Source organism: Lissotriton vulgaris, chromosome 7 (genome assembly GCF_964263255.1).
Source record: "Lissotriton vulgaris chromosome 7, aLisVul1.2, whole genome shotgun sequence".
In the NCBI taxonomy this organism is placed as follows: Eukaryota; Metazoa; Chordata; class Amphibia; order Caudata; family Salamandridae; genus Lissotriton; species Lissotriton vulgaris.
The window spans coordinates 1,054,114,004-1,054,258,182 of record NC_141695.1 but is presented as its reverse complement, the minus strand read 5'-3'; the positions used below and the strand labels follow the sequence as shown (position 1 = coordinate 1,054,258,182).

Below are 144,179 nucleotides of genomic sequence, written 5' to 3'. Positions count from 1 at the left end.
TTTCACAATGGCAAAACCTATCACATCAATATGCGAGCCACCATAACTGACTGGGTTAATGTCAGGTACAAAAAGTTGTGATCCAGGAAAAGTCTTATCCCAGAGATCATTGCCAATCATGGTAAAGGGAGATCCAGAGTCCGCCAGAACCACAAATAACTTGTCACCAATTACCACATCGCACTCTGGCATGCCGATGGCATGGTGATGGCATCAACCATCCCCTCACCTCTCACACTCAGCATGACGGTTTTTGGGGTGTCACTAATATTCTCGACGTTCTCTACTATGCGTACTCTACTCCCCGATTTGCATATCCTAGCATAATGACCTTTGATTCCACACTTGTGGCAGATTGTGTTCCTTGCATAGCAGTTAGGGTAGTTAGAGGAGTGGTTAGTACTCCCACATCTATAACACTTAACCTTGGAAAAGTCAATGGAAGGTTTGATCTTAGACCCACGCATCACTTACGAAATATTCTCTTGAGGTAACTTCCTCTGAGTGACTTCATGAATACGACTGGGAGTTGGGTTGTTGTCAGCAGTAGTCTTATGTGCCTTCATCTCCTTGACCCATCCAGAGGTGTTTTCCATCCCCTCAACAATGGCTACAGCTTCCTTAAGGGAGGGATTCTTGGATAAGGGTTTCTCTTGCACTCTAGGACTGTTGGTGCTCCTAACTAGTTGGGCATGTATCAACGAATCAGTAAGGTCACCAAACTCGCAAGTGCAAGCAAGAATCTTCAGAGAAGCTATGTAGTTCCCAACCTTCTCATTGGTTTCTTGGATTCTCATGAAAAACTTGTGTCTCTCCAGGACTACATTAATGTGACATCCAAAATACATCTCTAACATTTTTATGGACATCTCAAAAACATTGGAAGGCTCACCATCACCTTCACCAACAGGAATTACATCAATGCTCTCATAAATGTTGCTTCCGTCTATTCCAAGAATATGTAGAAGGATTGCTTGCCTCCTAAATGCTGAGAATTTTTCACACCAATAGCTACTAAGTATGAATCAAGAAGGAGTTTCCATCTCTTCCACTACAGTAAAGGTTCACCTTTTTCACAGAGAAATGGAGGAGGTTGATTCATAGAAGTGGCAGCCATGATGATTGCGCTTAAGTCAATATGAATAACAAAATGTGGTAATAAGCAAAGTGGTGCAGAACTCACTTGGAATGTAAATATACAGTACTTGTATAATCCTTAGAAATGCCATGCGCTAGTATTCAGGTCTTAAATGGCATAAAAATATAGCAAAAGTCACTTTTGATGTGTATAGCACAGTACCTGTATGATGCAAGGCGTTATTAGCGAAATAGAAACTGGCACAAAGCTGTCTTGATGCTGTTCCATGGAGCGTGTGCTCAAAGCAGTGGTTACCCTGGAGATTTGACAACAAAGTTAAATCCAAGATGGCGGCACGCAGTAACATAGGGGAACGTGCGTAATGATGCGGCTCGACGCTATGTAGGCTGTGCACGTTAACATGTGCAGAGAAGCATGACGAGCAGCGTCGCGAGCGTCCAAAGCCGTTTGAAAATGCAAAAGAAAGAAAAAGTGCCAAATTCTAACTCAAAGCACGTACAAAGTCGGGAGAAGCAGGAACAGGCTCAGCAAATCCTCAGCAGAACGGGAAGGTGTGTTGCACTGGTCAATCCCCATCAACGGCACTCGAAGAAGACGGCAACTCTGTGGGTAGGGGAGAAAGGGGAAGAGTTGGTGGCAGGCTTGTCCCTTAGCAATAGTCGCTCATTGCCAGTGTTAAGAAGACGAACACTGGTAAGTTTAAAGGTTTTTATTTTGTCTGTAGTGGTACCACCAACTCCAGCAGCTGGCCATTCTGTTCTCCAAGCTGTAACTGTCTCATACGAGGCGCTACCATGGAGACAGAACGTTCTGGAAAGAAAGAACACTTAAATGATTATAACAAACTCCTCCTCCCATACACAGAGGCGTAGCTAGAGCTTGTGGCACCCAGGGTCATCTTTCAGATTGCCGCCCCCTGGGGGGGTGCCAGTTTTCAGATGTTTGCCTTGGGGGTGGTCAGTGAGGGATCACCACATACCGTCACCTGGTGCAGCCCCGTTATAGCGGTGTCCTCCCTCTAAGTGCCTCCCTTTCCCACCCAGTGCCCCGAGAACTCCTGTATACTGCACCGTACCTTTTCCAGACCCACTCCACAAGGAGAGTGGCGGGGTAGTGCGTAGTCTTGTTGGCCTCCTGGCTTCTCCTTCCCTTCCTGGATGTCGGCTATGGACAGCTTCTCAGGAAACACCCGACGATTCTTGCAGACCACTGCTTCCTCCTTTGGCTCTCTGGTCTCTCCCGTTCCCTCCCTCGCGAGCTCTCTGGGTAGGAGCTCCTCTTCCTCTTTCTTTGTCTTAGCCTACTTGGATAGGACAGCTGACGATTACATCAATAGATAGAATTCTGTGAAGAAGACGAACACTGGTAAGTTTAAAGGTTTTTATTTTGTCTGTAATGGTACCACCAACTCCAGCAGCTGGCCATTCTGTTCTCCAAGCAGTAACTGTCTCATACGAGGCGCTACCATGGAGACAGAACGTTCTGGAAAAAAAGAACAATTAAATGATTACAACAAACTCCTCCTCCCGGACACAGAGGCGTACCTAGAGCTTGTGGCGCCCAGGGCTATCTTTCAGATTGCCGCCCCCTGGGGGGTTGCTGGGGAAAAAGGAGGGCAAGCATTTGAAAGAGGTCCGAGAAACACGTAGTATCGCCGCTAATAGTTCGGTGAAGCTCACAACTTCTCCTCCACAGGCAGCCCCCTGCTGAGCTGAGCTCTGGAATTGGGTGTGAAAGAACTTACTTAGGACGAAACAAGCAAAAACGAATCACTTCCTGTGTTCGTCCTTGAAAAATGTACAGTAGCTTGAGGCATGTTACCTACCTATGCCTTCCAAAGCAAGAAATTGAAAAATTGAAGAGCAGGAACCCTGTACCAGAGTAAATGCTTGTTTCTGAGAAGTGCCGGTACTCTCCAATAAAACGTATTACGTCACTCTTGAGAAGTGCCGGTACTCTCCAATTAAACCTATTACGTAACCCTTGAGAAGTGCATGTACTCTCCGTCTCAAAATAAAAAAGTTACGGTACTCAGTACCTGCCCATTTAAAGCGCTGATGCCTTCCTAAAACACAAGTGCTAAGCAAAGTGGGTACACTTAGGTCTACTTTAGTCTTCTATATCCATCGAATAGCAGCTCAGCTGCTTTGTTAGTCTGTCAGAAGTGGGGAGGAGTGGGAGACGCCATATAAGCCTGACATGGTTTTATTCTGCTGTTTGTGGAGTAACTGTTGTCCCTTTTATTGTATGGGCTTGTGAAGCGAAATGCCAATAAAATGTTCTTACAAAAAAAGAACTTACTCTGTAGAATCTTTGAGTTTCCAACGAAGGATGGCCCTGCTTCAGGCACCATTCAGTTAGTGCCAGTAAATAATATCATTGCCTCACTCTCTATGCAAGCTTTGCCAAAAAGGTAAATTCCACTGAGCGAGCACTGAGATCTTTGGAAGCATTCTGAGCTGTTGTGGCACTGTTTATGTCCCTGTTGTTCTGTCTGTTTCGTCTCTGCTCACCACCCCCATAGGCAGCCATCCCCAAAGAGGAACAGTGGAGGCTTCTACTCTGGGGCAGTGAGGCCTGTGGTAGTAGGTAAGAAGAGGAGCAGGGAGGGTGTCAAGCTCCTCATGGGGGCGTTCTGTTTTGCCAACACGCCCTCATCTGCAATAGAGAATAATTATTTCAAAAACAGTTTGAGAGGATAACAAGATCTGATGTTCCCCAACTGTGCCCGAGAGACACTTGGGATGTGGAAGCAAAACTGGACATAGCATGGGACAAAGAAGGATGCGGTGTTCAAAAGAACCTAATGAGGGACGGTGTTGGCTACTGAAATCTGCACCGCACCTCAATACTTTTTTTCATCATCTGTGTGTTCATCCCCTCTGAAATAGACCGAATGGCTTGAAAGTGACTCTCAAGCATGAAACAGAGGATATTTAGTAAATAGTTTCCCCCAAATACTTTGATTCTAGGCACATGTCTGTACACTAGTCACGTGGTAGAGTTCATTGCTGTTGATTTGCACCCCAGCCTGTTGGTAGGCTCCTACACAGATCAAGCTCTATGTTGAGGATTGAACACATCAGTGCGCGCCTGCGGCAGTGAGTGCCTATCCGTGTGCTTGACAGGAAGGAGCACAGGTCAAGGTGGGCACACTCTGACGTCAGAGCAGATGTTTACATATTGGAACATGCAGACTGGTGGCATGGCATGCATGCTGCTTACCGGCCCATAGAGAAAATGAACTTGGGCAAAAACTTTCATGCACGCGCTCCCAGGGGATTCAACGTGCTGAGGGGTGCGCGTGACATGTCAGGGTGATTTGCGTTATATCTCAATCCTTTTTGTGCTTAATAACCCACTGTTTTAAAAGGAATTCCGCTTTTGGCAGCTAAGAGAAACGAGGCAAGAGACTTGGCCACGATTACTCAAGTTACAGCCATAACCCAGGAATAACTGCCTGACAAACGCACCACAAACGCTGAGGTACGTCACGCACCGTGGTGCATGCGCTGCAGGCAGCATAATTTGCTTAACTTCGATCACAATAACATGAAGAGAATAGCCCGATGATTTTTGCATTTTCCCTTGCCACGCTTTAAAAGGGGAAATAGAAAACACTCTATCCTGCTCATGTGTGCACTTATTTCAGGAATGTGACATAGCTGCCAAGGTTTCAGATTTCTTATGTGTGACATTTTCATACATTCAGTGTAATTATGAGTGACATTCAACAATTATGAGTGACATTTTCTCGTGAGCATAATCAAGCAATGAAGACGAAGAAAACATATAAATATCACAAATAACACCCATATGAGCAACAATAAACTCTAAGAAGATCTTTAAACTGCTGTTAAACACCAGAAATGGAAGGGTACTACTGGGAGTCTGTCTGGGCTCCCCACTTGGGACCTCTATTAGTTAAAGCACTGAACCAGAGAGCCACAGAACTGAATCCTAGTCCGTGCAGTGGAGTATAGTGACTTGTGTTCGTTTAGTGCTACACGGTCCCAGTGTTATGAGTGACATTCAACTGCCATATGACTCAAAATATTAATAATTAGACCCTTTTGAGACATGAGAAGTTCTAAAGGTATCTTAGCCCTGCTCACAGTCTCAAAGAAAATGTCCCATTGCACAGATCAGAAAGTGCGCTCTTGCTGGACACATAGTTGCTACCAGAATTAAGAAGTGCCAGGCTGAGGCAGAGAGCTTCTTTAGCCAGTGTTTTGGGACAGGAGTGCAAGAGAGTTTGCTGGCAGGGCTCCCGTAGTCTAGAACTGACTGCAACTCGCCGTCTCAGCTTTGCCGCTTAGCGTTTATTTTCGATAAGAAAACAGCGTGCCTCATAATATATTGCCCAGTCATATTCAGCTAGTAGAAGCAGAGCCTCAATATGGACTTTGTTGTCCCTTTCAGCAATATGATACAATTCAGTCGTGCTCCATTTGACCCATTTTTTTGTATACTGACGAGGCAAATAGCTCATTTACCATTTAGAATGTCAAATGGTATTATGGCATTATGCCGGTCTTTAGAATTAAACGTTTAATGCTATTTATGTGACTTCCGTTGGGTGTCCATGACGTGTAAGACTGCCTCTGAGGTAGTGAAGCTGCACACTTCTCTGGCACCACACAGAGGTCTGAGTTACCAGGATGATTTTGCAATGCAAATATAAAAATGTATGTGCTCACTATTCCAGCGTACCTGTGTGCTACTCAGGGCTTTAAGTGGGCTGGGTCTCAAGGGGTCTGAGCAGCCCTGGCACAGGCGGTCCGTATTTTTTCCGGACTGCAGTGACAGCAGTCTGGAAAAAAGTGCCAGGGCGCAAAACAGCCCAATAGAGACCCATTTCGAGACAGCAAGCACATCGATGTGCACTGCCCACCCTGCTCACTTCCCACTAGTGGAGAAGTTACGGCATGACGTTATGCCAGGTGAGCGTTGTGGGGAAAGGGAAATCCTTTAAAGAGTAATTTTCTTTCTGCATTTCCCTTCTATTTCTGAAACGCAAGAGCAGCAACATTGTGGTAGGGTCACCAGGGCTTTAATTGGAAGCATTTTTAATATTATATGTAACAAGCCATAGTTGCAGCTTATTTATCTTATGCAACTAATAACCATTGACAAAGCCAATAGTCCTTACTTGTTGTAGGTGTGATCTTACTTGCTGTCTCACATATCTGGATGCAATGACAGAAACAGCAAAATACAAGTCGGGCGGCACACTATGCTAAACACAGATTTTTAGCGTAAGTGTGTTAAAGCCACACCCTTAAATACACTGGCCACGCCCCTTTGAGAGACCCCCAGTTTTTTCATCCCACTTAAAGCCCTGGTGATACTGCTACTAAGAAGAGCCGGCACTCTCCTTTTAAACGTATTGGACCCTGATAAAAAAAAAATGCAGGTACTCTCTTTTAAATTTAAGTGCAAGTAAAGAATGAGTCCCTCCTCATTTAAAACACTGACCCTGTGAATGGAATGTCATACAAGAACATTTCACTCTCCGAGGAAGAGGAGGTCACATTGATTATTGCCCAATGTCAGTTCACATTGGCACGGTCACACGCCCGCCCGTACTGCCTCGAGACCTTTGAACTGAAAGTCCTGAAGCCGAGCACAGTAGGGTCGCAGAGCAGAATCTCAGCAGTGAAAATAATGACGGCCTAAATTTAAATAACATTGAGATTTACATTACCAGACACTGCTGGCAGTGGCAGTTTGGCAGAGCGGCCAGCGTCATCATCGGCATGAGAGGCTGCAGGCCCCAAATTCGACTCTGGCAGCCACGGCTGTGGTACGGTCCAGACGTCTGTGGCATATTGATGGGAGGTTGCTGGCTGCAGGCACCAGTTTACTCTTAGTCTGGCACTGCAGCGGCCTCGGTCAAACTCCGGTTTGGAATCGAGCAGCCCCTGATGAGAAGCTGCACGTACCCTACTGGTCCGAGGTTCAAGCAGCAGCGAACTAGTCCATAGCCTCCATTCCAGCCTAACTTGACCAAAATACCAATAACTGCCGCGTACTCACCCTCTTTCCTCCCCTTTCTCTTCACACAGACCGGTCCCTGTGACGTCATTCCGAAGAAGTCGTCCTTGCTTCAGTTTCAGTTTCAGAACAGCGGAAGGGTGGCTTGGGGGGGGCGCCGACCGCAGGGAGGTCCCCCACCCGGGCGGTTTGGCAGGGGCCTGGGGGGGGGGTTCAGCTGTCCATCAATCGGGCATTTTGTTATGGGCTCCTTTTTGTTATAGCCCAAATCCAGCCCAATTTCAGCCCAAAGTATATCTTTCCTTCTCTCCCTCTCTCAGCCACCATTTTAGTTTTGGTGACCTGGTGGCTGGGAGCTTTAGTTAGAAAAAAATTCGGAGGAGATTTTTGAAAGGAGCTTGGTTTCTACTTTTGACGCGGTGGGTGTTTTGGTTGCACTTAGAGAAGCTCTGGGGGAGGGAGATAATTTTAACCCCCCCTTTTTGCCCATGTTAATTTTTCTAGTTTTGAGGCGTTTTATGTCGTTGGGAGTTCAGGGGGGATGGTGAGTGGGCACAGGTAGGCGGTTCTGGGGCCCGTTAGCTTTCTGGGCCTGGGCAGAGGGAGGACTGGGGGTTTTTGGGGGGAGGGGCGGGGGGTTTTTCCATCATTTTCTGTTTGGGACGTGTGGGGGAGTTTAGATAACTTTTTCCTCCTTGGTCAGAGGGAGTTTGGGGGTTTTCCTCAGGAGGGCCATAGTGATCTTGTCAGTTTTCCTCAGTGCGTGTGGCAGGGCAGAGGAGGAGCCTCTTAAGGGTTCAGAGCCCAGGGGTCCTGGTCCTGTTGGTGTGCTGATTGGGTCCGGGGGGGCTGGCCAGGCTTTAGGCCCGGATTTTGCGTTGGTTCAGGCAATGTTGTAGGGGGGTGGGGACGACGACTGGGACCCCTTCCCCTCTTTTTGCCCCGGTTCAGCAAGTTGGCAGTGTAGCTTCTTCTTTTCCCAGGCGAGGGGCGGCCTCGGTTGGCGAGGTTGTGGTTTTTTGCGAGTCAGGATTCTAGGCCTGTTAGGGGTTTTGAAGTTCCCAGCACTCCAGTCCAAAACTTTTTTCTTTTCATGATAAAGTCCGTCGCTGGACACAAGACTTGGTAGGGCGGAGTGCAGCCCCAATTACACCGAGGAGAAGGGAGGATGGAGCCTCGCGCGGCACATTCCGTACCGGTGGGGGATCCCGGCGCGGTCAGCGTACGAAGGTCAGGCGCGACCTCGCTGGCCCCAACGTCACGCAGGACTCGGTGGTCTGCAAGACCATCGGCACCGGCTTTTCAGCAGGAGCAACGTAGGGGTGAGTATCGGCGTGTACCGTCGGCTCCTCATTTAGTTTTGAGGTAATCAGCCGTTAGGTCTGATTCTAATGCAGTGGTTTTCATGTGGTTGCTGCTCCTCTACAGATAGAGGATTCTGTGACATTGGATTACAATGATGTTACTCCTGAAGAAGGAGAGTGGTGGGCCACTGAGGAGTGGGGGGTGCCTTCTCATGTGTCTTCTAGTTTTTTGCAGTACCAGTGGTGGTGCAGCCCAGGAGGACAAGATCATCGGAACCCAGAAGAGAGCGCGGCCCCTCGGTGAGGGTTCCTCGGACGGTGGACCCAGTTGAACGTGTTGTTGGAGATCGGCGCCTGGGCAGGCAGCCTTGTTGAACCCAGGTGAGAGTACCGTGCCCACGGGCCAAACCAAAGATGGTGTCGGTGGGAACGGGGTTTGCACGACTACGGGAGGAGCCGGGTGGTAAGCTCCACAGGGGTTAATATGTTCAGGTCAAGGGTGGGGACGGGTGATTTGGTTGTCGCAAGAGTAAAAGTTGAATGTGGCAAAAATATGGAGCCTGAAGTCCTGGGTAAGGAACCTATACAGACTAAAGAGTTCAAGTTCATAACCCTGCCTTATATGGGCGTTACGAAACCAGTGGGTGCACATTTAAGGTTAAGTACAAAGGAATACATAATACAAGGTGAATATGTAGAGTTGTTGAAACTGCTGCATAGAGAAGTTAGATTTAAGGAGGGGTCTCAAGAAGGGGAGTACGAGTTGGACAAGCTCCCTAAGGTTTCTTTAGCCATTGAACATTGGACGGCGGTAATTTTAATATACGCCAGCGTCTATTACGAGAAATTTCCTGAACTCTGTATGCCCCTTTTCAAATGCTTGGTTGTTCTACATACACCCAGTTAACAGGCAGTGTCTACGCTTGGGCACAGCACGATGGAGAGTTTCGGGACCGTATGGCTTGGGATCCCAATGAAAGTGGGGTGGGTTAGACAATGATTCGTGGCAACATCCCATGGGGATGCCTTCGGGGGGGGAGGCGATATTTACGGCACGTGGCTTGCCTTTAGTTTATCAGCTCTTTCAGGGGAAGCCCACCCGGGGAGAGGTGGGGAGTGCAGCATATGCCCAATCAGGATCAGGAGCGTGCTGGGAGTTTAATCAGGGCGTGTGCACGAGAGAATATTGTAAGTTTCGACAGGTGTTCCCAATGTGGGAGGAGACATCCCTTGGTTTAGGTGTTGAGGTCTCAGACCACAGGGAGGTCCACAGTGGCAACAGGCCAGTACAGGCTCCTCCATCCCCGCCCCCCCCTCATCAATCCTAAGGCAGTAGGGGAGGTAAGGGGCCTCAGGGACCTAGGCGTCAGGGTTCATACACTATTTCAGTTAGGTACTTTAGTGCAGGGGCTGCCAGGGTATGAGGACTTGGGGGCCACTCAGTTGTTCTTGATAGGTTCTGAGGAAGGTTTCCGTTTGGGTTATAGTGGTCCACGGGTGAGACAGTGGGCTAGGAATTTAAAATCAGCACAGGAACATAGTTTAATAGTTTAGGCGAAGTTAGATAAAGAAGTCAGGGAGGCCGGATGGCAGGTCCTTTTGAGGATTGGCCAGTTGAGAATTGGTTGCAGTCACCAGTTGGAGTCGTTCACAAGACGGAGGCTGGCAGTACCAATTGATCCCGCACTTATCATGGCCTGAAGGGTCCTCAGTCACTGTATTTATTGATGAGGAAGCTACGTCTGTGTCCTATTCCTCTGCTGAGGTCGCCATGGCATTGGTGGTGTCTGCCGGCGTCTCTGCTGAAAGGACAAAATGTGATATTAAATCTGCATTTCGATTGCTTTCAGTCCATCCTGAAGACTGGAGTCTTCTGGGCATCCATTTCAATGGCAAATGGTACGTGGACGAGGCACTGCCTATGGGTTGTTCGATTTCCTGTTCTCTTTTTGAGAAGTTCAGCACCTTTCTCAACTGGTTTTTCACTCACTAGTCAGGTTAGGTGTTAGTGACCCACTATTTGGATGATTCCCTTTTTGTTGGTTCCCCGGGCTCCTCGGAGTGTCAGACAGCCTTGATCACATTTCCGACCCTCATGGAGCTTTTAGGTGTGCCATTAGCATTGGAAAAGACAATGAGTCCTTGCGCGACCATGTCTTTTTTGGGCGTTGAGATAAATTCTCGGGCAATGCAGGTTCGCTTGCCAGTGGATAAGAAAGCAAAATGCTAGAGCTATTACAAATACTGTTGGTCAAAGCAAAGGTCACAGTCAAAGAAGTGCAAGTCCTTTTGGGCCATTTGAATTTTTGTCTGTAGGGTGGTCAGAGCAGGGCGCACTTTTGTAGGTGCCTAGGCAGAGCTTTGTCTGGTTCTCATTGCCTCATCACCATGGGCGTTTATCAGCGGGGGTCAAGGAGGATCTGCGTATGTGAGAAACCTTTCTGCACTCTTTCAATGGGTTCCTCTGTACAGGAAAGATGACTGGGGGTGGGACGTTTAGATTTTCTCTGATGCTGCGGGCAGTGAGGGCTTTGGCATGTACTGGCAGGGCAAGTGGTGTGCTGAGAAAGGGCCTGCAAAGGTGGACAGACAGGGGTCGGAGTATTGCTTTCATGGAACTGTTTCCGGTGGTAGTGGCATTGACATTGGGGCCAAGAGCTGGCGCACAGAAAAGTTCTTTTTCGGATTGATAACTTGGCGGTGGTGGAAATCATCAATAGACAGTCAGCCAGGGACACCCAGATTTTGCAACTGCTTTGAGTGTTTGTGTTGAGCTGCCTTAAATATGACATCAGTTTCAGGGCCTTGCACCTGCCTGGTATGGACAATGACATTGCGGATGCTTTGTCTCATTCATAAGTGGGAGAGATTCAATGGGCTGGCCTGGGAGGCGGACTTGACGCAGACCCCAATGCCGGATCACCTGTGGTATGTAGGCGACGTAGGGTCATACAGCTGGTGGTCAGTTCCTTGTCGGCCTATACTCGGGCAGCTTATGCTGGTGTGGAGAGAATTTCTGGTTTCAGGTGCGTGTCGTAGGGATGAGATGTGGCGGCGATCAGATGATGTAGTTCAATTCATGTGAGTCATTAGATATAAGGGCCTTTCCAAAGTTACCATTGCAGGAAAGTTGGCAGGGATCTCCTTTATGGGGAATTTGTGATGGGGGTATTCCCCTTCCGTCGGGGAGTTGGGGAGGCGAATGTTGGAAGGTTGGGCCAGGGAGTGGGGCAGGGATGTTCCAGTTCGTAGGCCTTTGTCCTGGCAGGTTTTAGCATGTCTTTTAGGTTCGTTATTGGTTTTTTGTAGGGACAATTTTGAATCTTGTTTATTTTCCACCCTTATGGTTTGGATGTAATTTGGGGCTTTTAGAGGATCCGGATTTTAGGTTCCATGTCCACGTTGGGTCTTGTTTGGAAGGTTTTCTTTAGCAGATCATGGGGTCCATATGTAGTTGGTTTGCGCTAAGACAGATCAGAGAAACCTGGGTAAAGGTGTATGGCTGAAGCGGTGTCTCCGGTTTTTGAACTGTCCCATTACTTGGGCTCATCGCTGGAGGAATTTGTCAGGAGGGGTGTCGGGATGTTTCGACATGCTGATGCAAGCTGAGTTACGGATTATCCGCTGCGTATGGGCTGTGCAAAGCCCTGGAGAACATCGGTTTGGAAGGGTCTCATTTTGGGGCCCATTCTTTAGATTTGGGGCGGCCACTGCAGCTTGCAATAGGAGTTGTTCCAGGGGGGACTTTATGAGGATTGGGGCGCTGGTAATCCAATTGTTTTCAGTGTTATGTGAGACGCCCAGTGGAAGAAGCGCTGGAGTCATCCTCTTTATCTTGAATGCTCAATTAGTTTTTTCTGTTTCTGGTTCGGTAGCAGGACCTCGCTCTTCACAATTGACCTTCTGGATAGTGGGGCATTCCTTCCTCAAATGGGCCTATGTTCATGCTTGTCAATCATATTTTGGAAAAGCTCTGGGTTTCTAATACTCATGTCTTAATGTTGTTTGGAAAGGGAAGGGTGGGATGTTGTGGAGGGAGCTGGTTCCTGCTTTCAATAGTTGGGTGGTCGGGGCCAGTGCCAGGATGTTTTATTCATTCATGTGGGGGAAAGTGATCTTTGTAGAGTAAAAAGTGTGGTTTTATTATGGGCAATAAAAAGGGATTTGTTTTTTTTTTTAAGAGCAATGGTCAGGGTGCCATGTTTTGTGGACGGAGCTGGTTCTACTGAGATTTTGAAGGGGAGCTTTGCACCCCAGAGCAATTGGCAGGGCTCGTAGGATGTTGAATTTGGAAGTTTCTCAATTTTGTAGGTTTTTAGGTTTTGGGAGAGTGACTCATTCTGACATTCAGTTCGTGTCTGTTGAATTTTTCAAGGGCGACGGAGTTTACCTCTCTAGTATAAGTATGGAGGTGTATTTGCTTGAGGTTCGAGAAGTTTTCTCTAGGTGTTTGGCTGTTCAGGGCCGCTCAGATTTGGTTTAATTTTGTTGGTTTGGGGGGCAGAAAGTGGGGGCGGTTGTTTATCTCCCCTCCCCCAGCTTTCTGGCTGGCGGATTTTGGTGATGTTTTGCCAGGGTTGGCTGACTTTTGGGTTTTCATTTGTATAACTGGCTCTTTGACAGGGGCTGTTGGGGCAGGTTGGTTGTTGGGGTAGGTACATTACGTTTGGCAAGCGTCAAGTGGGCGAGGGGCAGGCAACGAAGTTTTGTGTAACAGGTGTTTGGTATTTTGGAGGTTCATATGTTGATGCAGTGATTTATTATGTTTGTAATTTGTAATGTTGTAATGTACGGGTGGGGGGTGGGTTTGAAAATGGTTAGGGGCGGGGGAGGGATCAGGGTTTTGAGGTGAAAGGTCTTTTTAGTGAGGTTTAGTTTTGTAAGGCATTGGCCAAGGAGTTTTTATTGTTATTGTGCACCTGTTCCAATAAAGCGGCCTTTTTCACACTTACTCGGTTGTTGGTCTGCTTCCCCCCCCCACCCCTCCCTCCCAAGTGGGCTTGGGGGGGGCGCCGACCGCAGGGAGGTCCCCCCCCCGGCGGTTTGGGAGGGGCCTGGGGGGGGGTTCAGCTGTCCATCAATCGGGCATTTTGTTTTGGGCTCCTTTTTGTTATAGCCCAAATCCAGCCCAATTTCAGCCCAAAGTATATATTTCCTTCTCTCCCTCTCTCAGCCACCATTTTAGTTTTGGTGACCTGGTGGCTGGGAGCTTTAGTTAGAAAAAAGTTCTCCCTCCCTCCCTCCCCCAAAAAATTTTGTATATCGGTTTTTGTTACATTTTTATATTTTCTGCTTCTTTTCCCTCCTTTTTTGGTTCCTCTTTTCTTGTCATTCATGGCGGCTTTGTTGTTTCTGGTGTTCAAGGGGCTCTAATTTTGTATTGTCGCTTGGAGCAGGTGTAGGCGGATTTTGGTGATGTTTTGCCAGGGTTGGCTGACTTTTGGGTTTTCATTTGTATAACTGGCTCTTTGACAGGGGCTGTTGGGGCAGGTTGGTTGTTGGGGTAGGTACATGAGGTTGGGCGAGCGTCAAGTGGGCGAGGGGCAGGCAACGAAGTTTTGTGTAACAGATGTTTGGTATTTTGGAGGTTCATATGTTGATGCAGTGATTTATTATGTTTATAATTTGTAATGTTGTAATGTACGGATGGGGGTAGGTTTGAAAATGGTTAGGGGCGGGGGAGGGATCAGGGTTTTGAGGTGAAAGGTCTATTTAGTGAGGTTTAGTTTTGTAAGGCATTGGACAAGGAGTTTCTATTGTTATTGTGCACCTGTTCCAATAAAGCTGCCTTTTTCACACTTACTCGGTTGGTGGTCTGCTTCCCCCCCCACCCCTCCCTCCCAAAGGAAACCCGTTTCATGATTGTCACAGGACGGCCCTCCCTCTTCGGTTTCACAATTTTGGCTATAGAATGTGACATGCACTGCACAAAAATGAGGGTCGTCGGGGCAGGGTCGATTTTGGCAAGCAGGTGCGCAGCGCTTGCACTTCGGCGGCCTTTATAATTTATTTGGGGACACTGACTGACACTACTGTCAGTCAGTGTACCCAAATAAATCATAAACAGGCAAGTGCCGCGCGGTCGCCGCCCTCAAAATCATGCCGCCTGGGGCGGACCGCCCCACCCTAGCTACGCCACTGCCCGGACAGCATATGGAGACTTAAAGGGATATGCCTCAGCCTGCATGTGAAGCGTCAGAACCTCAGGTTCAAATGCAGTGGGGCACACGTTGCAAATTCCCCCAGTGTGTTCTCAGGCTCCTGACACACCCCTCCCCTAGGATTGCCCCGATCGGGGGAAAGAGGAAAACGGGACAGGTAGTCTGCGTTGCCCTGTTCACTACCCTTACGGTATCGGATCTCGAACTAATAGGGCTGGAGAGCCAGGAACCATCTAAGGACCCGTTTGTTGAAACCCTTATTTCTCTGGAGCCAGTTAAGAGGGGCATGGTCTGTATATAACGCAAAAGGTCTACTCTCCCGATAGTACTTGAGCTTTTCAATACCCCATTTTACCGCTAAGCACTCTTTCTCAATGGTGGGGTACACTCTTTCTCGAGCGAACAGCTTCCTACTGATATAGAGGACCGGTTTCTCATATCCATCTGAATCTAAGTGGGAGAGCACAGCACCTATGCCCACCTCTGAAGCGTCTGTCTGGAGGATAAACAGTTCTGTGAAATTAGGAGTGAGTAAGATGGGGGAAGTGGTCAGGGTGTCCTTCAGTGTCTGGAAGGCTATGGACTCAGGTTCGGAGGGGGTATGAAGAGGTGAAGGGGAGGCAGACTCCCGCAAGAGGTCGGTGAGAGGGGCAGCTATGGCAGAGAATCAGAGAATAAAACGCCTGTGATATCCCGCCAGTCCTAAGAAAGCCCTCAACTCCCTTTTGGTTTGGGGATAAGGGGTGTCCTGTGTAGCTCTCACTTTCTCTGTCTGGGGTTCTATAATGCCTTTGCCTAGCAGATATCCAAGGTACTTCACCTTGTGAAAGACGAATTTAGATTTTTTTGCATTAATGTGTAGATGGGTGGTTCTTAACTCGCCAAAATGGCTTCTAGATGAGTAAATGTTCCTTCCAGGAACTGCTGAACGCTACGATATCATCCAGATAGGCCGAGTAATATCTCTGGTGTTGCCCTAGCAGGGTGTCCATTAACCTTTGAAAGCTGTCGGGTGCGCCATGAAGTCCGAAGGGTAGGACAGTAAAACGATACAGACCATCTGGCGTAGAAAAGGTTGTCTTTTCCTGGTCATCGGGGTTTAGGGGGATTTGCCAATAGCCTTTGATGATGTCTATCGTACAGATATAACGGGCCTTACCCAACCATTAGATTAGCCCATCCACCCTGCGAAGGGGATAGCCATCTTGTTTGGATATCCGGTTTACTGCTTGAAAGTCGATGCAGAACCGGATGCTGCCATCTGGCTTGGGCACGAGCACGATGGGTGAGCACCAGTTACTCCGTGACGGCACTATGACACCCGACTCCAGCATCTGACTAACCTCTCGCTGTAAGGTGGGCCTCAGGAACCCTGTAGGGCTTTTGTCTGATAACGAAACCTTCTTGGGAGGGTATAGAATGCACAGCCAGGTGTGTTCTCACGGGCTGATCTGAAAACACATCCTTAAAAGTGTGGAGGAGGTCATGGATATCACAGTTTTCTTCTACCGTCAGTTCGGAGTTTATAACGGTGGCGTCCACCGTATCCACGGTAGAGATGGTAGGGACTTGTTTTGGAGGGGGACCTAACCATTTTTTAATAAAAGTTTAATGTGGTACGTCCGAGTTTTATTTTTAGAGAGCTGAAACAGGTAGGTGGTCTTTCCTATTTTTTTTGTGATCTGGTTGGGCCTGGCCACTCTTTTCTTAGCTTGTGGGTGGAAGAGGGAAGTAGGATCAGAGCCCAATCATCCACCGCCAATTCCCTCCAGCATTTGCCTTTGTCATACAAGTGTTTTGGGTAGCCTGGGCCCTTTCGAGAGATTCATGAGCCAGGGCTCTTAGCTTGTGGAGACTGACTTTTACCTGGTTGTCATAGTCCAATAAAGCCTGGGCCTCGTTTGCACCCTCCTTCTTCCAGCTCTCCTTGGGTATCTCTAAGAGAGTACAGGGCTTCCGCCCGAAGAGGAGTTCGAAGGGAGAGATGCCCAGGCTACTTTGTAGCTGACTTCTAATGACAAATAGAGCCAAAGGGAGGAGTTGATCCCAGTGTTTCCCATCCCCAGTTAGTAGTTTCTTTAGGGTGAGTTTGATGTTTCCATTGTACCTCTCCACAGGACCATCTGTTTGTGGGTGGTATACTGAGGTTTTTAAATACTTTATGTTTAGTTGTTTGCATATTTCCTTCATTAGTCTGGAAACAAATGGAGTCCCTTGATCCGTGAGGATCTCACGAGGAAACTCCATCTGTGAAAAAACCTCAGTCAGTCTTTGGGCAAAGGTAGTGGTGGTGGCTGCTCGCAAGGGAAGAGCCTCAGGGTATCTGGTGGCATGCTCAACCAGAATGAGAACATACAGGCACCCCCAAGAGGACTTGGGAAGGGGTCCTATGAGTTCCATGCCCTATTGAATGGCTTGCCAATAATGGGAAGGGGTCGTAGGGGTACCCTCGACGGGATGTACAGGTTTTTCCTTTGGCATACGTCACATTCTTGACAGTACCTCTTGATCTGGGCATACACTCCTGGCCAAAAGAAATTATGAAGAATAGACTAACTGGTCTTCTGTACACCACAGTGCCCTGCCAGTAAGTGGGAGTGTGCAAAAAATAGGATTTGGTCCTGAAAGCCTACAGGGCCCAAGAGCTGGGGTTCCTCTCCTTCCTTAGCAACCATATACAAAAGCCTGTTCTGTTCAAGGAAACAGGGAAAGGTTTTCTGTGCATTATTCGGTTTTCTCTGGCATTTTGCCAGGCATTACTAAGGGTGTTGTCATTCAACTGTTCGGGCCTAAAATGGTAGTCCATAGCCCAGGGTTCAGAGGTAAGTAGAGAGTCACGTGGGTCTTTCTTTTTGGGAGAGGACTTCAGTGCACCCGCTAAGAGATCGGAGAACCAAGGGTTGTCTATATCAACTATCAGTTGTTCCAGAAGAGAGGGAAGTGACCCTATATCGGCTGTGGTGTCTGTACCTAGTTCTTTCTGAAGGTTTACCCTGGCGACTGGATATTCCTTGGTATCACCATGTACACATCGTATACTAACGGTCCTCCCTGGGATATACTGTGTCTGGGGAATTAGTTCACTTCTGACCAATGAGTGCCTACACCCTGAGTCCAAAAGGGCTGTTACCACTGTGTTGTTCATTCTTACACTTACATAATATACTGGTCCTGTATCCTGAGCATATAGGATGGATTGTGGGAGATAACTAAAGTCCATCGGTTCTTCCTCTGGTTTCTCCTTCTTCTTCCTGCAAAACCTTGTATTATAGCCCCACTCACCACATTTGAAACATTGAGCCCCTGAGGGGGTAACCAGTTCAGGTCTGCCTGATCGGGTTCTAGAGGTCTCAAAAGGAGGTTTGTGAGTTCTCTGCTCTACTCTGTTTGGGGGGGCTTTTTGTTTATGCTCTGTTTCTCTGCTCAGGTTCCGACTCTGGGCTCGGGCTTATGAGGTGGCCATCGCCACAGCATGCTCCAGGATCAGACCAGCATGCTGTCGGAGCCACCACTGTGTTCCATAAGGCAGCGCCTCTAGGTACTGCTCCAGATATATTTTTGGCCATGATCTGTTCGCGTGTGGACTCCAGGGGTTTGAGCTAGCAATCTGCTGCATCCTTTAGTTTATAAAATAGGGTTTTCGGTGTGTGTCCCGGGGCACCCCTCTCTTGTCAGAACTTGAGTCTGAATGACTCATCGTCAACCCCCAACTGATCCATTATAAACTGTTTGACGTGGCCATAAGCAGCTGTTCCATCCCTCTTGGCGATCTGGTATGAGGCCTGGGCCCCCCCCCCGTGAGTAAAGGGGCAAGGTAAAAGGGCCAACGGTCAGTGGGTCAAGTGCTGGCCCTGGTGGCCCTCTCACAGTTAAGGAAAAAGGAAGCAGGATCATCCCCCGGGACATACTTCTGTAGGGGTATCACTGTTCCAGGTTGTGCAGGTCCCCTTCCTTGACCAAGCGCTAGCAGCAACTGGGTTTGTCCTTCCGCTAACCTGGTCATGTTTTCGGCCTGTGTCTGTATGGCGGAGGTGAAGACAGCACGGTCCATCTCTGCCGGATTGGCGTTCTTTTCGAGTGCCCGTTCTAGTTTTGAGTGTCCCTCCTTTATCAGATATACGATGTTATCCATCCTGTATCAGATGAAGAGTGCCTGCATTCTCCACCAAGTGTCAGAGGGCGACCCCAGGGCAAGGTGGCCCTGGAGAGCAGTTGGCCTAACGGCTAGGGGGCTCGACCTCGGACCTGGGGATCTGGGTTTGAGTCTCGGTAACGACGCCAAAAACCTCCTGTGATTCTGGGCAAATCACTTAATCTCCCCGTGCCTAAAATGAATGTGTGTCCTCATGTAACGTAACTGGTGCTATGTAAAGTGCTCTGATACCCGATTCGGTTCAGGTCTAGTTTGTGCTATATAAAACTCTGCAAAAAAAAGGCACTCTAAGCTGCGGAAAGAGGACCAGTAGGCAATGATAGTCTCAGTGAGGGTAATTTATTTCTTGGATATACGTCTTTGGAAAGAGTCAAAAACACTCCGGATGCATAGCCCGCTTATGTTAGCTGCAGAGGAGGATCCGGCCTAGATACTCAGCGTTGTCCTCGTAGAACCTGGAGGGTATAAGAAAAGAATACAACAAAAATGCCACGAGTCAATGGTTTGGCTGGTTTTCAGACGTTTGACTATGGGGGGGGGGGGTTAGTGAGAGATCACCACATACTGCCACCTGGTGCAGCCCCGTTGTAGCGGTGTCCTCCCTCTAAGTGCCTCCCTTTCCCATCCAGTGCCCCGAGAACCCCTTTATACTGCACCGTACCTTTTCCGGCCACACCCCTACAGGAGAGTGGTGGGGCGGCGCGTGGTCTCGTTGGCCTCATGGCTTCTCCTTCCCTTCCTGGATATCGGCTTCGGAAGCTTCTCAGGAAACACCTCACACTCCCGGCGCTCACCCACACGTCCCCAGTTCCCCAGTTACTTCTCGGGCTCCTGACAAGTGGCAAATGTTAATATGGAAAACAAGGCATACATCGATGGAAAGGAATTATCGTCTTCAATAACAGATTCGCCCTTTGTGAACTCTACATCAACTTCTACTCGTAAATATGCATATAGGCAGGCGCTGAGATCTAAGCCTGGGAATTGCTGATTGCTAGATCACAGGTAGTAGGGTGCATAGCTGGCAGGCAAACACGCAGACAGGAACTTCTTGATCAATCCCACAGATAAGCGCAGCGACATTACAATTGTCAGGGGAGATTGCCCCAATAAAGCACACATTGACCATGAAGTCAGATGTCACATGAGTTAGGCACACATAGCCAATCAGGACCTAGCATATGTAATGTTCACATGCTCCCCATTCCGGACATCTGGGCATGTTCACCACTAGCTACACTGAGCTACACTGTGTCAACACAAGGTTGATTTTTTGCAGATTTATAAAGCACAAACTCGACCTAATGGTATTGGCGCGCTTTACATGAGCACTAGCTATCTTACACAAGGACACGTTCATTTTTTTGGTAGGCCCAGGAGACTGCGTGATTTGTGGAATCACAGGGTGTTAAGTCGACCAGAGGCTCGAGCCTTGGTTTGCCAGCTCCAAAGTCGGCAGCCTAGCCCTGAGATCACATCCTCTCTTGGTTGAGACCAATCTGTAGTAACCATTAACATTTATGAATTTAAAGGCTGCAACTAACATTCCTCACCATATATGGTACAGTACACTGGAAACCTTTTATTGCCTATTGAATTTTGCATAGAAGGACACTAACCAAATATAAATTGAGACAGTCCTCAAAACTGTTCTCCATGCTAAACGGTTTAATTGAACAGACTGTTCCTGGCCTCCTGTCTTCTAGTTTTTAAGGAATTCTACCTGGAGCAACACATGAGCACCTGGCATGTTGTGCCATATGAGCTAGTCATAGAATCGAGGGGGCCGTCGGCCTTGCTGCTGCCTCTGCTCTCTGCTTGAATCATTAGCCCGGGCACTATTTGCTGGACGCCTGTGCTCAGCGGTCCAGAGCTCCAGACATAAACAATCATTTATGTCCTGCTTCCCCGCTTTCAGGTCACCCCCTCCCCGCTCCACCAACGGTCACACATGAATGCGGCTCTTTTCACCTGGCGGTGTCGTGTACTACTACTGACGTGTTGAACACAAATAAAGGGGTGTTTTCTAAGGCTCCTCGGCTGTGAGGGGTGACTGGGCTAAAGGCTGGGGTATCTCACGTGTCTGACACACGGCAAACACATCTCCTCGCACTAATGAGCCCTCCCCCAGGGCGGGCTCGGGCCTAGCCTGGTGCAGCCAAAGGTGTGTTTATTGTGGCTCACCCCGACTGGCCCCTTATCAGATCTTAGCTGGGAAATGCTCGCCACGGGACACCCCCGCTCCACCTCCCCTCACAACTCCACCCTCGGCCCACGCGAGCGCCCTCCAGTAAACCGCCCCCTCCCCTCACCCACCGACCCCCAGCCCGAGCACGGGCCCCATTAGAGCTCATTTGCCGCTCCCCTTGCATCCTGTTATTTAGTGATTTAATAAAAGCGCGCAGGCTTCTGGGACGGCGGATTAGGCCTGGCTGCGGAGAGAGATGGCTCGGCAAATCCCCTCGCAGGGGCTTGTTATCTGCGGCCAGCAGCGGCCGCTTCCTATTAGCCCTCCTGGCCAGAGAGTGGGTGAGCGCCGGGAGTGTGTGTGTGTGGTGGGGGGCTGTCAGTAGCAGGGTAGAGCTGGGATACATCTGGACATGTACATCTGGACACTGGACATCTGGGATTGACTGCTGCTGTCCTAGGACATTCTGGGGTACAGAGCGCACCACAGCCCCCCGCATTCTTCCTATTACCACACTTACCACAGCGCGCACGCGCGTATTCCCTTCGAGCGCCACAGTGCTTTGTCGATGCATGGGACTCCATGTAACGCTTTACAGGAAGGACTGTTTATCAGTAAAAAAAAACACGAATGTAACCCCTAAAACAGTACTGTGAATCTATCAGGTGAGAGAGAACATGTTTCTATTAAATATATTTGCGGCTGCCGGAATCAGCACTAAACATAACGCACACAGAAAGTCACAAAAAAGAGTAACGGAGGGTTTGGATGGTACAGCGAATTGACACCTGGTAAAGGTGATGAACAGGCATCTGCTGCGAGACTGACAGATAAACATATGGCAAGACACGTTTGAATTGGCATATCGATGTGGAAGTTATATACTGGGCCATGAATGTATGGAGAGGCAAATAAGTGGGGTTGGTTTGGAATAATGATCTATATATAGATGGAAGGACTTATAGATGAATGTGGATGAGGGTGATGTGATGTGATCGATGGTTTTAGAGCATTCGAGCTGACGTGTGTTTCTGTATCAAACAAGCATGTAGGTGGGTCAGGGGTGAGCCCCTCCCCCGCACACAAACACACAAAATACCTGCCTTTACTCCAAGGCACAATACACTGCGCAGGGGTGAGAGGGTAGCTCGGGGGTGTGTGTGTGTGAGATTAGTCACTGCCGAGTTCACTGTTTGCAGAGGGAGGGCTGGAGAGGCGCAGAGCTGGGCCCGGGTGCAAGACAGGTTAGTTCAGTCTGCACAGGCCGCCCTCACACAACCACACGGCTCTGCTCTCCCTGGGATTCCAGTGACGTCAGTGCGAGCTCGAGGACTCTCCCGGAGAGAAGCTGCTGGTTCCAGAGATCTGCCGCAGCTTACACAGCAGGACAGGAGGTGTTCGGTCACAGCGCAGACTTCAGGATCTGAGGGCATCGGAGGTGGACACGCCGTGAGCTGCCCAACACCTCGGAGGTAAGCTGTGAGGTGCCACCTTTCCAGTGGTGGGGCAGAACATCTACGAACCGACACTTACTGCGCACTCCTGCCGAGATCCCAGCGCACAGGACAGGGCAGAAATCTCACAACACAGACTTAGGAAGCTCAGTGGGTTCATGAATCCGCCGCAGGCTACTTCTACCCAGGGCATCCTACATCGACACTAGCTGAGCAATGTTGATGGAAAGCAGCCACCAGAACAATACTCATCCGATGCAGATCCGGATAACTCAGTAGGTTAGTGTATCTGCTGCATACATCTAAATAAAACTCGAAGCGCTCGAAACCTGATTTTCTGAGTGCTCAGCATTTATTCCTCTCGGGTGATACGAGAAATATCACTAATTTGACTAAGGTAGCGCCGACTTCTGCAGCGCAATGAGCCATGGTAACACATTTGACCCCGTGTGTCTCTGTTGAGCACGCTAACATCCTGGTAAAAGCCACCCCAGAGCGCTTGAAATGAGATTCAACACCAAGAAATCCCGCGTAGAACTAAAGTGAAAGTTAAGGCTGCTGGCTCCTTGGGGTCTTGCGATATTTCTTCATTTTCCGTGCGCTCTCGGGTCCCCGAGTCCGCATGAAGTACAGCTCCTGCCCTGGGATGGGGCAGTGGAGCTCACCGGATGGCACCTGGGAGTCACCTCCCAGCCTGATGGGACAGCGCTGCCTGAATACGTAACCGACCCCACTGCCCTCCCTGAGTCCGGCCCAGGCCCCCTCCCACGAGCCCCAACACTCGCACTGAACGGCGAGGGAGCGCAGAGGCCTCTTGTCCAGCGCAGCGAGAATATTTGTCTTAAGGTTGTTTCTAGGCACATTCAGCTTTGCCAGCAGAGGTGTTGATTATTCCATTGGTGCAGCAGGTGCAGTGGCACCGGGGCACAGAGGCCTGGAATCCTGATGATCGCTCAAACGGCTTCAAGGGTGGCAGAGTCCTTCCGTGCACTGTGGCCCGTGATGTCTGCGCCCCTGTTTCTCAGATGCGAGGCATGGGGCGCGGCGGAGATAACGCGGCTGCCGGGAGTACCGAGGGCTGGTATTCACTGTGGACCCAGGATTGGAGCACAAGCCCCTCGCCCCCAGTCCGGGGAGACAGACACGGGAGCAGCCGCCCTCCTCAGGGGAGGGACGGCTCCCTGCTTCCTCCCTCAGTGCAGCCTGCTGCCGACCCCTGCCTCCCGGCCTCCCCGGGCTTCGAGGCGCAGCTGGCCACGTTCAGCCTCCTCTCACTGACAGCCACAGTCACGTTTATTAATGATGAGAGGAGAGCGCCTCGCAGATAAAGGCGGCCACGAGCTGTTTAACCTCCAGTGTGGAGTTTACACAATCCCGGCCCCAGCTGCGGCTCGTCACCCGCATGAACACGTGTGATACTGCGCAAAGAGTGCGGGACCCCGGACTGTGGGTGCGCTGTGGCCATGACAACAACTGAGGGCGACAAGTCGTGCGTGACCTTACATTTAGTTAAGTGCATCCGTTTACTAATAGATGCATTTTAATGTTTCCGCCTCCCAACCCCCTTGACTGCCTTAATTGTATCCCAACCCTCGGGCTAGCTGATTTAATTGTGTTGTGTGCCACAACTCGCAGTCTCTCTTTCTATCCCGCACCCTTGGGTTCGCAGCGTTTAATAATGCGCCCCTGTTCTAAAGTGTGCCCAAACTCAGGTCACATGACTTTGGGTACCAAGCTCTGGGGTCAATAAACAAACCGTGTGCAAGGACTTTACGGCCAGCTGACCTTACACGTCGGACTGTGTCACTCCCTGGCCTGTGGTCGCAGCCTTTACCCCCCGGCCCCGGCCCGGGGCCCTGGCTTCCGGTGCAGAAGGGGCTCCGGAGCGGGGCTGCTGGTACCTGCGAAGCCGCCTCAGACAGACAGCCCCCTCCTCTGGGAGTTGCCTGGCCTTCCCCTTGAAGCCCCGTCCTTGACATCTTTATACCTTGTGTAAATTCTTCGGGGCCCCTGCACTTCGTCAGGGCTGACAAATATGCCGGAACGCACCAGGCCAAGGGAAGGGGCGTGTTTCCTCTTCCCAGAGATGGAGGCTGTTCGCAGAGAAGCTTATCCCGGGACAGTGCGGGTTACGAGAGTGTGTGTGAACAACAGTAGTACTAGGTGTGTCTTTACTGTGCCTGGCTCGTGTGCAGGGGACAGTCCTGTCTGTGCTTAGTAGGTACGTGGGGTCGGTGACCCGTGAGAGTTCTATGTTGGGGAACGGCTCTGTGTGTGCGTCTATAGATCATATATGCACGGGGCAGCTGCAGTGTGTGTATGTAATATTTATATATTGAGACGAGGCTGTTCTGCTATGTCTCACTATTATATATGATACACTACAGCGGTACTGCATGCGAACTTAATAAATATAACAACCTCCCATACTGTGTTTATCTTACATAAAAAACAAATATTCAAGCTGTCATTACTAATTATATATATATATATATATATATATATATATATATATATATATATATATATATATCGAGAGAGAGAGAGAGAGACGATAAACTGTACTAGATGTGGGTATCATAGGACCCTGGCGTACTAAGTGCGCATATTAAAATATGATGTATGAGACAACTTTATTCTGTGTATATATTGTATAGGAGGAAACAGATGTACTGTGTGTGCATACAGTATAACTAAGGCAGCTGTAGTGAGAGTGCATTGTGTGTAGAGAGCAAAGCCGCCGTGTGCGAATCAGCTGCCTGGGGCTGCTGTACCCTATCTATGCACATTATGCAGAAGAAGCAGCCTTACAGCGTGTTTGTATAGCACATAAGGGACTCAGGTACCGTGTGTACATATTATGCACGAGGCACTATGCAACGTGCTATACAATCCATACAAAGGGACGCTGCAGTGTGTGTGTTTGTGTGTCTGCGTGTGTACGAGTGCGTATCATATGAGTGTTATGCAGTCTGCAAGTGTGTGAACATTTGAGGGAACTTTAACTGTGCATATTAGTTATACGAGACAGCTGTACTGTGCATGATGCCTGTGTATCTAGCTAGACATAAACACACACACACACATACATGACACAGCTATACCTCATGTGTACTTGTACATGGTATACACAAGGGTCGGCTGTAATACATGGTTATTACATGTAATGGAGCACTGTGGTTTGTGAATATTATATGCAAGAGCCTGTGAAACGGTGTTTATGTAATATTAAAAGGCCTCTGGTCCACTCTGCACATATTATATGTGAGGGGCTGCTGGAATGTCTGTCTATATGATATATTGTTTATTATATTATATATATATATATATATATATATATATATATATATATATATATATATATATATCGATATATATGATGCAACTTTGCTGTGTTTGTATTAAATACATCGGATCTTCTGTGATATGTGCACATGATATAAACATTGCCTGGTGCGCCATGTGTTTATTATATACAAGGAGCAGCACTACAGTATGTTTATTCGTGTGATTGCACATGTGTGTGTAATAATGTGAAAGTTCTGCTTGATGGTGTGTAAATTATAAGGAGGAACAGTCTGTCTATACCTGTCTATCTCTATGCACACACATATCTGCTCTCCTGTGTGTGATACAGAATGATATGTTTCAGATACTTCTGTACAGTGTGCACTAAAGCAATAGTGAACACTTTTGGGTAGCTGGGCTGGACTCTGTGCAGGTTACAGGACAGGGCTGCAGCGCTTTGTGTTTGTCACTTATAACAGTTGTGATGTGGTTACTATATGTACGGGACTAGGTGCATTGTGTTCAGGAGAGGGCAGTTGAACTGCCCCAGCTCACAAACACAACCCCCAGATGTGTGATGTCGTGTGTGTGTGCCATGTACTCAATGGCCCTCCTGCGCTCTTCTATATGGTCCATATATATTAGTCAAGTTATCCTGTGTTCGGATGATACATACAATGGTCTTGTGGGTGCACTGTGCGCAGCACTAACGACCCAGCTGCACTGTGTGCAGATTATATGTAATATGTTCACGTTATATAACAAAAATGGTTGTTGTACTGTATGTGACATTAATGGTCCATATATAAAATAGTGGTTGTACTATTAAAGGTCTTACTGCACTGTGTGCAAATTATATATATAATATGTTCAGGTTATATATAAAATGGTTGTTGTACTATTAAAATTCTTGCTGCATTATGTGCAGATTAAATATAAAATATGCGCAGATTGTATATACAATGGTTGTTGTACTGTGTGTGATATTAATGGCCCTGCTGCACTATGTGAATGTCATATGTAATATGTTCAGGTTATATATAAAATTGTTATTGTACTGTGTGATTTTAATGGTCCTGCTGCACTTTGTGCAGATTATATATAATATGGTTGTTGCACTGTGTGTGATAATAAAGGTCCTGGTGCATTGTGTGCAAATTATATATGTGCAGATTATATCTGAAATGGTTATTGTACTGCGTGTGATATTAATGGTCCTGGAGTACAATGTGCAGAATATATATAAAATGGGTATTGTAGTGTGTGTGGTATTAATGGTCCTGATTCACTATGTGCATATTAGTTATAAAATGTTCAAATTATTTATAAAATGGTTGTTGCAGTGTGTGATATTAATGGCCCTACTACTCTATGTGAAGGCCAAATATAATGTGTTCAGGTTATGTATAAAATGGTTGCTGTACTATTAATAGTCTTGCTGCAGTATGTGCAGATTTTATATAGTATGTTCAGGTTATTTATAAAATGGTTGCATAGTTGTACTGTGAGTGGTATAGATTTAAGAGCACACACACACATCGGGAGAGAGGATAGTAACAAGTAACTTGTCCCACACTGGCATCGAGGCGCTCTGGTGACACCGTATACCACAAGGCCAAATGTCTAGTGTTTTGAAAATATCACAAAAAACAAAAGATGGCGGGATAGGACCATATCAAACATACTACGCATCGCGTAGTTTTTTTGTACGTCACTTTTTTGCGGAAACTGGCGTTTTCGCACACGGAAATGTTTATTGAAAGCAGTAAGTGAAATATTGGACTTCACTTTTGATTGGCTGTAGAAAGGCAAGAGTAAATATACAATTTTGAATTTTGGAAAAACACTTTTTGTGATGCTGCAACAAAAGCATCCAGTGTCTAGAAGGGAGCGGCTGATCACGCTGTGTTCTGCAGTTTGCTGCCGCCACCGATGAGCACGAACTGGAATTATAATGTTCAGGTTTTGTTTACTATTCCTGAATAAAAGGTGGAAACACAATGAGCAGTGGTAAACCTTTTCTCAGAGTGGTTTTGTGGTATCATTATCATAACACAATCCTAATTTCAGGAGAATTGTAAAATGCCCACATTTCATAGGGACCCATTACATATTTTCCACATATCACTGATTTCGGTGAAATACGGGACATCACATTTTCCCATCTCTGTGAGTGTCAGATATAGATGTGTTTCTGTATGCAGTCAGGGCATCGAGGTAGGGGTGTAATATTATGTTTATCATATAGGAAGGGGGTGCTGCGTGTGTACATTGGGAGTAAGGCCCTGGTTCTGTGCGTGTGTTTACCCTAAAGCGGAAGGCCGCTCTCCTGTGCACACTGTCCACACCGGGTCTCCTGCAATGGCGGATTATGCAGGGGGGGAGGGGGGTTCAGATATTATGAGGGCTGCGGAGTCTCAGCCCTGACACTGAAAATACCACCCTGCGCCGAAAATGACAGCTCTGACAAGCAGCAAGCTGCGAGGCCCCCTTGTACTGTAATACAGTCGGCTCTTAAAGGGAACCCGATCCGTTTTACGGGGGTTAATCTCCGCGGCGGCCCCACCCCGAGGCCGGGGTTTATGAGCCGCGGCTGCACCGATGTAGGCCGTGAATGTACACGGGAAGGCCGGGCCGGCTGCGGGTTAAGATCCCAGTCCGTCGGCTCCAGAAGCCGGGGGCGCCGGGGCGAGGGGCCCGGGGCGGCACGCAGCAGTCTTCGAGCTCCCAGGCTCCCGTGCTGTGGAGCGGAGCTCTGAGGGCTCGCACTGACTTTCATGTTTAAAAGGTCGGATAGAGAGTGACCCACCGGTCAGGTATGCATGGGCATAGCCGGCTCCTGTAGCAATTGGAGGCCCTGTGCACGTCTGAGTATCCCTGTGCAGTGCTGTGTAACCCCGTGCGCTTCGGCACAAGCCCGCGTGGGGTTAAAATCCCTTTATACCCGGGGCTGCCCTTCGAATAACCATATGCAGCAGCCAAGCGGGTCCCTGGCATGTGCAGTGTGGTTATGCGCAGCACTGTGCAGCTTCGTGAGGTGATGCGCAGCACAGTGTTACTGTGCAGTCCCCGTGCAGCCAAGGCAGGCATGTGAAGTTTGTTGAGTCTCGTGTAGCCGTGTGAAAGTGTGTGGAGTCTCGTGTAGCCGTGTGAAAGTGTGTGGAGTCTCGTGTAGCCGTATGAAAGTGTGTTGACGCCAGCATCAACAAGCTTGTTGAGTCCCATGCAGCCGTGTGAAACCTTGTTGAGTCCCAGGCAGCCGTGTGAAACCTTGTTGAGTCCCATGCAGCAGCGTGAAACCTTGTTGAGTCCCATGCAGCCGTGTGAAACCTTGTTGAGTCCCATGCAGCAGCGTGAAACCTTGTTGAGTCCCATGCAGCCGTGTGAAACCTTGTTGAGTCCCATGCAGCAGCGTGAAACCTTGTTGAGTCCCATGCAGCAGCGTGAAACCTTTGTGAGTCCCATGCAGCCGTGTGAAACCTTGTTGAGTCCCATGCAGGCGTGTGAAACCTTGTTGAGTCCCATGCAGCAGCGTGAAACCTTGTTGAGTCCCATGCAGCCGTGTGAAACCTTGTTGAGTCCCATGCAGCAGCGTGAAACCTTGTTGAGTCCCATGCAGCAGCGTGAAACCTTTGTGAGTCCCCTGTCGCCGTGTGAAAGCTTTGTGAGTGTCCCATGTAGCCCTGTTAAAGCTTGTTGAGTCTCAGGTAGCCGCGTAAAAGCTTGACGAGTCCCCTGTAGCCGCGAGAAAGGTTGGTGAGTCCCCTGTAGCCGTGTGAATCATGTGAAAGCTTGGGGTCCCGTTTACGCGTGTACAGAGTCCCCTGTAGCCATGTGAAAGCTTGCGGGGTACCGTGAAGATGCGCGAAAGCTTGCGGAGTCCCGTGAAAGCTCGGGGTCCCGTGCAGCCGTGTTCAAGTTTGCGGAGATCCCTGTAGCTGTGTGAAAGCTTGCAGAGTCCGTGCAGCCGTGTGAATCTTTTACTCCTCCGCATTGTGCCCCCCTGGGAGCCTGCACTTCTCGCAGCCGTTCAATCCCATGCATTCTCCCTGCAGCGCGCAGTTTCGCGAACTGAACACGGAGTCGAAGTTTAGTCCAATCTCACCTTATTTTTCCGTTCGCGAAACTGTGCGAAATCGAACTCGAGCGAGGTCCTTTTGTGCCCGAAAAATATGTTCTGAACCAGAGCGAGTCCATACAAGAGGAGACTTTTTTCACTATTTGAACATTTAAACCCCACCGGCACCCACCCCCCCCCACCCCCCTCCCCCACACGCACACAACTTCACAAAACAGAGGTCACGTTTAAAGAGTGTACATTAATGGCGGCAAAATCGTGGCCTCTTGACTCGCATATTATCGGGCGACTTTGTTGTGGCGCGAATAAAGGAAGGTATGTGGTGCAGTAATGTTTAATGTCGCCTCTCTCGTGTTCTTTGCAGGGCTTTGAGATGGAGCTGGGCTTGTCCAAGAGCGTGTCGTCCTACGTGGACTTAGGTAAGACAACTCTCAGTAACACCCGCCTTAAAAACGAATCACAAACTGTGCCTTTTGTTCAAGATCAAACAGGGCAAGCGAGGCGCAGCTCAACCCCACGTGCTTTTAAATGGAGCAAATGAAGGGAACGATAGATAGACAGACAGATAGACAGACAGACAGACAGACAGACATACAGACAGATAGATAGATAGATAGATAGATAGATAGATAGATAGATAGATAGATAGATAGATAGATAGATAGATAGATAGATAGATAGATAGATAGATAGATAGATAGATAGATAGATAATTGACGTACTCGGAATTCCAGCATGTGCTGTGTTTAGAAATAATGTTAACAATATATGTTTTCCATAAAAGATGCACTGTGTCTCGTTTTAAGAACACTACAGGGTTAGCGCTTGTACAAACACGAAGAAAGCAGCGCTAGACTACGACGATGACAGCAAGTCCGCTCGGCCGCCTGTTGTCGGATATGTTTGTTAGATTGTGAGATGAAGGTGCAAGAATACAGATCTCAGGGCATTCCTTCTCTCGAGGCCGTATACCAGTGTGTACATCACAGGGGCGTGGAGAGTGCCGCGGGGAGCGTGCAGCGACCCCTGCAAAGTGTGATCTGTGCTTGCAGCTAGAGATGTCACAGAGTGTGACCTGTGCTTTCAGCTAGAGATGTCAGAGAATGTGACCTGTGCTTTCAGCTAGAGATGTCAGAGAGTGTGACCTGTACTTTCAGCTAGAGATGTCAGAGAGTGTGACCTGTGCTTTCAGCTTGAGATGTCAGAGAGTGTGACCTGTACTTTCAGCTAGAGATGTCAGAGAGTGTGACCTGTGCTTTCAGCTTGAGATGTCAGAGAGTGTGACCTGTGCTTTCAGCTTGAGATGTCAGAGAGTGTGGCCTGTGCTTTCAGCTAGAGATGTTAGAGAGTGTGACCTGGGCTTTCATCAAGAGATGTCACAACGTGTGAGCTGTGCATTCAGCTAGAGATGTCACAAGGGAGCTGTGCACAGCTAGAGATGTCACAAAGTGTAGGGTGAGCTTTCGGCTAGAGATGTCACAAAAAGTGAGCTGTGCATTCAGCTACAGATGTCACAACTTTGAGCTGTGAATTCAGGTAGATATGTCACGACGTGCGAGCTGTGCATTCAGCTAGAGATGTCACAAATGAAATGTACTAAGTGGGAGCTGTGCACAGCTAGAGATGTCACAAAGTGCGGGGTGAGCTTTCAGCTAGAGATGTCACAAAAAGTGAGCTGTGCTTTCAGGTAGAGATGTCACAAAAAGTGAGCTGTGCTTTCAGGTAGAGATGTCACGAAGTGTAAGCGATGTCACGAAGTGTGAGCTGTGCATTCAGCTAGAGATGTCACAAATGAAATGTCACAAAGTGTGAGCTGTGCATTCAGGTACAGATGTCACGACGTGTGAGCTGTGCATTCAGGTAGAGATGTCACGACGTGCGAGCTGTGCATTCAGCTAGATATGTCACGACGTGCGAGCTGTGCATTCAGCTAGAGATGTCACAAATGAAATGTCACAAAGTGTGAGCTGTGCATTCAGGTAGAGATGTCACGAAGTGTGAGCTGTGTGTCTTTCCTAAAGCTTTACCTCTCCTGTGCACGCGGTACAGACTGAAGTAAACACGGTACCCAATGAGGGGCGCTGTTTCATCGGGTTGCAGTGTCCCCTGCTTCTTTCTGCCTGTTGCCGAAGCGAGCATCTCTTTTTTGAGGGGGGAGGATATGTTGTGACCGTTTCCTGATGTCAGCAGTGTTCCGGCTGCGCATATTATAAGACACCGCCTAAGTGTAAAGATTAGGGGGGCTATGTTTGTGTGATAACCCCCTGAACAGATCTTTAATGCCATGTCCACCCGAGTCTCTGCCTCCTCACCTGCGCCTCCTCCCCTAGGCTTGCTGTTAAGGTATGTAAATATGTCTAGCACCTTCGCAGCATGTTTAAGGCCTCGAAGCGCTTTCAGAATCTGGACGTCGACACAACCAGGATGTTTTTCGTGTTCTTCTTTGTGACCTGCCTAAATAATTGTGCTGATCATGAATGAACCGAAGAATTATTCATTGTAAAGTCTCATGTTTAGGTAGCGCTTAAAGAGGACCTTTATAATAAGCAGGCCAGAAAACGACAGATCCAGAGCCAGAAAAGCAGATCCAAGGAGCTTGAACGTCAGCGAGATTTATGAAATGGACAACTGAATATATGTGACGTGCGTGTAAATCAAATCAAAGTATAGCCTTTCTTCATTTATAACCCAGTCACAGGCCTGATGTTTTTGCGTGACTGTCTCACCGTGTCGTGTCGAGAATATATATATATTTTGGGAAAGCAACGCTTGGATATATATATATATATATATATATATATATATATATATATATATATATATATATATATATATATATATATATATATATATATATATATATATATATATATATATATATATATATATATATATATATATATATATATATATATATATATATATATATAAGCACAGTTTTGCCTGCTGAGGAGAAAGCCACACTACAGGTGAGTTCGTTGCCCAAAGATTCTTTATTGAAGGCTGCTTGCGAGGATAGAGGCTGGAACAGCACAGAAATCAATAGTCCAAGTCCAGTTTAGGAACCCACTGGGGTTCTCATATCTGCATTCATCAGTGCACTACGACACGTCAGCTCACTGGAGCAACAATTGAGCACCACAAAGACCAGAGAGCCACGGGAGTGGCCACGCCCACCAAGGGCGGGACAACACGATAAAATGGTGCCTAAACTGCCGTGCCTTAGATGCTGCAAGTCCACGCCTCTGAAGAAGTGGAATACATGAAACGCGTCAGGCTTTTGGACTATTGATTTCTGTGCTGTTCCAGCCTCTATCCTCGCAAGCAGCCTTCAATAAAGAATCTTTGGGCAACGAACTCACCTGTAGTGTGGCTTTCTCCTCAGCAGGCAAAACTGTGTTTTATATATATATATATATATATATATATATATATATATATATATATATATATATATATATATATATATATATATATACACACAAATATATATATATATATAAATATAAACACATATATATATTTACATATTATATGTAACATTCTATTTATTACAGCTGTTGAGCAGGGGGGATATGACTGATGAAAGGAGAGGAGATGCGCACGAATATAAGAGGTCACTAGGTAAATAATGGGCAATGGTTCTCCTCAGAGGTCGTCATTCTGAAGTCATTTTTCTGACTTGAAAATGAAAAATATTCCACTGGTAACTGCAAATAGGGGTTTTAAAACCCCTGCATTTTTACTTTTATGCTGCACAATCAAACCCTCAAACACACAATATATATATATATATATATATATATATATATATATATATATATATATATATATATATATATATATATATATATATATATATATATATATATTTATGTGTTAGTATTATGTGAAATCAAAATGCCGTGGTTTAAATGCTCAGAGTTACAGTAGATTTGTTTTCATATCTCTCAGAAATTCAAACCCATGTCCATTGTTTAATTAGTGACCTCTTCATGAAATGTAAAGCAAAACGGAACCTTCGTGAAGTCGATTTGCAATCAGAGCCCATTGCCATCTAAAAATTGCAGGAGAAGCTGCAAACTTCTCTGGGCTTAACCACTGATTTTTTTGTCATTTGTTAGTACGGAAAGGAAAGTCTGTTTTATATGAAACACTGTAGTCCTAATTATATATAATTAATAGGCTTTCATTTTTTACTGCCTACAATCAGACTATAGACCACTATTTTGCTTAATGTTGTCAATAAAACTTCCCTGCTTAAAAAAATATATTTTCATGTTAATTACACCAAAATAAACATGTAATATAAAAATTACATAATGGGTAGCTTGTGTAACATTTTTCTATGCTGCCATATTGACTTTCTGGTGACATCTATTAACCACTTATGACATCACCAGAACTCATTAATACCAATATAGGCCAATAGTTCACAGTTCCCTGTTATGTATCTTCTCTGGTGGGGGGTTTAGTGGGTGAGTGGGGGTGTACGTATAGTGAGCTGGCAGTAGCTTTAGATTGAGGGAACAACGTATTAAGGTGCAATTTCTGCCCATAGAGGGTCGCAGAAAAAATTTGCCTGGGTTTATGAATGTGATGTAAATATGCTTGTTCATCGGGAGGAAGGAGCAGACGCCCGCAGGTTTACAGAGAGGAACGCACCTTGATGAGTGTGTTACTACAGGGGTTCCTGAGCCCTTCCTCCATGGGGCCTACATGACCCATATCAGGGTACCTAGGGGCCTAATATCTGAAAGAGTTGAGAAAGGTCAGCCCTACATTGACAAATTAAGTGGCACACATATGGGCGTTTGCCACGCAGGGATACCATGTTTCTGTCCTGAAGAATGCCAAATACTGGCATAAGCATTCAGGCAGGAACATGTTGACGTTGTAAGTGGTGATAGGGTACTACTTCCCCTTTTCCCCACATTGGTTTTTAATATCAAGTGGTATTCAGTGTAAATATAAACACCAGTTTGGAATATCACATTGGTTTTTAATTGTTCTATTTCATGGGTGAATTCTTAGAAGTGCCTCCCTGTCTTACAGGTCTTCGCCCGCTCTTCATTAAACCGGGTTTTTGAAGAGCATGGGGAGTCCTGTGATGAAGCATGACACCTGGTGGTGTATGAGGACATCCCATCACAGTTTTGTGTGTGTCCAGAAATAGGCTGCTCTGCGGTGGGGCATTGATTGTTATATAAAAAAAATATCTCTGGTGGCTGAGTTGTGTTAAAATGGTTGTGACTGGAGGCCAGCTCACCCTGAGGCCCTATTACCTCTGGTTCCCTACCATGTATAGAATCCAGGGTTTTTGTGTTTTGATGTAAATATGCAAGCCATGTTATCTGCTTCCCACTGCATAGTTTTTTCGCATGAACAGTGGGGTTGGGGAGCTGCTTGGAAAGGAAACAACCTCTGCCCCAGGAGGCTAAAATTCTGGAACATTTCCCTCAGGTGAGGCAGTGGTAGCCCCCACTCTTGAGGGAGGAAGGGGGCTGCCCCAGTGACAGCCCTACTTCCCTTACTTGCTGCGCAGCTCTGTGGAAGCTCTCTCTCAGAGGGTGTGGGTTTAATCACCAGGATGGGGGAAGACCACACAGCATCCAAGGCAACCCCTGAGCCCTGGGGGACGTTTGTTACTGTCAGGCCTTAAGCCCTTACTCTGACATGCGCGAGCATCCAGGTGCGCGCACTTAGGACCCGTCCCCCCGGGCCCCCACCCCTACCTCGTCTAGAGTTCATGGTGGCCGGTCAGCCCAATGGGGTGACCGGCCGCTTAGTACTTCCGGAGCATCCGGTGACGCGTTTCCGGTGGGGCAGAGGGCGGAGACAGGTGACCTAGTTAGGTTCCTGGGGCAGGGACCTCAGTCTCTTCGTCCTCTGCTACATCGGACCGGTTGCGGGCTCGCAGAAGCGTCCCCCCCTTCCCGCCTTTTTTAGTTTAACTCCCACCCACCCATCCCTTTAGCTCAGTAGGTTAGAGGGGCGTGTTGCGGTAGAAAGACCTTGGAACAGTAAAATTGACCGACGGAATGGACGGGAGTCCGCCTTGCGTACTCCCTAGGTCAGCACTGAGGGGGAGACGGTAAGCTCTCCGCTGAAAAATATGGCCCCGGCTGGGGAGGCTAGGGCGACAGGTTACGAGCCTCCTGGGTCCCTGGGCACCCTGGTGGTCTGAGGGCGGGCCCCTGGTGAGGGCGGACAAGGATCAGAGGTTTGGGGCCCACTCCTCATGGGCGCAGGTGCGTTGCACCTTGCGTGGATGCTCGGCAGGGAGGATGCGAGCTGGAAGGCCCCTTAGTGCTGGAGGATTAGAATCTTGATAAAGAAGATATGGAAAGTTAATAATAAAATTGTGTTGATATAACTGTGAATAATGAATTTGAAATGCCTTGTCATGTTTATGAAATGTCAAATATTAAACATGGCCAATTTTACACCCACGCAAATCTCTGTAGATGATTTGAATGTGGGTATCAGGTTATCAGGAGGGAGCGGGGAGCATGCTGGGGGATCCGGGTCCTATTTATCCTGTCTTTGTTTCCAACAAACCCTCCCGGCTGTATGCCCCCCTTTATGGTCAATGTAACATCTTGTTTTACATACTGGGCTGGAGGACTGGCATGCAGATAGATTGGGGAACTCCCAAATGATGCCTGCTTTTTTCAGGACAGAAGGGCTGGGGAGAGCCCATCCCCAAGACATGAGTGGCTCTGAGGCAGGTGCGCAACACCCATTGGGTCAAAGGGCTTCAACTTCCCCCCCTGTCGTGTGTGTCAGCCCGGAATGAGAAAGTTTCCCTAGCACACACACAGGCAGTTTTTAAATCTTGTTGCAGCCACACCTGAGTACTTAACAGGTCTTTAAAAGACGATTTACGTGTTAACTCAGCTTTTTTGTTTTTTGACCCCTTCATCTCCACTCTGCCTATTGCTAGAAGAATTAGCCCCCACAAAAGGTTTAGGAGCCCCCCCCCCCCCCGAAAATTGGCTCTAATTGTGCCTCTGCTCTGAGGTAGGGCTGCGACTGAGGCTGGGCCTCCATGTTTGTGGCTCTGAGGTATGATTGAAGGCAAGAGATGGTCCGCTTTGTGACATTGAAATAAGGTTGAGGCAAAGCTCCACCCCCTGTAGCTGGCTTTAAAGTGCAGCTGTTGGAAAGTGTGGCCCACCAAGTGACTGACTCTGGGCTACTGCCGGGCAGAGTCTACCCACCTTGTGCTTTGAGGTAGGGCTGGGCCAAAATTCAATACACTGTGGGGTTGTGGGAATAGTGGCGCGCCCCGGTATGGGACTGAATATGAAGTATAACGGAGACAGAGTCAGTAACCTCGTCTGACTGCCTCTCATTCTACAGTGGACAGAGTCAGTCACCTCGTCTGACAGCCTCTCAGTCTGGAGTGGACAGAGTCAGTCACCTCATCTGACAGCCTCTCAGTCTGGAATGGACAGAGTCAGTCACCTCATCTGACAGCCTCTCAGTCTGGCGTGGACAGAGTTAGTCACCTCGTCTGACAGCCTCCTAGTTGGGAGTGGACAGAGTCAGTCACCTCATCTGACAGCCTCTCACTCTGGAGTGGACAGAGTCAGTCACCTCGTCTGACAACCTCTCAGTCGGGATTGGACAGATTGAGTCACCCCACCTGACAGCCTCTCAGTCGGGAGTGGACAGAGTCAGTCACTGTCATGTGGCGGCTTTCCGCCGTTCCGGGCGCCACAGGACACATGCAAGCGTCGGGATACTCACTTCGGGCCGGATGTGCTGTCCCGGTCTAGTCCTCCACCTCACCAAGCACTTCCGGGGGAATACGCTTAAATGCGTGAAGCACCGCAGGATCGGTGCTTCTGATTCCGAAGTTCTTACGGAGCCCAGCAGACGTCGGAGGACCGGTCTTCTGCTCCTCGTGTCTCCTGGAGGGTCCGCTGCTCTTCAAGTCACGGTAACGCTTCCCTGTGACTTCACGCATAACGTGACATTTCATTGCCTTTTTTGTTTCTTCGTTGACACAGCCGCGCAGGAGCACTGCTGTTTGCACCATTAGGCTGAGCGCCGAGAGCGCTGGGTTTCTTTGTTGGGACTGACTCTTTCATTGGCAGCCGCGCGGGCGCGCTGCTGCATTTCCTTACTTTTGTACTCCCCATTGGCCGTGGCGCAAGAGCGCTGCTGCCTGTTCATTAAGGAAGCGCAGGAGCGCGGTGACATTCTTTTCTTGGGTTACTCTTTCTTTTGGCAGTGGCGCAGGAGCACTACTGCTAGTTTCATCGCGCATGACGCATGGGAGCACTGTTGTGCTACTGCATGTGGCGCAGGAGCATTGCACAAACATGCACGGGGCCGCGCTATAGCACTTACCCTGGAGTTCCTGTTATTTGCACCCTTACGCGCAGAAGCGCCTTCTTCTTGTTTGTTTGGTACTTTGGTGGTTCTTGTGCAGGAGCGCCTTCTTCCATTTCCTCACCAAGGCATCAAGCTCCTGGACGCTAAGTTGTTGACCTCTTCCTTGGTTCAGCACGAATAGCGTGTCTTGGTGAGTACCAGAGACAGAGGCTCCCTCCTGCATGTGTTTTGTGGGGTGTTATGGTGCAGGAGTAGTACCTCGTCCTAATTGGGTCTTTCTCTTGTTCCCTCAGCTGTGCCAAGACCCTACCCCACGTCCCTTCCACCAAAGGCCACTCCTCTTGCTTATTTTGGCCCCCATCCCTGGATCCATCTTATCAGTCAGTCAGTCAGTCAAAATACTTTATTCGATAATTCAATATCATAAAAAGACAATGGTGAACAAAATACAATCAAATTACACTCACAGTTTTTAGATATATTAAATATGTTAAAAAGTCCAGTCAAATTTAAAAAACTTTAAACATTAAAAAAACATTAAAAACTGATCAGTTCACAGAGTGGTAGCTGTTATGATAAGTCGCTTATTTAAAAAGACAATATATATGTTAGACCTGACATCATTGGCTTGAGTCTCTCCTCCATTTTTTTCTGTTTGCCTCCAATGTTTACGATGTTTTGCTGGTATTATGCTTTGGGCCCTGTGCCACTGCTGATCAGTGCCACAGTGCAAGTGCTCCCTATGTAAAATTGCTGTATTGATTGAATTCCATGTTTGGCTTATTTGGTTTACTGTCAGTCCCTAGTCTAGTGCACCAGGAGTGCCAGGGCTTGTAAATACAAATGCTGCTCGTGGGTGTGCAGCACATGTTGTGCCACCCACAAGAGCGGCCTAGTAAAAGTATGTCTACAGGTCTGCCATTGCCAGACCTACGTGCAGCCTGGTACTGTCACGCTGACTGCGCAAGTACACCTACTTGCCAGTCCCCAAGCCTTCCCTTAACTTCATATTAGTCACCCCTATGGTAGGCCTGAGGGCAGGGTGCATTGTAAGCATAAGGTAGGACAAGCCTGACCAAGTTGGCATGTCCTAATAGTAAATTACAGCCATATTCGTTTTTCACTATTGTAAGGTAACCTGCTCTCCATTAGTTAGAATGGGCTGCCAGGATTATTAATGCTATAATCCTAGCTGGCTCGGGGAGCATGGTGCAATGTCGAGTTTGATATCCCTGAACTCGGGGTTTAATCACGCATCCATTGGTGTGGATGGTTTTTGGACTCTGGGTTTGAAAATAGCACTTTTAGAAAGTGGCTATTTTCTTGTCTAACCATTTCTGGTTTCTGCTGGTTTGGTGTGTGTGTGACAGGAGCTGGGTGGCTCCAGAGGTCTGAATGAGTCAGTGTGGGATGAGTGGGACATTTGCATTGAGAGTAGGGGGAGAGTAGCTCCGGATAGCCTGCCCTGCCTGATACAATGCTGGCTCCACCTCCTGCCAGGCGACTGATGGCTCTGTGCCTGCCATGGACGATCCTGGCCCCACCTCCTACCAGGAGGCCGATAGCTCTGCTCCTGCCAGTGACAATGCTGGCTCCACCTCCTGCTGGGCGTCTGAGGACCCAGCCCTGCTCAGTGAATAGGCCAGGTGCCTCTGCCTGGCTACACCCACAACAGACCCAGGATGTTGGGAAATTCCCCTGCATGGACAAAGGGATCAAGCCAAAAAGGGGTATAAGAGAAGGACCCCTGAACCAAGACTTTAGATCACTTCTCACAAGGAAACCTGAACCAAGGACAAGAAGCCTGCTGATCCAAGGACTTGCCTACCCCTTCTGCCAGTGTGCTGTTTGTTGGGGGAATCCTGCAGTTGCTTCTTTATTTTTGCCAAGGAACCAGGAGAGAGGAACTGTGTGTGTACTCTCAAACTTTGCTAAGAAAATCTCCAAGGACTGGAAGAGTGCCAGCCTCCTGTTGAAGTCACAGGGCTAAAGGACTTCATCTGCTAAAAGTGCTTGTTGCTGGAACCTGTAAATCCAGCACCTCTGAAAGAACCAGCAATCTCAACGCCGACGGACGTCGCCGAATCCAGCTCGACATCGTGGGTAACGGCTCCAGTGTCCCGCTTCCTCGACGCTGGCCACCGGGCCCGATCGACGCCAGCAGCAACGCCAGTGAGTAGTGAGTTCGGCTCCAGCTCCAAGTGACCTCGTGTCTGCACCGCTGCTGATCGCATCGACTTCGTGCCCTCTCGACGCCGTGAGCGCTGCTCACTCTTTCAACGTTATCATCGACATCGACGACGACGGTGTATCCTGCTTCACCTCGTGAGCGCTGCTCCTGCCTGACATCTGTCGACGCCACTGCAGGTCGCCCCGACTCCGAGGCCGGATCGACGCCGAAGACGCGACGCCGGACATCTCGACGCCGCTGATCATCGTGTGCTTCGCTTTTCCAAGGTACTGTGTTGTGGGGGTCTGTGCGACTCCGGGCTTGACTTAGCGCTCCTCGCGGTCGATGCCGAACCTTTAGATTAACTTTGCCTCGACGTCGTGTGACTCCAGTGTGGGTTACATTGTTGCCAAGAACTGTGGTTTTGTTTTTTTTTTTTTTTTTTTTCTTTTGTCCTCATCTGCCTTCCCCTTTAGACGGATAATGCCAACCACCTTGCAGGACATTGCTGACGTGATGAATTATGTTGGTGGTAGAGATATTCCGACAATAACAGTTAGGGGTGCGTTCTTTTGCCTCCATCTAGGTATGTTTCAACCTGCCGGACCTTACTCAGAACTGTCCTGGCCCTTAATCCAAAGGAGTATAGATGGCATAATCATCGGACCCAGGGAAAAAAAAAAACCCGGATCATCTCCAGTTGGTCAGGAGGTCCCAGAAAGCCAACTTTCTCTTACTTACAGATCTTTTTAGATCTCTTTTAGATGTCTCGTATAAGGATGTGAGCCATGAACAGTGTCAAGGAGGTGTCTTCTCTACCCATTGTATGCAGATCTGTCTTCTCGCTAATAAAATTGCGTAAAAAAGAAATAGCTTCTCATTGCCTATTATGTAGTCTTCCGTCCCAAAGATGACAAGTGGTAGGGTTATTGACAGGGATGTATTTAGTATAGAATTTAGAGTGTTTTTCACGTCTTCCCAGAATTTTGCTATGCTTGGGCATTCTAGGAACATATGTATATCACATGCATCTGCTAAATTACATTTATTACATTTCTTATCCGGTTGATATTTATAGAGTTTACGTGGTGTTAAATATGCCCCGTGTACCGAGAAAATATGATTTCGTACTAGCCAAGAAGGCTTTACAATTTTACGCAATAATTCAAAGGAATTTATCCACCTCTACTCGCATGGAATTCAAGTCTCTGCCCCCCATAACTCATCCGGGAGTTTAAACTCCCCTTCGCTTTCCTCCAACAGAAGCCAATACCATATGGCTACTTCTCTTCCTCCAGTTGGTCGTTCTACCATTTGTTGTTCCGTTTCACTTATCTTCCCGATATTACTATCTATGCGGGTTTAAGATCTTGCCCAGCTATCCAGTTGAATATATTTAAATCTGGAAAGCCCAGGGCCTACTTGATCATAAAGCTCATCCCAGGTTATCAGTTTTTTTTCTTTGAATAATTAACCCCATTTAATAATGCCTGCTTGTTCTATTATAGTGGACAGATTATCTTTCAGGCATGGGGGTAAACCGGGAGAGTCCCAAATTGGGGAATAATTTGAGTAATAAGATAAGCCCAGTTTTTTCCTGATGTTAAACCAATTTTTGGCCCATGAGTGTAGTATTTTCAATTTTATGTTTTTGAAAAATGTCTGACTTCCAAATTTAAACATAAAGCCATCTGCTGCTAGATTTGTCCCCCTTAGCATGGCCCCGTACATAGATGTATTAGGCAGATTAGATGGCATTTTGAGAAGCATTCTAGAATAAGACATCTGAAAGGCCCATGAATAGTACATTAGGTCCGGCAATGCAAGGCCCCCTTTTTCTCTCCTTCTTCTGAGCTTCTTCCATGCTTTTCTTGTGGTCTTATAACTCCATATGAAAGAGTTAATTTCTCTTTGACATTTTTCCATCATTTTTGTGTCCATAGCGATTGGGATAGTGTTAAAAACAAAGGTGAATTTTGGGAGAATGCACATTTTGACTAGGTTTACCCTTCCTGTTATAGAAAGAGGCAAATGTGTCCAAGATTTCATAAGTCTTTTGCTTTCACTGTGTATTCTTTCCAAATTAGTTTGTGCAAGGCTGCCCACATCTTGGGTTATTTTGATTCCCAGATACAGCATTGAGGATGAGATGTTTATCCCAACATCTAAGTTGGGTAGATTCCATGCCATAATCTCACTCTTACTCGAGTTTATGTCGTAGCCCGAGACATGTCCGAATTCTTCAGCCCGTTGTATGACCACTGGGAATGCCCTAACTGGATCAGATGTAAACACTAAGATGTCGTCTGCGTATAATGCTACCCGTCTTTCCCACTCTCCGAAACAAAAAGATGGAATATTAGCCTCTTCCCTTAACACCTGGGCAAAAGGCTCGATGTACAAATCAAATAAGAGAGGGGAAAGCGGGCAGCCCTGCCTTGTTCCTCGAGTAATGCTAAGTGCTTCCGTCAGGGACCCGTTAACCAGCAGCCTAGCTGATGGTGCACTATATAACTGCTTGATAGTTCTACAGAACACTTCACCGCAATTAAACATTTTTAAGACGTCATTTAGGTAGAGCCAGTCTGTCTGTCAAACGCCTTAGTTGCGTCTAGAGTCAGAGTGGCCAAGGGCAGAGAGAAAGCAGTAGCAATATCTATAGCCCCAATTAATTCCCGCGTTAGCTCAGCTAGTTGTCGCCCATTTATGAACCCTTTCTGATCATGGTGGACTACAGTGCCAATAACGCTAGCCAATCTTGTGGCAATAATAGTTGTAAAAATGTTATAGTCGTTGTTCAGTAACGATATTGGTCTGTACGACCCGCACTCTAATGGGGATTTCCCTGGTTTTGGGATGAGAACAATTGTGGCCTCACCCCAAGATTTCGGCATTGGTTGTTCTTCCATTAAAATGCCATTAAAGAGTTCAGTTAGCACAGATGTAATGGTGTTCTCCAGAGCTCTATAAATTTCTCCCGGCAAACCATCCGGACCTGCTGCTCTCCCTTTCTTAGTTTGACTAATAGCTTTTTTCACCTCCTCTTGTGTAATGTCTGGCTCTAATGATTTGCTCTGGGTTGTTGAGAGAGTAGGTAGTGTAATATTATCCAACCATCTATCTCTTGCGTTTTGGTCGTTGGGGAGATCCTCTTTATAGATATCCTGAAAAAATTCCAGAAATGCTCTCCCTATCTCAAGACTGGTGGTTCTTGTCTCTGGCTCACCTTCTATCTTGATTTCCCTGATGTAGTTTAGGACTTTATCAGATTTGATTTTCCATGCCAGAATTTTTCCTGCACTTTCTCCAAACTCGAATTGAGAGGATTTACTCGCTTCCCACCTCTTATTTATTCTCTCCTGCAGAGTATTTTCTAACTCAGCTTTCAATTCAGCCAGTCTTTCTTGCTCTTCAGCTGTTCCTGACGGCGAGACTATTTTTGACTCTAAAGTTTTCATATCTTGGTCTATTTTGTTTATCTTGTCAAAATATGCCTTCCGCCTATAGGAGGCTCTGTTAGTAATTTGCCCTCTAAGAAGCGCCTTAAATGTCTCCCAAACAACTGTTGGGGTTGCAGAGTTTCTATTTACTTCGTGCCCTCTCGACGCCGTGAGCGCTGCTCACTCTTTCAACTTCATCATCGACATCGACGACGACTCCGTATCCTGCTTCACCTCGTGAGCGCTGCTCCTTCCTGACATCTGTCGACGCCACTGCAGGTCGCCCCGACTCCGAGGCCGGATCGACGCCGAAGACGCGACGCCGGACATCTCGGCGCCGCTGATCATCGTGTGTTTCGCTTTTCCAAGGTACTGTGTTGTGGGTGTCTGTGCGACTTCGGGCTCGACGTAGCGCTCCTCGCGGTCGACGCCGAACCTTTGGATTAACTTTGCCTCAACGTCGTGTGACTCCAGTGTGAGTTACATTGTTGTCAAGAACTGTGTTTTAAAGAAGAAGGGTTGCTTTTGATACTAAAGACTTTGTGCTAAGAAGAAACTACACTTGAACTATTATTTTTCCTTCCAAGAGTATTTATTAAGATTGTGGTATATTTTTGTCGTTATTTGGTCTTGTGCTAAGCCTTATATAAAAATACTTATTTTTATAATACTACTGTGTCGTGTCCATTTGTAGTGTATTCACTTTATTACTGTATGTGGTCATAAATGCTTAACACACAACCTCTGAGATAAGCCTGTCTGCTCTGCCAAGCTACCAAGGGGGTGAGCAGGGGTTATCAAAGGGTGTGATCCCCTTGCCCTGACTAGAAAAGGTGTGTCCCTATTTGTCAGAAGTGCATACCTCTGCCAACTAGAGACAGCCGGTTCTAACAATATACAAAAAGTGCATTTTTATAGGAGTACATTTAGGCACGAAGTTTCATTATCTTACTTCTCTCCCTCACTGCCCCTACCAAAAAACTAGCGACATGAGAAATAACCCTCGGACTGTCTAGTAGTTGCAGGTATAGGAGTGCAGGCCTCACTTGAATGAAGCCTGCCTCCCTAAGGATAGGCACAAGAAACTTCCTCCTTGCGGCCATATAATGGCCACAGAACATTACAAAATGCATAGTGTCTTGTTTTGAGAAATTGTCGCAGGAACACGGCGGTGCCTGATCAGGAGTGATTCATTCCGTGAGTTGACCCAATGTTAAATAAATCAAATTTAAACGAAAACGCGTTAAAAGAAACCTATGATAGGGTCGGTTCACTAGAACCAAGTAAAGTTCAGGGCCAGGGGGATTAGCAACCATAATAAAAGATCTAACTGTGCTTTTTCTGAGCTCCCTTTCCTCCCTTTCCAGAGACAGCATCTGTAACATAGTCTCCTTCGTAAATGCTATGTCCCTACGAATTATACTTTCCGGGGAGTAAAAGAGCTCAGGTCTTCCAATTTTCTGAAAACCCTGTTTGACGTAGGACAACCACTTAATTTTATTTTGGTTGTCTAAACCAAAACAATCCTTAAGAATAGCATGATTCAGGGAGAGTTCAACCAGGTCTTCAGCCAAGTTATTAATGGGGCTACCTTCAACATATCTGTGATAAAGCCAACACCCAACTCTGAATGCACTGAAAACGAAGGGGTTGACTGCGGCACCGACAAGATTGATCTCATAAATTTATTTTCAGTGATTTGCAAGCAGTCCGTAGTACTGTATCCCCATAGTGAGCAGCCATACGTAGCAACTGCCAGACACTGCTTTGTAAATGTTTAACAGAGCTGATCCATCTTATCCTTGTCGGGTGTTACTTCCCGCGGGGGTTGGTTGGGACCAGGGGCGATGGTTCGTGTCGTCTCTGCAGAAATACTTCACAAGCCCAGGTGAGTCTTGTGGGGTGTCTGACAGTCACCTCACCTGACAGCCTCTCAGTCGGGAGTGGACAGAGTCAGTAACCTCGTTAGACAGCCTCTCAGTCTGGAGTGGACAGAGTCAGTCACCTCGTTCAGCAGCCTCTCAGTCTGGAGTGGACAGAATCAGTCACAATACCTGACAGCCTCTCAGTCTGGAGTGGACAGAGTCAGTCACCTCATCTGACAACCTCTCATTCTAGAGTGGACAGAGCCAGTCAACTCGTCTGACAGCCTCTCGGTCTGGAGTGGACAGAGTCAGTCACCTCACCTGACAGCCTCTCAGTCTGGAGTGGACAGAAACAGTCACAATACCTGACAGCCTCTCAGTCTGGAGTGGACAGAGTCAGTCACCTTGTCTGACAACCTCTCATTCTAGAGTGGACAGAGCCAGTCAACTCGTCTGACAGCCTCTCGGTCTGGAGTGGACAGTCAGTCACCTCATCTGACAGCCTCTCAGTCTGGAGTGGACAGAGTCAGTCACCTCACCTGACAGCCTCTGAGTCTGGAGTGGAAAGAGTCCGTCACCTCGTCTGCCATCCTCTCATTCTAGAGTGGACAGAGTCAGTCACCTCTTCTGACAGCCTCTCAGTCTGGATTGGACAGAGCCAGTCACCTCGTCTGACAGCCTTTTAGTTGAGAGTGGACAGAGTCAGTCACCTCGTCTGACAACCTCTCAGTCTGGAGTGGACAGAGTCAGTCACCTCGTCTGACTGCCTCTCATTCTACAGTGGACAGAGTCAGTCACCTCGTCTGACAGCCTCTCAGTCTGGAGTGGACAGAGACAGTCACCTCTTCTGACAGCCTCTCAGTCTGGATTGGACAGAGCCAGTCACCTCGTCTGACAGCCTTTTAGTTGAGAGTGGACAGTGTCAGTCACCTCGTCTGACAGCCTCCTAGTTTGGAGTGGACAGAGACAGTCACCTCCTCTGACAGCCTCTCAGTCTGGAGTGGACAGAGTCAGTCACCTCGTCTGACAGCCTCTCAGTCGGGAGTGGACAGAGTCAGTCACCTCACTTGACAGCCTCTCAGTCTGGACTGGACAGAGTCCGTCACCTCGTCTGACAGGCTCTCGGTAGCATTGGGCAGAGTCAGACCCACAATGGAAGGTTGTGACTGACTCTAGCCCTTCTCAGACACACACAGGCCTCTTGTGAAATGTACATGGTTTCCCAGAGGCCTGTTTCCTACAAGGCCCGCACAAAAGGCATTTCCAGAAACGCCCAGCCGCCAATGAGATGCGCTTTTACAGGCAGCGCACCTAGGAGTGCGTCTGCGCTTTCCACCGGATGATAGGGAGGGGGCTGTGGGGGTGATGTGTGTGTGGGGGTGGGAGGGGGGGGGGGGCGCTCTGCGGTAGGTGGTCCCAGACCCTTCTTTCACTAGACTGGGATTTCAGGTTTCAAGCTCTCCACTTCACTAAGAGGCTTAGTCCAGGAATGTCACGTGAAAGAGCGCTGGGCCCTGGAGGCAACCTCACTTTAATTCTTAAAGTAAATTACCTGTTTTCTCCTAAAAGGAGTGCACAAAATGGCAAAAGTCAGCCCACACAGACAGGGCTCTCGAAAGTGGTAATGTAGGGACGGGCCGTCCCCAATCCGAGGTGACGGAAACAACATGGAGGGAGTCTGGGGAGGGCGTGGCTAAGGGGGGAGGGGGCATGCTGCGCACCGAGCAGCAGACGGACCCCTGGCTTCCAACAGAGCCTGTCCTCAGCAGCGGGCGGAAAGTTCACGCCAGGTGGCCATAAACAAGCGCGACTCCGAGAAAAGAGACACTCTGCGTCTATATTAAACTGTAGCCAGATACAGGGGTGTCTGTGTATGTGCGTCTGTGCATTTGTGCGCGTCTGTGCGTGTGTGCGAGTCTGTGCGTGAGTGGGTGCGTCTGTGCATGTCTGTGCGTGTGTGTGTCTGTGCGTGTGTCTGTGCGCCTCTGTGCGTGATTGCGTGCGCGAGTGTGTGAGTGTGTCTGTGCGTGAGTGGGCGCGCCTGTGCGTGACCGTCTGTGTCCTTTGGATATCAACTTACGCTAACATTGGTTGCATGTGTACATTACCTTGTTGTGCTGTTACCCAGTGTTGTGGTAGGCTGTATTTTGTTGTGCTGTCATTATTTTTGTCTGTGCTTTGTGCTATTATATTGTGTTGTGTGGTGTCAGTCAATAGGCTTGAAGTGATAATATACACCAAATATCAGAGTGAATACAAATCCTACAATGTCCCAGCTAGCAATTACCCAAAATTGGCCTGCTAATGATGTTGACACCTCTTTACCCCTTAAATACCGAAATCAAGCTAAGTCAAGGCTTTTTAATGAGCATAATCCTCTGAAATGAAATGAAAAACAAAAAATAGGCGAACCTTAAAGAGGGGATGTCAGCGGCCCTTGCCTGCCCGACGGCTAAATTACAAAGGTCATTTGACCAGCCCCTCAGACAGGCCTGTGTTATGACACTCAAAATTGTCTATTTCCAACCTCTAGACTGCGAGATTTAAAAGTGCTTCCAACTCTTTTCCGGCAATTATCTCGGCGGGGAGCCTCGGCTGTGCCCGGGAAGGGGCTTGCTTCGGGGTAGGGGAGATCTGAGTGCAGTGGGGGCCCCTGTGGGCTCTGAGCTGCACGGCTCTGCTCGCCACCGCACTGCCGCCGTCGCTCTGCACTTTCCAGCCCTCTGAGGCACTGTACTGCTCTCGGTCGCACTTTGACGCTGCACTAGTCTGCTGCCCGGGGCGCTGTATTGCTCTCCACGCACTTTACCAAAGAGCAGCACTGTACTGCTCTCTGGGGGGACCTGCCGCACTCTGCTGCACTATTACTCGCTGCGGAACTTTGCTGCACTTTACTTACAACTCAATTTGAACTTGTTTGTCCAAATAGCACGACCAGCCCCCAGCAGAAGAGGTGCCTTAACAGCATGTATCAGGGGACGCCATACCCCCCACACACACCCCACCCCCACGTAAAGAAACTCCCCCCTAGCTGTCTTATTTCTGATACTCGCAAAGTGCCGCTATTATTGTTTTGCTAGTGACATGTGTAGTCCATTTTTTTCAGAAAGGCTTGACTAATATTTTACGAGAAATAAAACAGGGCAGGTGATCGAATTCAAACTGTCTCAGTAGAAATTGTAAATGCGAGCATGTCGCATCTTTTTTTCTTTGACTCTACATTAGCTCGGTTTTTATTTTTTATTTTCCATTTGTGTTGCTCTGGTTTACCACAAGGTTGACCCCTCTGCCACCCAAACACCTCACGGGCTCCACAGGGGGCTGTTATTCGGGTGGTTTCAGATGACGTCTGTGGCTGACACAGGAAGACATTGCATTCCCATGAACTATCGCTGCCCAGTCAGAGAGAAGCCAGGGTGGCGCGTGGGACGATGTATCTCTTCTGAAAGATGCCTTTCTGTCCTCTCTGCCTCAGCCGGACTTGCGCACGACGAGTCAATTAATGTCAGATCTAGGTCTGCCCGACTCACCGGGTTCGGTGTTTAGAGGAATACATTCTCAACGGCGTGAAGTAGTATGGGACGAATATTTTCTCTCATTTTTTTATTTTTTTGGGCGAATCATATATTCGAAATTCTACGTAGAAAATGTCGATTGGCTGAACGGCACGTGAAAGTTTGGTTAAACTAGTGCACTGCAGATCTTTCTGTTAGATCTAATTAGAGAGCGCGAGAGGTATACTTTAATGAGTGAAAGCGACTGGAAAGAGTTGACTCCAACTCTTAAAGCCTCTAGGTTATGATATTTTATTAGGGTCCTTGAATATAAAAATATGCTGGGATGGTCCGGAGTTTTAGTGGGATTAAAACAAGTTGGGGGGTCTCTCAAAGGGGCGTGGCCTACGACGGTAGCTAGGAATCCTTTCCAAGAGCTGTGCTGTGTGTAATTAGGGGCGTGGCTTAAAACCTGTAAACTACAATTACAATTGTAAAAGTTAACGATTGCCCTGTACAGCTCTGCAGCGAGGCCAAGGATCGGATGAGCATCTGTTCTGAATGTTATGGTCCACTGTAACTGACAGGTATTTTGAGTTGCTCATGTTGCCCTTAGCCTCCAAGTCAGACCTCGTAATCATGTCCCATCGTAAACACCCACGAAGTGGACTCACACAGACACCTAGAAGTGAGTCACTTGCCAAACCCCTGTACATGAATCTAACGAGGCACAAAAAATACCATAGAAACACGATATCCTGAAAAAAGCAAACACTCTTCGGTAAGGCAAGATTAAGTAAAACAAACGAAAAGTTAATGGACTCTGCGACACTGACATGGAGACCCTTAAATCCAGTTATTCTAAAATTCGAGCAGTATTTTGCCTGTAGAGTTAACAACAAAAGGAAAGGGCCCGACAGGGGCCCGTTTCAGTTTCAGTTTTTGACTGGTACCGGGTCTGAGTCCTGGAGGGACCCGCCACACTTTAAGCGCCGAAGACGGTGCAGTGCGCATCATAGGGCCCCATCTACAGGGTTTGTGATCGATGTGTCTACTTCTGAGGGGCTCTGAAGGCGCCTGCTCTGCACTTACGTCATTCGATAACGCTCCCTGTCAGTGTAATAATACAGCGCCTTGAAGACACGTCCTGGAGTGATCTGACACCCCCGTGACCCCATAATGGCACCGACGCTTCCATCGCCCTTCCTGCCTCCCGTCCACCTCCGTTTCACATGTGAAATTAACAAATAAAGTAATTAAGGAAGAAGTGCGGGGGAGCCCTGGAGTACATACCTTCAGTTGACAACTAAATAAGTTTGACGAAGACTAAAACGAAAAGCCGAACATCAACCAACGCTGATCCATAAAGCTTCCATAAACCCAAACCAAAATTAACCCTGGCCCCGACTTCAATCTTCTCGCCAACCCTAACCGAAATGAGACCCTAACATGAACTCTGGGCCTGACCCACCCGACACTTCCCGCACCCCTTAATCTGCTCCCGTTGGATCTTCCTGTCGTTTCAGGAGAGTTGTGGCATTTGAAAAAATCCCAACGCATGCGGCCCCGCACCTGAAAAAGAAATGTACCTCTGCGTACGCCGAGCCCTGCCTGTTGGCGCACATTTCTAATGTGCAAATGCAGCACTAGGGGCTTAGAAACCATACAAATGTCAGAGTGGGAGCTACACAGACACCGATAATAGTACCCAATATTTTTTCTACACACAGAAATCTTTTCCCTCTTGGAAAAGTCCCTCCTCTTGCAGCCTTATAAATAAGAAGTTCTTAGGAATTTTTTATACCCCAATAAAATACGTTCTGGGTTAATTTATCAGTTTAGTTGTATGTATGTAAACGACGTGAAGTTCAATGGAAATGTTAGTGAAAAAACCCACAGACTTACAAATACCTCCAAATTTACCATTAATTCCAAAGTCGCGATTCGGTCCAAGTCCACCATACTGGTAAATGTTCATCCATTGTAAGTGATTCTTTTTGTTTGTTTATGAAATCCTTCTCAGCCTGATTCTGCTAACCTGGAGGTGGAGTTTGTGAACATAAAATGATTTACTTGTGCGGGTAAGTGGCACCTGCGAATCACTCCGTTTGTAAAACTATATCCCACCCTTACTTCCTCCATTAGTCTAACTTAAATTGTAACTTATTCCCTATCCCTGCTACCAATAAGGGCACATTTAAATCACTAAGAAAAATCAGCGCTAGTTAAATGTTCACCATTTTAAAATTAAGTATATAATTAATAACACTTTTTAGGAGTTGTAATTTTTCATATATTGTATCAGTAAAAATGTATTTTAATCTTGGTTCCGCCATTAACTAAATAGCATTTTAGAAAACCAGAAGAACCACGTGTTTTTTTTTCTCACGAAAATCGTTGTAAAAACTGGCATACGATTTTAGCAGAAACAATAATTTGAAATATGATCGATTTAAAAAAAATGTGGATAGTGATTTTTTTTTGATTTTTTTACAAAAACACCACAGTACATTTGAAAGTCTGTCAGCTAGATTTGAAACCGACGCGGGTGGGCTGGCACGCCTCTGCCACAGTCCATAGATAGGCTGGGGTAAAAGAGCCCCGAGGGTTCAGGAAGCACCGCGTGCCTGGCACCAGGAGGGGTCACTGGGGACATTTCAGCAGTGACACAGTGGCATTGCTGCTATTGCTTTCACTATTTCCACGCCCCCTTTGAATATGCCAGGTGAACCTTACTTTATCCATCCCATTGACTGCTTGCTATCTGCATTATTTTTGTAAATATATTCATTCGCGCCTTTGCCGGGCATCATCTGTCAGACTGATGTCATGGTGGTGGTAGACACAGATGGAGTCTTTCAGCCCTACTCTCAAAGTTACTGTTGTATTAGTCGATAAAAGGGTTATAAAACACATTCACATATAAATACACATTTTAAAGTAAACACCCTTACTCCTAGTTAGACTGCGTAACATTTCCGTGCAGAGTTAGAAGCACGTTGATTTAGGGCGTGCCAACCTCTAAAGATAATGTAAAGCCGAATTGTAAAGACGGGACAGCAGTGCGCCCACCAGTAAAACATAAATATATAAAAAGTGTAACATAATCAATATACAACATTACAAAAAAAGACCCCATTGAAAATGCCATGCACGTCAAACAATTGCTAAAACCCACGTCACATTTCAATCAGGACTTATCACAATACAAGGACATTCTTTCGAGCTCAACCCGCCGCCCTAGGTTTCACCTGAAAGTCAGCGATAGTCTCCAGTGGGGTAAAATAGTTCCTGGCTAATTAATCCCGAGAGCTGGATGTCTTCCTCGTAGCCTGGTAGCCATTGGCACACATCAGAGACATCACCCCTTTGGTGCCATGTTGAAAAACGTATCATTCCGCGAGCAATGAAAGGAGTTCGTCGATTCACTAAGGCCTCTACGTTTTCTTCGCCGCCACACGTTGAAAGGAGCCGCGGAAGTGTCTCCGAGTCCACCCGGTGCAAAGCAATAACATATCGAGTAGTTTATATGTTGTGGAGACTCCCAGTCGACACAGTAGACGCTGCTTGTGAGTACCAGTCTATGCACCCCTCACGTTCAAATTGGCAGAGCCCTAATTCTAACTAGTACTAAGTATGTCCCTAAGGAACAAGCCGACCTCTGAATTCAGGCGGCGCACCTCGAACTGAACTCCCCTGCCCGAGGGCACAGACAGGGCATAGAGGTCACACTCCCCGGGCAGGGCCGTGGCCATGTCAGACTAATAAAGGGGGCCCTTCCCTTAAGATGAGCAGTAGCTGTAAAGACACGTGATTTTCTACTGTACTCTCCCCGTCTGTGTTTATGTATTTGGGTAATGATTTTTTTTATTAATGAATAATAGGGTAAAAAACAACAACACCCTTTTATTGCCGTGAGGGGGGGCGGGCGGGTTATAATGATGAGTTTTTAATTGCTTTTATGTGCTTGCTTTTTTACATAACTGTGGCTTTGGTCCCATAATTTGTGGTACCCATATGAGATTTGATAATTGTCCTTTAGATCAGATATGGTGATTTTCTTGGATAATAATATACAGGTGTGGTGTCTGAACCTTAATGTTACCAGGAGTGTATTCAAAGTGATGCATGCGAGTGTAAGAGTAAGAGTGTGATGTGTGTGTGAGATCTGATAACAAGACCACAGGGAGATTTTTTTTGACTTAATAGCATTTTGTTCATGCACATAAACACGTTTTGGCCACTCCTCCAACACAGGTAGCTTTAGGTGGACTTCACCAGGGTCAGCCACTCCCACTATTTTAAGCACCAGTAGTATTTCCTTATTCATGACCGGGAGTCACGGTGGTATTTGCACCGCAAAAGTGCGGTTCCTTATTTACGGGGGAAATGAACTTAGCACCGTGTCCCAAACATGCTGGGCTCATCTGGCCATCGCTGTATTTATTTATTTATTTATTTGTGTATTTTGTAAGCAACAGCTGCCCCAACGGGGCGTCCCGGCGCTGATAAATCATGGAACTTAGAGGCTAGGCACCAATGGGGCATTATATGGGGAAGAGATGTGAGTTCCGTTGGCTTGCAATTGAACACTAAGACTAACACTGTAGACTAACACTGTAGACTCATCATACCTATATTGTTCCCTGTCCAGCTGGGAGGCGCGGTGCACTGTTAGTGTACACCACTGCACTCTTGTCTCAGAAACAGTGGAGAAGAGTTCAGTCTTTAAAAATAACTCCCCTCGCCCTCTCCTATATCTGATTCATTCACACGTTTCTACGTCACACCTGTCTTTTCGGTATCCTTGGGCACTAGGCAAGCATCCTTTCCAAGGGGGCATCCTCTTTAAAAGCAGTGCTGCTCAGATGATATTCGACAACTAGCTCACAGCCCCACTCCAAACATTAGGGGGCACCAACCATGTCCTTTACCTGCTAGCTATTGCTGCAAAGTATCGTTTCCTTAAGTGTATGCCGGTGTGCTGTGGTGAACCCAGTTACATCTGGTGTTGGAAGCTGCTTCCCCTGCCTCGCAGGGCTGAGACCCTCAGTTTACCGGTAAAGACCGGAGGCCTCACCCTTTGAGAGCAACTCTCTTCATTTTTAGATCTAATGACTTTGGTCACATACTGGACAACAGATACAATGCTATAGGATGTTTAATGTTTGTTTTTGAGATGGAATGTATGTTTAGGAAGTGTGCATGAGTATGGGTGTGTGGTTCTCTACCTGGTTTTGTATATTTAATTGATTTTGTTCTTTACATGAATTCGAACAACCAATGATATATAGTTATGGTTCCAGTGTGTTGAAAGAATTTTCCCTTGAGCTTTCTTGAATAATGAACATTTTATAACTGTTTTACTTGAAAAAAATGATATAATGGAAAAAAAAGTTTTTTACTGAAAAATGAAATAAAATGAGTAAAAATTCAAATTTATGTGTAGACACGGTTTGTGTATGCCTTGTGGGTGAGAGGACACTCCAGTAATAAAAGTATTTATAGTTCAAGAGGGAGTCTTTCAGTTGTTTTGGTATCTCTTTTCCCCTCTACTCCCTGACCTGAAATTAACCTTAAGAGGGGGTCCCTTTTCTGTTCTACTCACCCTTTGAGAGGCCAGAGAGGGAGAGAGTCCAACCCACTACATCACCTTGAGACTCTCACGGGTGAGTAGTGCGCTTTATAAATGCTATGATTGATTGATTAGAAATAACGTGATTTGCCCAGCATTAGAAAAGGGTGGAGACCTTTCTAGAGTTGTTTCTTAGGAGACATCCGCATCTATGTGTGACGGCAAAAGCGAACCTATGGGAGCAGCACCCCATTTAAAAATGAGGCTGCATTGTGCACAGTGAAATTTCAATAGACAGACAAACAAAAAAAGAAGCTCATCAGAATAAAATATTTAAAAAAGAAATCCTTACACCAAATAAATGTGCTGGCGAGATGGACTTCTCCCTGCTGAAGTTCATTTCTCGCCGCTCTGGCATGAATCTCTGGAGATTTCCACTGCCATCCTTGTAGCTCCATAGCTCATGGCTGCTTGTTGAGTTCGATGGGGATGCACCTGTCCAGGCAAGTCACACAAACCCGGTTTAATCACGTCAATGTCAGTCCTCTGTGGTTATTGCCTTTCTCACTTTATAAGCCCAGGGTTCACCTCAGGTGAGTATAAATAAATAGGTCAATCAATTTATAGTTGGATCCTCTGTCCCAGAGTATCTTAGATGTAGTTCAGAAATTATTCTGCCAGGGATACCAAGATCAGTTGAAAAGGGTTCCTCAGCATTAGGTTGGCAACCTGACGAGGCTTTAAAATCCATTTTATTCACCTTGTGATTTATCTCTAAAGTGCTGACTGTAGCCAGGTTGAGTATGTTTCTTTCTTCTTGCTTCTTCAGAGAAAGCAAGAATGACAATGAAAAGCAAAAACTTCCTCCCGAAGGATGGACAGTTTCTCTAGCTAAAACAACCATTTGTTCTAGTGTCCAGAGCCTGCCTTTAGCAGAGTTTTGTTCGGGAAGGTGGATTTACCATTTTGTAGACATTCCATGGAAATAACTATTTCATACTTTGACATGACAGAGGATGTAATCATATCTTGCCTGCTTCAGATACTGACAGTCTGATGAGAACTATGCTGTGTTCTGACTTATAACTGGACCTTCTAATAATTAGAGTCACTTTCTAGATTACTGATTATGTAAATATTATCTCCAAGTTATCTATCATAATATTCAATATTCTCCTTGGGGGACCATGAGAGTCTAAATTTCAGTCCCTGACAGTAGAGCGGAGCCTCCCTTGACCTATACTGTGAGTGGTAAATATTAAAAAGTATCTTATAGGTAAAACTAACAATATGTTTTGTTGCAATTTCATCTTTCAACAATAATCTTGAAAAATGGATGTTCAGGATCGATGCAAAAGTAACTACCTTTAATGTCATTATTTTGACTTTTTCTAGTTTTAAAGTTTATAGCCTGAAATATTTGTTCTCTCAGAATTTTAAAGGCTCTTCTATGTCATTTTTTTATTTGTAGAGATTTACGTTAATGGTGGTTTCTTTATAGTACAAAACAGTGGCTGGCAGGAGTTATTAAGCGCTTTTTGAGCGTTTGCAAGAACAATTAATTCTTGCAATTCTAGCTGGAAGTAAGTGACTTTTTGTCAGTCCCAGACAGGGATGTCATGTGTGGCTTCCCTTAGATAGTGTCAACAATAAAAACAAAATTAACACATCTCAGTGTCATTAGCCAGGTGCCACGGGGCACTTTCTCGCAGCTTTTTATCTCTCTCAAGGGACACAAACCTACAGCAGTTAGGCTTCTCAGTACAGCAGTTCTTTAATCCTGTATGGGAAGAAGATCATGGCTCTTAGAAAGTGATGTTAGAATGTCAATCAGTCAACATAAATCTTTATTCGATTATGCATCATAATCATAAAATATAAAAACATAAGAGCCACAAAAATACCTTAAAAATATTAAAATATATAGTCCACCGTATTGCGATCAAATCGCACACTCTACAGACATTAGGTACAATTTAAGGAAAACAGGCCAGCCTATCATTCAGATCATTCTAAATTAGGTGCACATGATTTAATTCCAGTATAGGGCTCCTTTGAAATAGGCAGTGACCCCCAACATCACCACAGGATCAGGTAATAGCTATAAATGTAAAAAGGCTGGTCCAAACTGGATAAAACCTAGATTTTAAAAGTGGTATTAAATACTTTTTACTCAAAAAATCATAACATTTACAGAATAAGACCAGTTGTATTAGGGTTTGGGGCAAGCAACCGTCATAAGGACAAGTCAAAAGTGCATGGAGATCAAACTGACCCCGGGGTAAACAGATAATTGTCTGTATAGAACGTAAAAACAAAATTTTGTAAGCAATGATCTATCCCAAGCACACAACAATGGCTGTCGAGAGTTATTGAGCACTTTTAGAATGTTTGCAAGAACACCAAAATCATGCATTTCTAGCTGTAAGTGATTTTTTGTGAGTCCTAGCACAGGGATGTCATGTGTGGCTTCCCTTAGATAGTGTCAACAATAGAACCCCCCAAAAAAATGAACATATCTCAGTGCAGGAGCGGCCGCTGGTGGGAGTGCTGTGGGCAGTGGGGGGGGTGGAGCAGGGTGGGGGATACGACCCAACAGAGGTAAGTAAACAAATAAATAAATACAACACATTTCGTTGCAATCGCTGCATCGCATTTGGCAATGCAGTGCAATGAAATTAGTTTTATTTTTCATTTGTCTACTTAACTCTGTCAGTCTTATGCCGTAGTTTACTACCCCCACCCTGCTCCTCCCCCGCCCCACCGCCCCTCTGCACTCCCAACCAGTAGCAGCTGGTAGTGGGAATACCTGCCGGGTGGTGACATTGGGAGGGGGAGGGGCAGGGTGGGGGGTAGTAAACTACGGCATAAGGCTGAACATAGGTAAGTAGACAAATAAGTAAAACGAATTTCATTTGCATTTGGTGATGCAATGCACACAACGAAATTCGTTGTATTTATTTATATGTTTACTTACCTGTTAAGGTCCGTAATCAATACATTACTACCCCCCACCCGGCCCCTCCCCCTCCCCATGTCACCGGCCGGCAGGTACTTCCACTACCGTCCGCGGTTGCTCCAACACTGGCCGCTACTGTCTCAGTGTCATTAGCCAGGTGCCAACGGGACCCTTTCTTGCAACTTTTTGTCTCTCTCAAAGCACACAAAGCTACAAGTTAGGTTTCTCAGCACAGCAGTTTCTTAATCCTGCATGGAAAGAACATCACGGCTCTTAGAAAGTGATATTAAAATGTACGCATCCTAGAGAACTCTTTCATGGTTCATAGGGCATTAGCGGAGGGATGCCGATCAATTTTTTCCTCATTATCCGGGATTTGTGGGATATTCTTGTGATGTCTCTGGAATAACTGGAGGGTGGCTTCGGAGTGTCTACTTACATAGATCAGAAGTTCTTACTGAGCTGTATGGTTTTCTTCTGGCTGTTCTCAGTCTAGTTCACTGACTGACAATGGTTTCTAAAGATCTGCGGCCATGTTCATGTGTTCAAAGTACTGTTTAGTTGGTTATTACATTCGCTTGTAAGCTGCAGTCTTTACAGTTGTTTCATCCATGTGAGACGAGTTCAGAAAAGCTGGAATACAACGACCTATCAATATACCCATTCGGCCTTGATGGTTTTTTGTTGCAGACCCAGTTAAGCTAGTAACTTGTGTTGTGAAACTTTTCATTGCTCTAGGAGAGGAAATTAAATGGTGTTTTCACCTTTCTACACTAGGCTCCTGCACTCCGTTGCTACTTTGTGTGAATTTAAGAGTAGATATATAGCCGACCCCATCGAGTTTATTAATTCATTCATCCACGCTTGTGATGGGGAAGGCCTACATTGCAGCACTTTATTTAACACAAAGGCATTACTGCAAATTCAAATTGATTTATTAGAGTTTTTATCTGGCACTTAGCATCGAGGTGTAAATTGATCAATTCCACAATTACTCTTAATCCTTAGTGTTTCCAACGTTCACTTTTATGTGTAGTTTTAAGTGCAAAAGAGTGGGTCAAGCCAGCCAATCATTCCATGTGTCTCCCTGGAGCTGTGACACTTTCACAGCTAATCTTGACAAGTTGCCTAGGCTCCACTGAGAAAATGACATGGATCTTTTGTTTCAGGTTTTTACACTTCCTTAATCTGACTGGGAGCTCACGCTTTTGGAACTGACACTGTTACAGTTAGTCTGTTGCACCCCTAGCCACTTGTGTGGTGCTGTCAGTTCGGTGTTTCAAAACATAAATATGGGACACTTCTTCCTAAAATAGAATCGCAAACATTTGTATTCGAATTTCCATAGGGTTTGCACAATCCCTACCAATATCCAGGGGTTTATGTTCGCTGATATTGTAGTCTTTTTGCTCCCTTTAATGATAAGCCAGCTTCCTATGATGTCTGAGTGGATGCACATAGTGTGCACAAGAAGGCATAGTGACTTAAGTACTCGCTGATGGCATCTGTGGGTAAGCTACTGCCACTAATTTGAAGCCTGGCAGGTCTGGCTCCGCCCTTCGATATTCTGAGGTTGATGAGCGCAATATAATTAGATTGGGTATTAACAAATAATGCTATTTACACTGCCATACGATGGAAAAATAGCACAAGCAGGTGCAACATGTATGTAGTTTTTGTAATACATTTACTAAAAAGTATTGCATTTTTACAAATAAAATAAACACATAACAAATAAAAAAAAGTCAGAGTGCAATATTAAAATTAGTGATGTGGGGTCCTTTGGCACAGACAGCAGAAACACCTTTGTTAAGATCTCACTCTAGTTCAAAAGACAGGCCATAATTAACTCTCAATGCTAAATATAATGAATGCATGTTAGTTATCCACAGGCATGACTTCTTTGTTTTCAATCGAATAATCTATCAGTAGGTGGAGTCAGAATTGTATGGCCAAGTTAATTTCTACTATATTCGTCTTATTGAACCTTTACAAAACATAATTATTGAATACAATGAAACGGTCGGTGCAACACTGCATATTTAGTAACTAAATATAATATTCAGGATTCGGTGTGCACAGGACCGTGGCTGCACACTCCTCAGCTCAACACACTAAACAGATCCATACCCACAGAAAATAACTCTGAATATCTCTTCAGTGCAGGATAAGTCATCTAAAATCATAGCCTTACTATGTAACTAATCGAGGCCTACAGACATGGCGATGTATGACTTATAAATCAGCAAGGTCTCTGCGAAATGGTCTCCCACCTCTTACTTTGTCAGTCACTAATAGTTTGCCCAGGGAGTATTTCGTTTTTATCTCTCACAGGGTAAAGAATCAAGCACCCTCATAGTGGATCTGACTGAGGCCACCCTAGGAACAGTCTAATATTGGTTCCTGTAGCCTGCAAATGCTTTCTTCTAAAAGTATGGTCCAAGATAGGCGCTTCTTTCACACAGACGTCCAGGGAGGACCTGGAGCCTTTGTTGTGTTTTCTATAAGAGCATCACATATTCCACATGGCCTATTTTGAGCAGGCACACTGGTACATATGTCTACCACAGTCAGAATATGTATTTGTTGGAGAAGAAACTTGATATACGTTCTATGATATTCATGTCTAGTGAGTCATGTACAAATCTATGCAGTCCTCAAATAGATTAGACTGCCTTCAAATTAAGCCAACATTACATTTTCTTCATACCACCCACTCTCCTGAGAAACATTTCATTCAAATTAATTATTTTTTAAATAAGTAAGAGAGGTATTTTAACACGTGTCTCCCAAACGTCCTCAATGTATGTTTATTCAAGAGTGACTCAAGTCTGTACATGTACGAGAGACTGTCTTTCTAATATTTTATTGCAGTGTGTCTCAGATTAGGTCTAGCAACATCTTTAGGCCTGTATTACAGGCAAGTACCGCAGCGATATTTCATCTGCTACTCTCACTGCCACTCTCCCTACTATGGTCGTCCATAACGGATGAACTAGCATCTGTCCAATTGATGTACGAGCCTGTCTAAACGTTAAATCAGGAATAATCAATTCATTATTTAATTGCCCACCAAAGGCACATGAAAACATAAGCAAAATAATAGTAGTGCACAATGGTCTAACAATGAGACTTGAATTCCATTCAATGTGTCCCTAAGTTCTTAACCAACTAGTGTGATTCTGAGCAGATTATATTTTCTCCTTATCAGCTCCCTTAGTCTATTAAATTGTGAGGATTTAAAAATAGACACACTTTAAAAAAAGAGACAAATGGATTTAAAATAAAAACTTCAGCATGTGCACGTGCCCTTCATTTGTTTCAATCTTAATTTATAGTATAATGTTTTTGTTACAAGATATATAGATATATATATTTCACAAAATAAATTCCAATCTATAATGGCAAGGAAATGATTATATTATCATTATTCTATCAAATTAATTCATAGCAATTTTATTTTAGATTAACCAAGACATCAAAGTGCAATTTAGTTGATTATGTTACAAATTCAACTTAAATGACAAACATTATATTCAAGTACTCTATTGTCATATACGCAAATAATACACTTCATAACTCTCCAGTCTTTATTAATTTCCTCACAGAATAAGAACAAGCATCTCAAAGTTTCCATTGAAGGCCCACACAGCTACATCTACAGCACTCTCCGAAAAGGCTGTTCTATTTCCCCGCATCATCAGGTGCCTTAACCTCATTTCATGAATTCTCTCTGGTGCCCATTAGGACATGCTCCTCCTTTTTGACAGACCCATGCTCATCGAGTTCTTTGCCTCTTTTAATATCTCTGATTTGAGTTTTATGATGTTCCGGGACATTAGAAAGCTTAAAGCACACAAACCATGGGAGTTAGGAGATTACAAACGTTGGCTACAACCCTACTTTCAGACTGGAGCCTTGGCAGTCATGCTGTGACACAGGATGTCTAGAGAGCCTCCTTCTTGAACAATGCTACAGGAGGTAAAACGCCACCCAGCTCTGAAGTACTGATTCCAGCCCACCTTTTTTTGCAGAAGGATCCTTTGAGTGTCTTTGAGGTCACCCCTACCATTTCATGGTCTTGAATTTTTCTGCTGTATTTGTTCTTCTTCTGCTATTTACTTTCACCCCTATTTTGCATCTAGAACAGAACAGCAAAGCCTTTGAGATCTTACGGTCGATCTCTTATTGAAGAGAGTATTGCATCACAGGTGTAAAACAAAGGGCTATTACCAGCAATTTGAGGCCAAAATAGGAACCCTGGAAAATATGTGCAAATATTATATCAATCAGGCACGCTAAGTACCTCAACAGGGGTAAAGCAGGGCAATAAAGCGGATGGGTTGATTTCACTTTCTTTGGCCTACGAATCCTCCTTGGCTTCTTTCTTGAGATATCTTTTCTATTAGAAGATGAACTTCTAACTGGATATGGACAGTGTATATGGACTTGACTCAGAAGAATTTTTCTTTCTTCTCACTGTTCTTCATTCTTCCTATGGCAGCACTAGAGCAACCGCCTTGCTGCACAAGTGCTATACAAAAACAAGAAGTAAGTGATATAAAATGAAAATGCAAACGCGGAATCTGATACCCCGACTTCACAGGCTGTTTGCCATCATTTTGACAGAATCCGGAGATTTCTAATCACATGCTCATCGAAGTTCTTAGAAAGTTCCTCTGTTTTTTAATATTATTTCTGACAAGTGTCCCTGTAAGAGGCATCCTGGTTCAGTCATCCAGAAGGGCGCACAGGATAGGAGATAAACTCCAAGATTATTGACTACTTCTTGGAGTGATATCCTGATCAAACTCTTCAAATAATGCTAGTACTCATTCCACAATTGAAACCAATATCCCAATTAAACGGTTAAATTTCAAGAATATACCTTCCCCAAACGACAAATCTTTTCTTCAACACTTTTAGAGACCAACGTTTTTAGATAAAGGCACAAAATCTTCTTCAATGCATGTGTTCAAGTACATTTGTGAAAAGATGTTATTTACTTGAATTATGGTCAAGATGTCACTGTCTATACAGCGTTATAAAATAAAGTTTATATTCAGACACCAGTATGTGTACCACACCCCAACAGAAATTACCCAAAATAATAATGTGCCTTTGGGAAACCTAAATGTAATTTTTTTACGATGGGCAAGTAAATCGTTTTATTTTGAGCTCCCACCTGGCCTGTTCAAATCTTCAGCCTCATGGCGCTTAATAACTCACGTTCGAATTTATCATGAATCACCTCCATCATTTGAACATTCACAGTTGTGAAGTACAAAACGTCTGCTGTCTCAAAATTGACTTGAACTGGCTCACCAAGGCCCAGCTATAATCACAGTAGCAAAGACTGTGGGTAAGTCACAGCATGGAGGACAGAATCACTTCAAAATTATATGGCTTTTCCAAGTGAAGTGCTTCTCCATTTAGTAGTGGAAGCCTACAGACTGATATATGTCAGCGGAGGTATACGTTTTGATTGTTAGTAGAAACAAGAATCTTTTTATTTATATGGACATGTGAAGATTGACTTAGGTAGGGGGAGGTGTAAGGACTGATGCATTAATTGAGGCGTAAGGACTGACGTAGAGGTGGAGGTGAGTATGTTAGTGTAGGTGAAAAAGATCATTCCCGTTAGAGGAAGTAAGAGGATTGATAAAGACAAATGTGAACATTGGTCAAAGTGTTTTGAACCAATATCACATTCAGCTAAGTCTAAGCCCCAGTTATTAACATGTAGGCCAGTAAAGGTGACACATATTTTCATTTTTTTTAGTGTATTGACTAACATATTAACAAGCCCAATAAGTACATCTTTGATGAATTATGTAGATTTTGAAGATGAACCAAGAAAGACATTTGAATCCATTGCATGACAAATTAAAGATCTTATTTATCTTTTATTACAAAGAAAGACAACATTCCTCTGATATTATGTCACAGAAAACATTCATTAATTGGAAGCACTATTTTACACACCCTTAGTTTTCAGAACCTGAACTGGGCAGTCACGGATGATACTTTGGAATTCAATTGGGAACAATGTTATTTCAATATAATTTGTAACACCAGTTTTCCTTTGTCGCTTGGATTTTAATGTCTGTATGCTCTCACCAGAAAACTACACCACCTTTGAGGAAGTGCCAATAAACAGCACTTTTTGCCTGAAGTCACCGTGGAGTCATCATATTTTTAGCCTCCACACTCCTTAATCTAATGACATGACCACTGACCTCAGATCTCAAGGTTACAGACCGCTTATAAAACCTCAGATAGGAGTGACAGAAAGATGTCTTGTAAAGAAAAGATCACCTGTCTATGAATAGCATCTTTCACAGGCTCCATGCTGAACCCTCCAGCTAGTCTGACTCCCATGGGTGGCCAATGGAAGACACATTATACCCTTGAAGTTCCAAGACTATAAAAGTCGGCAAAACAACCTCATGAAAATCTTACAGTTTCAATACCAATGGTAAGTGATATAGTGGATCCAGACATGGACGTCCATCAGTGGATGTCTAGGACACGTCTCACTGTCCATCCCTGGGAGAGAGAAAAGCATCTGGGTTTCCACCTTGTTCCATCAGAGAGAGTACATGACATTTCCCACTGATAGCATAATAGGTGAAGGCACATACCAAATAAATGGAGAGATTTAATTCGCATCTTTGAAAAGCCACTGAAATTACCAGTTTCTTAGCAAAATATGTTAATCCAAAGCCCCTTTGCCGTGTTACATTAAAGGACTGTGAGAAGGGCACTGTCTGGCCTCTGTCCTATGAATCCAATAACTTTTGGTTAATAATAAAAAAATACTGTATCAATGTAAAGGTGTGAGCTAAATCTCATGAACCTTTTTTACTTTTTCCAAATTTGTAAAACAAACCCCCCTGACCTCCAAATTAAGTCATATCTTTCATTTTACACCAAGGCACTGACTGTCTTTGAATGTGGCATTTTGTATTAGTTAATTTATAGCATAGGTGTTAGCCAAACACTGTGAAAGCAAGGCATGGTTATAACATTGGAAAGAATATGCTTAAAATATCTTGTATATGCGTAACATATGGTACACAGCTATTACATGTAAAAAGAATCAACCATCTTTACATTTTCAGGCGAGTCCTCATAGTGAGCTGTTTCAGTGGTTTTGCTGTATCCTTCGATTTGTAAATTGTGTGAACTGGTGCATTTTTCCATTGTTAAGAAGATATTCAAAACAGAAATTCACATGAGCACTCCGATCTCACATTTTCTATGCATCATCAAATGAATAGTTATGTAATATATTGAAATATATTTAAATGCATATAATTTCACACTCAGTACCAACTACAAAGACAATGTTAAAATAATAAAACATTAGAATAATTCATGGTATATTCCCTTTCTAGAAAAAACATGTTCACAACAAGTGTACATTTCATCTCTGGTATAAATCAAGCCCCAGGGCTATTGTACATGCCACAAATCAATTGCACTTCACTAGTAGTTTACAAATTACTTTAAAAAGTGTAACCATTGAAGTTGGTGGATCAAATCGCAAATTGTTGAATACTTCATTTAAAAACAAACTAGTATTCATGTAGGTAGCATGTTGCATTATGGATACTTCATAGTACTGGGCCTGCCAGTTGTGCATTATCCTGCTGGGATTTAACCCTTCCATCTACTCACAGACTCCTGTGCACATTTGTTAGTTTTTTCAGTTCCCATAATTTTGGCAGTGGCCTGTTGTTCTACAAGTAATGCATTAACCTAACAGATGGCTCAGAGTGCATAATGAGAAAAAACCTTGTTCTGGAGGTCATGAGTCTGAATCCTAGCAAGGCAGACTTGAGCTATACTTTTACACGGTGCTTAAATTGAGTACAATGCATTGAAAGTAACTAATATTTGTTATGTAAAACAGAAGAAGTGTAGCATGTTGTGCTAAATAAAACAGCAAAATATTAGTCTTATATCATTCACTGTGAGCACTTCATTCCAGGAGCAGTTTTGAGTCAGTAATCAGCAACAACAGCTCAAATTGAACTCAGTCTGAAATTTGAGACTGAGAGCGATGTAAAACAGAAGTTTCTGGCTTCTGACCATTTTAACATTCATATAAATGGTATGTTTAATCAGCTGTTGCCAGTGCATTACGTAATTTAGGCAATATTAAACACCCAATGCCACATTCGGCTGTTTGTAGATGACTTGATTTCAGGAGGTAGGACAAGTGATGCTCCCACAGCAAAATAAGTTGAAGATGAAATGCCAAAGACACAAACAGCTCAATAAGTTGAAACCAAAATCAGAGTGCAGGAGTTGCACCAATCCGAGATTCAACAAAGTCTACTCAACAGGTAATAATCTTTTGAAAGAGTTTTAAAGGTTTAGTGAATAAATCAGACAGAATACACAGAGTTCAAGACAAAGCATTATAGAATATAACAGACTACTTAGTTACAGTAGTATATTTGTACTGTATTCAAATAAATAAATTGCAATATATAACATAAACAATAACCAGCCACGGCCGGCAATGAGAGTACCTGCAGGGCGGTGACGTGGGGAGAGGGAGGGGCAGGGTGGGGCCTGGTAATGTATGGATTACGGAGTTGTGCAGGTAAGTAAACCTTTAAATAAATAAAACGAATTTCGTTGCGCGCACTGCATCGCATTTGGGGATGCAATGCACTCAACGAAATTCGTTTTATTTATTTAAATGCTTACTTACCTGGGAAGCTCCGTAATCCATACATTACTACCCCCCACCCTGCCGTTCCCCTTCCCCACATCACCGCCCTGCAGGTACTCCCACTGCCGGCCGCGGCTGACAATAACATCATAACCTTAAACAACAATAAAGCACATTATATGTAATATAATCCTTCCAATAGCCCAGTACTCCAACAAAATATTTTGAAACCATCCACAAGCTTAATTAATTTCATGTTCATCATTAATTAGTAGAAATGTACCTAATATTAACAACTAAATCAAGACATTTTATGTATACTAATAAAGTAAAATAAATATTCAGTGTTAAAAAAGACCCTGATTGCCCTTATGTGATTATGTTTGTTTCAATTAATATGGCTCACAGATACCTCCCAAGCCAGCTTTGTTAGAAACTATTTCAGAAACAGTGGGCTCATCTGGATAACGTTTTCCAGCTAAAGACAAGACCATTCTAGTGTAAGGAGCAGAATTTGGAAACTTCCTCAAAGGAGGAAGCTACATGAGCCCTTAAAAAGATATTTGGAATACAATAACTGCTTATTATTTGCCTTTACAACACACACATTTGAATTAGATTTAGTGTAATCTAGCATATAAAATATAATAATATTTGCCCCATTCAGTTACTATTTAATTTATATTGGGTTTTGGGTACTTTAATACCACAGACTAACACCAGTGCTATGGATAGCATTTTTGTACAGGGCAACAGAGGGCATTATACATTTCACAGTAATGATAGTAACAATGATTTTCAATATTTCAGTAACATTATAATGACAGCAATTGCATGATTATGTAGTCAGCTTAATAATCAGGTCTTTGGTGAGTGTGGGATTTGACGGTGTTCAATAGGTTTAGGGTAAGAGTTGGACAAGAGGTGCATAGAGGGGACAATTTTGAGCATTAGGTTGTGCTCATGTTGTAGACTGTGGGATATCAAGGAAAGTTGCATTGTAAAGAGTTTTCCGTGAACAAAGTACCAGTAGATGTTTAAATACATTTTAGAAAATCAACATTGTAACAAGTGAAGGCATCTGCTCAATTATCCTGTACAATATATTGGAAGAAGATTCGTAATAATAATTACTAAATTAAGAACTAATTAAAAATTAAATAAATTATGTGTAAAAATGTACGCCAGTAACATTAGTAAGGCACCGCAAACATTTGTTTCCAACTGCATGCATTGAACATACTAGATGCTGATGCTAATACAGTCTGACATAAGGCATTGACACACAGAATTGACAAAAACATTCAGATCTATTATGCTATCTTGTTTTAGAGACAGAGACTGACAAAAAGGATAGTAAAATATGAAAAAAATCAGACACAAGAGCTATTACCAATAACTCGAAGTTCCTGCTTGGGTGATCAGTTTGAATATGTAACATTATTGACAAGCAGCCCGCTGCCACAAACATGAAAAATGCAAACTAAAATCCTTAAAAAACCATACCATTGTGATTGAGATGTAAGAAAATGAAGAGCAGAGGCCAGGCAAGCAAGGGCCTGCCAAACATTCTCTAAACGTAATATCTTTTTAAAAACACATACATGGATTACAAACGTGTGAAATTAAATATCAAAATATGCGCGGTAAATGTTCCAATTGAGTTTTTTTTTAAAATAATAATAATAAATGCTTTATTTGTTGATTAATTAAAATCATTACAAATTGAGTTGTTCACAAATATTGTTGTGAGCGGTTCACAAATATTTTTTTTTACTCTATTTCGTTTTTACGGCCATGCTTGTATTTGCAATAATGTGCAAACACATTTCTATGAACGAGCCTAAAGAACACGAGTGAGAGGGAAAAGTCAAACGTAATTCCAAGCATTTTAATTGTAGCTGTAGTGGACATTTGCTCCTAGTGGTGGTTCCCAGTGTTTGCTTGTTCTTTTGGAAATTCTGGTATTCTGACATTTGCTTTTGTTGAATGTAAATCTGAATGAAAGAGTACATAATTCTATCATAATACATGGAAGGCTGGAATGCCAGTATTAAAACCTGGCTTTAATTTCTTTATTACAGTTGAATTGTGGCATGTCTAGTTAGCTGTGGCACAGCTGCTGAACTGTAATAAGTTATTCCAGTTGAGTTGTGAGATCGAAATACCTACTACCAGAGCCAGCAGCCAAGGTGAAAGGCAGGTCAGAGAGCATAATAACAGCTCCAATGTTACCAAATAATTGGAATGAGAACCGTTTTGTTATTATTATGGTCTGTTTTTCTAAAAATGGACAGTGATTAACAGAAAGGAGATATTTATGGCAGTATGTTTACTTTTTGCAACTTGCGATTATAAATATATAATACCAATATATTCATCAATCTAATGTACGCTCCCTTTTATTGGTTTTACACTGACATTGCAAATGAATAATTATAATACAATCAGACATTTATTATGCCACATATGTCTCCAACAGCTCAAATAGCTACTACTGCATTTAAAACATGATTCCTAGAATCATAAACCCACTAAACCTTATCTCTCGGAAGCTCCAATTTGTTTTAAAAAAACAACAACAATGTAATCAATGAAAATAAACAATTGAGTGGCGGCCCTCTAAAGAAAATAGCCAGGGTGCAAACTAGCTTGCGCCCTGTTGCATTTTGCAAAACGAAAGAGCATTTCTACACACTGCAACCAACTCCTTAATATCAAAGTGCCTATTAGAAGGTAGAACACTATTTCACTTGGGTATTATACAGAATGAAGTGCCACCCTCCCCATAAATTAGATGTTTAGAATATTATAAAACATCTTAGCGATTTGTGCATAGATAAAGTATTTGTCTTGGTCTTTGTGCTGAAGTGTCTCAGAATTTTGCAGTAATTAATGAAAACCTTTCAATCTCTAGGGGTGGGTGCATTACTCTATATTTCACTCAAAAAAATTGTAGATTGAGGATGTCATAGCAAGAAAATGCTAAGATGCTGTGCTTACTCAATTGAGAAGTCCTGCCTGTAAGTGGTGTCATCAAATTGTAATGTTTATGATTGTGAAGGTCCATGTTTGTCCCTTTCTGGTCTTCCATTCTCTCCTCTGCTGCCTTTTATTCCCTGTGTCTCTTGTTCATCCCTCTTTATTCCTGCTCCTGGGATCATTGTGTGTTGCATCTTTGACTGCATTTGATTGTGCAGTGTGGGTGATGCTCACTTTACTCATTGGTGATTTCTGGGTGTTGTTGTTACACTAAGGAACCCTGCTGATTCTTCATAAAAAGGCCTTAAAGTCAAAGGCACCAACGCAGCCTGTCAGGTGGACTATATTACTACCTACCTCAAGCTAACACAACCCTCTACTCGATAGGTGTTCAACTCCCCCTTCAAAACAGTCGCCCTTGAATGATGAATAAGGTGTGTGTCTTACCATTCTTGCCCTTCCTGAGTCTAGCACCTTTATCACATCCTCCTGTGTTTCAGGGGTAACGTTCCATGGGATTGAAATTTAAGGCAAAGAAATGAGGCGTCCATGTTCGCCAAATATCCTAGTCTTTACACTTGTTCTGGCTTTCCTGTTGCACGAGGACAATGTAAGCATCTGGATAAATTGTCCTCACTTGCAGAAATTGATCTTCTAGCTAAAAGTATCACAAGTGTTAATAGCAACCAGAAAAAGCCAGAATACCATTATCTGAGATAAAATTTAACCATATACCCTGTTCTCTCTAGAATCGTGGCTGTTGTTACTTTACAAATATTTCAATCAACTCGCACCAAATCTCATGACCATGGTGGTGGCCATTCCAATTAAAAGGCCAGCACATTGGTGTTGGTTTTTCAGGTATGTTCTGTTGCTAGGTGACTAGCTAAACACAAGGGAATCAGATTCAAAGCACATTGTCTGTGGGCCTAGGCCTTCAAGCTCCAAAGATCAAAGCAGAAGGTGTCAGTTGGCAAACCAGGACAAATATAAATGATTGGCTGATGTTCGGCAAGGATACAGGAAGAAAAAAAACTATACATTAAAATGAAGGAAATGCTAAGCAAAATGTATTCAGCCAGTGCGAACTTACAGGAGGAAAACTAGTAGAGGTGCATTTTTTGATTTTACCTAACAAAAAAAGTGTTTTTCAGAAATACGCAATATTTAGCTTTTGTATGTGTAATTATTTTCATGTAACATTAAGGTGCTTTGAAATTCTTACTTAATTCAATGTCTTCTAACTAATGACTTTCCAATTTGATTTAGGTTACCTTTGGCTCAACAGAGGTATGGATAATAAAATAGACATTAGAGGCCGAGGGCTTATTGCATTCCCATATGACCCTCGAAAACTCAACCTATCCCTGATGTGGGTTTGTGTGTGTGGGAGGTGGGAGGTTGGATGAAGGTTGAGGGGTATCCTCCTTACACATGTTTGTGTACATTTGGTGTGCTCTCCGTGTGTGTTAATTTCTATGCTTTCATGTCTCTTTCTGTATCTGGGAGTATGTTGTATGTGTCTGATTAGTTTGCTTGTGCATGGATATTTGTGGCATTATGTTGTGCAGGATCGGACTGCTAGGACTGCATTTATTCTGTTTGCTGATGTTGGACTGGTGGTGTGGTGTATGTAATTGTGTATTATCCTTGAACATTTGCGTGTGTGTTTGTTGTAACAATGCTTAATTTTAGTCGCTATCCCCCTCACTTACCATCTGTTGGAAGAGAGTGAATCTATGTTCAAAGAATTAGGACTCTTTTCAGTGTACTGTTGTATTAGTTAACTGTAAGGGTGGTCCACGGAACACTAATCTTTGTTCGTTGATATCCTGCTTATTGAATTAAAAATGCTCTTTGAATGAAAGAAAAAAAGAAACAGCTGAACCATTGTTTTTCTTAAATTGTAAGAGTCAGAATTTCATCCACGGCCGAGCATTTCTTGGAGGGAGGCTTTGATGCACAACAGTTCACAAGCTTTTAGGTAAAATGCTCAGTGAAGGAGGCATCTCGGGTATCCGGACACTGGAAAAAAACAAGAAATCAGAAGGGGTGAAGGGGGTTCACCAACGCACTCTTGTAGAGCTACCGCAGTTGTTATGGTACATTGCCAAAGAAACAGGAAATTCATTTTAATTGCCAAGAAAAGGTTAAAACAGGAAGTTGTTAATCTCTGCTTGAATACAAGCCAACAGGGCAACCAGAAAATGAGTGACATACTCCAATCTATGGAAATGTGTACTGGTATTTTCATATCCCCAGATACCCCCTTGATATTCTCATTTATAAGTTCCACGAATACTTAAGAGAAACTTATGTAACAAATCTATGTATTGGCTATAAAAGTTCAGAAGAGAAGTATGGTACCTTAAGGAAGGGGGGGGCATAGAGGGAGGGGTGGATGGGTGCCAGTGATGGTCACCACACCACTGGGTAGTTACAGTTAGGACCATGTTCCCCTTGGAAATACGTTTTTTGGTTTGTTTATAACTTTGGCGCAGTTCCACGAATCTTCACAAAACTTTCCAAAATTAGTCCCATTCACCTCAGCTCCTTCCTGAAAAAGTTTAAGGGTGATTCATAAAGCAGGAATCAACAAAAAGGTGTGTCCCAAAACACGTTTCCTGCATGCAATTTGCCATAGGTAAAGTAGACACAACTAAAGCCAAAATAACAGAACAGAATTAAACCAAATTTGGCAAAAAGTTAGGTCTTTACCCAGAGAGCGTACTTTTTGTGCTTTAGGCGTGAATCAGTTCAGTATTTTTTTTAGAAATGAGGGTTTAAAAATTAATGCATACATAAGGACACAGAGGATCCGCAGGCTGCCACCACATCAACAAAGATGTAGCAGCAGTAATTTTATGACTTAGGGACTTAAACTCAGTTCTGCAAAAAGATAAAAAAAGAATATTGGGGGGGGGGCAGGGTAGGGATACCCTGAATTTCTATCCCTTGTGGGAGGACCCAGATGTTCAGCGCATCGGGACAAAAGCTGTATTATTTTCTTCAGTACCATGGATCCGTAGATCCACGGTGCCATAAAAAAAAGGGCAGACTCCTGCCCGATTGAAATATAAGCCCCCCTCCCCACCTGCAGTGGACCTGGGTCCTAGGTGGTGGGTGCAATGCAACATTTTGGGAAGTAGGGCATAAGGCTCCCCTCCTGAGGCATTTTAAGTCACTGGGGACGCTATTGCTTCCACTTTAATGGGGAGGGGGCATACGCCCCCCTCTTCCCAAATGATTTTAAGACCCCTGCCCTGGATCCAATCCCCCTGGGCCCATTTGCCTTTTATGGGGAGGGGGCAAGCAGCCAATATGTGGCCCTGGTGACCCCATCCCTAGGGGTATAAATTATGTTGCCATGCAGGCCCCTGTCCCACATGGAGCACCTACAACAATTGAAGGGCTTGGGACCACAGGAGCAGGCCCTGTGGCTCCTGCGGCTCCCCTGCCTGCATCGTTTCCAGAGCGGTAGGAGCAGACTTCGTTTGTTTGCTCCAGCCCAGAAAGAGCAGTTTTTCTTTTTTTCCCACTGGGTGGTAGCACACCTGGGTTTCCTGCCCGCAAGAGCGCAGGCAGGGAGTTCAAATTCCCCTGCCTGCCAACTTGGTAGGGAACAACAGTGTTCTGGGAGATGTGAAACCCTGGACACTGCTGCCATTGGACCCCCGGGGATGGGATCTTCTGGGCCAATAGATGGGGGTGTCCCACACCCCCTCCCCAATTACTAAATACTTTGGCCCTGTGGGACGAGATCCCAGGGAACTTCAGAAGGTTGTGGATGAGATGCCACACACCCGCCTCCCCATTTAAAAAGTTATCACCTTAGGAAATGGGGACACTGGAGCCTTAACATGGCTTGGAAAGGGGCTGCATGCTCTCTTCCCATTCAAAAGTGATTGTCCCCGGGGCTGGGGACCCCAAGTCCTTCAGCAAGTTCATTCCATTAAAAAAAGATGAGAATTTTTTTGTATAAACCACCTAACCTGAATGAGGGCCAAAATCCAAAACTCTTTTCATTGACATCCTGATATATTTTCCTGGGTTATATGAAAGCTATGGTTTCCTTCCCACTGAGATGCAAGTAAGGACCATGTAGATTAACACACAAGGTAATAAACTCCCATCTCAGGCGCCCTTTAGCTAGTAGTGAAACTAAAAGTGCTTAATTCTCCCCACAAGTTAAGTTTTCTGCCCTTTTTTCAGTTTTACTGCCCATAATTGCATTTTGTAATTCACCAGTAACCGATTTGATATGTAGGGCTTAGGGCTAAATGCTATATCCTGAGCATGACCTAGCGATTGCCTTGCACAGTAGCAAAGAAAGTTCAGTAGCTGTGCTTTAATGTGGATCAATAGACATCTTGCCCTGGGAGCTGCAGCATGACAATGAGCTCTCTTGTTTTAGATTGTTGATCTTGAACACACCCAAATCCATTTCTTGGCGTGTGCTCTCAAATATCCCACAGTTATAATGCCTTTGGCACGTGTGTTAGCGCCTGCGTGCATCCGCATTATCCTAATTACGTTATAATTCATCTGCCAATGGCAGTACACTTTTCTATTATTAGTTTACGCTGCTTGGATATTGCTGTCCTACCCAGCAATGTATTATTAATAAAGATGAGACGTAGACTGCACTCTTCAGACGCCTAACTTCTAAGCAGAAATTATTTACTTTGCATACTTGGTCACAAAGATTTATTCGGTCTATTTGGAAAAGTACATTTTTTTGTGCTGTTGTATCAACTAGTTAGACAAAGTCAAAGTACATACTATCCACCTTACTCCCTACATACAAATTTTTCTTAGCATCTAGAAAACAACCTTCTATTGGTTAGCTTAATATTTGTTTATTGTGGCTGGTCTAAGTTAATGCCCGCTAATTACCTGCTGTGTTTCTAGGTGCCTTAGAATGTAATTCTTAAAATGGCACTATATTTCATGGTGTACTTCAGAGCTGATTGGCTGAAGTTACTATGTTCAACCTTTGCCCCACATAAAATGGTGCACTTTATCTACCGTAGACCGCTCATTAGGTACATAACTAGATTGTCCGTAATGTTCAAAACTGTGGTGTCCAGACAAAATGGTATGCCTATGCCCACTTTGCTCATTGTACATTGCTTTCCCCAAGCCCCCCTTTTTATTCGCTCCAGGCATTTGGCATGTGGCTTTAGCCACTGCTCACTGTCAGGATCCAACCTGTACAGTCCGAATGTGGGACTCCATACCCTACTACCAAAAAATCCTCCATACGGCTCCTCTCCAGAAATAAAATGTGATTTAAAAGTAATTAGACTGGAAAAAAGACACAGCAGACAAGGTCAAAGTATCCAAGCAAATCTCTGCAAAGCACTAAAGAAAAACGGCAATAGTTACCTAATGTACTGTCAATGCCTATACAAAAAATGAACAGGAGTTAATTGTAGCCTCACTCAAGAAAACAAATAACAACACATGCAAAACCATGAAAAATTAAACAAACATTACAAAAAAGAGAAATAAGTATTAGCAAGCAAAAAAAGACGACACCTAAAAGTTCAACATATCTTAAACACAGTACCCTAAGCATGAAAAAAATAATTCTCTAATACCACATTAGTGGCACTAAAAGTAAGGTAGCAATGCTGAGTGGGCACAACCTTGTTGGATACAACCATGAATGTACAGATAAGAGTTTTTTTTTAACGACCCTCTTCTGAGGATCCTAACACTGCAATAAAGACTTGTGAAGAGTTACCATTTGTGTGGAACTCAGAAGTCCTTCTATTCCCTAATAAAGTAATTGAAAAAATAATTGATCGGCCCACTGTGCAAAGCCCACCTCTAGTAATAATGTGTGCTCTAGTTGACTAACCTTCTTCACGCTCCAGCATGTCCCTGTACAAGTTTGCTGGCCATCAACAATTGGTCTCTGCCTTTAGTCGAGTTACCCAGTAGTGGCTACGCAATCGTCTCTGGCAGAACATTGATCTAAAAATTATGCTGCTTTAGTTCAGCCATTTTGCAGAAATCTTTGAAATTTGGTGTGCCCAATAGCTTCTGTCAAATTCAAAAGTGTAGCAACCATGACTAAAGAAGTAGTGGGTGGACCAAATGCACCCACAGCCAGGATTAGATACACTGACCTTAAGATGTACTTGTCAGTGATTTTCCTTGAACAGTATTGCTTCATCACTGTGACTTGTGCTATATTTGACAGTGCTGTTACTATATTCAAAAGTCCCACCAGACAATTTGGTGCTAGGCATGTGGGCTTTTCTTAGTTAACATTGGAAAACATTCCAAGTGTTATGTGCTTGAGCTCCCAGAGATTTTATCCTTCGACAGTACAATTCCTAATACCCTAAAATTCTACTTGTATTATGAAACATTTGTTGTCTTGAAGGGCTATATTCAACATTACCAAAGCTGAAAACAGTATAATGATCCTATCTTTAAAAAAGAAAATGTTTAAAAAATATACATATTTTGGAACATATTGATTTAGAGGGAGGGGCCAAAGGGCAATTCCGGGCCTCCACTGTCGAGGTCGAGGTGAAATTATACTTTAGAAACACGGGTCTTAATAATCAGCATCATAATGGCTGTAATAGGGGACAGACAAATAACACACAATTTAAATCTTGCACTCAGTTTCCACACAGATCATTAACTCTATCCTCCCTAGCTCATCCCTCCCATGCTCCTGTTCTGATTCGTAATGGGAGCAAGTTCAGCCTTAGTACAGGATAATTCTATCCACTCCATGGGGAAGGTTCCATAAGAAGTATGGTTGAGGTTGTTTGCACATGCTACTCTCCACGATTGTGTCATTCCTAGTGTGCGTTGTGTGTAAGTGCATGTACACAAATTAGCTTCTATGGTGTGAAAAGGTAGCCTGATTAAGTGAACATGTTTAGAATTCGAAACACAAGTTCAGTATTAGCATACTTAAATAAATGAACCCCAAAAGTAAAATGCTGAAGAGTATATACTGTGTACAGCAATGTGTGTAACTTAGGTCATAGTATTAGCACATACTAGCAAATGCATTGGGTCTCTGGCATTCTCAAATCAGTAGATGAAGAACACCATGGATCTATGTTATTTCATCTTAACACATGCCAGAGAAAAGTCTGTCATGTCATCCTATTCCATGTCAAAATATATATGTAATTTCATACTTGCACATGTCAAGACTATGTCATTTATCCTAGTATATGTTAACATGTCTATGCCATTTCATACTAGTACATCGGAGAAAATTCTATGTCATTCCCTCCTAGTCCATATAAAAATATGTCAATTCATTCTAGTACACATCAGAGAAATATCTATGTCATTACATTATCGCACATTTAATTTCAGAGGTCTGTCACTGAAAACAATTTAAATGAAAGTTACACATTTTACAATACATTGTCTTAAAATCGATATTTCAATGAAAATGTTAAAATAAATGTTAAACTATTTTCTATGACATTGCTCTTACTAACTGTTATTTAATTATTTTACAGCCCTTTAGAGACCCTTTGAAACTCTACAACATTCTGACATTTCCATACTCCAACTTTTACCCTAACCTTTAATCTTAGTCCAGATGCTACCCTTAACCTTACTCTTCTTGTCCTAGCCCTAAATTTGACAATAGGTGTCCGGAATATGTCCTGAATCCAACTCTGAGCCTAGTCCTAACAGTGACCCGTCACCCTAAACCCAACCCTACGGCCAACATTTACCCTGATTCTAGACTATCAGTAACCTGGATAATACTAACTGCCCTAACATTTACCCTAATTCTAAACCTGAACACTTTTCCTAACCCTGTCTTTCACTCTATTTACCTAATATTGAAGAGATGTATTTCTCTTATATTATTTTTTCATTAAATGTGTTTTCAATTAACATATTCATTGAAAAGTGTTATTTCTTGTAGTACGGTGAAAGAACAAGCTATTGTCGTCATACCTGAGTAAATAAAAGGAGAGTGGGGGCCTCAAATCTTAGCGCTCAGTTTGCCCCAATGCATCATGCCTGAGTAAATGCCTATTACTTACATATCACAAATACAGAAGGAGAGGCAATCACTTTATAAAGTGCCACAAATCCAGTCATACAGTAAGCATTCCTTTTTCCTATGATACTTAATGTCCATTCTTCTCGTCCTCAACACACTGTTATGCTTTCATTGTGGCCCAATCGACACTGAACTGGCCCTTCCTAGTTTCAGTTCAGTGGTCACATTTTAAATAAAAAATATTCAAAGACTCCAGAATTAAATGTATAGGTACAAATGAAGCGGAAGTTCGATTTGTGACAGTTCTAACAAATTCAGCACAGATTTAGTAAAAAGCATGTTCTCTGGTGTCTGCCCACCTAGAAAGATCATCTTGAGAACTTGCCTCTCCTGATTACACAGCATGGTAGTTTGTGCTGCAGCACTTTGATGCCTTGTTTGAGTATGAAGCACTTTATTAAAAAAAGATGATGATATGCCATAAAGAAAAGTATTTTAGCAGATATGTCCCCAAATACGCACATTTAAAGCTAGCGTAATAAAAATGAGTATGCATGTGAGCATTGTTTTGCATGAGCAATAAAAACAAAGGACTATAAACCAATGTACTTTGCAAACACCATATCGGTGACATAGCAAAGTAAAAGAAGAAATGTCTTGCACAACTATGAGAAGCATAATAATTCTAGATACTGAAGTCTCTTGTGTGTTTGATATATTTGGGGTTCGAACTAGCTGGTTGGCTACAAATGTAAAGCTGGTGCTAAGGTGACAAAGGTTTTTTTCAGAATGACAAGCTTTTGTTTCGAGAATTTGCTAGTGTTCACTAACGGAATGTGTTTGCTTTTCAAGAAGCGTCAAGCTGATCTTTAGAGACACAATTATTACATTTCCACGATAAATGTAAAGCTGACATTTAAGTGATTGTTCATTCTGAGCTGTGGGTACTTATTTTTGCTTTTTTTTTAATTTTAGCAGATGCTGCCAGGACAAATATTTTAGGAGTTATATATATGAGTCTATTGATAAAATGAACATGGTTGCTGCAGTATGGGGCCACGGCATGTTATAATTTACAGAAAGGTGAACTGCCCAAACATGCATGGTGTTTCTCTCACCTAAGTGGTACTTCTAGTTTCTGAGCCTGCATAGAAGATCTAGATGTGTTCTGGAACTATTATTGATCCAGAAATGAAATTCAAGCTGGCACCAGTGCTGATTGTGTCCTGCTTCAATTTGTCACCAGCAGGGCATAATGAGTGATGCTAACACCTTACCTGTTTGCATTCATAGCAGAAACCTGCAGGGGGGACCCTTATTTTCATGTTCAGATGAATCCAACACAAATACCGTAATTGAAGGACCAACAGTGCTCCTATTCTTCAATTTTTATTCTGGCTGGGAGCTAGTTGTCGCCTCACACTTTAATGCAAAGCAACAGACGAAACAGAGGCACCCAGCCTGCCACTTCACAAGAGCTTAAGTGATACAACATGGTTGGAGGCAGGTTTTTGACCTTTCCAAGCTCTGTATGTAGGAGCTATGCTAGGCACAGTAGGAAGGCCAGAATTAGTTGTCTATTTCAGCAATTGTAATAATAACCATTGTATAGCATTTACTACGAAGTTATAATGACTACCCAAAGGAACCATTTTTAGCAACCATAGCATATCAAAAGATTAGGAAAACAGAATAAGTTTGTAACCCTGTGCTCTGGTGTTTGCATGCAGCTCTTTGATGCTGTTTGATAACTGGCTGCTGCACACTGAATGGATTCGAATGTGTGACCTACAGGTAACAAGGGTGTTGAAACAGGATGAGGAGACAGCGTTGACTTGCTTGGTCATCGTGAGGGAGGAGTCCAGGATGAAGCCCAGGTTGAGTGCATGATCCGTTGGTTTGGGGGCGGTGCCCAGGTCAGGGGGCCACCAGCAGTCGTCCCAGGCAGAGGGGGATGTTCCCAGGATGAGGACTTCCGTCTTGTCTGACTTCAGTTTCAGACGGCTGAGCTTCATCCATTCCGCGACGTCTTTCATTCCTTCCTGGAGGCTGGCAATATTTGTTGTTATCTACAATATTTGTCGTGCTAGTTCTATCTAGAATTGACTGTTGCAGCTCTTTATATGTTGATAACCAACAACCATTACTGAATAAACTTCAGTTCCTACAAAATCAATCTATCAATCAATCAAATCTTTATTCTGAAACAAATATATATCCATAAAAGCACAAATCAAAAAAGCAGCATATAACAATGATGCCTAGGTCAGATAAGAGGAGGGGCAATTAAAAATGAAACATATCATAAAATAAATGATTTCCAACCAAGCATTAGACAAATCTGTCAGAGATTTCGATACAGATTAAAATACAACATAAAAACAGAATTTGACAAGAAGTATCTATAAAAAAATAAAAATACAATATAAAGTATACAATTAACAAAAACAGGTTTCAAAGGGTACACATTGAATTACGAGCACGTACTGCAGCTTTCAAGAAGGAACCTACACGGAAGGTTAGCTCTTCATCTTCCAAACTGATGATTTTCCTGTAGGCGGCCTTATATTCTATCGAAGGTATAGTCTTAAAAAATGGCAAAAAAAAACATTTTGTATATTTTAGATAATAGTTGCAGAAAAATAAAAAGTACAACATTGATTAATTACATTGTTCATTACAAGGGCATGGCAGATGATTAAGATTAGAATTGTACCCCAGGGAGAAACAGTGCAGAAATTTAATTGTGTTGGCCATTTAATCGAAAGAGCAAACCCCTTTCCCAACGGCCAATAGGTTTTAAAAGATAGCTAGATGGTAAGTGGGAGGTATTCTCGATCCTCATATATCTGGTGACAGAAGATTTCTGTACCTCTGTTTCATATCTGGCTTTACTGAAAACTGCATATAGGGCCTTTTGTAGGTTTTTTTTATTTATACCTTCTGAATCAATAGGATTAAAAAATATACGCTCAATATTCACGCTAATCAAGCTCTTCCTAACAGCAGCAAGCCAGGGTATTTCCCTTCCCTTATCACAATTAAGGCAGTCTGTTATTTCCCTGGTTAAATGCGCTGCGGGATTCTTCCAGACCACGAGCCAAAATGTAGCGGGTGGGCCTTAATGTAATCTTTGATATAGGGTAGTTTTAGTTCACTATGACAAGCATACTGTGATGAAGAAATAGGAGCACCCAGCAGTTTGCGACAAAATCTATTTTCTTCCCCCTGGATGCTATCACACTGTCTAAAACCCCAAAATTCTGCACCATAAGTAGCGGTAGGGTTATATTGTAGTTTAAAAATGTTGATAATGGCCGAAACTACCTCTGTCTTATTAGGTTGGGGCAGGCCAAGTATGTTGCTAATGGCTTTAAAAAACTTTTTTCTACTATGCACCACATGCTCAGCCCACAAACCATTCACTACAAAAACCAACCCCAAATAGGGAAAAGTGCAAGTGCTCTGTAAACTTTTTGAGTCTTCAACAATAGTATTATTGGAATACTTTTTCGACCCACAAGCCATTAAAAACAATTTCTTAAAATTGGTACATAGGTCCAAACTAGTCATGAAATCAACAAAGCCCCGCAACAAAACGTGTAAAGCATTTGGTGTTCGGGCCATTGGGACCGCATCGTCGGCATTGAGTACGGCGGGGAGTATGTTACCGTTGACACTAGGTACATCAGAAGTAAGTGATACCAATGACTTATTCAAGTCATTAATGTAAAGAATGAAAAGAAGAGGGGCCAGGACACAACCCTGCCTGACCCCTCCACCAATTTTGATGTCTTTTGATACCTGTCCTCCTTTACTGATCCGCACTAGGACATTCAGGTCCTTATGTAAATGAGCTAAAAGTGTACTAGAACCTCCTGCAAACCGTATTTTAAAAGGATGGACCAAATACGGGATCTGTTGACAAAATCGAAGTTCGATGTAAGGTCCGTAAAAGCCAGGTAAATAGGGGATTCTTTAGCTATTGTATACCTTCCTACAAAATGCAGCTGCCCATCTCCTCTTAAATATTCCAAGCTTTCAGTCAGTTTTCCAGGCAATAGTTGATCTTCACTGGGTGCCAGAAAGGAAATAGGCAGCTTTCAAGGTCCTCTGCATTGCTCATAAAGAAGTGCATGACTTAGGCACGGAATTTTTGAAGTCTAGATTTCATTGGTAGAATGTTTCAATCTACCATCTCCAAGAATATAGAGATACCCAAATCTACAGGGCTCTTTGTGGTGGTAGAAGTTTCTTCTCATCTCATCGACCGGAGAAATATGGAACAGATTACCTCTGCACTTAAAATCTCAGTCTAACCTGACTCACTTCAGGAAATCGCCCAAAACCTGGTTGTTTACAAACTAACAGTTCCAGCAGAATTCCAATCCAGCCTAGTCAGTTCACTAGCTCTAAAACGCCCCTGGCCATATGCGCTCTTTATACAATTTTCATTAATTCACCACATGTCAAGTCAAGTCAAGTCAAGATTTTTTATTGTATATGATTTCTTAAAATCATTACAATATACATGTTTTTTGATAAAAGAAAAGTGTTATACTCAAAGTTCCATTAAATACTCAATTTCACCACATATTAAAGCTGCTTAAGATAGTTGACAGTAGAGGCTCACTGCATCACATTAGCATAATTAGAGCGGAAAAGTCCCACTTACTCTCTGTAAATTGATAATAAAGAACAACACCTTATGAGCTTTTTCTCTCCAGTGGTAAAGGAAAAGACTAGCAGTCAGGTAGAACTGTATGTTCCCCTGTGACGAGTCCCCTCCACTTTACATAGCGCAGAGAGAGCAGGTTGGGGGATCTTTGAGCAGGTGTACTCCCTGTTACTGAGAAACCCTTCCTTTATGTAAACAAAAGTCGTTTTGGGGGCCTGGGGTGTGGCAGAAGCCTGTCTTGAAGTCTGGGTCATGGGGTTATTTTGTTCCAGGCAAACAGAGTATTGTGAAATGAGCATCATTTCTAGAAACTTTCCTATGCATGAGAGGTCAGCATGTGGTCTGAAGTTTGCCGGTTTATCCTGTCCCAGTGCCATTGTTTTTATTAGTTATGGTTTGCTTAAGATCTTGCAGGACTACAAACGCAGTGAGAGGTGCATGGATGGATGTATGGAGTTACAGAAGAGGCCAACAATCATGATGGACAACTGCACGATGAAGAGTTGTGCATGATTGCAAAAGACCATGGGCCTGATTATGAGTTCCATGTAATATTCCAACCCATGCGTAAACTCCTGTATATGCATGGGTTGAAATTACGAGGTTTTTTAACACCGATAATTATCATGTACGTTAAATAACTCAGCAAACACAAGGAGATGATGGACGGAGCATTGAAACTTTTCAGACACTCACCCCCAGTCACAGATCTTGGTTGACTCCATCATCGTTCTTTAGCTCACTTTGCGACTCCAGTTCAGACATAGCTATATGCAAATCAGTCTTGACCCTGTGCCTCATGGGAACAGTCCAGCATGAACTGCCAAGCCCTGTCTTCCCTGGACTTGAAACAAGCCTCCTGGGATCGGTTTCGGGCTGATGAGGGCTAACAGCCCTCATCAGCCAGGCTAGCTTGAATCCAGTGGCAAAATGAGCAAGGGACCCACGTCTGGGCATACCCTGCCAACTTAGGGCGAACAAAGCAAACACAAGGAGCTAATGGACGGAGCACTGAAACTTCTCAGACACTTGGCTTGATGTTCGAGATGTTCAGATGGAAACCTGGATGTCATTGTTTAGCCTTTAGACACTTCTTGTCCCGTATTCTCTGCCTTACTAAAGATGGACTGGCAGATGAGTAGAAAGCAGAGAGAGCAGGAAATAGCGGGGGCCTTAAAATGTAATTTTGTCTCAAGTTTTATTCACTGCTGTAAGTTTTGGCCTACGATAAAAATCTTATATAGTAGTCAGAATTTTGAATTGTTGTGACTTTTATTAGATTTATATATTTGTCCTGCAAAAAAAAACTTGTTCTCATTGGTTGTTTCCCGAGTACAATGAACAATCGGCCACAAGCGGGTATTTTACCTAGCCTGGGGTGGGTTGGGGGGATTACCTCAAAGGCATCTGCTGTCTTATTCGGTTTTTAAATGTACGCACTTTCTCAGGATACCAGGGAAGGTGTGGTTGGGGCCCATTGACTGCTGCGCGGGTCAGCTGGATCACCTAGGCAGGCGGCATGAGCACACAAAGGGGTATTTAGACAAGAGTCTCCTTGACTCGACATTGCTTCCTAATTTGCTTTGCCCCTGCCACTTGTCAACCGACCCCTGCTGGGCCCAGCCTCAAGTTTTATTTTCCCACCTGTGGGCCTTATTTTGAGGGAGTAGATAAATGTATGACTGTTTCTCTGTTTCAATGTGTTTTTGTATTTTCTACTTTAAATTAAGTTTATTGTATTTTGTTGCGGGGACAGAGTCATGTTTAGCAACAAAGCAGGTAGACACCTTGGCACTGGAAACAAATGCAGATGAAATCTGGATAGATTTGGCTTTAAACATTTAGTTCAAATCAGGGCAGACATACTACAGTGCGTAGGGCAGTAACAGAGATGTGTGCTACAGCGATTGTTCTTAGCCCTCTGGGGTACTCTATTGTACTGCCTTGAGGTTGTTAGGCGTTGCTGATTGCACCAGGGATTAAGACATGGGTACTCACAAACTTTTTCTCGGGGCTAAATTTACAGTGTGGTTTGTGTCAGAGGGCCGCACCGGTGGGGGCGGGGTCAGTGGGGGAGGGGGCGAGGCTAGAGCAACAAAAAAAACTGTGACCATGTGGTTGAACACAGGTCCCTGCAGCGAACGCCTTCGTCCACTGAGCCACCAGACCGGCATACACACACATCTCTCTCTCTCTCTCAACCTCTCTCAACCTCTCTCTCCCTTTCTCAACCTCTCTCCCTCCCTCTCTCCCTCCCTCTCCCTATATCTCCCTCTGTCTCACTCCCCCTCACTCCCTCTCTCTCCCTCCCTGACTCCCTCTGTCTTGCTCACTCTGACTGTCTCACTCCCTCTCTCTCTCTCTCTGTCTCCCTCTCTCTCTGTCTCCCTCTCTCTCTGTCTCTCTCTCTCTCCCTCTCTCTCCTTCCCTCTCCCTCTCGGTCTCCCTCTCTCTCCTTCCCTCTCCCTCTATGTCTCTCTCACTCTGTCTCCGCGGGCCGTACTATGAGTACCTCTGGGTTAAGATATGCCCCGGTTGCTAAAAGGGCCAGCAGGGTGGGCCCCGCCTCCTGCTCTGTGCAAGCAGAAGCAAGCAGCCTCCCTCTCTTCACCTAAGCCAATGACAAGGCTGCAATGGCAGCGTTGTGATTGGCAAGAACGCTGTCCTTACAGGTGTCTATGGCGAGGCCGTTTTCTTCATGCAGGCTGCGCAGCAGCCTACATGAAGAAAACAGAAAGTACTATGACTGCCCTGGGGCCGACCAAACAGTCAGCGCCCATAACATTGGGCTAGCCACTCCTCCCTGACCTGCATACCCGCCCACACCCAAGTAGGCACACTCTTCTTCTGCTTTCTCACAGTGCGAGAAGCAGTAACCTAAAATGGTATGAACATAACTGGGGGCGGCTCCTCCATGTGGGCGTTGGAGAGTTGCCCAACTCCTTTCTCGCAGTGCCAGAAGCAGAAATGTAAAATGGTATTTATACAATTTTATGTTTCTGCTTCTCGCACTGCGAGAAAGCAGTGGGGTGACTATCCTACACCCACATGGAGAAGCCGCCCCCAGTTATGTTCATTTGTAGAGTGCACCCATCACCCGTGAAAGTGCCCTGGTGCTTGAGCTGTTGTCTCAGCATGTGCTGCTCGAAGAGTTATTCAAAGAGCCAGGTCTTTCAGCTTTGTGTGAAACACAAGAAGTGAGGAGGAGGCACTGATGTGTTGCGGGGTTTTTTCTCCATGTTTTGTGTGTGATGTACAAGAATGGGAGCTCTCCTACCCTCCTTTTGTGAATGTGGCAGTGGCAGTGAGAGTGAGGCATTGAGAGTGAGGCTGATTATAGGTGTCTTTCCAGTTGGTGTAAGTGGATGTGGTTGTTCTTTGGGAGCCATTTGAAGATTTTCACAGCATACGTAGGATGTAGAAGCAGGTGGAGCTCATTGCATTGGCTTGTGCAGTCATGTTTAGCTTGTTGTCCAGGATGGTCCCCAAATTTCCAGAGTAAATGATGGGTGTTAGTGTTGGTCCAAACTCTGTCAACCACTATTGGCATGCCAATGGGAGATTATGTTCTAAAGACCACTACTTCTGTCGTATCTGCGTTGAGCTTCAAGCAGTGTTTCTCGTCTGTTCTTCTACCATGGTCATGCAGTTGGTGAAGTTGGTTCAGGTGATATTTGTTTTGTCTGTCAGGAAGAGGATGAGTTGGGTGTTGTTGACATAGGAGATGATGGTGTTGTCTTGTAAATGAATGATGTCGGTGGGTGGTGTCATGGTAAAGGTTGAACAGGGTTGGGCTGAAGTACAATCCCTGGGGGTCCACTCAGATTAGATTCTTGGTTTCCAATGTGAAGGGTGGTAGATTGAAACTTTGGGTTCTTCCCATGATGAAGGAGCAGATCCATTTGATGACAGGTTCTTGGATACCAACCTCCTGGAGTCTAATGATGAGTGAGTGGTAGGAAGCTGTGTCAAATGCTGCATCAGGGCCGCTGTTTTCCCATGGTCCAGAATGCTTCTGAGGTCATCTGTGGATGTGATGACTACTGATTCTGTGCTATGGCTCTTTGTGAATCCTGATTGGGTGTTGTCCAGTAGGTGGTATAGCTTGAGGTGGCTAGTTAGTTGCTAGTTGATGGCCTTCTCTATCACTTTGGCTAATCAGGGGAGCAGGGAAAGGGGGCAGAAGTTGCCCATTTGGTTTGGGTTGGCCGATGGTTTTTTGAGGAGAACATTAACCGATAAGTGCTTCCGGTCTTCCAGAAATGTGACAGAGTTGATGGAGGTGTTGATGATGTGTATGAGAGCAGTGATAATAGGTGAAGCACCAAAGTTGAAGACGTAGGCATAGGTCTGATGTCCCCTGACTGGACAGTCTCCATGATAGGTGTTGCTTATTTTCTGGTGAGTGTTTTCCATCTGGTTTGGTGGACAGCTTGTTTGGTGATGGACAGGTTGACGAAAAGCTCTATAGGTCTATTTGGTGAGCGAAGTTGCTGTAGAAATTCATTACTTTGCTTTGGAAGAACTTGGATAGGCTGTCTCAGAGTTCTTGGGAGGGGGTGATGCTGTTCAAGGAGTCCATGGGAGTGATGAAATCCCTGATGATCAATAACATTTCCTTGCTGCTGTTGAAGCTATTTTCGATGTGTTCAGCTAGCGCTTTTTTCTTGGAGTATCTCACATGTTGATAGTAGCGCCTGAATGCCACTTTGAAGTTGGTTCTGACAATGGTTTTGTAGCTGGCTTTCCATTTTCTTTCTAGCTGCTTGCAGTGTTGTTTGGAGTCTCAAAGGTCCTCTGTTTAGTAGCCGGCTTGCTTGTTAAGTTTTTATTTGCTTGTTGGTTTTGATGGGTGGGAGAGAGTCTGTGTAGTTCTTGATCCAATTTTTGAGGTTGATGATGTCCTCGTTAAGGTTGTCTGTGGGGTTGGGTTGGTCTGTGCTGAGGGTGTAGAGGCAGCTAGCTTCTAAGATTTTGCCCCACCTGCGGTGGGTCAGCAGGCGTAAGTGGGGGTGTTGGCTTGTGGTGTGTTGATATGGAAATGTATTACGGAGTGGTCAGTCCATATGAGGGGTGAGGTCACTGGTCATAAAGATGGGGTCCTTTAGGTGTCTGGGTTTTGGTTCAGTGACGATCCTAGTTCGTCCAATGTTTAGGCTTTTGAGGAGGTCTATCTTGAAGAGGTCAATTTTGTCATCCAGGTTGAAGTTGGGGTCACTGAGGTTTATGAAGGCTTTGGATTCGATGGTGATGTGATGTGATGTGACGTGACATTTGTATAGCGCACTATCGCTCCAAGGAGCATCTTGTCGCATTGGCTCAAACCAGCTGCAAGATGGCCCACAGCTGTACTGTCCACCGAGGTAATGATCTTCACACTAATGCTTTGCAAGCTGGATCCGAGAGACAGTATATCCAGGTCTTGAGGGGTTTCCTAAAAGCTTGTTCTGATGTAATCTGCCGCAAATGATAAGGGAGTTTGTTCCATACCCTAACGCCAATCATAGCCAGGGATTTACCTCCCTTCGAGGAGAGTCTAAATTTAGGAACAATAAGTAGATTGGCAGTGGTGGATCTAAGGTTTCGGGAGGAATGGTATTGTGCAAAGATTTTCCGGATGTATATCGGGCCCTGCATATGAAAGGCCCTAAAAGTAATAATTAGGACCTTAAACAAAATGCGTTTGTGAATGGGAAGCCAATGAAGGGCATCTAAGGCAGCCGTGGCAGAAGACTTCCTGAGCCATCTAAGTACCAGGCGGGCGGTAGCATGCTGGACCATCTGAAGCCTGTGAAGGGCCGCTTTGTTCAACCCTGCATACAAGCTGTTACAGTAGTCCAGTCTTGATTTAATCAACGCTACCGCCACTGTGCGCCTGGCTGCCAGGGGAAGCAGATCAAAAAATGTCCTCAGGCCCTTTATGATGTTAAAACAGGTGCCTGCTACCACTCCTGCTTGCTGTTTACATGATAGGGTATCATCAAACTTGATCCCTAAGTTTCGTGCTGCCGTAATTGTGCTTGGAGGGGCTTCCGCATCCTCTGGCCACCATTTCTGAGGGGAGAATGAATTGTTAAGTCTAAAAGATAGAATTTCTGTTTTACCGGAATTACACTTCAGGTGGTTATCTCTCATCCATGCAAATGTCACTGATAGACAGTTTTTAAGGTTTTGTTCTGCGTTCGCCATATCCTTATCAAGGACTAGGACCAACTGTGTATCATCGGCATATGCAATCGTGCTGATATCAAAGGACGAGATTAGCTTGATCAGGGGGGCCATATAAAGATTGAAGAGCGTTGGGCTCAAGCTTGAGCCCTGTGGTACCCCTGTCTTCAATACCTTTTCTCCTGAACAGAAATGTCCTAAAGTGGTTATTTGACGTTTCTGCGTCAGAAAGTTCTTAAGCCACTCCAATACAGTTCCTGCTATGCCAGCTGTAGCCAGGTGATCTAAAAGGATAGCATGGGACACCGTATCAAAGGCTGCAGATAAATCTAAAAGGATCAGGACAGCCTTCTTGCCCTGATCCATAGCAGCTCGTATAGTTTCAGTTGTGAACAAAAGGGCCGACTCAGTGGAATGCTGGGCTCTAAAGCCCGCTTGATTCATATGAAGTATATTGTTTCCTTCCAAGAATCCAGTGAGCTGCCTGTTTACAAATGTTTCCGCCAGTTTGCAAAGTACTGGAAGGAGTGATATAGGGCGCAGGTTGGACAGAGTCGTGGAGTCTTGTATTTGCTTCTTCTGGAGCAGTTTTACAGCTGCAAGTTTCCATTGTGATGGAATCTCGGCTGATAGGAGTGACGAATTAATAATCGAATTTGTAACAGGGTTTGCCTCCTCTATCATGTCTTTTAACAACACAGGGGGACACGGGTCAAAAGGAGAACCTGACTTAATTAAGGATGGTCAGAGGCAAAATGAAGTCAGTGATGTAGCTTGGGATGGTGGTTCACAGTCCTGGTGGTTGGTGGGTGAGGGTTCCATTTAGGTTGAAATTGTGGGAGATTTGCAGCTTGAAATGCAGATGTTCCATTAATGAGGTGGTGTCCACCATGGTCGTTGAGCATTTGATGGAGTCTTTGTAGATGACTGCAAGACCTCCTCCTGGCTTGTGAAGGTGATCTTGATATGAAATCTTGTAGCCTGTTGAGATTCCTGTAGGTGTGGCGCCGCGGCTAGGGCGACTGACTCCGGAATCTGGGAATCACGGTTCGAAACCCGGCTCCAGCGACAGATTAGCCCAGCACCATGTGACTCTGGGCAATAGTTTGCTTAATCTTCCCAATGGCCCCCAGCGCCTAGAGACCCTTACGGGTGATTGTGCGCTTTACAAATGTGGATTATTATTATTATTATGTTGGGTGCAGATGGGGAGTTGAGCCAGGTTTCCTAGAGGAAGAGGACCTCCAGTGTATTGCTGCTCAGCAGATCCCAGATTTCGGTTGTGTGCTTGCTGAGCGAGTGGTTGTTGAGTAGCATGCATGTGAGTGAATGTTGGGGGTGAAGGTTTGCTGTTGCATGTAGTATTATATGGGGCATTAAAGGTGTTGCTGTGGGTTGTGTGGGTTGTTTGCTCCAGCAGAAATGGCAGTGGGTGCAGGTGAAAGCTCCTACAGTGGTTTGTGACATGACACAGCAGCATCAGGAGAAGAGATGTCCTGGGTCGAGCGATCAAAGGAGTGCTGCTGTGTATCCCTGAGGGGTGGTTGGGCCTGGGATTGTGGCATTGGGTGCGATCTACACACAGAGGGGTGCAGATGGGCTTTGGTGCACCTTTGGCAAATCAGCTGCAATGACACACAGCAGCTGCCATTAAGTAGGTCCTAGAAGGGGGAATGGTCGCAGGCTGTAGGTGAGGCTACCTGAGCATAGTACGAAGACACAGGGGGAAGAAGCAGGTGAGGAGTAGGGAGATGGAAAATGGCATGGTAGTAGGAGGGGAGAGCAACAGAGGAGAGGTTAAGGCATGAAACTGGGTGAAAATGGAGAAAGGTGCTAAAAGGGGCAAATGCACATGTCCACCTTATTGCTATTGCTTATCATTATTATTATTATGTTTGTGTGTTATAGAGCGCAAACTTGACCCGTGAGGGTATAACATGTGTGCTGAGGATTTTTGTTGTATATTTGTTAGTTGGCTTAGGCCACTAGGTTTGGGGAGGTCAGTAGTTCTCCTCACCTTGCAGCCCCGTAACTAAGACAGACAACTAAATACCTAACAATTGTGTTATTTCTCCTGAGTGGAGCCTCCTTTCCGTATATCAGATACCACTGTCCATTACGTGCTTACATACTTTTCATACAGGTACGAAAACTGAGATTTGCTGCTTTTTGTATTACAGAATGAAGCTAACACAATTGGCACTGCTACACATTACATAAATAGTTATGCACTAGGGCAAAAATTGAGAAAATGAATAGAGTTGATGTTTTGTGTGTTCTTAATAAAAATAACAGAAAATCTATAGTGTATTCATTTTTAAACATGAAAAAGGAAACTACGTTGATTATGAATTATGTTAAAGCATAATCTCTTAATAATCTCTTAAAGCATCATAAATACTGCAAAATTAGCTTGCTTAGTTTCTTTACTAATGGATATTCACTAATGATATCTTTTCCTTTGTTAAAACCAAATTATTTAACATAAAATAATTTGCAATCAAATTATGAAAATGTTTCGCAAACTATTTACCTCATTTTTGCAACGGTGAAAAACACATTTGTGCTATATGGAATAGAGTACACTCTAAGCATTTCTCTATTTCACCAACAAGACAGCTGTGCAAACGAGCACTTGCGCTGTTTGTTGTGCACCAGTGCCCAGTGAATGTCGATAAGGCCCCAGGACGCCCAGTGTGTTGGAAGAGCTGTGTTATGGGCAACAGAGCTGGAACCTGCTGGCCCATCACTTTCCTGCTTGTACGTTTCTGTTTCTGTTTCTTTTGTTTCTTGGGTCAGTCCTCCCCAGTTGTGAGTCATTGCCAGGATATAAAAAAAGGGAATCTACCAGTTGTAAATAGTACACGCTCTATAGGTTTTGTGACATAAATTTGGGCAGGGGATGGAGGGGTGATGAAATGTGTACTTGTGAGAAAGGAGAGTTGTAGCAAAAACAGTTCGTTCTGCTCTGTTGCACGCGGTAATGTCCCTCACTGGAGCAAAGAAGGCTTCCTGTTGGAGCAGAACTAAGGGGCATATTATCAAGAACCACGTTAAAATTATTGCTGGTTTAGAGGCAAAAAACTGTTGCTAAAACGTCGATAAAGGGCTTGATAATATGCCCTGGAGAATTCCCATAGAAGCCCATATTCACACCAGAACATGGACTTCTATTGGAATTCTCAAGTGCATATTATCAAGCCCATTATCGCCGTTTTAGCGGCAGTTTTCTGCCGCTAAACCGACGATTATTTTTAACGTCGTTCTTGATAATATGCCCCCAGGGTTCTTATGCATGAGGCCTGTCTCTGTCTGAAGTGGACTAGTGGGTTAAAAACCATGGATTGGCATGTGGCCAAAGCTACTGCCAGTGGCTGAGACTTTTTCAACCATTCCACCCAGGGTGCTTTCTCTAGAGCTCATCCACAGCTCATTCTCTGAAGCCGAGAATTCATAGTACCTCCTAGGCCCTGATTATTGGTAGTCACAGAGATGGTCAGAGCGCTTTTATTGTCATTATTAGCGTTCGTAGTGTTTACAGAATGATTGCTGCTCTCTGTACTGCATCTAGTATCATTTAGTAGGAGTACTCTTGTTAAAAATATATATCTCTTCAGATGTTGTTCTGGATGTATATATCTGAAGGCTACATCATTGCTAATATTACCAGTCCAGTACTATCATTTTAGTACCCGTGTGTGCGCGCCCCTTGTAAGTGGTGAGTCTGTGAGTTTGAGCAAAATGTGTGTTTGGACGAGGGGCAGTTGTAAACCTGAAAGTCACGTTCATATTCACTGCATTTTATGCCTGTGTCTGGAGACAATATTATAAGAAAACAAAAAAACTCCTTCTCCTGAGTTTGGCAATGGATTTGTAATGCTAAATTCCCATAGGGGGCGTTTACACAAGTGGGAGGGACTCAATCTTTGCGTGGGTTACCAAATTTACACCATTGTATTTGTCAGATCAATAATAACATGAAAATATTGCAAACACAAACTTAAAATTTTCATTCATTTATTTTAAGATGATTTAAAAACAACAACACATTATTTCATCAAAACAATCTTATGCACATTCATATTGGCTGTTGACCAGCTATATTTAAAAACTCCACTTTCTAAAATATGCTATTAAGTATAGTTACATAAATCTAAGTATACATCATATTTATTAGACATAGAGAACAAACTGTCGACACGGCTTTTCGGTGCCTCAAACAATCTTGCACCTTCTTCAGGACTTGTTCAAGAACAGCGACGGGTAGCTCCCAGAGGCGTCCTTCTAACCCTTTAAGATACCAAGAAAAAAGGACCGGATTGAAGTTGGTTCATTTTTTTATCTACCTGAAGGAACATCCAGTAAAACTAACACCTAAGAATAAACAAGAAGACAAACAAAATGTCCCTATGATAGCATAAGAGCTGAAGACAACCTGCTCCAAAGACCGTTAAGGGAGTGCCAGGAAGGAAATACAAACCTGGCCCATATTACCGGTGTCTTACAAAGCAAGTTGAGGACGCATCATCCTAGCGATAAGGACATAACACGCTAGATATAATTTTAATGAACAAGTCCTGAAGAAGGTGCAAGATTGTTTGAGGCACCGAAACACCGCGTTGACAGATTGTTCTCTATGTCTAATAAATATGATGTATACTTAGATTTACGTAACTAAACTTAATAGCATATTTTAGAAAGTGGAGTTTTTAAATATAGCTGGTCAACAGCCAATACGAATGTGCATAAGATTGTTTTGATGAAATAATGTGTTGTTGTTTTTAAATCATCTTAAAATAAATTAATGAAAATTTTAAGTTTGTGTTTGCAATATTTTCATGTTATTATTGATCTGACAAATACAATGGTGTAAATTTGGTAACCCACGCAAAGATTGAGTCCCTCCCACTTGTGTAAACGCCCCCTATGGGAATTTAGCATTACAAATCCATTGCCAAACTCAGGAGAAGGAGTTTTTTGTTTTATTATGATTGTTGACCCAATCTTTTCCTGTCAAAAGGGGAGCTCCCTCTTTATTATTAACATTGGAGACAATATTACACATTCCTGTGTGGCTTGGAGTATTTAAAATAGAGCATTTGAGTGTGTGTCCATCCTGTAGTTCGCCGGTTGAATCGGTGCTTTTCAGTGACTTTTTACCGTGTGTTGCAATGGGATGTCTTGCCTGAAATTGATGACAATGAAGTTGACGTGATTCTGGTGCCTCTGAGGACTGCGTTACAAGCCGGTATTGAGAGCACATGTATATATATATATATATATATATATATATATATATATATATATATATATATATATATATATATATATATATATATAGAGAGAGAGAGACACCCAGAGGAGTGCCTTCAGCCGTCATGGACTAGCATGGGGGGGCCTTATTAACTCCCCCAGCCCCTGCGCCAAGCGAGGTGTGTTTGGGGGTCACGTTCACGCCCTCGGTCTGTCATGTGCCGCTTTTGAGTGCTCAGTGCCCGCAGGTGACCGGTCACACCCCGGGAGAGGGGGGGGGGGATTACTGAGGCGTCTGTGGCCAGAGACCGACTCATAGCGAAGCAAAGATTCCCAGGAGGAACTGCGGGTCAAAGGCAGAGCTCGGGGTGACCGTCGCGGACAACTGCATCTGTCGTCTTTTACTGGAGGAAACAACAGACAAGTCTGCTCAGATGTGCAGAGAATTTGACGATAAAAAGGAATAGGACTCCAGTAGAGGTGCGTTAATCCCACCCACCTCAGCTGAAGCGCACTGTGACATACACTTCTGTCCCATGCACCAAAGAGCTCCATGTGCAAGACACTGCCCTGCTGGCAATGTGCATCAATCACACTGTCCGCACCCACCCGGTGATCCAAGCGGATACCAGCGGAGGGAAGGCACTGGCCGGGGGTCTGAGGAAGCGCCCTGAAGAAGACCACTGCGCCCGGAAAGGGAAGTGGATAGAGGCCCTGGCCCCAGGCAATGCACACACTCTTTTTACACTGGTATGTCACCCGACCAGCCGTACTGAGGGTGGCGAATCGGATTACTTAACATCTTTCTATGTAAAAAGGCCTAAACAGCCGTCAAACTTTTCCAGTCTCCCCTTGTTGTTGCACAGATTCATGATATCAATCAATCAATGCATTTCTAGAGCGCGCTACATACCCGTGAGGGTCTCAAGGTGCTGTGGGGGGGGGGGGGTTGGGGAGGGGGCTACTGATTGAAGAGCCAGGTCTTGAGAAGTCTTCTGAAGGCCAGCATGTCATGATACTGCTTTAAGCTTTTCTGCAACCCACCCTTGTTCATACAGAGACCCGGGAAGATCGAGTCGGACTTTCCTACAACCTGCCTCTGCTTTTGGAGACATCCGGAAAGATAAGGACGAACTTTCCCACAATCCGCCTTTGTTCGTCATGAGATAAGTTGTGCATTTGAGGAGCTTTCGTCCAACTTTTCTACAATGTGCCCTTTATCTGGTGGACAGGTTCCCAGAGCTTTGCCTCTGCTAAACCTGCCCTCCATCTGTCCTTGTACTTGTGGAGCTAATCGGATAGCTGTTGTCTGGCTCCTCAACCCGCCCTTGTTCATGAGGAGATGAGCTGAGCATTTGAGGAGTTTTTCTCGGATTGTCCCACAATCCGCTGTTCGTGTTGGGGACATGTAAGCAGAGAGGCGCCTCTCACTAATCCTGCGCAAACTGTCCTTGTTTAGCTATTCGGATAACTGTTGTCTGGCTCCTCAACCCGACCTTGTTCATGAGGAGAAGAGCTGAGCATTTGAGGAGTTCTCCTCGGATTGTCCCACAACCCGCTGTTCGTTTTGCGAACATGTTAGCAGAGCGGCGCCTCTCACTAATCCTTTGCAACCTGTCCTTGTTCTTGTGTAGCTATTCGGATAGCTGTTGTCTGACTACTCAACCCGCCCCTGTTTTTGAGGAGATGAGCTGAGCATTTGAGGAATTTTCTTCAGACTGTCCCACAACCCACCGTTCATGTTGCTGACACGTTCGCAGAACATGGGCCTCTTGCTAAAGGTATGCAATCTGCCCTTGTTCTTGCAGAGCTATTCGGATAGCTGTTGCCTGGTTTTTCCTCAACCCGCCCTTGTTCATGGGAGATGAGCTGAGCGTTTTTGAGGCGCTCTCGTCGGACTGTCCCACAACCCGCCGTTTATGGTGCGGACATGTTCGCTGAGCGGCGCCTCTGGCTAATCCTTTGCAATCTGTCCTTGTTCTTGTGTAGCTATTCGGATAGCTGTTGTCTGGCTTTTCATTAACCCACCCACGGTTTTGAGGAGACGAGCTGAGCGTTTTTGAGGAGCTGTCGTCAGACTATCCCACAACCGGCCGTTCATGTTGCGACATGTTCGCAGAGCTGCGCTCCTCGCTACACCTTTGCAATCTGCCAAAGTACTTACGGAGCTCTTCGGACAACTCTGCCCGACTTTTGCGCAACCCGCCCTTGTTCTTGCGGAAACGAGTTACACCTTGAAAACCTCTGTCACTTTAGTCTGTAGCCCCTTCTTTTAGGTTCCCATGAACATCTACCGGAGCTTTGTGAGCACCTTACTTTTGCCCGTCGGTGCAAAGCGTTAATATGTGTATCCTTATCCGAATAGTGACGAAAATGGTTACTTGGAGGTAGTGTTCAAAATAAAAATCTGACGTGTTAGATCCTGTATGTAAACATGCGTTTGTAAACACCTGAAGCTAGGACTCAACTAGAGCATGTGAGCAAATTACGGCATTGGGGCAGTACCTTTCGTGGATATACACCCCCTCAAAAATACATCCTTGGTGTCTCCTGTCCGAACATGCTGATGTCACAAAAGACGCATAGAGGGGCGCTATATAATGCTTTATAGGTAGTGTGTGTGTGTGTGTGTGTGTGTGTGTTTATTCATCTTAACATCAAACTTGAAAACTCCTATAAACCTGAAAACTGAGCGTCTCTCACATCAAGGACCTCAGGCCTAAACACATGGTCAGACACACCCAACAGAGCCTGAGGTAAGAGGGGAAGTTCACACCTCAAAGGCGTTTTAAGTTACTTCATCTCACACCAGTGATTCAAGGGAGCGCCCCGCTCTCTAGTGATATACTCGAGTTCACACCGCATACTTAACGCACACAATCCATACATCACAGTGATGCATTAGTTCACCTGACCATGGACTCAAGTTAGTGCATGTCTCAGTTTTGATCCAAGACAGCTCATATCTCAGCAGCAATTCAAGAGATTCCACACATCACTGGTGAAGTAGAGCGCAAGCGAGTTCATGTCTCATCAGTGGTGCAGGGACATCACAACTCACATGTGAAGCAGGGAGTTCACACGTCGACGAGGCAGTGAGTTCCTACCTCTTCATAGTTGCGGGAAGTTCACAACTCACTGAGGAGCCATGCAGGCTCACTATTGAGACATGGGTTGTATCCTCACCAGTGAGGCATTACATTCACACCTCACATGTGAAGTAGGGTGGTTATACCTCGTCACAAAGACAATTAGTTGACAGCTCACTAATGCAGAAGGCAGGGCACACCTCACTATAGAGGCCTGGGGTTCACGCCTTACCAATGAAGCAGGGAGCTCCCACCTCACCAGTGAGTACGAGAGTTCACACCTCCCACGTAAGGCGGGAAGCTGACGCCTCATTAGTGTACTCGGCTTTGCACACTTCACTACAGAGGCAAGGAGTTCACACCTCACCAATGCGTTACAGAGTTCCCACCTCCCATGTGAGGCGAGCAGCTGACGCCTCACTATTAATGAAGAAGTAATTGCACACTTCTCTACAGAGGCAAGGAGTTCACACCTCACCAGTTAAAGAGTTCATAACTCCTATGTAAGGGGGTGGGGGGTGGGGGGTAAGCTGACGCCTCACTAGTGAACAAGACATTGCACACTTCATTCCAAAGGCAAGTAGTTCACACCTCACCAGTGAGTTAGAGAGTTCACACCTCCCACGTAAGGCGGGAAGCTAATGCCTCACTAGTGAACAAGTCATTGCACACTTCCCTACAGAGGCAAGGAGTTCACACCTCATCAGTGCGTTGCGGAGTTCACACCTCCCACGTAAGGCGGGCAACTGATGCCTCACTAGTAAACAAGGCATTGCACACTTCCCTACAGAGGCAAGGAACTCATACCTGACACCTCACTATTGAGTTCACACCCCACAGATGAAAAACACGTCACCAGTGTGTCTCTGCCTAAAGAGCCTTCCAGGGGCACTCCCCCGGCTCCCAGAGGAGGATTACGTGACTGCAAGTTCGAACTAATTTCCACATCCTTGAGACAAGTTGTGTTATTGTTTAATGCTGATGTTGACAGGTTTGCTCTGCCTCGGGAGCAGAGGGAAGGCTGGGAGCTCGGGCAGGTCACGGGAACAGCAAACTGAGGCGCAGAAGTGTCCGCTGCAGTGCTACCGTAACTGGATGCAATGCAAATGGCTCGCATTTGACATGCAAATAAAGTAGCTGTTGCACTGAGGAGCGGTGTCAAGTCCTACGTGCTGACATCACACGCTGTAACGCTGCCTCTTGCGGGCTACCCGACCATGAGTATGTAACACAAATATGTACGGGGCTGTACCTTTACAGCTCACCCGAAAGGCCACCGTACACTGGAGGCCACACAGGAGGTTTGTGAACGGCGCATACGTCATGGGATGCCTGCTTTCGGAGCGTGTGTATGCATACATCCACACCTGCAAACAAAACCATGCCGGCATTTGCATTTGTTATTTTGATGTTTACGTTTGAGATCAATTTGTGGGCACATTCTACCACAATAATGGTAACTGTAAATGTGTCACGGAAACAATCTACACACAGGTACCACATGGGCACAGATGAGGCTGTGTTGTATTTATTTATTGAAGCACACCATTACATTTGTTGTAGACACGGACGCAGTTAATGTGACCGACAAAAGGAAGGAAAGGGGGAACTAAACATTAATTTTGGAGAACAATATGGCCCCTTCTTGAGATCTGCCTACGGTCTTGTTCTGCCCCTTGAATTAATGCTATTATTACTGCCCACAGTATACAGAATGATTTCTTTGTTTGCGCAGAGCAGCAGACGCTTCACCTTTAGAGCGCGTGTTTCTGTCTCCGCATTTTAATTTGACAAATGCTCAAAATGTGGGTGCGTAGATATAAAAATCACACACACAAATTCACAACAACAAAATCCCAGTCAAAGATTAGTTATGATTCAGCAAATCTAAGCCCAGAAAAATCCCGAATTTGACCAGTTATGCTTATCAACGCTCATCTGAGGTCGGCCACCCTTCGTGCTTTGCTCCCAGAAGTCAGCGTTTGCGGTGCTATTGTCAAAGTGGCGCACTAATCATGGTGGGCAGTGTAAGCGTTGTTTTTCAGTACACCCCCTAACTGGGAAACATGCAAACGTCGGAGTTGATTTGGCTAGCTGTGGTTATTTCAGTGAATCCCTATTTGTTTATGATGCACGTTATTCACATGTCATGTGCCCGCTCGGTGCTGCACACAGGCAGGGGGCAGAACAGTCAAGCGTATGACGTCACAATAGTCATACCCATACATAACATAAAATGACAACATTTAAAAACAACACATACTTAAACTACTGAATAAAACTGCAGTCATCCTTATCGTGTCCATAGTGTTAAGAATAATATGGCATGTAATCTCATCTATAACAGTATTTACAACATTTATAATTGCATATATTGCATTAAGGGTGAAGTAATGCGCATTCTATTTTGTGTGTGAGTTACGAGTTCTACGGCTGTTGTGCGAGTTATGGATCACGGAGTTAACCATCATTTGTGAATTTTCGGTTTACATTTGCAACTGTGTTTTATACGTGACTTTCTTTTAACACACGCTAATGTCTTATAACTTCACTTTAGCCTAGGGCTGTTCAAAGATATGTATAGTTACTCCTGCTGATCTGATAGTACAGCATTGACCACCTCCCCTCATATTTTGAAATGTATCTATCCTCAGTCAAACACATTGGTCCATCCAAAAATCTTGTATAGAAAAATAAGTGCCATAAAATATTAAAGTTTGTGCCCGTAAAACATGTGCACACTCTGTACGATTAATGTTTAAAGTCTCAGTGGATTAGCAATGCAATTCAGGTGTTCTGGTGGCAAAATAAAATTTGAGGTCAAACTAACAGGCGGTTTCATTGGACTATACACGTTATCCATTTTGTATGTTTATATCATATATATTTCAATGCAGTTGTTATGATTTTTTCTATATATATATATAAAAATATTTTTTGAAAGCACTTAATTAAATACAGGACTATATGATTCGTTTACCTACCCTGAAAAGAAAGGCAACTGTTAAATATGTTTGGATCTAGCCAGGTGAGTGTCGCTTCTCTCACCACATGTGCTTGGCTGTTTGGTGTATTCATCTGCCTCCCTTTGAGTGATTGATTTCTAATGCTGAGGGACTACTTTGCATCACACACTGCACTGAATCATCAGACATTAACATTGTTAGCCCACAGATGCTTGTATAAAGAAAGTTATTAGTTTTGCTTTTTCACTACATCGGGCTTTCTAAAGGTTTAGTCAGGGCTCAAACTGCAAGTCAGGCTATCTGGCTTTGCCAATGCTTGTTAACGTGTGTGTCTGCAAGATACAGCTAAAAACCTGCCCTGGTTTTAAATAGAAAGTTCAGGTTTCATTTGTTTTTAAACAAAGGGCACTGGTGAAGCACAACAGTGTGGCTTTAGGCTGTCATTATTTAAGTTCAATGTCTGACTTAGTGACTACGAAGCGTGAAGAAGGAAACCAGGCTTAGTTCAGGCTTCCCATTGAATGAAAGCCGCGATTCGCCGTAATGACGTCACGCCCAAGCATTTCGAAAAATAATTCATGGTTAGAACAGCATCCCTTCAAAATATGGGGTTTCAAAACATTGCTTTTTGAGCAACAGGCGCAGGTAAACGTGTTATTTACGAGGTATGTGTATAGTATATATTCAGATGCTCTGGGGTGATATGACAGTTATCAGTTCTTAATGGGGGGGGGGGGGCTGGTGGACGGGGGAAGACTCGCGAGAATCCAATGTATCATGGTTCCACATCTCTTCCTCATCAATGTTCATTCACAGTTTGACACCGTGAGCGGATCAGAAGATATGGGTAATGCCATGCTGTTTTGTCGTGTGCGGTGCTTATAAACAAAGTCATTTAACCATAACTAGGATTCATGGGGTTAAATCCATTAATTGAATTGAAAACCCGCAGCCTCAATAATGTGACTCTAAGCAGAGCGGCCTTCCATTGTAATGTTATTGTGACATGCATTATGTGAGACAGCAAACCTTATTTTCTCATGTAAGTTACACTGTACTATGGTAATAACATGGAATTTAACATTTGCACTGTGAGGATAATAGTGTGAATGTGTTTTTCAGTATATTCATTAGTACACTTGCTCTAAATAACAAGTGTTATAGGCCCACATGTATTTTTCGCTGGCATGAGATTAATATAAGAATACGGGGTCGCCAATAACAAGTGGCCATTAATAAAGGAAATGCTATTAGAAGCAGCTTTCATTACTGAATAGACAGATAGATAGACAGGCAGGCAGGAAGACAGACAGACAGACAGACAGACAGACAGACAGACAGATAGATAGATAGATAGACAGATAGATAGATAGATAGATAGATAGATAGATAGATAGATAGATAGATAGATAGATAGATAGATAGATAGATAGATAGATAGATAGATAGGTAGGTAGGTAGATAGACAGGCAGGCAGGCAGGCAGGCAGACAGACAGACAGACAGACAGACAGACAGACAGACAGACAGACAGATAGATAGATAGATAGATAGATAGATAGATAGAAAGATAGATAGATAGATAGATAGATAGATAGAAAGATAGATAGATAGATAGATAGATAGATAGATAGATAGATAGATAGATAGATAGATAGATAGATAGATAGATAGATAGATAGATAGATAGATAGATAGATAGATAGATAGATAGATAGATAGGTTTTATAGTTAGCTAGTGAAAAATAATTGTCATTCGTTGTTTCCCTAAAATGCGTAAAACGTGATGTCGTGAGATTTCATCTTGTGTTTACTGAAGATGGGTTTGTCAGCTGTGCCTGATTTCTCCAAGCGTCCTGGTGACGTGGGACTGTCTGGTTAGAGTTTCTGACTATTGTACACAATGACGTACGTGTTTGGTGAACTGCGCATAAATATTTACACTGGGCAGGCTGCTCGACCCCAATACAGCTCCGTGCAGCACACACTCCAGCTTCCCGACCCTCCCCGGGGGTGTGCACCGAGGAGGGGGCAGCAGAGCTTTACAGCATATCCCCCCGCGCTGTCCCCTGCAGGAGGCCTTTGTACAGACAGGTTACCGGGGGAAGACACGCGGAGTGGGCTCTTGGGGGTCCTTCCTTACATGGGCAGTGAGGTGGACCACGGGGAGCTGGGCACTGTTTTTTTAAGCCGGACTATCATACCACATGCAGCCTTAGAGCTCGCACATGACTGCGGGAAGCTTCCCAAACCCTCCAAACAGGCAGTTGTAGAAGTCGTGCAGGCCTAAGCACTCAGAAGACCAGGATTGGGTTACTGTTCCTTTAAGGGAACTTTCAACCAGGGTATTGTGGAGACACATTGAGAGCTCCCCCGTTTCTGTCCCTCTCAGGGTAGTGGTAACAACAGAGGTCCGACAGGACAGGGTTTACCTGGTTTTACGCGCTCCGGGGACGCTATTCCTTTAAGAGAGACTCTCGAGCAGAGTAGGCGCCCTAACATCGTCCATAATGCGAGACGCTCCCGAAGTCATCTCGGTTACACACGTGTTGTGTCATAGTGCCAGCAGCGGGGCCTGACGGGCCATTTATTGCACCGGGCACCTCCCGGTGGGTCGGACCCCGTGGTGGCCAGTCCTGAAAAACACAGAGCTGCTCTGCTGTCTCCGTCACTTACCGGCTCTCCGGTGTTACCTGCAGCAGACAAGGTGGCTTTTACATAGAGAAATGGAGCGAGAGGGCAGTAGAAAGCGATCAGAGTGGGGGGAAAGAAAGCGAAGGAGAGAGAGAATGGATAACTTGACGGAGGGAAATGGAGAGGTTGTACGATGAGGAAGGAGACGGATTGGTTTGAGTATTTTTGCTGGGGCTGGGTTTGGTGGCCCCACTCCAGCCCTGGCCAGCAGGGTGGGCTTCAGCAGGACTGAGATCGGACACTGTCTCTTTAAGAGGGGCTCTGCTGGCAGCCCGGAGCTCGTCCCTGTCTGCGAGGCGCTCCCCAGCCCCCGGAGGGGCAGCAGGCCGCTCCCAGGGCGCAGCCACTCATTCTAGACGGGGAGGTTTTCACCTTGAGTGGGAGGAGCCCTCCTTAACTACAGGCGTCGGAGGGAGCGGGCGGACAGTGCACAGCTGAGCACGGCGCCCGGACTCGCAGCCGTGCCAGCCGCCTCCTGCCCTCAGCCGGTGGAGCCTAGGGGGCAGCAGGAGGGCAGGGGCCACTCAGGAGGGCAGGGGCCACTCAGGAGGGCAGGGACCCGGGGCCACTGTCTGCGAGGGGGGTCTGGATGCCAGGGGGTGGATGCTGCTGTCCGCGGAGCCCGCCCCGCACTAAAGCCCTCTCCTCATGGATTCTTTCAAAGGTGGCATGAACCTGGAGCGGCTCCCCGATGGCCTGCGGCCGCCGCCGCCTGCGCACGACCTGGCGGCCTCCTTCCACCTGCAGAGGCCGGCCGAGCCCCGGGAGGCTGCGGACAACTCGGCCAGCGAGTCCTCAGACCCGGAGGTGGCAGGTAAGGAGTGTTGTGGGAAGGGGGGGTGGGGGGTGGCACCTGGTGTCCGGCCTGTGGGGGTGTACAGCGCCCGATGTCTGGCGAGAGGTGGGCACGTAAGGAGTGTTAGGGTGGGGGAGGGGCGGGTGACATTTGGGGTCTGCCCTGTAGTGGTGTACAGCAGCACCCGATGTCTTGCGGGGAGGTGTGCACATAAGAAGTGTTGAGGTGGGGGGAGGGGCGTGTGACACCTGGTGTCTGGCCTGTGGGGTGTACAGTACCCGATGTCTGGCAGGCAGATGGGCAGGTAGCAGCGGTGCACGGGGCCAGCAGTGAGTGCTTTCTTGGGGTTGCCACTGGGAGGGAGTGCGTGCTCCCTGGAGTGTCCCTCTCTAACCCCGGGATGACCCGCTTCTAAACTTCAGGACAGGGCGCGCTTCCTCCTCTCTGTACAGGGGTCACCGTCTCCACAAGACTTCTCCGCCTTCTGCCCGCCCGCCGCATACTCAACTAATATCACATTTCTTCCTACGTCTGCAGTGAGTGCTCCCTAAATCTGCTTCGAAACAGAGCGCTTTAATCTGCTACTTTCGCTTTCGCAAAGTTGAAATATTACTGCAACTGCATACACTGCAGCCGAAAACAGCACAGTGCATAAATACATTTTAAACGCATCAGTTCAAAATAACATTTCACCTAACTTCGAATAACATTTTAAGGGTTCTCTGTGTAAACCCTTGAACTGCTCTGCTGTAAACACTGGATTTGAAATAACAACTAGCCCAACGTTGATGCAATTTAACTGTTCGACGTTTAAATCTTGAAGCATTTCATATTTGTTCTGTTAATCACAGCATTTAAAAAAAACTCTCGTGACTAGCTTTTAAAGATTTGCGGAACATTTTCTAATGAATCTCAAATTATACTCCATATACAGAAGTCTAATCATCTCACATGCATTTCAGAGGTTAGTGGAATAAATCTGAAAGACTCACACATATGTTCTGCTTAGGAAAGACAAATTTAAAAATCATAGCATTTAAAACATTTTAATGGCTTGCTGAATATCTGTTGATGCCTATTCCGGCCCCCGCTCTACCTGAAGATGTGGGCTCGCTCGCCACCACAACGCTGCTACTTTAAGCACAATTCTTTTTCTGTGTGGAGCATATCAAAAAGGCAGAGTTCATAGAGACTTCCTGACCTATCCGCATTTACAACACACTTATAAGTCAGGTTTTCTTTTCGGTGTCGTATTATTTTCGCGAATTCTGAACATACGTATCGGGGTATGAATTCCCATATACCCATTCGAAGGTTCCCCATATAAAATTAACCAATTCCCCAGCTCTAGTCACAACGCCGTGACGCACCCTTGCGATGCACGTGGCAGTACCACTTGGTATGTTGGCGGGATTTTTTTTTCATGTAAAGGTGCACATTTAAGTCTAAAATTAAAAGATGTAATAACGTCCAGTTAGAGGGACGGGTTATTTTCGGGTTCACGTTCGGGGGCTAGGAAGTAACGATGCTGTACATTTCCCGTGAGGCAGGAAGGCCTCCTAAATCTCAGTTTTTCTGCCCCCTCGTACTCTGCTGACCCCAATCCAGCAGGCTCGGCTCCATGACCCCCTCAAGACACTCACCGACCTCTCTGTGGGGCCTTTTCAAAGAGTCGGCTACCGCCCGTCACTCACCGAAAAGTTTGCATTGCAACGCATATTTAATAATTATTTATAAGGACCAGATGAGGAGGCAAGCTTCGTCTTTGCTTCGAGTTCGAAGGGTTATTTATTACTTTCATTTTGCAAAGATCAGATTTATTTTCCGAGCTGGGTGGGGGACGCCGGATGACCTGGTGTGCGTGCCTCACAGGCCTACAGGCCGGGTCCACAGGCTGGGGCAGGGGTCAGCCCCTGTGCAATCCCTGGGCACTCACTACAGCCCATCTGCACATACACTGCAGCCCCTACACATCCTCTGCAGCCCCTCGGATCCTACACTGCGGCCCCTATGCACCTCCTCAGCATTAGAAGTACTGTACTTCCGCGGTAGGCGGACAGCAGTGCAGTTACGCATCCGGCCATATTTAAAATCCATATGTAATAAAGTCAAGCTTGAGGGAGAGGTGTGGCAGTCGCATGTGAGTTCTTTCCTTTAATATTCCTCCATTTTCCAAGTTCATAATTGTTGCGAAGCCCTGAGATGGATTTGCCATTTAATCCATATGAAGCGAGAACAATCGAAAAACACATTTGTTCGGCCTGTTGATGACGGCCGTGACTGGCCTGGGCCCGTATCGGTCATCCCTGGTCTGGCCTGGGCACTGGTCCCGGCTGCGGGGCAGCTCTTCTACGGGCAGCAGCGTTACCACCCGCTTCCGCTGGGCTAACTACATACCCGCGAGGCCGGGCGGAGAGGAGGCCCGGGCCTCTGGAAAACTTCACCATGAAGGTCCTGCAACCAGCAGTGTGTGAGGCGTCCACAGTGGAAGGGTCCACAAATAGGGACCGCCGCGGTAGGAAGCGCGGACGTCGGGTACAAGGAAGCAGGGTCGGCAGCTGTAGGAACCACAGCGGTAGGAACACAGTTGCTAGGGTCCACCTCTGAAGGGGAAACCCCAAAGACCTTGATTGATAGGGTTCATAGGCCTCCCAGTTGTAGGGTCCACAGCGGCAGGACCCCGAGTGGTATTCAGTTGCTGGGTCCGCAACGCCCAGCGGCATGGACCACATTTGTAGGGTCCACAGCGGCAGGACCCCTGGTCGTATGTACCAATGGACCACATGTGTAGGGTTCACGGCGGCAGTACCCCTAGTGGTACCACATTTGTAGGGTTCACGGCGGTAGGACCCCGGGTCGTAGTGTCTACTGCCGCCGAGTCTACCGGTACAGGCCCCTAGCGGGGCGGTGCAAGAGCATAGGCCATAGTTTATTTACTGCGGGCTCTGAGTGGCGCGAGGCCGGCTGGCACGTGGCAAGGTTCACTCCAACACGTTCTTCGACTACCTTTCAAGCTCTTAAAACGGCGCCGTGTGTTTCAACTTGGTATTCTCCCCGTACCACCACAGAAAGGAAAGGGTTAAATGCGGGATTTCCCCCAATGTTTGAAGACTCCTGCACTCGTAAGTAGACGAGGGTGAGGAGTGTTCTTTCCACTCCATTGAAAGCCTCACCGGGACGCGCGGAAGACCCCTTACTTGGAGAACCGGGGACGGAGAACGAGTAAACACTGGTGAGCAGCTGAAACGATAACTATGGACAGAAACGTGCCCCTGACCCGCGGACCTCTGTTTTAGCCTCTGAGGAGTCCGCAGAGACCCGCGAGTTCCCCGAGCCTGCAAGCCTCTCCTGGCAGACAAGCCGCTCCCAGCCCTGGGGTGCTGTTCCCACAAGACCCGCTGAGATGTGGTTTTAACTTCGCATTCTCGATCGATGGCCTCTGGGATTAGAACGATTTTGGAACCGTTCGCTATAAATAATGTCAGAATATACATTTATTGCTGAATGAATAAACCCATTAGAAGGCGTACACAAATCTCAAACCTGTGTTTAAAATTCAAGTATTAAAACTGATTGTGCACCAAACACTCGTCTTATTATATGCAAATATGGCACTATAAAGTGCATTTCTCGGATGTAACAATCGCAGGTCTTATTCAGTGAGCCAGTGAAATCGTAAACGGCTCCTAGACAAGGTCAAAAGCATTACCAGTTGTGATAGCAACTGTTGATTCTGTCTTCTGATTCTGATAGAGCTGGTAAACAGCGTCATCCTGATGTTCCTATACTAACATGTAGGTGCGGAATAGAGTGAGTAACAGTAACCTACCATTCGCACTGCATAGATAGAGAGATATCGACTGCATCCCACATGAAAGGTATAACAGTTTAATTAATTTTGGTTGCTGAGGAGACCCCTCGCAATTCTTGCTCACATTTGGCTTCCTAGACTTTTCTTCTTTAAAGACGATTATCTGTCAGTTTTAACAAACCGGTGGAACATTAGGCGGTAAACCAACTTTTCGAGTCACTCTCAAATGCGACACATAATTCCTAGAATACCGCGATCTCATGCGCCCTAGACATGACGAGAACGGGAAGTCAAAATATCAGTACATATATTATGTGCACAACCCGGCAAAACGCGCATTATGGAAAATAAATAAAATAATGCCTTTTTTTATTTTAACTACAAGTAAAAATAATATAGTTTGAGCAGGGTGGAATTGTCCCCCCGCGTTCCACTGTTTGTGCTCAGATGAAGAAGGAATACAAGAGTAACTTGTTCAAGGTACCAATTGTGAACAAGCTTGATGGGGGACGCAGGACCACATCATCCTTTGTTGAATATTTTGAAAAACATAGCCTTAACAAAAAACATTCAGAGCACCACACATTCTTTTTTTCCGGTCTACTCGCACATTTCCATTTTTGTAAAAACAACCAACCAGTTATAGCAGTGCGGTTTTGCTGTTCCATTTACACATTTTCCCCTTCGGGTGTCTATTTAGCTCTACAGGTGTGTATTTTTCATTTATTTATTCTCAATATCACCTCGCACGCTGGTTAAACAAGACAGAAAGAAGTTTTAGAAGAAAGGTGCACCAGAAGAAGCATGTGTCTTTTACAGAACAATAACGCACATTATTCAACCGCAAACAAACAAACAGCGGTCCACGTCGTGTTTCAAAATGTGTTTTGAGTACGCCACATGAGTTGATCATTGGAAAGCTTTTAATTTACTGCACACTAAAATTGCACAAACAATACCACTTGTGTTGCATGCTAAATATATACAAACGCTATTGTTTTGTTTCAAAAGGTGAGTTAAACAAAAGGCCAGTTATTATTTTTTTTTATATAAAAACACATCTGTGAAACTTCTTTATGTAGGCTCCACATTTACCAACTCCAGTTGAACGCCGGGGTGTGAGCAGTGTTTACAGTACAGTTGTCTGAGGTCTTGTTGAGGCCAGGGGAGGATGCAGAAAGGGATCTGGTCTGTGTTTAACGAGAGGCTGGCCCCATTTTTATACGCCCTCTGTGGGTTCAGTGCGGCCGGCTGCTGTTCTGTGCTGTATTTAATAGGGTCCCTTCACTTCCTCCTGACCACCCCCGCCCTCCCTGCCCCCTCAGCCCCTCATAGACACAGGGTTTATGGCCTTTGGCTCTGGTAGTGAGTGACTATCTGCTGCTCTTGCTTTTCTCCTCGGCTGCACAGAGAAGGAGCGGAGCGGGGAGCAGAAGCTGGAAGATGGCGCCGGCGAGGACCCTTCCAAGAAGAAGAAGCAGCGGCGGCAGCGCACGCACTTCACCAGCCAGCAGCTGCAGGAGCTGGAGGCCACCTTCCAGCGCAACCGCTACCCGGACATGAGCATGCGCGAGGAGATCGCAGTGTGGACCAACCTGACCGAGGCGCGAGTCCGGGTAAGCGCGGCGCCGCCGCAGCTGTGCGTGCCTGCGTGCGTGAGACCTGCGTGCCTGCGCGTAACGTACGACTGCCAGCGTGACTGCTTGCGTGCGCGCGTCCTACGTAATGTACTTCCTGTATCAGTGAGAGTGAGACCTTGGTGACCCATGATCTGGGGACATGCATGTGGGGGACCTGGGGCATTTGTTCTGCCTTCAGGACTGGGTCGGCGTAGCAAGCATGAACTTATTTTGTACAAACACAACTGTCTCGAACATGTGCTTATATCGAATGTAGAAGTTTTGTGGCTTTATTATTATTGGTGGTTCTATGTAGCAGCTGCAAGCGCTGATAGGAGTCAAAGCACAAAGTGTATTGAAGGAGAAGAAATAGTAATTTACAGCAGTGCTCGAAATGGAATAATAGAAGTGCAGGCACTCTGTACCCAAGTACCTTCTTGTTTCTGAGAAGTGTCGGCGCTCGCTAGTTAAAAGTATTACGTTTTTCTTGAGAAGTGCTCGTACACTCTCTCTCTCTCTCTCAAAATAAAAAAAGTGCTGGTACTCAGTACCGGGCAGTCCGGCCCATTTAAAGCACTGACAGCAATTGAGTCCGAGGAAGACGCTCCAAGGCGTAACAAGCAAAACAAAAAACAGGACGTAGGGTGACTGCTGCACTCTGTGTTGTTACAGATACTGTCTCCAGTAATTTACTTTTGTATTTACAAATCGTTGATTTCAGGTGGTTTCTTCTAATTAGTTGAATGCAAACGAGACTGTATTACTAAGTAATGAAGGTGAAAGATGATAGGCACACAGCAAACTTGTATTTTTGTGGTTAATTGTTTACAATAAAACATTTTAGATGCACCATAAACGTATATTGAGTTCTTTGGCATACACATAAAACTCAGACAGCTCTGTACTTATGACACACATAATAGTCACATGCAAAATATATTTTGCACATTTGAGAAAAATACTCATAATGTTCTATTTACAACTTACATGATTTCCCCGGTTTTTCCTGGCTTCGGAAACACACATAAGCATGCAATTAAAGCAGTTCGTCTCCTCCACGCACAAAATAACTAATTTGAATGCCCTAGAATCATATGTAGAGCACTTTGCATTTTTCTAAATTAATCTGAGTTCTAGCTAAAAAGGGACTGCCAAAAATATTTTCACGGGTATCTGTTGCTTCGGGAGACATGAAATGTTTTGGAATCACTTCCCACAGCAAGGGTAGATAAATTGAGTGTACAGCCTTTTTTGTTGGCTGTTTGATATAGTGCAGATCTAGCTCCAATGAGTAGCAGCATCTTATACAAACATATTTTTTATTGCACCGGGAACATATCAATTCAAACATGAAGTGCTGTACATAGAACGTTACAGTGTGTGCGTTTCTGGTGATTGCCAGATTATATAGGCACCACGCTGTGATGGGGAGGTAATGGACAACTGTTTTATTAGTTTTATTTTTTACATTCAGTACAGCCAGGTGGTCTCTTTGAAGCTTTTCCACGGGAAGAGGAAGGAGGGGACATAGCAGGAAAAATAAGGGAATCAAAGCAAGTACTTTGCATTCATTCAAACATCTTTCAGAAAAGGTGGGAATTTAGTATATTTCAAAAGGTAAACAAGTCTCCCTTGATGTGTAGAAGCAATGAAAACAGTTTCAGGCGGATAGAGCCCTGGCAGTGGAATGATCTCCCGTCAAAATATTGCTATCAGATAGGGTCTTTCTGTTACAGGCAGCCAGCCTTCGGTTTCTCCCCCTCTGTGAAGTACAGAGGGGCAAGTAGCCAGGGGCCTCCTCACACGGTATTTTAGGAATATGTCAGAGGGTTTTGAATTCCATTCGATGATTGATGTGGGGCCTAGGAAGGAGATGGGATAATATCCATTTGCTTTAGGCTCATTATTATCCAGGCTGCATGATTTTGAGCCTATTGGAGCATTGTCTTAACTAGGAGCCCTCTACAGATATGATTGCAACAATTACTGCAGGAGAGAGCAGTGCAAGCGAGACACATTTACACGTGAGTAGAAGTGGTAGAATCTAGCGTCCAATGAAAGAAAACATTTTCGGTGATATTACTGAGGTGGAGCGATATTGACATTTGACGTTGTGAACTATACCTAGGCCGTGGTCCTCTGAGTTGGTATCCGAGGAGAGAGGAAGGTCAGTAAATCCAAAAAGAGAAACGATCAGCAGATCCCGACACTATCCAGGGATTCAAGCACAGCTAGTTTGAAGACACTTTTAAGTGTGTGTGAGGAACGCCATGATGTGCAGTCGGAAATATGTTTGCTGGCGTACTCTGGAGTGTATCTGGATATCATCTGCGTTAATATGGTAGCTAGGTTGTAGCTGTCAGTGTTGCTCAAAAAGTAGGTGTTAACAGGGATCTTTGATAGGAAACCAGGTGATCATGTAATTGGGGCCATACTAAGCAGAACAATGTATAGCTGTTTTATTAATATTTACATTAGACATTATTTACAACTTGAGGCACGTGGAGATAGTCACTTGCCCCAAATCTGATGATAGTTTTGATCGGTCACTAAAACCAGCGCTAGACTTCGTGAAATACTAAAAAAAAATGTGTGATAATTTTACAGACTACCTATTGGAGTGGTTTCTTTGCAGGAGAAAAATTATATAGATTCGCAGCACTAAAAAGAAGTAATGTTTCCTTAAATGCAACCCAAGCTGCTAAGCTGGGTAATAGGGAGAGAGAGAGAGAGAGAGAGAGAGAGAGATTTCTGACCAGCTCTTACCACAAAGGGTTGGTGACTTTTGAAGCTTTCACATACAAGGAAGTTCAATCATAGCAGTCAGGTACCCATAACTACTGTTGAGAAGGGAGATACAAGGCAGAAACAAACACAAGAAACCAACACAGAATAGAAAGAGCACATGGGCCCCGGGACCGGATGATATGCAAAATAACCATTGACAGAAATAAAGAAGGCGCACAGTGTGGAACCACTGGTTGTAGACGAGGTGAAGTTAACTGAAGCACGGTAATCATACACTTAGGACAAAGAGGCTCAGCCCAGAGACCAAGTGACAACCTACAAGCGACTGAATTCCAGAATTACACAGGAAGTTAGGACTACGTTCAGATTCATAGAGGCCAAAGAGGTTAAGCACGATTCACTAGGGCTCACAGGAGCAACAAAAAAAGTTCAAATCAAGAACCACCTGATAAATGGCGTCATCGGTGGGAACTCGGGACAGGGGACTCAGATGTGAAACAAAACCACACAGGGGGAGATGGGATCAATAAGGACCACACAGAAAGGGTAAGGACAAATGAGATCAAGGCAGTGATGAGAACACAATCTGTGAACCACGGAGGGACGAGAAATGACAAACGGCAGACTTCTATGGGAAGTAGGAACCCAGCAGCACATGTGCTCCTGGGTAATCATAGAGGGCCACAGGCAGGGGCGGCACACCACAAATCGGTGAGAGGAGTAGATACGGGGAAAACACATAAAGAAGGCCTAAACCTGTAAACGCAAAGAGGGGCAGGCGCCGTACAAATGAACAGGCACTGAAAAATCCACCGAAAGACGCCCATCCCAGAGCCGCACAAAGTAGCAGGCACACACCAAAACTATCTAGGGGGTTAGAAACCCTAACAGTCCCTCAGATGTAGTGGCACGCGCCGAAACCAGAAGTCAACATACGGCCCACAGCCACTGAGAGCAGCGTGCACATAGTAAACCTACGGGCAGGAGCAACTACAAAGAGGAACGCAGACAAACTGCACACGGAGAGGACAGACGCTCATCAGAAAGAGTATTACGCGGGTACAGGCAGTCCATGGCCATGGAGAGCAGCAGACAATAATGGCTGGAACAAACACAACCACAGCCGCGAACTGGAGGGAGCAGACACAAGAGCCACGGAGGGAGGCAGACAGAAACACCGGAAATAGGCCCCAGTGGTTGGAGTCCCGAGGCAGGGACAGCAGCAGGCATGTTATAAGCACAGGTGTAAACAACAACTCATAACCACAACCCGGGCACACTCAAGATCCACTGATTGTGGCACAAAAGGAGCAAGCACGCACCACAGTCACGGATAAGATGAGGCACGCATTGTGCAGTCGCTGAGGAGGCTGGGAAGCAGAGACCCCGCGCCTCACTCACCTCCAGAGACATTGAGTGGAGCAGAAACACACACAGACACACAAGAGGGGGTCCGAAGGCCACAGAGGGCCGCTATCCAGTACACATGTGTTAGAGATCCTTTTTAGGACCGGCGTCTGCACAAGGGAGCATGCGAGAAGACGCAGGGCGCTCTCAATGGCTGGCTGCGGACCTGTGACCTTACACAGCGCCTTAATCCTAATTTGCGATGCCTGCTCACTGCACCAGTTCAGTGTTCACAAAAAATTATAGGAGCGGTGGTTGGGTAAATAAATAAAGTCTCTTCTCCGCGAATTAATAGTGAGTCGTGGCCCTTGTCCAGAACCGGACCCCATGAGTCAGTATTGTGCCCCGAAGGGCGCCCTCGCACACCGGAAGGCACCTACCAAACTTCTGGGGGCCGGGGAGGGGGGCATACACACAAACACGAATCCACACGCACACACGTTTGATGGCCGTGCTTTTGAAAATTTGTCATCGCCGCCAGTATTTACATTACTTGTTTTCAAGTTCTGTTGGGCGCTTACTTCGCCCGAAGGTAACATACTCCAGAGATTAAAAGAACACGCCAAAATGTGCCCCCTGGTGCAACAGCAAGCACCCTCACATTTAATATGTCTATGCATCGCAGTTGCAAAAATTAAGAGTAGCATCACTTGCGCAGTGAACAAATGGCAGCCCTGCTGCAATGCAGATGCATTAGATGACGTACAAAGAAAGGTCAAACGGGGGAACGTCCGGCCTAGAGGCCTTGTATTGTGAAATGTGTGTTTACTGAGCTGACGACGGGCGGGGCGCGGTGCCGCGAGGTCACACGCGGCTGTTTGTGAACGTATTGTTTATAAACACGAGGAGGGAGGGAGGCTGAGATCTCTGAAGCCCACAACAGACTCCAGACAGCACCGCGGCGGCATCAGCGGAGGGCGGCAGAGACGAGCTAATCACAGTCATGCAGGCGCATGCCGCTACAACGCACCGTCATTAATTACAAACAGTATAATTCTGTACTCCATAAAATAAGGTATAAACTGGCCTGCCCGGAACAAAACAAAAGGGAGGAATGGAAGGCTGTCGATAGACTCACATCAGTTACATGCAGCCTGGTAAGGTCACTGGCTGAAACACAGTTGGTTGCATTGCAGTCCAGCGTCGTCTATTACAATCATAATCCACATTTAGAAACTCGATTCGACCATTTACTTTATAGCTACTGTCGCGTGCATGTTTGAAGCAACTCCATGGCCGACAGCGACATCACCAAAAGTCATCGTAAGTGTTTGGCATCGTGTGCGTGTTTGTAGGTGGTGTGTTTTGTTTTCTTCGTGTAATTAAGTGTATGGCGTTTGCATTTGTGTGCATTGTGTGTGTAATATGTTAGGGGGCGTGTGCTGAGTGCGTGGTCAGTACAGGCTGGGCCTGGTGAGTTCATTTGTTGTGCACCTTTGTGAGAGTGAGTGTGTGTCATGTTTACGGAGTATGCGAGTGTGTGTACATTGTGCGCGTTCTTGCGCGTGGTACGTGTGGTGTTTGTGTTCTTGTACCTGGTGTGTGTCTGTGATGGTCGGTATGCACGTGTAGTTAATGTGTGTGTTATGTAGCGTGTGAGTGCATAGTGTTTGAGCGTGTTTGTATAGATTGTGTTATCATCACTAATTAAGACTGTAATTTCAATCTGATGATAGTTCCCCGCCTCGCGCTCCGTGGCGTTTTATGTGAGCTCAGGGCGTGTAACCAGTAAATATAACTGTGCTGCTGATAACGCAGGTGGAGCGTGGAGGCAAACACACGTCGCAGCAATTTGCATACAGAGTATTTGCGTACGGGCGTGCAGGAGAAATGTTCCAGCTTTTATGTAAACTCTTTACCTAATTTACAACCGCAGAGTTTCGGCGAGATTGCTGTTCCCGCTATACATTTAATGAGAGAATTAAAAATATCGCTGAAGTTTGAAAAAGTTTGACGATTAATTTTGACACGAAAGACGACTCGTTTAGAGTGTTTCCGGGAGATAAACATAGAGACTGGGGGTCTAATGTGTAAACAAGACAGCGGGGAGGATTTTCAGACTTGTTCCCGTGTTATTGGGGGGGGGGGGGGTGCACGGGAGCTGCAGGGGCGGGAACTCATACCATTATTCGTCTCGGCTCACATTCGATACACACAGCAAGATTAGTCTTTGAGGGCAGACATTTTACAATGCGAAATAAAAGACGGGGAGGCCGAGCATGTGAAGAGGACGATATATTTCATAACCCCCAGGTACAGTCAGCAATAAATCTCTCCTGATAGGCTGCTCTGGAAACCTGAACTCCAGCATCACGTTTTCTACAAACAGGAGTAAACCAAAACTCAGACACACATATAAACACAGCCTGTATAGAAAATCACATTCTTGCAAAAGGCTTGATCTGAAATTTAGACTCTAACACCAAAACTACGGAATGAGTTACCTTTTTTAAAACTTTTTGCAAGCATTGTCTAAAATTAAAATCTTATAAAAATGCACGGGAATTTAAATTCTGCCTAGTTTTAAAAAGTAACATTTTAAAGACATTATATAAATATTATGCTCAAATTAAAGTCAAATAAATGTTGATTCAAAAAAAGCGATAATGGGATTTAACTAAAGTAATACAAGTTACATTTTTTTTACAAACTGTGCGAGGCAAAATAATTTAAAATGTTCAAAAGTATTTTTATCAAGTTTATCTGGAAATTAAACTGCATTGATAAAAGGTACATTTTTCAAAAGATGCGTTTTTAAGAATTAAGGCAAAATCACAAAAATGTTTCTCACTAGAGTGGATGGGGAAATACACTACTACGATAAAGAAGAGCAATAAAAAGTTATATATTTACCGAAGCAAAGCGCAATTAAGCTATAATTATTAAAACAAGTTCACTTTCTATAAAATACAGCATTAAAAGTTAAAGATGCAACATTCGGAAAGCACAGGAGAGTCAAACAGTAATGATAAAAAGTTACTCTGTTCAAAAATGCAAAAATTATTAAGCGAAAATTGCAAAAAAGTTAAATTGTTAAAGACAAATAGACTGAAATTATTAAAAGGTGACATGTTACAGATTGAATCTGAAAATTCAGTAAAAATGATAATACGTTATATCTTTACGGAAGTACAAGGAAAGTATACTAAATAGGTTTCAAAACTTGACATTGTAAACGAAATCTGAAAAATGATAAAAAGTCACATTTTAAAGAAAGTATATGAAAATCAAGCTGTAAGGATACAAAATTGCATATGTTGAAGAATACGCAGGCAATTAAGAAAAAAATGAAAAAAAGTTGTACATTTTACAAAATATCTGGGAAATTATTCTAAAACCAAAAAAAGTTATATTGCTGAAATGTGCTTAGTAGCATTAAACTAAAATGATGAAAAATCACGTCTTAAGAAAACATAGGGCAATCCACCTGAAAAAAAGGAAATTACAGAACGTACCGAAGACATAAGGTTACAACCATAACAGGTTACGTTTTGAAAGAAAGGTGACCAAAAGCAAATGATAAAAAGTTACATTTTACTGAAGGCAACATTTGCTTAATATTACGACTACTTTATTCACTAGTGTGCCGTCCATATTTGCGCCAGGCACAGGAGCGCATGTACACTCGGTAAGTCGATATGCCATCGATTAAAAAAATAGATCATGTAAACACCTTCCACATTTGAGATTCTTTAATATTACAGGAGTGGTGGGGGAAACTCTGCACTTCGAAGGCAACACTCGCTAAATCTTATTTTACAAAATAATTATGAACAAAAAGGCGGATCGTAAAAGTGCAATATTTTCTCGAAAAGTTAGAGGAACTTAAAATTGCAGGAACTGTTTAGGAATGGCAAAGATTTAAATTGCAAATTCGACTTTGGTTAGAATTCGAGAAATGGTGAAATATTTTTTTTTAAACAACAGCAGCAAATAGTGCCTTGGAACGAACACACACAAAATACATATATATGCTTGGACTAAGTTGCACGTATATGCACACACATACACAAAACATGTATATTTACACGCACATTTATATTTAAACACATATACATGTCTGTATTAACGAATATGGGTGTCTGTAAATGTGCATACATATATGTGTGTGTGTGTGTGTGTGAGTGTGTGTGTGCGTGTGTATATATATTTATATACACACATATGTATGTGTGTGTGTGCGTGTGTGTGCGTGTGTATGCATATACACACTCGCACATCCACATTGCCCAGAATATGAGCGCGTTCTTACACAGCCAGAGACAAAGGAGTAGACATAGCCAAATGCCCGTGCTCCGGTTGTGTAAACACCTTTATCTTTATTGCCGAGGTGTGAGGCCTCTTGCAGAGCACACAATAACACGGGTGATAAGACGAGGCTTGACCTGCGCTTCGAGATAAGCGGCCAGATACAGACTCCGCTACACTCGCCATCACTTCGAATATCCACTGAATGTGGTGTCTGACTAGAACCCGGCAACCGCAGTAGAGTAGTCTCAGTCACGTGAATGGGAACCGATAAAGCCCCGTGAAACGGCCGACAGTCGTGGGCGCTACACAAGTCTGACCGCATTATAGGCACAATAATCGATGGGCACCCCCTGCCAGGAGAGGGCCCGTCCGTGTCTTTAATGAAGGATGGGAGAGGCGCATCAATCAGGGGTGCGGCAGGTGCAGTGGCACCGCGGCCGAGGGGGGTTCACGCCTACTGTTCCCCAATTCTGGCTGTATTTCACTAACAAACCGGAAATAGAGATCACATTCCATTGCTTCCCAGGCACACGCCACCCCTCCGACGCCACTGATATGAGTGTCGGTGTCTGTCGAGCTAGACGTTTACAGCGACGACAAACACGACGGAGTCTGAGGGAGAGGGGGGAGGGGGACTGAACCCGAATACAACGAGACATGGGACAGAATGAGAGACGGGGCGGGTGCGAGACTTCAGGAAAGAGGGCCAGGAGAAAGGCGAGAGACAGACGGACAGCGCGACGCTCTGACAGAGATGGGGCGGGCCTCCTCGTGGTCTTTCCCATCAGGTATGGCCACACGAGCGACACAAAACCAAGGACTGTTGGATTGTTGTGTTTTATGAGCATTGTCCCCAATGAGCGGGTGAGAGTGGTGGGGTTAGGTATGTCAGGCCGCGTAATAAACAGGAAAACTGAAAGACGAACATTTGTAGATTCAGCCTCAAAAACATCCTCAAAATATATCTTGCAAATGTACCTAGGATTGTTCCCGTGTGTACAAAACGCAGACGCGCGCCTCCCACATTTCGGATTATCCCTAGAGGTTATTGTGAGCCTGGTACAGTTATGTCCTCTGAACCGAGGGTGGCGTGTTCTGGTTAATGGTGTTGGTCGAAAATGTGTCCACAGCTAAGGGGCGACGGGGAGGGGCAGTGGGGTTTTAAAATGGTTGGCCTGTACCGAACACCACGTGTACTGGGAGAGATTACACAACCTGTGTACTGGGAGAGAATACACAACCTGTGCCACCGTGCTCCGAGGGCGCGTGTACAGAGACGCCCGTGTGCCTCAGGGCACGTGTATTGTAGTGTAACATTTATAGGGCGCTGAGGGCACGCGTATGGTGCGCGAGGGCAGATGTACGGACTAAGCGTGCGTCTGATGGTACGTGTACAGAGCCCCTGCATGTCTTGGGGAGCATGTACAGACCCCCTTCGTGTCTAACTGTATAGGCTCATAAGCAGTGAGTCTCTAAGGACGCACGTGCGTGTCTGCTGGCGCATACACAGACTCCCCGTGTGTCTGACGGCACATGTACTGAGAGCCCGTGTCCGTCTCAGGGCACGTACACAGAATTCTTCAGAGTCCTTTTTGTCCGAGGGCACATTGTGAGCACAACCAGTGAGTCCTACCCACGATGCCAGCTTGTGCACCCGAACAATGCCACCCATGATCTGAGGACTGCTGCCTGGCGCAGAGGCTTGGATGGGTGTGTTTAAAATGTACCCACATGTTGCCCGTGAGAGAGACGAGGGCAGATGATGACGCATGGAGGTAGAGCTAGGCAGAGGCAGCCAGCACGGGTCAGTAGAGGCGCAGCACTGAAGCCACGGGGTCGCGGAGGAGCCGGGGTCTGTTTTCTGGTGTCTGTTTGTCTGGGTTCATTCTCGACCCAGCCTCCTGCGGTTATTGTGAGGTTTCCTGCGCCCTTCGCGCGCAAAGCAACCGGGGCAGGCCCCGAGAGCGCCAGTGCGTAGGCCATGGAAGCAACAGGGCACAACGACTGTGCCTGTCCCTAAACACTCTCACTCTGTGTCCTCCCTCAACAGTCTGCTGAGGACTGTCTGCTTGGCCCCCTGGAGGTCTGGAGGCTGCTGTGAAATAGATATACATTCTCTAAGGTCGACTCATACCTTCTCTCCTGAGGGCGAAGGCCTCTTCGTGAGATCTTCGTATACGTGTTTTAAACTGTAAACACTTATGCCGACATGCATTAAAACATATCTTTCTGCACCTAGCATTCATCTACAAAGCGTGTGAACTGGTTTTTCTGTCTTTACAGACAGAAACATACAGGCAGGCGCAGGAACACAGCTATAGAGACAGACATGCGTCCAGGCAGAGACAGGCAGACGAACACACTCCGTCGCTGCTCCCAGCCGTGCAGTGTCCGGCCTGCACCTCTGTCTGCAACAACCACAAAAAGGCCGTGTAGAAGTTCGGTGCCCATTGGTCAGCGAGAGGTCACATGCATATTAATCTTGAAGCTGCCTACCCGTCGACCTTACACTGCACCAATAGATAAGAATAATGGGAAATATTCGTGAATATATCACATTATATTACATATTTATAATTTCGAATAGATGGAATATAGCTATAAGCTTTATCAGCACTGCAGTACATTTACCAGTACCGTTTCTAACATTTCTAATAACATTTACATATGTAATGTGCATATACATGTGCAGGTAAATGTCTTGTCTGCAGAGAGAGAGAATGTGTGCATGTGTTATCGTGACGTCAACGCGCCTGCTCCTATCGGTATGTGTGTAGGCCATGGAAATATTGACATTGTAATTATTTACGGACATTTGTGGTACATTAGTAGCTGGTTTCATTGGCAGTTTAAGCTGCACCTCGGCCCAGGGGGCCTCCTGTGTGCATGTGCTGAGACTGCTGAAACAACTGGTGTTGGTATGCTTGAGGCTGAACTTGACTTTCAAGGCGGCACATATACCGGGAGTTGACAACAATGCTGCTGATGCTTTGTCTCGTTCCAAGTTGCAGGAATTCCGGAGGTTTCACCCGCAGGCAGAGGAGCGAATGACGGAGTTCCCACCATCACTGTGGACAATTGGTGCCCCGCATTAGCGGGGCTGGTAGGTGCTTCCATGAACGATCGCACCAAAAAATCTTACCAAAGGCATTTTAATTCCTACAGGTCTTTTGTGGAGGAGGCTGGGTTGCCTCAATTGTTTGCCCCAGATGCTATTCATGGGTACCTACAGACATTAAGGGATCAGGGCAGGGCTGTCTCTTTCGTTAAAGCTAACTTGTCAGCAATAGGCTTCTTTGCTAAACTGGCAGGAGTTCGAGACCCGGGTGGCTCTTTTTTAGTCAGAAAAGCTGTGGCGGGCTGGGCTAGACTTGAGGGACCTAGGCGGGATTCTCGTAGGCCCTTGACCATCCCGACCTTATGTGCTATGGTGGACCTTTTGCCCTTGGTCTGTGATTCCCCCTTCGAAGGCACCCTGTTGGGGGCGGCCTTCACTTTAACCTTTTATGGGGCATTCCGTCTGGGTGAAGTGGTAGGGTCCTCTAGAGTAGACCAGGAAGGGGGCCTTCAACACAGGGACATTTGCCTATCACCGAGTAGTTTGGCGGTGACTTTAAGGAGATCTAAGACCGACCAATTGGGAAAAGGGGTCACCATTCGTCTGGGTCCTGCGCCAGGGGTCTCGGCCTGTCCGGTAACCCGGATGAGAGCGTATCTGGCCCTGCGCCCAGTAGGGAGCGGGCAGGCCTTGTTTGTTCATGAGAACGGGGACTGTTTGTCCCAGTTTCAGTTTAAGGCGGTCCTGGGATTGGTGCTAGCGCGACTGGGTCTGGGAGATGCAGGATACTCTTCTCATTCATTTAGGATTGGCGCAGCTACCTTGGCCGCAGGGGCGGGCCTGCAGAGCGATGCGATTAAAAGGGTGGGGCGCTGGTCGTCCGATTGCTATCGCAGATATGTGAGGCCTGAACTGTTGTGATGATTGATCAATGATTGACTGTGACTTGTGCCTGACTTTTCCATTTCTCTTCTCTGAATTAGTATGCCCGCAAAACTGGTGTGGGTGTTGGGGCACTCGTTCGTGCGTCGCGCTACGGTGCGTTTACATCAACGGCGAGTGGTGAAACCGGCAGACTTGGGCGGGACCGAATTCCTGTGGCGAGGCATCGGGGGCATGCGAATTCGTCACCTGAGGCGGCTCGTGGAGGAGTTAAGAGATCAAGAAGGGCACAAGTCCCCAGACTGGATTATCCTTCACTTGGGGGGGAATGATATGGTTGATCGTGGTCGATTGGCAGTCAAAGAGGCGTTGCTGACAGAGTTTGCGTGGTTAGGAAAGATCTTCCCATTGGCCAGGATTGCTTGGTCAGCAATGATAACGCGCAGGACATGGGGCCCAGGAGTCCGCGCAAGGTCCTTGAACGTGTCAGTAAGGCGACTCAACGGGGAGATGGCAAGGTTGTGCTCAGTCAAGGGCCGCTTGTGTCACATTCCGCACCGGATGATCTCGGGAGAGGCTATGTACCACAACGACGGGGTGCATTTGTCGGACTTGGGCACAGACACATGGATAAAAGGACTTTGGTCATTTATACAGAGCGCAGGTGGGGAGGGTGGCAGACCTGAGGGCCTTGGCCACCCTTGTGGCGGAAGAGAGACCTGCGATCAGTGACATTGACTAACACAAGGGACTGCCTTACGGACTCCATAGGCCAGCACTGAGGGGGGAGACGGTAAGCTCTTCGCTGGGAAGATGTGACCACCGGCTGGGGAGGCTAGGGCGACAGATCACGAGCCTCCTGGGTCCCTGGGCAGTCCGGTGGTCGGGGAGTGGGCCCTGGAATTGGCGGACAAGGATCAGAGGGTGGGGCCCACTTCTCTTTGACGCAGGCGCGGTGCACCTGGCGTGGTAGGCTCAGTGCGAGATGCGAGCCAGAAGGCCCCTTGGTGCTGGGGGGCGATGAGAGAATTTGCATTTATGATTTTTGCAGTTATGAAGATGAATATTAAAAGTGTCTGTGATGATGATGATTATGCATGTTACTTTGCTTTTGTCATGTTTATGATATGTTGAAATTAAACATGGCCTTTTTATAACCCACTCAATGCTTTGAAGGATTCAATTGTGGGTTAGTATGTCAACTAGGGGGGGCGGGGCCATGCTGGGGGGATCCGGGTCCTATGCCAAGCGCGAATATCATGAAGCGCGCCCTTAGGACCCGGGCCCCCCGGGCCACGCCCCCGGTCACGTGATCTGGGGCGACCGGTCGCCCAATCGGCACTCGGTCGCCCAAGTACTTCCGGGTCAGGCACACGTATGTCCGGCTGGGGGGGCAGGGGGCGGAGACCTTTGCCCTATTTAGGGTCAGGAACCCTGGCTTCTGTCTCTCTTTGCCCTCTGCCACCCCAGCTGACGACCTCGCCGGGCGACTCCTTTTTCCACCCCCTACCTTTTTACTTGTAATTTAAATTCCCACCCACCATCCCTGTTGCTTAAGAGTTGGAGGGGGTGGTTTTTTTTTGGCGGAAGAGAGACCTGCGATCAGTGACATTGACTAACACAAGGGACTGCCTTACGGACTCCATAGGCCAGCACTGAGGGGGGAGACGGTAAGCTCTTCGCTGGGAAGATGTGACCACCGGCTGGGGAGGCTAGGGCGACAGATCACGAGCCTCCTGGGTCCCTGGGCAGTCCGGTGGTCGGGGAGTGGGCCCTGGAATTGGCGGACAAGGATCAGAGGGTGGGGCCCACTTCTCTTTGACGCAGGCGCGGTGCACCTGGCGTGGTAGGCTCAGTGCGAGATGCGAGCCAGAAGGCCCCTTGGTGCTGGGGGGCGATGAGAGAATTTGCATTTATGATTTTTGCAGTTATGAAGATGAATATTAAAAGTGTCTGTGATGATGATGATTATGCATGTTACTTTGCTTTTGTCATGTTTATGATATGTTGAAATTAAACATGGCCTTTTTATAACCCACTCAATGCTTTGAAGGATTCAATTGTGGGTTAGTATGTCAACTAGGGGGGGCGGGGCCATGCTGGGGGGATCCGGGTCCTATGGTGTCTGACTAGAACCCGGCAACCGCAGTAGAGTAGTCTCAGTCACGTGAATGGGAACCGATAAAGCCCCGTGAAACGGCCGACAGTCGTGGGCGCTACACAAGTCTGACCGCATTATAGGCACAATAATCGATGGGCACCCCCTGCCAGGAGAGGGCCCGTCCGTGTCTTTAATGAAGGATGGGAGAGGCGCATCAATCAGGGGTGCGGCAGGTGCAGTGGCACCGCGGCCGAGGGGGGTTCACGCCTACTGTTCCCCAATTCTGGCTGTATTTCACTAACAAACCGGAAATAGAGATCACATTCCATTGCTTCCCAGGCACACGCCACCCCTCCGACGCCACTGATATGAGTGTCGGTGTCTGTCGAGCTAGACGTTTACAGCGACGACAAACACGACGGAGTCTGAGGGAGAGGGGGGAGGGGGACTGAACCCGAATACAACGAGACATGGGACAGAATGAGAGACGGGGCGGGTGCGAGACTTCAGGAAAGAGGGCCAGGAGAAAGGCGAGAGACAGACGGACAGCGCGACGCTCTGACAGAGATGGGGCGGGCCTCCTCGTGGTCTTTCCCATCAGGTATGGCCACACGAGCGACACAAAACCAAGGACTGTTGGATTGTTGTGTTTTATGAGCATTGTCCCCAATGAGCGGGTGAGAGTGGTGGGGTTAGGTATGTCAGGCCGCGTAATAAACAGGAAAACTGAAAGACGAACATTTGTAGATTCAGCCTCAAAAACATCCTCAAAATATATCTTGCAAATGTACCTAGGATTGTTCCCGTGTGTACAAAACGCAGACGCGCGCCTCCCACATTTCGGATTATCCCTAGAGGTTATTGTGAGCCTGGTACAGTTATGTCCTCTGAACCGAGGGTGGCGTGTTCTGGTTAATGGTGTTGGTCGAAAATGTGTCCACAGCTAAGGGGCGACGGGGAGGGGCAGTGGGGTTTTAAAATGGTTGGCCTGTACCGAACACCACGTGTACTGGGAGAGATTACACAACCTGTGTACTGGGAGAGAATACACAACCTGTGCCACCGTGCTCCGAGGGCGCGTGTACAGAGACGCCCGTGTGCCTCAGGGCACGTGTATTGTAGTGTAACATTTATAGGGCGCTGAGGGCACGCGTATGGTGCGCGAGGGCAGATGTACGGACTAAGCGTGCGTCTGATGGTACGTGTACAGAGCCCCTGCATGTCTTGGGGAGCATGTACAGACCCCCTTCGTGTCTAACTGTATAGGCTCATAAGCAGTGAGTCTCTAAGGACGCACGTGCGTGTCTGCTGGCGCATACACAGACTCCCCGTGTGTCTGACGGCACATGTACTGAGAGCCCGTGTCCGTCTCAGGGCACGTACACAGAATTCTTCAGAGTCCTTTTTGTCCGAGGGCACATTGTGAGCACAACCAGTGAGTCCTACCCACGATGCCAGCTTGTGCACCCGAACAATGCCACCCATGATCTGAGGACTGCTGCCTGGCGCAGAGGCTTGGATGGGTGTGTTTAAAATGTACCCACATGTTGCCCGTGAGAGAGACGAGGGCAGATGATGACGCATGGAGGTAGAGCTAGGCAGAGGCAGCCAGCACGGGTCAGTAGAGGCGCAGCACTGAAGCCACGGGGTCGCGGAGGAGCCGGGGTCTGTTTTCTGGTGTCTGTTTGTCTGGGTTCATTCTCGACCCAGCCTCCTGCGGTTATTGTGAGGTTTCCTGCGCCCTTCGCGCGCAAAGCAACCGGGGCAGGCCCCGAGAGCGCCAGTGCGTAGGCCATGGAAGCAACAGGGCACAACGACTGTGCCTGTCCCTAAACACTCTCACTCTGTGTCCTCCCTCAACAGTCTGCTGAGGACTGTCTGCTTGGCCCCCTGGAGGTCTGGAGGCTGCTGTGAAATAGATATACATTCTCTAAGGTCGACTCATACCTTCTCTCCTGAGGGCGAAGGCCTCTTCGTGAGATCTTCGTATACGTGTTTTAAACTGTAAACACTTATGCCGACATGCATTAAAACATATCTTTCTGCACCTAGCATTCATCTACAAAGCGTGTGAACTGGTTTTTCTGTCTTTACAGACAGAAACATACAGGCAGGCGCAGGAACACAGCTATAGAGACAGACATGCGTCCAGGCAGAGACAGGCAGACGAACACACTCCGTCGCTGCTCCCAGCCGTGCAGTGTCCGGCCTGCACCTCTGTCTGCAACAACCACAAAAAGGCCGTGTAGAAGTTCGGTGCCCATTGGTCAGCGAGAGGTCACATGCATATTAATCTTGAAGCTGCCTACCCGTCGACCTTACACTGCACCAATAGATAAGAATAATGGGAAATATTCGTGAATATATCACATTATATTACATATTTATAATTTCGAATAGATGGAATATAGCTATAAGCTTTATCAGCACTGCAGTACATTTACCAGTACCGTTTCTAACATTTCTAATAACATTTACATATGTAATGTGCATATACATGTGCAGGTAAATGTCTTGTCTGCAGAGAGAGAGAATGTGTGCATGTGTTATCGTGACGTCAACGCGCCTGCTCCTATCGGTATGTGTGTAGGCCATGGAAATATTGACATTGTAATTATTTACGGACATTTGTGGTACATTAGTAGCTGGTTTCATTGGCAGTTTAAGCTGCACCTCGGCCCTTCCCACTATGAATCCAGACTCCTAACTTCGCAATAACACACTTCTAACCCCTTGGCACTGAATGAAGCTTCATTCCGTGCCAAGGGGGGGGGGGGGGGGGCGCGGGGCATCCTGAGGCAAGAAGGGAGGCAGAGGGCGAAGAAGGGCACGGGCGGCGAATGTTGGGCAGACAGTGAACAACGAGTTGAGCCATAATGTGCTCTTTGGTGCTTGAGGTTCCCGTGGTCAGAGCTCCCGAAGTCACTCCAGGGATCGGGTATCCGCGTGTGTGTGGGCAGAGGGTAGGGGCGGCCCGGGGCAGGGAAGTAAATGTTTGATGATGAAGCTAATGAACATGCTCAGGATCCGGCCCTTCCACTAATAAAAGCGATCCTGTCCGCAAGCCCTCGCCCCGCCCAGACCTATAAACTGAACACAATCACAGCCCACACTGGGCTACAAACACACGCCGGCCCCTGAGCTGGGAGGAGGCGAGACAGGAGTGTGAGGGGAAGGGCCTTACTCGGTCTCACTGAACACCTCCCTCTGGAGCCACTGCCCTGTGCACGCCACAGCCAAACCCAACAGATACCACAGCCCTGTGCGCGCCACAGCCAACCCAGACAGATACCACAGCCCTGTGCACGCCACAGCCAAACCCAACAGATACCACAGCCCTGTGCGCGCCACAGCCAACCCAGACAAATACCACAGCCCTGTGCACGGCACAGCCAAACCCAACAGATACCACAGCCCTGTGCCTGCTACAGCCAATCCCAACAGATACCACAGCCCTGTGCCCACCACAGCCAAACCCAACAGATACCACAGCCCTGTGCGCGCCAAAGCCAACCCGGACAGATACCACAGCCAAACCCAACAGATACCACAGCCAACCCCAACAGATACCACAGTCCTGTGCCCGTCACAGCCAAACCCAACAGATACCACTGCCCTGTGCCCGTCACAGCCAAACCCAACAGATACCACAGCCTTGTCCGCGCTGCAGCCAAACCCAAGATACCACAGCCCTGTGCCCGCCACAGCCAAACCCAACAGATACCACAGCCCTGTGTGCGCCACAGCCAACCCCAAGATACCACAGCCCTGTGCCCGCCACAGCCAAACCCAACAGATACCACAGCCAATCCCAACAGATACCACAGCCCTGTGCCTGCTACAGCCAAACCCAACAGATACCACAGCCCTGTGCGTGCCACAGCCATCCCCAACAGATACCACAGCCCTGTGCCTGCTACAGCCAATCCCAACAGATACCACAGCCCTGTGCCTGCTACAGCCAAACCCAACAGATACCACAGCCCTGTGCACGCCACAGCCAAACCCAACAGATACCACAGCCAACCCCAACAGATACCACAGCACTGTGCGCACCACAACCAACCCCAACAGATACCACAGCCCTGTGCGCCCCACAGCCAACCCCAACAGATACCACAGCCATGTGCGCGCCACAGCCAAACCCAACAGATACCACAGCCCTGTCCGCGCTGCAGCCAAACCCAAGATACCACAGCCCTGTGCCCGCCACAGCCAAACCCAACAGATACCACAGCCCTGTGTGCGCCACAGCCAACCCCAAGATACCACAGCCCTGTGCCCACCACAGCCAAACCCAACAGATACCACAGCCAATACCAACAGATACCACAGCCCTGTGCCTGCTACAGCCAAACCCAACAGATACCACAGCCCTGTGCACGCCACAGCCAACCCCAACAGATACCACAGCCCTGTGCTCGCCACAGCCAACCCCAACAGATGCCACAGCCAAACCCAACAGATACCACAGCCCTGTGCACGCAGCAGCCAAACCCAACAGATACCACAGCCCTGTGCGAGCCACAGCCAACCCCAACAGATACCACAGCCCTGTGCACGCAGCAGCCAAACCCAACAGATACCACAGCCCTGTGTGAGCCACAGCCAAACCCAACAGATACCACAGCCCTGTGCGCGCCACAGTCAAACCCAACAGATACCACAGCCCTGTGAGTGCCAAAGCCAAACCCAACAGATACCACAGCCCTCTGCGCGCAGCAGCCAAACCCAACACATAGCACAGCCCTGTGTGCGCCACAGCCAACCCCCTTAGATACCACTGCTTTGTCTGCAGTTTATTCAACTGATGGACGTGTACAAACAGCCCATGACAAGACAGGCGGCTCCGAAATATCCATCGGACCTGATGCCGTCAGTCCACTCGCAAATGTGGGGAACAGCCCGAGATACTCCCAATCTACGGGTCACGCACTAGCCAGTGCCCTTTCTTGCCTGGAAGTGGCATCCTCATAGACACACAGTAAGTGCTGAGGAGTGTGTGTCCCTGCGAGTGTGTGCTTGTGTCTGTGTGAAGAGCTGGGCTTTGCTAGGCCAGCGCCTTGGCCGGAGAGAGCTTTGCCCCCCTCGCTGATGAGGTTTCTTGATGCAACGGTCACCGCAAACCCCGGCTCCGAGCTCTGCCCTGGCACCGCTGCCGCCTCTGCGCGGAGAGAGCCCCGGGCACAGAGAGCTGGCCTCCTCGCTGCTGATGCTGAATACAACGGAGCGTAGGGAGCCCTCTGTACCCACAGCCCAGCCACTGACAGCAGTGCCTGGCCTCCGAACGCACCCCCCCCCCCCTCAACCCACCCGCATCACTCCCAGGTCAGGTCCTTCACACCGGGACCAAGGTTTCTATTGAGGGTGCATGACAAGGAACAGGGCAGATGGAGTGTTAAAAAAGCACTCGTGCCACATTAACAAGTGAATAAAAGCACTTCACTTCGAAGCACTTGAGCCTCTGGACCCTGCTGCTTGCACAATTGTAAAGCAGACAGCTCTGTGCGCCTCTGAAGACTCGCGCCCTGGGCCTGCGCCCAGCTCACCAATGCCAAAAGCCGGCCCTGTCTGTGCGTGTTTGTGAGCCCGTATCTATCCGCACGGGTTCGTGTTTCAGCCGTTCATTCCCCCCTCGCTGCTGCAGTAGTTTGCACGCGTTGATGTAGTCCCCAGGTACACCTCCCTCTCTCACTGCTACACCCAATGTTTGACCAATGAACTGATCCGTCCGCCTATTCTGTACCAGGGCCACTCTGTGTCTCTCGTCCGCTCACCCACAGCAGACACGGCTCCTTTATTCAACTCACTAGAGTGACAATAAACATGAATCACGACCAAATATCATTACATATGTAAGTGGTTTATCAATAAATAGCAAATGCCGCTGTATGCCCCTTTCTCCACCTACAGACAGTTTGATTCCAACACACACACGTATCGATCTGTATAATACTTTTAGAAAGAATATATATATATATTATTTAGTTTCATTTTATTCGATTATGTGCCAGCAAACGGTACGAATATTACTTGACGACGGACACAGTGCACATAAACAGACAATTACAACGAACAAAATGCGTGCGGAGAACAATAATGGCGACTCGTTTCTACAGCCGTATACGGCCTAATCCTTTTCGACGGCCACTCACAAGAAATTATATTAAATAAAAGGAAACGCGTATATTTACATATATGACGCATCCGCATTTGACAAACAATCTCCTGTGAATAAAGTGGAGGAAAGGAAAAACCAAAACAGAAGACAAACGACGACCCCCGGCACTTTTCAAGGAGGCCCAAAAGGGTATCAAAGAATGTCATTCATTTAAAGAAAGACAAAAAAAATACATTACAAATTTATTAAAACAAAGTTCATACTAAGCCGCCCCGCCCCCCCCCCACCCCAACACACACGCACAATAAAGAACATAGATTCGAATCATGTCAGAAATGGAAAGAGTGTTACAAATCAACCCGATATTTAAGACCTGTTAATCTACTTCTGAGGCACACTGCACAAAGTAAGTCACATCATGGTGGGTTTGCGTCCTCCATTCCAGCACCACCTTTAATCCACCTTGTTGGGGATTGTAAGACCCTCTGTCGGTAAGCAATTCCTCTTTGTTTCCCAAACCAACGCACAAATAAGATATCTAAAAAGTCTCCAACGATTGCTACATAACTTCCGGAATAAATTGCTTGACGCCAGCAATGCACAGAATTGAATGCACCGATACAGATCGACATTCTAATTAGCCTCTGGAACACGCGGCCTGGTGGCTGCCTTACTGACACCGGAACTCTGAATTCTAATACCCGCTTAGACGCTGGGCCCATAATTGTGTGTTTTTTGCCAAATCACCACCCACCCTGTTCCTTTCTCTGAAAATATCCGGAAAGTAACATTTATAAACAAAATTACTCAATGCATCGACCTGACCGTTGTAACACAAATCATATCACATATCACCTGTGTAAATCCGCTGCCTACAATTTAATTATTTAATGGCACATTACTGCCTAAGTGTTTCTCACCAGAATTACGCTTCTGTTTTAAATCAGTCTCGACTTTAATAAACAAATGCTCTATTTTCCGTAAGCAAAAATTATAATCGATACAAAATAAATGTGAATACATTACTGCCCATGGAGGGGGCCAGCGAGGCCCACGATTGGCTAAAACACACAGACTTAGACTAAGACTAAGAGAATTCTCAGGGTAGAGAAAAACTACTAAGACCCTATTTAATAAAGAACGTTGCATAAACACACAACCAAAACAAGGACAAAGCATTTTTTAACTACACACCATTAAAATCTCAACATTATTTTTGATCTCAATGCAGCTTATGCTAGACAAGGACCTGCCTACCAACCATCTCTCGCCGTGAATATTGCTGTTTTTGTGAGCCACGGGCTTACTCCTCCTCAGATTCTCCCGGTAATTTCCAACCCAACGAGAGGCCCATCTCCCATCAATCAATCAATCAGGAGTTTGTTAAAGCGCAACTACTCACACGTAAGGGTCTCAAGGCGCTAGGGGTGGGGTGGGGGGTGCAGGTTCCATTCCATCAAGGGGGGGGTCTGTCGAAGAGCCAGGTTTTGAGGTTTCTTGCGAAGATGGGGAGCGATGTTGTCTGTCTGAGGTGGAGCCCATGACATTAAGAAAGCCCACCTCATTTTATATTCTTGGAAATGACCCTCAACATTGGAAGCAAAAGCCGCGCTCAGATGTGAACCTGGTTTACTATGCCAAAGCCAATCCCCCCAGAGTACCCGCAGGGCAGTCCTCTTCACCTATTGGAGGGTTGGCTGGCTACTGGCCCATAACCTGGTCCTCTGGTGCAGACCACATCTCCGCCAAACAAATGGAGCAACCATCTAAATAGAAGGCCAGGAACAGCTTTAGCAGCATTCCCCCCTAACACCTTTTAAGGACATTAAAGCCCCAAACGCCCCCTTTGGGACAATTCTGTGGCTGATTATCAGTAAGATGTCACTGCCAGCCATGAGCCCGCCCGTCGCCCCCAACAAACACAAGAAGAGCAACCCTTGATCCACCATTTTGCCCCCAGTCATTCCTGGAGCCACTGGGGCCCACAATAATGGAGTCACTGGCCATTCTGGGGGCACCTTGTGGTATTCTGCCACATCTGATTGCTTTAGAAATTCTTTAAATATGTGATTGCCAAGGAAGTCGTTTTTTTATTAGTGCTTTACGATCAGTTCAGACATAAAAGTCAAATTAGGTCATTTGTGTTTGAATAATAGAAAAGAGTTGTTCAATGGCACATGAACACACTTTCCGGGTGTATAAACACTTTTACATTCTTCCCTTTAACCTAGATTGCTGTAGGGGTATTAAATGCTATCCGGTCTTTATTAATAAAGAAAATGTAATTAATTATTTACAAATAACTAAGAATATTTATTCATGTAGCACTGGGCATCTCTTTCGATTACTTCACAGCGCTGTGGGCAGAAATGGATGTATAGTCCTGTGAAAGCCCATGTTCCATATCCTTCCATCACTGCCCCCAGTGACCTGGGCTTTAGTTGCAGGTGTTTAAACTACAACATTTAGATTCGTAGCTTTTCAACAGGGTTTTTTTGGGGGTGGGTGGAGCAAAGATGTAGTGGAGGAATAGGGCAGAGGGGGCGGGGGGGGGGGCGAGGGTGGTGATGAGACATGCTATGCCAAGAGGAAGTACTGAAGCTTTTACAGCCACATCAGACTATCTTCAAAAAACAATGTGACCTTCAGCAATACGTGCCCTTGAAACAAAAAACTAAACATTAGGGCAGCATTCGAAACATTCAGTAGATTAACGTGAGAAGGTAAAAGGTGTCACGTGCAATATACTTCCTGACAGAGTTTAGTTGTGATACACTGAAGGGCTGTATTGAATATCTTTATCACATTTATTGTAGGAAAGGCCCTTCAGACCTTCTACAAAGTTTGAGCTTGCTCACAATATTTAACAATTTACATGTGTGAAAAGAAGTTCTTTGTGGGATACGGAAAATATATAGGACCTAATAGTGAGGTGGCCTGAATAAAGTTTGACAATCCTTTCTCCTGGTTTTTTTGCCCAAATGATCGAACCTCTCCCACTTTGACATTCTCAAACACAACAGTTCAGCATCCAACTCTGATGCGCAAACCAAATGAAAGAGCCTAAACTGTGTTCTTTCCTTACAAATGTGATAATATGGGTGGGCAAACGATGCAAACACACCCTCCGCCCCTGTCAAATACCTCAAAGCAATGACCTAAAACTACATAGACATACTCAACATTCAACTGTGGTGCAGTGTAAAGTGCCTCTTTCCTTAAAGATGTGACAATGTCAAGGATTGAACATTTATCACCCTCAAATATCCTAGAAGGTTCATCTCTAATGATAAAGGCACATTCAACATCTAGCTTTGGTGCATGGACTAATTGAAAGGGTGTAAGGCAGCTCTCGCCTTGTATATGCCATCATTTCAGAAACTCAGGAGACACAACACCACCCCCCTTGTCAATACCCCACAAAAGTGTCCTCTGATGATGGAGACACACTGAATATCCATCACTAGTGAGAACCAATAAAAAGTGTAAAGCGGGCTCTTTCCTTAAAAATGTGATAATTTGGGTGCAAAACATGCACACTCCTTCTCTACCAATATCAAATATCCCGAAATGTTGACCTCAAATGACAAAGGCACACTCAAAATCCCACTCTGGTGCATTAATCAATCAAAAAAGTCAGAAGTGCCTCTTTCCTTACAAATGTGATAATTTGAGGGGCAAAACATGTCCAGTCCTCCCGCTCACTCGCCCAAACATCCCAAAAGACTGACCTCTAATGACAAAGACATACTCAACATCAAACTTTGGTGTGCGAAACAATTGAAGGAGCATAACCCATGATCTTTCTTTACAAATGTGATCATTTAGGGGCAGAACATACGCACCTTTCACTCCTGTAATGAAATGTATAAAGCGCACTAATGCCCGGAGGCGTCTAGGCACTAACCTACAGAAGGAAGTGACAAGAAGAGTCTGGACTGATGTAAAAGTATATGAAGCCTAGCGATTGAAAAGCCAAAGATTCAGAAGAGGAATGACAGGAAGAGTTTTTGGGAGACTTGAATTCGCCACAGCCTCTGGAAACATACTTTTGGCAAACATTCGTTTATATCTGCACAGCACTGGGAGAGACAAATTGTCCCGACAGCTCACCTTGACGAAAGTGTGACTATAGGGAGCTGTCCTCGCTCTCCTGCCAGTTCAAGCTTTGATTTTAATAAACTCGGTTACCCTCTGAGAGCAAGTTACTCTTCCATATTTCCTCTGAGCATTCACTCAGAAGTGTGCCTACACTCAGTTGCGGCCCGTGGAGGGAGTTCTGTGGGGTGGAAAGGCGGGGCGGGAAGGGGCAGGGTGGGGGGTAGTAAACACCGGAATATGGATGATTGCAGGTAAGTAAACAATGAAATGAATAAAACGAATTTCGTAGCGCGCTCTGCATCGCATTTTGCAATGCAGGGCGTTCAACAAAATTAGTTTCATCCATTTCATTGTTTACTTACCTGCAATCATCCATATACCGGTGTTTACTACCCACCACCCTGCCCCTCCCCCCACCTTTCCGCCCCACTGAACTCCCTCCAGGGGCCACAACTGCCTACACTGTACCCTAGGAATAAGGAGGTAGGGGTAGTACCTATGAGATCTTTCTCTTGTGAGTCCTGATGAAAGCCAGGTTATTTATGGTAGCTGGCTGAAATATGTCGGTGTTTTGCAGAGTGGAGGAGTAGGGGGTGCATTATAGCCTACCATACCACCATCCACTGGTCTATTAATGACCTTTTACTCTGGTCAGGGAATCCAATATTAAAGTTACATTTGGAATTCCTGTGGTCAGTTTTAAAGTGTTGTATCTGCACCATTTTCACTTGTGATCCCAAACTGTTTCTCTCTATGTGTTGTATTGTCTTCCGCTCCCCTATTGCTCCACCTCCAGCGTTGGTCTGTACGGAGGTGTGTTAGCAGCCCTATGATGAAGCATGACACAGATTTCTGTGTGTTAGGGCAGTTTTAACATCCTGGTGTGTTTTTCTCACACCTAGATTACAGCAATTTCAAGTGTAAAGCCCCCCCCATCTACATGTGTGTGTGTAAACATACTTTTATCTCTATATCTGGGCAGCTTTTCAATAACAGGCACAGCAAGTGGAAACATTTGCTGTTTTGTTGTAACAGCTTTTCATTATATATATAGATATTTGCATCTATTCCTCTTCACTACAGCAACAGTAAAGAACATCCAATTTAAGGCCAGGTTTATGAAGGACGGACAAATGAATAAAACACTGATAGATATAACAAAGAGGCAGTGCCAAACTAGCTGGTCTGAAGCACCTTTTATCCTCAAAAGGAAGTTCAGCCTCATGAGCAGATTCACAGCACATTCCACCTAAGTTATCTGGATTTGCCACCCTGAATGACGTGTGACACTGAGAAGTTGACCCCTGTCCTACCATAGATGTGCACTTAGGAGAATATTCATCTCACCACACAGACATTCCCTCTTCTTGAACACTTGAAACTATTGCAAAAAAACAGGTCTGTTCCCTTTTACTCAAACAACATGGACAGCCCCCACCCATTAAAGCTGTTTTACCCACAGTAGGTTTCCTTTCTTCAAATCAGATCAATAGACAATATTACGTCAATGCAAATTCACCTATTCTGCAAAACACAGCCAGATTCATCAATGTCCCGATTTGCGAGTCCTTAATAGCGATTATTAAGGAATCGCTATTAATGACTCGCAAAACGGGATTCATGTAGAAATCGCAATATTATTTGCGATTCCTACAGCTTCCTTATTTGCGATTAGCAAATTGCTAATCGCAAATAAGGAATGACTCCCCATGCATTCCTATGGGCCTAGAGGCCCATAGGAATGCATGGGGAGTCATTCCTTATTTGCGATTAGCAATTTGCTAATCGCAAATAAGGATGCTATTTCAAGGGTGCCAGGGGTGTCCAAAGGACACCCTGTAGCACCCCTGAAATGTAAATGTAGACTGATGTTGCACACACATATGTCCAAAGGACATGTGTGTGTGTAACATACAACTTAGAAAAATGCACTAAAGTGCATTTTTCAAAGTTTTCGCTATTTACCACGAAGTCAGACTTCACGGTAAATAGCGGCCAAAAATAGCGATTTCGCAATTCAAAAATGGTTCATGCATTGCATTTAAGGAATCTCAAATAGAGATTCCTTAAATGCAATTCCTCGCAATTTAGCGATTTCACATTTTGCGATTTTTGCAATTGGGATGATGAATCCCAAATGCAAAAATTGCGCTCGCAAAGGGCCAGATTCTCAGAATCTGGCCCTTTGTGAGCCGATTTTTCAATGATGAATCTACCATTGTCAATATTGCTACCCATCGTCATCTCATTTCAAAATGTTTCATTTTCCATATAGGATATCTCTACAGCTATGGCTGGGAGACCAGCCTTGCAAATTTCCAATAACCCAAGTTGATTTCTAAAGTAGTTCTCAGTTTTGTGAATCCTTAAATGTGCTTGGCTGAGTAGGAGGAAAATTGATTGCCATTCAGTGAAACATCCAGAGCCGTTTTGATGTTCTGACTCAAAGAAGTAAAAGCGGTTGGGGAAGGAGGAGGACAGGATGTACACGCTGATAGCTCCGCAGCGGGCAAGTTCGTCGGGCTGATTTATCAGCCACCGACTCTCAATCTGAAGGACAGCTGCAACTTATGTTTCAACTCTTAAACCTATAAGCCAACCCTGTGGAACCTATGAGCTGTATGATATGGGTTCGATATGATTGAATCTTCTTTTGTTACCTTCACAAAGAAGCAGGAGGACAGACGTTTACAGTGCCGCTCCCTGGATATCTGTGGCGACTGAGGTGAGCCTCTCCTGGGCCCAGACTCTGGAGAAATTTAGGCTTTCTCTCCTCTCAGCAATACAGCTCGATCTCTGAACTGCAGATAATTATTATGTATCTGCCATCATGCCGTCCTGCTTCCCCAACCACTTTTATTTCTTTGAGTCATTAGTTTGTACCCTGAAGAAGGTGGGTGGCCAGCTGATCACGTTTCACCGAAACGTGTGTCGGCACCAGCACTATAGTCATCTTGACACTGAAAAAGTATTGAAATCAGCGACGGCTCGTGGAGGGAGTTACGGTGGGGCAGGAGGGTGGGGAGGGGGAGGGGCAGGGTGGAGGTTGCTAAAAACCGGCATATGGATAATTGCAGGTAAGTAAACAATTAAATTAATAAAACAAATTTCGTAGTGCGCCTTGCATCGCAAAATGCAATGCAGTGCGAGCTACGAAATTCGTTTTATTAATTAAATTGTTTACTTACCTGCAATTATCCATATGCCGGTTTTTAGCAACCTCCACCCTGCCCCGCCCCCTCCCCACCCTCCTGCCCTACCGTAACTCCCTCCACGAGCCGTCGCTGATTGAAATATATATTAAGCTCACTCTGAATGTATAGGAAGCACAGCGTATATTGAGTGATACAAAGCGTTGCCTTAGTGAATTATGAATGTATTTCTGTGGCACATTGATACTAATAAATAATATCATGACAGTTATTTCTCCTATCCACATTCAGCAGTGATGACAAGGGTGTCTTGTTTATGGCTTAATGTATGAGATGCTTTATATTGTTGCTGTCTGAGTGTATTGTTATGGTAAGAGTGGTATGTGTGGAGCTTGAATGTTTATTGTGGTATTTAATCTGGATGACGGGGTTGGTAGGAGTTAAAAAAATTTTTTTTACTTGTTGATTATGCAAGCTAAGAAAAATATGAAATAACAAATATTGAGCTATTCCCAATTACTAAGCTCTTCCTTGTGGCTACATTAAATTGTAGACTCTATGTGTAGAGCTAGGTTTGGAGGCGGGGATTTTCCCTTTGGTTGTTTTTCATTTTTCGTGTCCCACTCCAAGATTTGGTTTGTTCTGGCAAACCCCTCTACATATAGTTACTGTTCTGTACAAGTACCTTGATATGCAAAAATGGTGAAGCCTACCTTAGCGGCCGGGCACCTATAGGAAAAACATACAAGGATCACTGGATGATGAAATGTGAGACTTCCCTACGGCAAATTATAAATAGGGTGTGGGGGAACAGGAAAGTAAAGGACATACCAAAACATAGTCATAGCCGGGCCAGCTGGAAATGGTTCAACATATATGCCTTCAAACTAACACCGACTTCTTCTGAGAGCAGGAATATATAATCTGTCCTGTATCTAATGATTTCATGAACAGAGATATCAAAACAAATAGCAGATTACTCTCTTTTTATGATCACCCCAATCCTTCTGAATTTTCTTGATGGAAATTATATTTGTTGCCAGCAAAGGTCACAAACTTCACATGTGGGTGGTATTTCCCGCAAAAATGTTTTTGTGGTAGTGTGTTTTTCTCCACAGATCCCTTTTTTGGATGAGAACTTTCCAACAAAAAATTGATTTTGCATGTTTTCCCCTACAAATCTTAATTTTTACAGGATATTTAATACACTATTTGCACTATTTGCTTACTTTTTCAACTTACTGATGGGGTAAACTTGACAAGGTTGCTCAAAATGTCAAAAGTTGGCACAACAACTTCGCAAATACCACATAACCACATTATAATCCCTTTCAAAAAGTAATTGTACAACATCAGATTTTCAATGTTTAGTTGATCCCCAGATATGGTAGAATACTCTCCGATGGTAAGGATTTTATGACTTTTTTGGATTTAGATGGATATATACAAATTCCATAACATCAAACAGATATTTTTAAATACATTCATTTTTATCACTGTCTCCTTATTAATCGTTATAACTAATGTTTGCTAAAAGATGTTCTCAAGCCAAAATACACAGCAAAGTAGACATAGAAAGCAGCATCACTGGTTTAATAGGCGTACAATGATTTGTATGTTAATGTTGTTGTCAATGGGAAACATTTTATGCCGGGTTTGATTTTGCGTATGTGTATGTGTGTTATTTTTAACTGATTTTTAAAGCACGCAATGTTCTTATAAGGCTATCAGACTCTTTTAAAACCCGGAGATGTTTTATTTTTATTTTACAGTTTGTCCTCTTATCTTTTTGCTTTCAAGTTTGTAGTTTGACTTCTTTGGTGCGCATGCATGTCGAGGCTGCTGGTACACTGGCGCAAAGAGGGTTGACCGTTGTGGTTCTCTAGTGGCAAAGCAAAGTGGTGCAGTATGTGGTAAACTGACATTTACTTGGGTGCAGGCTGGTTGTTCGTTGGTCTCTGGTGTGCCCAGCAATGCATGTTGGCAATGTTGGTGCAAGCTCTGGTTGTTTGTGTATCCTTTGGTAAGCAGAGTGGTCCCTGTTGTAGTTGCAAGTGTTTTTCTGGTGATTGGAGATGCATATGTGGTAGCTTGTTGTTCTCAGGTTTATGAGCAGTGACTGCTATGGTTCCCTGATGTTCACAGGAGTAAATGTGACCTACTTGAGCAATGCATCTCTTGTGTCTGCTCCCTAATTCCTCATGGTTTCCTGTACTTCACTCCATAGGTCTGGTTCAAAAACCGCAGAGCCAAGTGGAGAAAGAGGGAGCGCAACCAGCAGATGGACCTGTGCAAGAATGGCTATGTGCCACAGTTTAGTGGCCTCATGCAACCCTACGACGACATGTATGCAGGTTATCCATACAACAACTGGGCCACAAAGAGTTTGACGCCAGCACCCTTGTCCACCAAAGGCTTCACCTTCTTCAACTCCATGAGCCCACTCTCATCGCAGTCCATGTTCTCGTCCCCCAGCAGCATCTCGTCCATGAGCATGCCCTCCGGCATGGGCCACTCCGCTGTGCCTGGCATGGCCAACTCCAGCCTAAATAACATTAACAACCTCAACAACATCAGCAGCTCGTCTCTGAACTCAGCCATGTCCTCCTCTGCCTGCCCCTATGGGCCCACGGGTTCGCCCTACACGGTGTACAGGGACACGTGCAACTCCAGCCTAGCTAGCCTTAGGCTCAAGTCCAAGCAGCACTCAACCTTCGGCTACAGCGGCCTGCAAAGTCCAGGTTCTGGTCTCAATGCCTGCCAGTACAACAGCTGACCCACCTGCCCGCGACGGGGTGCCTGCAGACCCTACTCAGATGTTGGGCCAGGGGGACAGAGCAGGAGACAGTACAGACCTCACCAGAGGAGGAGCTGCAATACTGTCTCTGGATTATGCGGGTTGTATGTGTTTACTTGAACTTGCACAGGAGCCTCCCCTGCCCAGTCGGTCGACTGTGAGTGTCCAGGATGCTTGGAAGCTATTGCTGGTGGCCATGGATATGGGGATGATGTTGTGGCATCAATGGATAGGACAGTGTTTTGATGTATGCACACGCCTCCTTGCCTGTGCTCACCCATTTGTAAATAAAGACTGGATGTCGGCCATTTTAGGACACATGGAAGCAGCCTACATACCCGTGTGTGGATAATGTTTACCACTGAAAAGCCAGTTGCAAAATAAGAATCCAGAAGGGGAGAAGAGGGTGGGGGGGTCTAAGTTTGCAAGATAGGAACACGGAAAAGACAAGGGTCAACCACTTTAACAAGGTGATGTGTACATATTACGTTGTGCCGGATGATTGTGCTCAACAGCTGAATAAACTGTTTGAAAATGCACGATTGTTGATGTTTTTCAGTGGAAGGAATACTGTTTCTCCTTTCTTAGTCCAGCAGCTAGAAGGTTCCTACCTCTGCCCTTTCAGACCATGCAGTATCAACCCTCCCTGGACCACACTAACAGCAGACAACAACAATTCCAGGACCTTTACAGCTGTGTAATACCCCAGACGATCCTCACAAACATTTGTATTTTATGCTTCGATCTGTATGGTCGCCTTTTATTTATCTGCAGTTTTATTCTTCCCGTGTACCCCCCGGAATATGCTATGTAGATGACAATGTAAAAATAAAATCAATATCTGTAGGCGCCTGTGTAAAAATTCCTGACACTGCATCTGTAAAGGAAAGCCAAGCTCGGGATGCTGAGTTGCTTGTTTGAAAATAGAAATATAAAGAAATAAAAGGAACCAAAAAAAAATCACTGTCTTGCAACATAAAGTTAGACATGTTTTTACATGTGGTTTGTCGGTTAAAACATGTTTTCAAATGATCATTAATTATTAATACGCAAACAAAACGCATATGAAGTTTAATTGCAGGCATATTTGTTGCTTATTATGTTATACATGTTGACGACAAAGAATCATAATATAAAATGCACCTGGCACCCTGACACCCTTCCATCACCCCTGCACCCGTATTTCTTAGCTGTGGTAAACGTTATGTTGATGTCTGGATGTTTAATGCTGTTGTGGCTAAGGATGCAGTGTAATTGTCTTATAAATTATGAATAATGTCTTGTGAATATTATTTTTTCGGAATTAAGAGCATGGGAAATAAAATAATTTTCAAAATTATTTCAACATATTTATTTGGTGGTATGAATGTCTGCTTTGCCCCTCACTTGTGCCTTCTCTCTCTTACTCTTTCACTTTCTCTTTCACCACCCACAAGATGAAAAAAAAAATTCTGCATGTTTTTTTCAACCCCACTTTACATAGGAAAGATCATTTTTTCTCTTGATGAGTGCTTTGGTGCCGTTTTATATCTAAATGAAACATTGCAAAATAAGTGTTTTTCACCTGTTTGACCATATAAAGTTGAGTGTAAATTGGTTTGGGGTACTCACATTTATGGGGATGGGAGCAAAACACAATTTCTCCATTATATACATTTCGAATAGTGGAAGTTGCCACTCTGTTGTTGTGGTTCAGCTTCACATTTTATTGAAAATATATTTTTTTATTTTCCTCCAACAAGGCCTCTAGAATTATGTGTTTTTGAAGCTGAGACGTTTCCCACATAATTATGGATTTCCTTCAGTTATCACATAATACATAATCTGCTGCATAATCTGCAGATTGTAACAGAAAATCATTTCTAGTTAAAACGGATCAAAATATACTACAAATATGCCAAAATGTTTTGGTGTACATTAGGGAATCCATTGCAAACGTTGACAGGTCATCTTTTTGTTGCTGATTTCATATGACTGGTGTGGATATATGATGTTACAACGCGGACTTTTACTCCGCATACCGTTACAACGCGGTTTTTACAACGCGGATACTGTAACAACGCATGTATTTACAACGCATTTTTTTACAACGCAGATACCTTTACAACGCAGACCATTACAACGTAAGTATTGGTAAGTATATGTTAATATTAATAATATAATAGTAACTTAATTTTAAAAATATAATTTAATGTAATTTTAAATAATTTAATTTCCGTTAATTATTTTAAATTTAAATTAATATTACTTTATTTTTACCATGTACCCCTGTACCCCAGAAACTGAAAACTGACCCTAAACCCCAAAAATAAATTAAAGTAATTTTATGAAATATAATTTAAATTAATTATTGAAAATTAAAAAAAGTATAACTTTATTTTTACCCTGTACCCCTGTACCCCAAAAACTCAAAACTGACCCTCAACCTCAAAAATAATGCAATGTAATTTAATTTAATTTATTTACTATTAAATAATTTAATTTAAAATTAAATTTAATTTATTTTTACCCTGTACCCCAAAAACTGAAAACTGACCCTGAACCCTAAAAATACCCCTTTACCCAAAAACTAAAAACTGACCCTGAACCCTAAAAATACCCCTTTACCCAAAAACTGAAAACTGACCCTGAACCCTAAAAATACCCCTTTACCCAAAAACTAAAAACTGACCCTGAACCCTAAAAATACCCCTTTACCCAAAAACTGAAAACTGACCCTGAACCCTAAAAATACCCCTTTACCCAAAAACTAAAAACTGACCCTGAACCCTAAAAATACCCCTTTACCCAAAAACTGAAAACTGACCCTGAACCCTAAAAATACCCCTTTACCCAAAAACTAAAAACTGACCCTGAACCCTAAAAATACCCCTTTACCCAAAAACTGAAAACTGACCCTGAACCCTAAAAATACCCCTTTACCCAAAAACTAAAAACTGACCCTGAACCCTAAAAATACCCCTTTACCCAAAAACTGAAAACTGACCCTGAACCCTAAAAATACCCCTTTACCCAAAAACTAAAAACTGACCCTGAACCCTAAAAATACCCCTTTACCCAAAAACTGAAAACTGACCCTGAACCCTAAAAATACCCCTTTACCCAAAAACTGAAAACTGACCCTGAACCCTAAAAATACCCCTTTACCCAAAAACTGAAAACTGACCCTGAACCCTAAAAATACCCCTTTACCCAAAAACTGAAAACTGACCCTGAACCCTAAAAATACCCCTTTACCCAAAAACTGAAAACTGACCCTGAACACTAAAAATACCCCTTTACCCTAAAACCCAAAACTGACCCTAACCCCTAAAAATACCCCTTTACCCCAAACATATAACATTTAAAAAATAACTATATACTTACCAATACTTACGTTGTAATGGTATGCGTTGTAAAGGTACCTGCGTTGTAAAAAAATGCGTTGTAAAAACATGAGTTGTAACAGTATCCGCGTTGTAATGGATGCGTTGTAACAGTAGTGCGTTGTAAAAAATGCGTTGTAACAGGTGCACACCGACTGGGGTTCACTATATACCTCAAAATTGCTGACTGCACTTGAAAAGCCTGAAGAATCGACTTTGGGGTTTGTAGGGGGGTCCTGTTCATACAGGGGCACCCTCACACTTGTAACCAAGCACCCTGCCCTCATTTTTGCGACAATCAATACGTTGAATAATTTACCATTTGGTTGTCTACAGTAAAAATGACAGAAAGAAATGTCTATTTAGACATATTGCCTCAGGTGTAGTAGACACCTTTTTGCTTCTTTTAAATCATATTTTGTCTGTACATGTGAAGGGTTTGCAGCTCCTCTTTGCAGTGTTCATCAGACAGCAATCTCCTGACTTATGTAATATTTGTGTTATGTTTACCTTTCACGTGGAGAACCCCATGTGACAGAGACACAGTGATTACTTTAGAAAGACTGTTTTAATATTTTGATTATTTACACACATTGGTATGTTTAGAATATAATTAATTGGTCTCTAAGTAGGAGACATGCAGAGACAACTCATTTTCTCAGCTTCTTCTTGGTGGAAATCGTAATTCACAAAAAATAGGAGAAATTCACAGGTACAGCATGATATTAATTCTTGGATTTTACAACCATTGCTATTTCTACAATCAATAGCAGTAGGCAAACTACTGGCCAGTAGTGGCACCCCAAATGTCTAAGCACTTTATTCACAGAGCTTTCTTGCTAGTGTGTATTGTTAAGGTATGGTCATAGTTACAGCCATGCAGAGCACGTGAAGGGGTGGCATGGTTTTATGTGGTACAAGATGGGGTGCAGAGCTGCAGTTGATTTCTGGTTTCATATTGGACTCAGGCGTATCTTCAGGGTGCATTTGGTGTGTGACACTCCCCAAAAACACGCATTCTTGGCTTGGTAGTTAGGTCTGGAGGTCACGAGCCAGGTCGATGATGTCTGTGTTGGTTTTCCTCATTGTTCTCATCACACTAAGAGAAATGGTTTTAACTTGTTAATTATTTTGGATTGGGAACTTAAAGATATATAGTCAACATTTTACAAAAAAATAGTTTATCTACAACCACAGAAGTAGTCCTTGAATGGTAACAAATGTACTACTTTTGGGAATTCGCAAACATGGATAGTAGTAGGTGAAGAAAGCTTCGTCAGTCTCAGGCTTCCAGGCATATTACCAATAATGTCATGCAACATTTTAGTCATGTTACATTTTTGGTTCTTACAGTACATTTTCTGATTGGGAAAGGTCGCTTTGCAGTTGTACTTTTGTTTTCTTCAGAGGGAAAAAAATCCACATAGAGAAACCCCTTTCCCTGTTCTCCACAAAATGTTGGGAAATTCTGTTCTCCTTCTCATGGTGGAAGCAAATTTACTTTCAGCACTTTGCTGGAGCAAATAAATGACAATTCCCAATGTGGGAAAGAGTCAGAGAGGAGTTTGAAAATACCCATAAACTCAAAAGTTGCTGAGCATTCACAAACTATTAAAGCAGATCATGGTTTATTCTCCAACTCCACACTCCTTGCGTGGGGTTTACTACTGCATATATGTACCAAGTTGTTATGCAGTAGGAAATGCTAGGCATCTTTTTAGGGCTAACTGACAGACCTACATTTTCGGCTACAAATTCCCGTTGTGAATTATGCCCACAGGAATGTACATATTATGGGATGGAGGAGCACAGTGTACAAATAAATGCCTCTCTTTTCAGTTTTTTTTTTAATTGGATGAGGGCATGTGACATG

General features: G+C 45.3%; 1 protein-coding gene across 1 annotated transcript; it reads left to right on the top strand.

Moving 5' to 3' along the window:
* Window positions 1-30,090: 30,090 nt before the first annotated feature.
* Window positions 30,091-140,280, top strand: PITX1 (paired like homeodomain 1). Its single transcript, XM_086931504.1, has 4 exons — window positions 30,091-30,141; window positions 102,762-102,911; window positions 108,115-108,320; window positions 138,372-140,280. Exons 1-4 carry the CDS (start codon window positions 30,096-30,098, stop codon window positions 138,918-138,920), a joined length of 951 nt encoding a protein of 316 aa, XP_086787630.1. The 5' UTR covers window positions 30,091-30,095; the 3' UTR covers window positions 138,921-140,280.
* The last annotated feature ends 3,899 nt before the right edge of the window (window positions 140,281-144,179 follow it).

Bases quoted from the DNA above. Each gene is read 5' to 3' on its own strand.
- PITX1 (XM_086931504.1), top strand. From the start codon at position 30,096: ATGGAGCTGGGCTTGTCCAAGAGCGTGTCGTCCTACGTGGACTTAG. The intron at 102,912-108,114 runs GTAAGGAGTGTT...TCGGCTGCACAG, and splicing joins CTCAGACCCGGAGGTGGCAG to AGAAGGAGCGGAGCGGGGAG. The intron at 108,321-138,371 runs GTAAGCGCGGCG...TTCACTCCATAG, and splicing joins TGACCGAGGCGCGAGTCCGG to GTCTGGTTCAAAAACCGCAG.